This window comes from Dendrobates tinctorius, unplaced genomic scaffold (genome assembly GCF_039654945.1).
Source record: "Dendrobates tinctorius isolate UK_male_01 unplaced genomic scaffold, ASM3965494v1 ptg000022l, whole genome shotgun sequence".
Taxonomy (NCBI): Eukaryota; Metazoa; Chordata; class Amphibia; order Anura; family Dendrobatidae; genus Dendrobates; species Dendrobates tinctorius.
Window position 1 is genome coordinate 61,644,281 of NW_027361690.1, and position 144,179 is coordinate 61,788,459.

Sequence of the window (144,179 nt, forward strand, 5' to 3'; positions counted from 1 at the left end):
ATCAAAAGAACATATCGATCCCAAAATGCTGTCAATAAAATCATTAGCTCGGTGCACAAAAAAATAAGACCTCACCCAGTCCCTGATCCCGAAAAATGGAGACTCTACTGGTCTCGAAAAATTGCCCTTTTTTATACACTTTGGAATTTTTTTTACCATTTAAGTAAAAAAGAACCTATACATGTTTGGTATCTGCGAACTCCTAATGACCTGAATCATATTTGCAGGTCAGTTTAAGCATTTAGCTAACATGCTTAAAAATATATATATATATATTGTTGAATTGCATATTTTTGCAATTTCACTACACTTGTATACTTACAATTGCTCATTTTGACTTTCTACCCAGTTAATTCATCTCTTTTCTCTGCTCTATGTAGAAACAGGAAGTCTCTTCCCATTACTTATTATTTCCCTCTTCAACTCCTGACCCAGCCTCTCCCTCCTCCCAGGGACTTTTGAGATGAATTATGACTCATACAGGTAAAATTGACCTCCTGTATAAGCTACTGTTATCACAGCAATCAGATTCTTTTGCTACTTATGAGCCGCTGCTTGTTTTCCACATATTTCCTCGACTAATTTTTCACTCTGAAATACTGCTCAAATCTGTGTGGGGAAAATAAACAATCTTTACTGCCAGCACAGTTAAGTATGAGACTACAGCTTCTTTTTAACCCCTTCACAACATGTGACTTAGGGTTAAGTCATGGTGGGGAAGGTGTTCCCACAAAATGATGTACATCCCTTGTTATAGCCAAGCTCTGACTGTCAGTGACAGGAGCGGTGCCCGCACCCTTCTGGGCCAATTAACAGCCTAAATGCTGTAATAGATAGCGATTGCAACATATAGAGGGAGTGGAGAGGAAGGGGGCCCTCCCCCTTCAGATTGGTGCACCCGCGACATCATTGCGAGGGCCCAATAGTTGCCTCGGCAACCTGAGGTCATCATGACAACCTCCAGGTCAGCAAGCTACTGCAAAGTCTGTTGGACTATACCTGGAGCATGGTCTTAGAAGCTTTTGTCAGTGCAGCACTGGCAGGTAAAATGCATTGCAATAATAATAATAAGAGTGAGGGCTCTGCTGGCAAGCTTACAATCTATGGAATGCATTATACCAGCAATTAGACTAATAAAAGTTAATGTCCCATACAGAGACTATGTAAAAAAGTTTTAAAAAATTGTAAATATGTTTAAAAAAAAGCATAAAATAAATAAACCAATAAATAGGCATATTTATGTATAGTTAAAAAAATACACATATCTGGTATTGCCGTGTCCAAATCGACACGACCTATAAAACTGTCTATTTAACCCCTTCTCTGAACTCCACAAAATAATTAATAAACATGGCAAAAAATTATAAATTATCATACCGCCAAAAAAATATGGAATAAAAAGTGGTCAAAAAGTCGATTTGTAAATAATAGTATCAATGAAAACATTATCTTGTCTTGCCTAAACAAGTTACCATATAGCTCCATCAGTGTAGAAATAAGAACGTTATAGCTGTCAGAATACAGCAGTGCAAAAGCAATTATTTTTTCTATAAAATTATTTTTAATGTGTTAAACCAGCAAAGCATAAAAAAATTATATTAATGTGGCATCACTGTAATCGTACTGATCCAAAGATTAATTCTGTCTTATCACTTTTACCATATAGTGAACAGTAGAGTTGAGCGAAACGGGTCGGTCAAATTCAAAAGTCGCCAACTTTTGGTGAAAAGTCGGGTTTCGCCAATCGAAACCCGACCATAGCTTGAGGTCGGCCATGAAGTCGCCGACCCGCGCGCCAAAGTCACGTTTCCCATCATGCTTCCAGTGCCTTTTCTCAGTCAATGATCAATGACGCACACTGTGGGCAACGCAATGACATATGTAGCGGCCACCATCTTATATATGGGCATTGCAGTGATTGGTTGGCTTTGTGTGGCGTCAGAGGGGCTACAAAAGCCCTGAACGCCGACCGCCATCTTATTTTTGCCGATCTTAGCATAGGGAGAGGTTGCTGCTGCTTGTTCTCAATAGGGAGAGTGTTTAGGCAGGCCAAAAAAAAAAATCTGCTTCTGCTGTTAGCGATTTTCACTGTACAACACAACAGTTAGTGTGCCGTGACAGGGGAGGATATATTTGTGTGCAGCAGCGCTGGTGGTTATTAGGCCGCCTTATAAGGCTACCTGATAACTGCATTGCTGTGTGCACACTGCTGTGCAGACTGCTTTTTTCAAAGCAAAAATACTTTTATTCCTTTTTTCTGCACAGTTAGGCCTCTTTCACACATCAGTATTTTTGATCAGTATTTCATCAGTATTTGTATGCCAAAACCAGGAATGTCTCCAAAATAAGGAACAGGAGTCAGTCTTTCAATTATATTTTTTTCTCGGTAAGTTCCATTCCTGGCTTTGGCATACAAACACTGATGCAAAATACTGACCAAATACCGACGTGTGAATGAGCCTTTAGCGAGCGTTCATTTTTTTCACAAACCGTATAGGACCTCATTCACACATCAGTATTTTTGCATCAGTGTTTGTATGCCAAAACCAGGACTGTCTTCAAAACACTGAACATGTGTCAATCTTTCAATTATAATTTCTCTCTGCAAGTTCCACTCCTGGCTTTGGCATACAAACACTGATGGAAAAATACTGATGTGTGAATGAGGCCTAGAGGTGTACGCTCCTCACACACTACCGTGTACCGGCTGGTATCACGGACAAATACATGCTATATGTGTGTGACTCCATACAAAGATAGATGGAGATTTTCATTTTTCCATCCATACACCGTATAGAGCTGTCCACTTGTCAAACGGTATCCCATATCTGCTGTTTGATTACGGTCAAATCGATACAGAGACAGCGTCTGTGTGTGACTCTGTTAAAAAATAGACGGATAATTAAAATTTTCCATACATACATCGTATAGAGCTGTCTGCTTGTCAAACAGTATCCCATATCTGCTGTTTGATTACGGTCAAACCAATACAGAGACAGCGTCTGTGTGTGACTCCGTTAAAAAATAGACGGATAATTAAAATTTTCCATACATACACCATATAGAGCTGTCCGCTTTTCAAACAGTATACCATATCTGCTGTTTGATTACAGTCAAATCGATACAGAGACAGCGTCTGTGTGTGACTCCGTTAAAAAATAGACGGATAATTAAAATTTTCCATACATGCACCGTATAGAGCTGTCCGCTTCTCATATAGTACCATATCTCTGCTGGTATTTTTGGTACATTTTTCCAAACATGAGGAAGTCTGGTGGAAGAGGCCGCGTAAGTGAACAGCTACATTGCCAAACTGATCTCATTAGCAATGATGCCCTTCCGTTTGGTTGAAAGCGAAGCATTCCGAGACCTCATGGCCTACGCTGTCCCACGCTATGACCTACCCAGTCGGCACTTCTTTTCTCGAAAAGCCATCCCTGCCCTCCACCTGCATGTGAAAGACCGCATTGTTTTAGTGCATGGACAATCAGTGAGTGGAAAGGTGCACCTCACAACAGATGCATGGGCCAGTAGGCATGGCCAGGGCCGTTACATGTCCATCACTGCGCACTGGGTTAATGTGGTGGATGCTGGCTCCACAGGGGACAGCGGCGGTGGAACAGTGCTGCCTAGCCCACGGTATAGGAACCAGTTGGCTGTAAGCGTTCCACCCTCCTCCTCCTCCAGAAGCAAAATCTCGTCCACAGAGCGCTGTCGCACGAGCACTCCATCCGCAGCTGCCAGTGTTGCACACGAGGTGTCCCACTATCGAACAGCTAGTGGTAAGCGGCAGCAGGCTGTTTTAAAGATTATGTTTTTGGGCGACAAAAGACACATCGCGGAGGTACTGGCCGACTACTTGCATCGACAAACTGAGTCATGGCTGGGCAGTCTACATCTTGAGCCAGGCAAGGTAGTCAGTGATAACGGCCGGAATTTTGTGGCAGCCATAGCCCTTGCAAAACTGAGACACATACCTTGCCTGGCTCACACCTTGAACCTGGTGGTGAAGTGCTTCCTACATAATTATCCAGAGTTAACAGCCCTGCTCAATAAGGTGCAAAGACTGTGCTAGCACATCCGTCGCTCGCCTGTACACTCCAGTCGTATGCAGAAGTCGCAGCGATCACTCCAACTCCTAAAGCACCGCCTAATCATCGACGTTGCAACAAGGTGGAACTCCACCCTGCACATGGCTGAGAGGTTGTGCGAACAGAGGCAGGCTGTAATGCATTTGTGGCAGGATACACAGGCAGGCAGTTTGAGGGAAGACATGGAATTGTCGGGTGTGCAGTGGTCAAAGCTGAAAGACCTCTGTAAAGTCCTTCAGTGTTTTGAGGAATGCACACGGCTGGTAAGTGCAGACAATGCCATCATAAGCATGAGCATACCACTTAAGCGTCTGCTCATGCAAACTTTGATGCACATTAAGGATCAGACTTCTGCAGCAGAGGAGGGAAGCCTTGATGACAGTCAGCCATTGTCAGCGAGGGCAACTGACCTGGACGAGGTGGAGGAAGAAGAGGAGGAGGAGGATGAGGGGGATGATTATTTTGGGGAGGACGATGCTTCTCAGGGGCCAAGAGATAATGTTGGCGTGCCAAGGTCAGGTACAGGGTTTGTGCGTGACTGGAGGGATGTGGATTTCCATGAAAGTGCTCCTCCACACACCACTGGCAGTGCTTCATTAACACCTGGAACATTGGCCCACATGTGTGATTATGCCTTGCGGATCCTAAAAAGGGACCCCCGCGTTGCCAAAATGATGAAGGATGACGACTACAGGTTGGCCAGCATCCTGGATCCACGCTATAAAGGCAAATTACAAAACATCATGCCACAGGAGAACCTAGAGATAATATTGGCGAACAAACAAGCAACTCTGGTAAACAGTTTGATGGAGGCATTCCCAGCAAGCAGCACCGGTTTTCCCATGAGCTGTAGAGGCCAAATTGGAAGAGGTGTTCGTGGTGCACACAGCCGAAATGGCGTTGGAGACAGGGGTTTCATGACAATGTTGTGGACTGATTTTTCAAGCACTGCTCACACGACTGATAATACTGAATCGATTGCAAGTGACAGGAGACAGCAGTTGTCAACTATGGTTACAAACTACTTCTCCTCCCATATCGATGTTCTCCCTCACAGGTCATTCCCCTTTGACTATTGGGCCTGTAAACTGGACACCTGGCCTGAATTGGCACAATATGCCTTACAGGAACTCGCTTGCCCTGCTGCTAGTGTGTTATCTGAAACACAAACAAAGAGCACAGACTGACAATTGTGCAGAAATATTCTGCAGGAAAACATATAACAGTAGTCAGCAAGTGCTGATAAAAAGATGATAACAAATACAGGGTATTTAGTCGATACATTTTTTTCAAAAAAGGTATACCAAGCTGCTCCACCGCATCAAGGTAACCCCTATTGAAGCAGTCCCTATCTAATGTATTTAAAACCTGAACATGTGAACAGTGTCTAAATGAACAGGATGAAGACAGGCACTTCCTGGTATGGGCACGTGGTGTAAGCCAGCTCTTTTTGCAAAAAAAGTATCGACTAAATACCCTGTGTTGTGAGCTCATCTGTTCATTCACCTTTTGTGTCCGAGGATCTCCCTCTTCTGGTGAAGGAAGGTAGTGAGGCTGATTTGGATGAAAGAAACCAAACACCTGATCAGGTGGATTGTGACTGGGTAACAGGAACTTCAGACTGGATATAAGGCAGCCGACTCCCTTCTGAGTGGCTGGTGATTTCTCTGCTGGATTCTTGGAGACCAGTCTGATTCCTGCTTCCAAAGATAAGTCTTTGCTCTGCTATTGAACTTATTAGTTTTGGTTTTGTTTACCTTGTTTTGGAGTTCAGCCATCCCCGGGTGAGGGTGTGTGCTGGATTCTTATTCCTTGATCAGTGTTCTCTTTTGCTCTGCTTTCAGAATATTCTGAGTGCTGATATAGGGTTTGAAGTCTAGTGACTTCAGGGTCCTTTTTGCTTATCAGTTGTGTTGGTTAATATTTTTAGCAGGCTTTTCTCGGATTGCAGACAGCAGCTTTTCTGTCCTGTCCTTTTAAGTTAGCTTGGGCCCCATCGTTTGCTCATCCTATCTTTCTATCTGTGTTAGTGTTTTCATCTTGCTTCACCGTCATTATATGTTGGGGGCTGCCTATTGCTTTGGGGTCTGCTCTGGTGCAGTCAGTTTTTCCCTTTTCTCTCTTTAGGCTTATTTAGATCTCCGGCTGTGACGAGGTGTCTAGGATCACCGTAGGAACACTCCACGGCTACTGCTAGTTGTGTGATAGGATTAGGGGTCTGCAATCTGCTAGTTTCCAACTTCTCTGATTTTCTGGGCTGAGGTTGCATTTTTGTTTTTTCCTCCTCGGTGACTCAATCATAACAACCCTGCATTTGCTATCATCTTTTAATCAGCACTTGCTGACTACTGTTATATGTTTTACTGCAGGATATTTCTGCACAATTGTCATTATGTGCTCTTTGTTTGTGTTTGAGTCAGTGGGTGGTGAGAACAGTGTCTTACCGACTTGTTCATATGTGTGCATGTCACATGTGTTTTTAATCTAGTGTGTTATCTGAAAGAGTCTTCAGTGCTGCTGGATCATTCCTGACAGAATAAAGGACCCATCTGTCAACCCAAAATGTTGAAGATCTAACCTTCATTAAAATTAACCATGCATGGGTTTCCAAGGAATTTGTCCCACTTTCCCCTGATGACACATAGGTGGCAATAAAAATGGCTCACTTTTGTCCTCCTCTTCCTCGTACTTCTCCACTTCCTCCAATTGCAGCTGCTGAATGTACAGCCTAGACAACATATGGCATTTTTTCAACCTCCCTAACTGGGCTGCCCCCCCCATGGCCGTGGTCACCACCTGGCGCACCCGGGCAAGTGCCGTTGCCCTGAACAGGTGGGTGGGCCCACTCACCGTCAAACACACCGGCGTACTATGAGGGTCCCTGTGCCAGTACCGCCGCCCAAAGTGGGCCCCCCCGCTTGCTCAGGGCCCAAGCACTTGCAAGACTTACCTCTCCCTGCTCCACCGCTGTGTAACCTGGCCAGTTAAATCCTTCACAGGGACGGGCAATACAACTTTGCAGAACTGATCGATGATGGTTAAAACTTAGCTATGGCCAGTCCTGCTGGGCTCTACCTTCAGATGATCAATGGCTACCATTTGTAATGGACGTCGACTCACAATTGGATGCAGGGGTGCTTTATGATCAGCTTTCACAGATTTCCTAGTCACAGACGTGTGACATTCCTGCCACCATTTTGCAATGTCTCTTCTCATGGCAATCCAATAGAATCGCCTACGACCTGTTGCTTCTGTCTTTTGCACTCCAAAGTGAACAGACAGATCATGATAGGCAGTGGGGACCATGTGTACATCTCTCCCTGTGATCAAAAATTGATGGAGATGAGTAACAGTGATGGGATCCACGCTACGGCTAGACAGCAACCCTTTATTCACAAACAACCGGTTTCGCAGTCTCCACAGATAAATTAATTGAGGGTCAGCATCGCCTCTGCGAATACTCCCTGGATGTTTTCCCGTGATTAGTAATTTATAAAATTTCTGCAATCACTACACTTTCCGTCTGGAGTTGTATCCATCTTGTTTCCTGTAGTGGACAGTCTGAACTGGCTTACTGAGACTGAAATATATACGAATATTTAAAAGTACCCCAACACTGTATACTGTTGTACGCTTCGAATCCATTTCCCTTTTTCTAATTTTTATATTCTGATGTAATCTGTACTGAGCCTGTGAGAGTTTGTGTCTGACTCTTTCAAACTATAGGGACTGGGAGATTTAAAATCACACCAACACTGTATGCAGGTGTACGCTTGTAATATATTACCTTTTTGTACTTTTTATATTCTTGTCTAATCCCTACTGAGCCTGTGAGTGTATTTTTCTGACTCCAGATATATAGACGGATATTTCCAATTACCCTAATGGAAAGACATGGAAACATCAAAAAAACTTAGATTAATATGGTGTAGGTCCACCGTTTGCAGCGATTACAGCCTCGATTATCCGAAGTATGGATTCATACAAGGTGTGAATTTTTTCCAAAGGAATTGTAGCCCATTCTTCAGTTAAAACACCCTCCAGTTCTTTGAGTGACAATGGTGGCGGAATTCGACGTCTAACTTGAATCGATAAAATTGTGGGGGACAGATGAGATGCTCAACTTCATTACAGTGTTACTCGTGCCATGCTTTAACAATTTGAGCTGTATGAATTGGTGCATTATCATCCTGAAAGATGGCGTTCCCCTCCGGGAACAGTGCTTGATCCATAGGATGCACTTGGTTGCCCAAAATGCCTATATAATCGCGGCTGTTACTTCTTCAATGAAGGGATATCATTGGCCCGGCGTATCTCAACGAAATAGCACCCCAGATCATCACAGAACATCTGCCATGTTTTACGGTTGGGAGAAGGCAGTCTGGATGGAATGCTTCTTTACGCTGTCTCCAAACGTACACTCGGCCGGAGGTCGGAAATAAGGTAAACAATGATTCGTCTGAGAATATAAAATGTTTTCACAGCTTGACAGACCTATTCTGGAGGTTTCTACACCACTCTAAACGCATGGAAACATTTGTCATTGAGAGAAGCGTTTTTACAATTCCAGCTCTTCCATGGAATCCATATTTGTGCAGCTTGTGACAAACTTTTTTCATAGAAACTGTGTTCTGTAGGTGTTCATTGAGCTCTGCATTGATTTTCCGAGCAGTGGTCTTGCGATCCTCTTTCCAAAGTTGCTTTACAGTCCGACAGTAACTCTCTCAGTCAACTTCGACTTTCGGCCGGACCTGTGCTTTGCTGCGGACGTTTTTCCTTCTCTTTCAAATGCAGTCATTACTTTGGAGACAGTACCTCTTTACACGCCAAGCATATGGTCACTTTCTGTTACACTAGCGCCTGCCATACCAGCATCAACAATTTGGGCTCTTTGAAAATCAGAGAGGTCTGCCATTGGTAGCAGGTTTTCCTCAATGTTCTTAGAATTATGCAAAACAAACAGGTTAATTTACATACACATATCACATGACACAAATAATCAACTCCAAAACATTAACATATGTCACGGTTTGCATGTTTAGAACATGTTTGAAGATAATGATGACAACACGTTAGGTGTTTGCTTACATTATTTTGTCCAACACCTGTATATACAGAGTGTGTATAAAAGCCCTCCCCGCCGACCGCCATTTTTCTTCTGTCCATCTTTACAGTTGGGAGAGGTTGCTGACGCTGTTTATGATCTGGGAGACACTTAGGCCTGTAAACAGAAGTTGCTATGAGTTGCTGAACGCAATTGTTGTGTTCTGTTAGTGTGCAGTGACAGGGAAGGATTTCTGGTGTGCAGCAGGACTAGTTATTAGGCTGCCTGCCAGTGACAGGGACAATTTTCTTGTGTGCAGCGGCGCTGATTATTAGCCTGCCTTATAACAGTATTGCTGTGTGGACACAGCTGTGCAGACTGCTTTTACACAGCACTCCTACTTTTATTCTGTTTTCCTGCAGTGAACGAATGTTCGTTATTTCACACACCATATAGAGCTGTACACTCCTCACACACTACCGTGTACCAGATGGTATCAAGGAGAAATACATGCTATCTGTATGAGACTACGGAAATATATAGGGAGATTAACATTTTCGATTACACTATATACACCTGGTATTTGATGAAACAGTACCTAAGTTCTAAATTTTTTCTTATGGTATAATCCATACTCAGTAAACATGTGTGCTTTACTCATTCAATATTTATGGAGAAAAACATTTTACCCTATACTCTATACACCTCCTATCTTGTGAAACAGTACCTTTGTTAGACATGTTGTCTTACGGTCAAACCCTTACTGGGTGACTGTCTGAGGGGGACTACGGAAATATATACAGAGATTTACAATGACCCCTACACTGTATAAAGCTGTACGCTTCTGATACAGTACCATATATCTGCTTGTATTTTGGGTCCATTTTCACAAAAATTAGGAAGTATGGTGTAAGAGGCTGCGGACGTGGGCATGGGTGGCTAGCTGGTACTGATGGTGGTGGTGGTGCATCTGCTGGTAGTGCCAAAAGTACAATACCAGGTAAGGCAGGAGGGTGTTATGATAGTCACCGTAGGAGGCAAAAACAGAAATGCTAGCTAAGTCCTGAAAACCAGAGAAGTTGGCAACTATCAGATTGCAGACCCCTGAACCTATCAACACAACTAGCAGTAGCCGTGGGGGGTTCCTACGATGACCGAGACCCCTCGATCACAGCCGAAGAGATACATAGGCCTAAAGAAGGAAAGGGGAAATCTAACTGCCCCAGAGCAGACCCCAAAGCAAAAGGCAGCCCCCCACATATAATGACGGTGAAGCAAGATGAAAACACTTACACAGACAGAAAGACAGGCTGAGCAAAGACGGGGCCCAAAAACTACCTAGATAGGAACGGATAGGAAGGCTGCTGTCTGCAATCTGCCAAAACCCTATCAGAGACAAAAGCCAACAAGCTGATATAAAAATGGCCCTGAAGCAACTAAGCTTCAAAAACTAAATCAGCGCTCAGGTACTTTCAGAATACAGAGCTCAAGGAACACTGCACACCCCAGCAGGGAGTGGCAGAATCCAAAAAGCAAGAAAAACAAAAACAAATCTTAGATGCAAAAGGCAAAACAGAAAACTTAGCTTTAGGAGAGCAGGAATCAGACTGGTGTCCAAGAGTCCACAGAGAAATCACCCGCAGGGCAGAAAGGGCGTAGGCTGCCTTAAATCCAGTCAGTGACTCCACTCAGCCAATCATCTTCATTAGTCCCAGGTGTCTGATAATCAGGCTCACTACCTTCCTTCACTAGAATAGGGAGTTCACCAGGCCTCAGTGACGGAGGGGAAAATGAACTCACAACAGGAGGGGTCGAGACTGCAGCATGGTCTTGCTCCTGAAGGCCTGGAAGGCTCCCTTTTCTCAGAGTAGGTAAAACTCTTTTAAAGCTGGAGCATCAGGAACTGGTTTTGGATTACATTGCCGAAACAGCCTCCAGCTCTATCGCCTCCTCTTCTAAAGTTGCAAAAAATGCAAGCACTGAGTCGTCAGTGCAGGCTTCTGGTCAGGAACAACCCTTTTCCTTGTGTCCTTCACCCCCACCAAAAGTGAAGGATGCGGCAGGCCACACTTCAGATTACTCCATGGAGCTGTTTTCACATACCATGCCTGGGTTATCAAGTGGAAGCCTGAATTCCCCAGTCCAACATGAATCAGAGATGGAGTGCACTGATGCACAGCCACTGCTAGATGATTCTGCTGGTACATTCACCAACAGCACTACATTCCCCTCGCACTCTACAGAGCTAGAATCTGACTTTGATGAAACTCAGGTGTCCCTTCCCGCATACTATAGCACCTTATACAGTGACACAGAGGAAGGTGCTGATGAAAGTGCCGGTTCCCTGAGCAGGTGGGGGGGCATACTCGTGGGCGACGGCACTGACACAGGGCCCTTCATAGTACGCAAAAGTGTCTCTGTCGGTGGGAGGGCCCACTCACCGCCAGACACACCGGCATACTATGAGGGGCCCCGTGCTAGTGCCATCACCCACGAGTGGGCCCCCCTGCTTGCTCAGGGCCACAGCACTTGCAATACTTACCTCTCCCTGCTCCTCCGCCGTGATGTCTTCCGTGTTTCCTGACAGTGACATTCAGGTCAGAGAGCGCGATGACATCACATCTGTATGCCCTCTGCCTAAACAGTGCAAGTGCTGAGAGTTGGAAGATGTTGACACTGAGGAGTCCAGAGTAGAGCAGTGCCCAGCGAGGAGAGGAATTTAATTTTTTTAAAGGTTGGGATCAATTTTTGGGGAGCACTATACACTGGAGAATGAGATATGGGGGCCATCATACACTGGAGCATCATCCAAGGGGCCCATGATATACTACCGCATTCTAAATGGGGCAGATTATATATGGAGCCTTATTTGGGCACATCATACACTGGAGCATCATCCATGAGGCCTATCATATACTGGAGCATTCCAAATGGGGGACATCAGACACTGCAGCAGCATTTACGGGGCCCATTATACACTGGAGCATTATAAATGGGGCCCATTATATATGGAGCATTATTTGGGCCCATAAGACATTGGAGCATCATCCATGGGGCCCATCATATACTGGAGCATTCTAAATGGGGCAGATTATATATGGAGCATTATTTGGGCCCATCATACACTGGAGCATCATCCATGAGGCCCATCATATACTGGAGCATTCCAAATGGGGGACATCAGACACTGCAGCAGCATTTATGGGGCCCATTATACACTGGAGCATTATAAATGGGGCCCAATATATATGGAGCATTATTTGGGCCCATAAGACACTGGAGCATCATCCATGGGGCCCATCATATACTGGAAAATTCTAAATGGGGCAGATCAGACACTGGAGTAGCATCTATGGGGCCCATTATACACTGGAGCATTAGAAATGGGGCCCATTATATATGGAGCATTATTTGGGCCCATAAGACAGTGGAGCATCATCCATGGGGACCAACATATACTGTAGCATTATGTGGAGCTCATCATATACTGTATGGAACATAACATGGGACCAATTATTCTATGGAGAAATATATGGGGGTCATTATTCTGTATGGAGCACTATGTGGTGGCCATAATACTGTATGGAGTTATATACTGTCCGTTTTTTTAGCTATTGTAGAATTTAAAACAGATATCAGTCATGTCATGTAAGCAGTGAAGTATTTTTCATTGTACTATACCACTATTTCTCCTCTGCCATATTGGAGCATCATGAATTGTGTTATGTGTTAAAGGGGCCAACTGACACTCTTTGGCCCAGGGCACACGAAAACCTGGAGCCAGCCATACCACCCCACAACTTTAGCAAAATAACCCCCAGTTTTCAATGCATAACTATTATTATTAAGTAAATTAAGGTTGCCAAGCTTAAGTAATAAGAATTGATGTTGTTGGCATTGAAATGGGCACTGTAGGTGTGTTTACTGTCCTCCACCCCCGACGACTTTGCTTCCCCATTGACTTGCATTGGGTTTCGGGTTTCAGTCGGACCCCGACTTTTCCCTATAGTCGGCCAATTTCGTTCGACTCGACTTTCGAGAAAGTCGGGTTTCATGAAACCCGACTTGACCCTAAAAAAGGCAAAGTCGCTCATCTCTAGTGAACAGTATAAAAATAAAACCCAAAAACAATTTCTGAAATGCTAGCTTTTGTTCATTCTGCCTCCCAAAAATCTAAATAGAAAGCGATCAATAAATGTTATGTGCCTGAAAATGGTACAAATAAAAACATCAAATCATCTGACAAAAAACAAGCCCTCACATGACTGTCTGCCGAAATATGGAAAAACTATACCTCTCAAAATATGGCGATACAAAAACTTTATTTTGCAAAAAAAAACAGCTAAACTTAAAAAGCAATATAAATATGATATCGCTGTAATCGCACTGACCCGAAGAATAAAATCATCTAATTACTAATACCACGCGAGGAATGGTGTAAAAAATAAATAAAACCAATTCTTCAATTGTTGATTTTTTTCATTCTGCCTCCCAAAGATCGCAGTAAGACTCAGCTCACATTTATCCTGCGCTCTGTGCTGAGCGCTTACACCTGGGTTTCCATGTAAATCTCTGAAATACGTGATTCAGACAGAACCCCAGGGAGAAGATTCCCTATAATGAGGCAGATGGAGGCACTTTGGACTATTATTAAGGTCCACCTCTGCTGTTCCCAAATAGGCTGACAGGACCCTATCTATAGTGATTTCAGACATAGGAATATATGGCATTACATAAAGAGAAGATTTTCTCGAAATGAGAGATGATATTACATCATTGGCTGACAATTGCCATGAATGTATCAGACATAGTAATATATCCCAATGGTTGGAGATTTGCAATCTGCACACGAGCATATGTCAGCTATGTTGTTAGGCATCAGGTTTCTGCATCTGCTCTGCAGGAATCCAGAGCCTCACATTCTGCGGTCTCCTGCTGTCGTTCTACTGCAGAGGAGATTACTTTGCAGCAGACCATTCTAGAGACTAAGTCCCTCTGTATTCCAACTGGGCATGCTCACGAGACGATCTCCCATTGGAGATCGGGAGTCATGTGCCCAGATCCTGTTCCAGATCTCATTGGTCCATCTCGGAGATCTGGAAGGTCCTGCACAGCTATAAAAACGCACATGGCCGTTTTGCCATGCGCTAGTATAGACTATACTTGCTATGTGTGAATGGTGACGGATGTATGTTTCTGGTGACTGACTCATTATAAAACCCCTTCCCTCTGATATTACGCATGTGGATAGGGAATTAGTTTAGCAGTCAGCGCCAGTCAGTGGCAAGCTTTAGGCCACTGTGCACACCGCACCTCTACGCTAGCGTCCGACATTGCACTTGCTTTCCAGCTTTGTCGTCGAGTGGCAGTGTCCTACGCCGCGCTGCAGTTGCAGCCCTTCTTGGCGCTCGCAGTAGCAACGCCACACACAGGGTAGGTCTAGATGGATGCAGCTCCTCTGTCTTAGGTCGTGCTCCTGTGACCAGATACCGTGTGTGCATTTACCTGAGGCCTGTGACACTAACAGGCTCAGCGTTTTTGTATGTTTTTGTTGCGGTATCTCTGTGTGTGAACAGAGCCCACTCTGTGCACTTTGGGTGAAGTTGAACCCGTGCGCATTATACCGCCATATTGCTCCTCTGTCATTACCTAGCAGCAGTCATATCATCTACTGCACGGTGGACCCCGAGCGGCGAACGCACTTTATTATTATTTTTATTTAGTGCGTTACGCCATTCCTAACATTATACTAGCGCCAGGGTCTGGCTAGTAATGGCAGATCAGCAGCAACTCCTACAGTGCATTCGCCAGCTAGAGGGCCGGTTGGCTACTCTTGAGAGCGTTATCTCAGAGGTGAAGTCTTCAGAGGCTGCTGTACAGGCGATCGCAGAGGCGGTTTCACATATGTCCTCGTCCTCCCACGCGCCGACAGTTACCCGCCTCCCGTTGCCCGATAACTTTTCTGGCAATGGCGCCTCCTGTAGGGGTTTCATCAGCCAGTGCTCTATCCAGCTGGAGTTACTGTCTGCGCGATTCCCTACGGAACGGGCCAAGGTGGCGTTTATTGTTTCCCTTCTGTCGGGCAAGGCGTTGAAGTGGGCTACGCCACTATGGGAGCGTGGCACTGGTGACCCAGAGGTTCGGACCGCTGCTCAGTTTTTAACAGCTATTAAGCAGGTCTTCCTGGGACCACGGGTCACGCACGACACCTCTCTACAGCTACTTGCTTTGACTCAGGGATCCCTCTCGGTTAGTCAGTATGCCGTTCGTTTTCGGACACTGGCTTCTGAGCTGGAGTAGTCTGACAAAGCCCTCATCCCTGTGTTTTGGAGAGGTTTAGCTGAGCATGTTAAGGATGCTCTTTCTACCAGAGAGGTTCCTGCAAGGGTGGAGGACTGATTGCCATTACCACCCGTATTGATCTCCGTTTTTCAGAGCATGGGCTGGAGCATGCTCATTCCAGACGGAAGTTTACTCCGGCTCCCAACCTCTTTGAACCTCTGGAATCACCCGAGCCAGAGTGTTCACTCCCAGAGCCCATGGAGGTATCTCGCGCCAGTCTCGAGGTGCGTCCGGCACTAAGCTCCACTTGCGGCTGCCACTGTCAGCACTCTGTTCACCAGGATAACGGGGCCCCGCAATGGCCAAACTCTGTGCTGCCGGGCAAGACCTTTGTCCCCCCTCGCCTTCGGCCGAAGGTTCTCGCGTGGGCACACGCGTCCAGGGCGGGTGGTCACTGTGGCTACATGCAGACCACAAAACTCCTGGCGGGGTTGTATTGTTGGCCGCACAGGGCTCGGGACATTAAAAAATATATTCAGGCATGCGCCTCGTGTGCTCGGGTAAGCTTCCTTAAACAGAGAGTGGAGACGTCCGCCGACACACCGCGGCGTCCCACTTCAACTTATGCTCCGGGCGGTTTTGCCACTCCCGTTGTCTCCCACATGTCCCCTCTTAAACCTGGCGATCTTGCCGCCTCTGATACCTTCCACGTGTCCCGGTTTTCCGTGTCACCTACCGGGACATCAGTCTTGCCTTCGGACGAGTCTGAGGCCTATGCCTCTGATGGGCACAGGGTGGTGGATTGGAAGGCTCAGAGAGGAGGGGGCCCTAGGAAGGGGGGTAATGTTAGGCATCAGGTTTCTGCATCTGCTCTGCAGGAATCCAGAGCCTCACATTCTGCGGTCTCCTGCTGTCGTTCTACTGCAGATTACTTTGCAGCAGACCGTTCCAGAGACTAAGTCCCTCTGTATTCCTACTGAGCATGCTCACAAGACGATCTCCCATTGGAGATCGGGAGTCATGTGCGCAGGTCCTGTTCCAGATCTCATTGGTCCATATCGGAGATCTGGAAGGTCCCGCACGGCTATAAAAAGCGCACATGGCCGTTCTGCCATGCGCTAGTATAGACTATACTTGCTATGTGTGAATGGTGACGGATGTATGTTTCTGGTGACTGACTCATTTTAAAACCCCTTCCCTCTGATATTACGCATGTGGATAGGGAATTAGTTTAGCAGTCAGCGCCAGTCAGTGGCAAGCTTTAGGCCACTGTGCACACCGCAGCTCTACGCTAGCGTCCGGCATTGCGCTTGCTTTCTAGCTTTGTCGTCGAACGGCAGTGTCCTACGCCGCGATGCAGTTGCAGCCCTTCTTGGCGCTCGCAGTAGCGACGCCGCACACATGGTAGGTCTAGACGGACACAGCTCCTCTGTCTTAGGTCATGCTCCTGTGACCAGATACCGTGTGTGCATTTACCTGAGGCTGTGACTCTAACAGGCTCAGCGTTTTTGTATGTTTTTGTTGCGGTGTCTCTGTGTATGAACAGAGCCCGCTCTGCGCACTTTGGGTGAAGTTGAACCCGTGCGCATTATACCGCCATATTGCTCCTCTGTCATTACCTAGCAGCAGTCATATCATCTACTGCACGGTGGACCCCGAGCGGCGAACGCACTTTATTATTATTTTTATTTAGTGCATTACGCCGTTCCTAACATTTGTGACTGCTCCAACTTCTGTACCCCAGGAGACATACTTATTTGATATTAGTCTTATTATTGGTTATTGGAGGAGCTAAGTTTCATCAGCGTCTGTGCTGGGCTCTTAGCTATATTACTCTCCTTTTGAAAGCTAAATTGCGTCTACTCGATATGACACAAGGTTTTGTGTTCTATAAATGCTGCTGCCATCTTTTCAGAGCCAAGTGCAGTAAAACAGCGATGGGCCTGTACTGCAAATAATCCTGGAAGTAGCTATAAAAACTTTAAGAGTGTCTAATTTAGAGCTTTTGCCTCAGATAGACTTTGGCTCTGTCAGCGGAATAATAAGGATGTACACAATCTCATGCTTCCTTTTATTGCAAATAACTTTACAGAATATGCAAGTTATAAAAATATTGTCATTATATTCCGGATACTGGTCCTCATTTACATAATAGTTCAACTGTAAATGAAGGTCTGCAAATAGAGATCTGCTTAAAGTAAATCTGTCACTTGGTTAAGGTGGTTGTTTAAGTCAGGTAAATAAACTAGTGATGGAGCCTAGAATGTGGAACTTTAACAGCATGCAATGTACTCACTGTTAGTATTCTGCTCTTTTTCACAGTCCCAGCAGACATCACATCACAGCTCATACTTCTAATCACACCCACCACTTTCTCTGCCACAAGTGATCTCAATTGAGAGAAGCGGAAGAGAAAGCAGTTGACATGTGGTATGGCAATTGCATTTGAAGACTGCCTGGACTGTGGAAGAGAGCAGAATCCTAAAAATGAGCATATTACACAGTGTTAGAGTTCGCATATTAGACACTTTTTCTAGTTTTTAACATGGTCCATACAACCTCTTCAAGTTCAGCATATTACCAGGACAGGTACGTTGTACTAGTATTCCAATATTTTGTCTTTACAGAGCAGATGAAGGAATACAGCTAAGTCAAAATTATAAGCATTCTTATTAACAATGATTTTTTAATAAGGGCTAATCCGCTAAATAGAGTGGTTGAGTTTTTGGGATGAAAGACTACCTTTAAGGCCGGCGTCACACTAGAGAGGAATACGGACGCATTGCCCAAGGACCAAAGATTCTCTATGGGGTAGCTCCCATCAGTCGTATTTTTCTCTTGCATTTTTCTATGGTCCGTGCCAATCGCAGCATGCTGCGATTGTCAGCGTATTACGACCGTAGTATGCCAATGCAAGTCTATGGGTGCACAAAAAAATTGCATTACACACGGACTACCCGTGTGACTTGCGAGAAATACGCAAGACTTTTCCTGGTCACAGGAAATGGGCCAATCCATCATCAGGAAGCTTAGACATGCAAATTAGCTCAAAAAGCGCTCCAGACATACAGGAAGTACGCCTCCACGGAATACAGCATCATGGCACCCTACCAGAATCTGAATGTGGAGCTGCTAATTGTTCTTGTGCATGATCGCCCGGAATTATGGGACCAACGGGATGCACATTATGCCGACTGGGCAAGAAAGGAGTCTGCATGGAGGCGCATATGTCGCAAAATGTTCCCTGATTTTGGTGATCGGCCACGTGAGCAGCAGCAGCACATAAGTACGTGCACATAAATTATGTATGTCAAATTACCTGCCATCCCAAAAAAATTTAACAAGTAGGCCCCCCCACATCCTGTGCTTCTGATATTGGGCTCTTGTGGCTTGTAAATTATTTTTAGACCCACTGTTTGACCCTGAGAGAATGTTACCCTGTCCCCAAGCTCCTCATAATGCCTAGCAAAAACAGTTTAAAGATTTGCTAATTGCCACATGAGCTACTGTGACCCTGTGCATCTGGCCTGGTTGCACCAATGCTATATGCCACCCTGGGTAGAACTCACACCCTAGTAGGCCACATGACTTTGATACTAGTTCAAAAACTTGTTTTCGGCAAATTGTAAGTTTTCATTCTTTTATGTCACATTGCAGTCGAAGATGTGATGAGACGCTGGCGCAGCATCTGTGACCAGTATCGCTGTGAGCGCCAGCAGCGGGCAAGAAGTGGTTCAGGGGTCCACACAAAGCGGAAATATGTTTATTTCGACCGCCTGTCGTTCCTTGCTCCAATTATGGATCTCAGACTGTAAGTATAACAAAAACACCACGTGACACAAATGCTTTATAGGGCCCGATCAAAAATTTTCTTTTTCTACATTTTATATTTAATCACAGAACTCAGTCTAACATCACTGAAAGGGAGACAGGGTCTGAATCAGAGGCCATCATCGATACTGTAGGTGGAGGGGTTGAGGTGTCTGGCCCATCTTGTGACCTTCCAAGGAGCCAGGCCCAAGTCACTTCTTCGGCTCGACCTGATCCTGCCCTAGAACCTGGGCCGCCACCAGAAACACCACCACCAGGAACAGAGCCACAACAAAGACCGTCAGCTGCATCACCACCCGACATCCATGATGAACAGGGCAACAGCAACAGCCCAACTGTTCAGCTAGAGGGCTCCCCCAGCCTGCTGTGCCATCCAGGCGACGTAGATGAAGGCACCATATCCCTGCCACTAGTACCACGACCAATGTGGATACAGGGGACAAAAAAATTCTCGTAGCAGAGTTGCCACTGATGATGGGGAGAAGGAGTACTCACACAGCCTTGCCCATTATCTTCGTTCCCTTCCCTGTGAGTTGCGACTACGTGTGCGAGGATCCATTCAGATCCTAATTGACGCAAGCACACCCCTCAATAGTCCTTAGGAGCAGTTTGAGTTTCTGGAGAGGTGGCAGCTGTCACCCAGGAATCTCATGCATCTTAACCCACACCCGCAAGTGCTTGCTCAAACAGGGTCTGAGGATCCTCCTACACGTGGGCCTACACCTCACACCCTTCCCCCCCTACCCAACATTGGCAACATCATTCCCAAATGTTAGGGTATAACCCAGCACACCACTATGGCCACTTGTTCCCAGCCAATGTTGGAGGCTGTTCCCAATCTGGTTGGGGACCACATGGCCATTTTGGTGGTTTTGACTCACGGCCCTACCAGCCTCAATAGGAGAGTCGTCTCCAATATAGTGCCCAGTATCCACCTCAAGCCCATGAGCTGGCCCACTACCTCCATCATGGGCAAGAGTATGCCCCCACACAGGCCGAGGGCCAAGGTGGCCACACTAGCCATCAGGCAACACAGGCTGGGCTGCCGCCTTCTCCCCCCCCTACATACTACAATTTATAACTTTGTGTGTGTTTTTGTGGTTAAATGCTATATTGTAACATTATAAAAATTTGTTTGTGTTCTAAGGCCAATTCTGGCCATTTTGCTAAATAACAAAAGGCTTCACAAGGCCTTTAAAAAAAGGATACATAAAAAGTTTTAACTTTCAATTGTTGTTGTGTTTATCAATGATGCACTTACATCACGAAATGCTTACACGAAGTGCCATATGCTTACACATTGATTTATAAACAGAGAAAAGACATAAGGGGTTGTAATATATATAGTTTCCCAAAGCCCAAAAACAAACATTTACAACATAGACACAGCATGCTCTTGCCAAGAAGTTTCCCCCTCAGGTGACTTAAAGTAATTTGTGAAAATATCACGCACTTTGAGCCCATAGAGCGGTCTACGTTGAGGGTAGATAGGTGGTCTCACCCTACATACATTGACCCACGCACAACACCAGCAGAGGAGGACCAATCATGTATCCTGGTGAAGTTATGGCCAACGCCACATGCTTTAATTACTTCATTTACATTTTGTTCACTCAGCTGAATGGCAGACTGGAGGACCTGCCATTTGGCACAATGAAGGCCAAAGGAACACTCCACCAGTTGCCGAGCACGTAATAGGCGCAAGTTACAAATTCAGCGCCGGTGGTCCAGGTTGCGCCCGGGATATGGCCTCATGACATTGCGCGTTAACTGAAACGCCTCATCTGCCGCAAGGACATAAGGGACTGATTCTTCAGTGGATCCTGGTAGCTGGAGTGGTGGTGGTAGATCCAGCTGGTTGGTGCGTAGCCGCCGACCCATAATGGAAGTATTGAAGACTTTAGAGTCTCCCGTGCTTCCATAGGCCCCAAAGTCAACAATTATAAACTTGTATTGAGGGTCAGCCAGAGCCAACAATACAACAGAAAAGTATTGTTTATAATTGAAGAATTGTGAGCCACAGTTCGACAGCTTAAGCACTCGGATATGTTTGCCATCAAGGCCCCAATGCAATTAGGAAACTGGCATTCCTCCTCAAAGTCCCTTGATATCCTCAACCAGTCTTCCATCCTGGGCTGGGGCATGACGAGTTGATGTAGTCTTGACAATATTTGACTACATGTCGACCTGACTATGCCAGAAATGGTAGATCTTCCAATGAGAAACTCATGGTGGAGGGCGGCATAAGACAGGCCAGTGGACAGGAAGCTGAAGAACAACAGAAATGGAACATTTTAGAATGCACAAATTAACAATACACCAGGTACATACATACCAAACTTGTCAGTGATTCATATCTACTAACACACATATATTTTGTGGCACAATCACTACGTGATATTCAGTACATATTACACATAACATTCTGGTCTGTAAGTTTATATATATCTGGAATAAGATGAGGGCATTAAACTTAGGACAAAATAAAAAACATACTTTGGGCAACACATCATGAACATGGAGAATGTGGTTGTGTAGTTCATACCGTAATGAGTAGAAGTCTCTCCTCTGCAGATATAGCTTTGCGCATCCTTGTGTCCTGAAAGGTTATCACAGGATCCTAGGCGCACTGTCTCCAAGAGTAGATCAAATGTTGCAAGGCTCATGCGACAGTATTTGTAAAATTTTTCCGGATGATCCCGCAGAGAAGAATATAGGGGATGAAAATGACCTCTTGTGTGTCATTGCTTCAAAAGTGGATGGACCCACATGCGTCTCCTCCTCCTCGGATCCACAATCAGTGGGTATGGCTGGCCAAAGCGCCTGTACAAAACCCAGTTGAAGAGAACACCGTCAGTTGGGGTGAACTGAAGTGTGTCAGACGTGTTTGCTAACAACCAGCAAGACACCCACACAAGCAGAGCACCAAAATGGGCAGATTGGAGGCTGCCACCTGATGTTGAGGCAATAAATAGGGTTGGTGCTGATGATTTAAATTATGTGCAGGCCTCAAAACTGTTAAATGTCCATTTGCAAGGTTGCGAGAAAAAAACGGTATACGGATGCCATACGGATTACATACGGATGCTTACATGAGAAAAATACGCGGCCACACCCTGACAACGGATGACATACGGAGCACTATTTAGGGACCATTTATGCGTATTACGGACGCAAAATACGGTCCGTATTTTTCTACCTTGTGTGTGACTCCAGCCTTAAGAGTATGCTGCACTCATGATGGTAGCGATTGCGCAGACTCCCCTTTGCCCGCATGATTAGTGAGTAAAGGCAACCATCAATTTTTAGTTTTGAGGGTGATAGACTGCCTTTAACTATGACTTAGCTCTGTATATTCTTTAGTAGGCTCTATTAGTCAAAAAGGCAAAATGAGTCTGATACATCAGTTATCACTAGAATTCTGGCCTAAAAGAGCTTGAAATGGCGCAATGTCTTTTTGCAAATCAAAGTTGTGTAAAAAAAACTCATACAGTTTTTAAAAAAGTGAGTGAAGCGACCAAGCAATCCCAACAAATTCATCATAATTTAGCCACAGAAATTTACACCAGTCCCTAGTGAGCTGAAAGATGAGCCAAATTCATGAAAGGAAATCTATCATCAGGTTTTTGCTATGTAGTGTGAGAACAGCACAACATGGGGCAAGAAAACCTGATTCCAGAGATGTGCCACTTATTAGGCTGTGTCGTAGTTTCAATGCAATCAGCATTTTATGAGCAGAAAATTAACACTAGAGGACTACAGCTCCCGTGCAGCCCAGTCAGGATAATCTGTGTAACCCCACCCCCATGACTGATTGGCAGCTTGCGGACATTGTGTAGTGTATTCCGGAAGCTGCTTCAGGAGTGTGGGCGGGGTTATATACAGTTTAACTATTAGTTCTGCTACATCTCCAGTAGAGAGAACAGGTCTTGAAATAAAACTACACCAAGCAGACCAGTAAGCCATACATCCCTGGAATCAAGGTTTCTTGCCCTATGTTATTCTGCTTTCAGATTATATATCAAAAACCTCATAACAGATTCCCTTTAAAAGGCAATGACTTCTAAATGAATTTGATGCATCTTATTTCAGTATCAAAATTTGTATATTTATTCATTCTTACAAAACGCCAGTCTAAATGAACCATGTCCAATGTTTCTGCTATTTGACTGGAAGTGTTGACTTGTCCCCACAATACAGTATATCACCTTTTATGCTGTTTGAAGGTCGCGTTTGTATGTTTTTTTGAATAGCACTGTGGCCATGAATCTGTAAAAATGTCCAAAGATGTATTTTTATTAACAAAATTGCACATCTACCTGGCCTGGCGTTTTCATCTCCTGTCCTTGGAATTGTTATTGTTCAAGGAAAAAGTAGCATTTGAAAAAATATACTGGTGCTTTCATGAGGCTACAACACTATATGTGTTTTTTCTGTGTCCTCTTTTTGTTTGCTTTTGTGTCTCCTGCTGTTATACATTATTAAATAATTGCTTTGGTTTGTTGCTTGTACTTAAGTTTGGCTTTTTCACAGCATTGAGTTTGTATATCAAAGCTGTAAAAAAGCCACCTACTAACGGTTGTCGTATAGGACAGATCATCATAGATGTGCAATAACCCAGAGGAGAGTTTTACCAAGTCTGAAACCTCCCTTGATTTCAAGGAGTGATGATTTAGCGTGGTGTTCATCATCTGCAGTAAGCGTTTTCTGCTGTCAGCTGCCTGGAACAAAAAGATGAAAATGTACCAGATGCACTGAAATAAAGGCGACAGAAAATACAAGAATCATTAGCAAATTTTTGATTGTTCGGTTTGGGAAAAATGCTTAGTTGGCCAAGACAAGATTTAGTTATGTATGAAAGAGCCTTACATAAGTCTCCCCTAGGCCTCATCCAAACATTAATGGACCGATTGTGATTACTGTGCTGGTGTAATGGTCAGCCAGGAACGTAGTCATGGCCGAGGACTCCGGGGCAACAGTGTCCTGGCCTCTCCTCACATAGACATGACAGCTTCCTGTCAGCATACCTGGAGCTCCATTCTTCTCAGGGCTTTCTGTAATGCGCTGCACGTTCTCCTCAGATGATGTGGAACAAACAGAGTCACAGTCCTGTTCAACTTTAACAATAACAATTTTACTCATTTGTGTACGCAGCACATCCATTTTCTTTACAGCGGTTACCTCAGATTCCACATTGCACAATTCTGTCACTTTCCCTATGCTCTCACTGTCTTCCTTCAGCAAATCTATGGGACGTCCCATCCCAGTCAGCATCAAAGCATCCTCTCTGTCCAGCTTCACCATTTTTGGGAGTTCCCCTGTCTGTTTCGCCCCAGACAAAAAGGCATCTGCAAGCTGCCTCATATTGCCGTTCCGCTGCCAACTGTCTCACTACCATCTGTAGTGTAGTCATCTGCACTGCTATGTTCTGCGCTGCTGTGAACTGTGGACTATGATCTGCCCTGCTGTGTTCTGCAAAGTTGTCATCTGTGGCCCTCAGACCCTGGACGGCTGGGCCCGTGTCTTTAATGCTACAGAGCCAACTGCCCTGTCAGGGTGCTTCCGCCCAACTGATTCAAATCCCAGCTGTTCCTCAGCTTAACGGCCATTAGCTCCATACCTTAACTATTTACAGGCTGAGTATGCACTCCACCCCATCTAGTGTCCTATCTGGGGTACTATGCTTTCCCTACAACTATAACAGAGCATTAACATAAATATACCTTAAGGTAATACACAGAGTAGTGTAACAGTACATATGTGACACACACATAATGGTAATACACATGAACGTGTAGCAGTACCAGTAAAATATGAGAAAGAGATAAAAGATAGACCAATAACATTTTCCATTCCCTTACACTGGATCAGATTTTCACCAGTGTTTGGTGAGTGTCTCAGTTTTGCCATCAGTATTTCATCAGTGAATGTCTTAGGCCATGTTCAGTATTCGGTCAGTATTTTACCTCAGTATTTGTAAGCCAAAACCAGGAGTGGGTGATAAATCAAGAAGTGGTGATGTGTTGCCATTATACTTTTCCTCCAATTGTTCCACTCCTGGTTTTGACTTACAAATACTGAGGTAAAATACTGAATGCGTGAATGAGGCTTTAGGCCATGCACACAAGTTCAGTATGTGGTCACTTTTTTACTTCAGTATCTGTAAGACAAAACCAGGAGCGGGTGATAAATACAGAAGTGGTGCCATGTTTCTATTATACTTTCCCTCTGATTGCTCCACTCCTGGTTTTGGTTTACATATACGGAAAATACTGACCAAATACTGAACATGTGAACGTGACATTACAATATTAAAAACTGACAGCACACGGATGCCAGACCCATGGACTTCTATTGGTAATTTTGATCCATGACTCGGATGAAAAACAGAGTCAAACGTTCCACAAAGTAATATGCAGCATGTGAACAGCTCCACAGATTGTGATAGGTGTTCTATCAATGTAAAACGTGAATATAACACGCATATGAAAAATGGAAGTCTGAATGAGGCCTTCTGATTTTTTCAATATCCAGCACTGTAAATGACAAGGAGACATCTGCTTTATGCAGAAAAAAGAAGGTTTCACCATCAGCATCAAAGTGATTCTTTACTAGCGATGAGCGAATTTATTCGCAAAACGATCGCCAAACATAAATTCGACACGAATATGGCACATTTGGATTCGTGTTTGGAAACATGAGCAAAATTTTATAAAATTGGGAAAAATCGTTAACATTCGGTAAAAGTGCAGGAAAATATTTGCGATGCCACAAAAGTATTTTCAGCACTTTAGCAACGATAGTGGTTGTGTATCATGAGCATTTGGCACATGTTTGATGAGGGGAGGGGTTTTGCAGAGCTCAGAGGCACAGCGTTCTTGTAAGCAGTCATTTTATTTTTCCCTAACTTTGTGTGAGGATCGCCCGCCAGGGCAGTGTGGTACTCGGTTCCGGGCCGGTATCTCAGAGGGAAGTGTCACAGTAGCCGTGACCCGGTCCGTGGCCCTGGGCGTCCATGTAAAAGGGGTTAAGCGTGGCTGATTAAAGTTTATAAGTGGATGATACGTGACGCCACCTGTGGTGCTTGGCAATGAAGGGGTTAAGCCGACGCTGCTGGGACAGATGGTATAAGGCAGCAAGATGTAATAGCTCCCCACAGGTAGAGCTGTAGTCCCAGGGCAGTAGTAATAGGTGTTGAGGAAGAGGGTGCAGTGTTAGCCACAGAGATGTAGCAGTGCTGAAGGGGTTGCAGGAAGAAGGCAATGACACAACAGGGTGCAGTTTCCTTTTACCTTTACTTTGCTTTGCAAGTGCAGTCCAGGATCCAGATTACAGATGGAACAGGAGTCGACCAGCCTGGAAGCAACTTAGGAATCTCTCTATGCAGATGGGTTGTGTAGTCTCCTTTCTAGTGCTTATCTGAGGTACATGCAGTACTGAGTTACACTGAAGTCCCTCTTGCTTGCTCTTTTTTAGAACCCCCTCGTATGGCAGACAGCTGTAGCCTCCTTCTGCTGGCTCACACGTTGCTGTTGTGCCTCCGAGTCTTATGCCAGAACAGAGCATTTACAGGTTCCTATTCCTCCAGTTTCTGCTGCAGGAACATCAGTATCCATACAACCTCAGAGACCGGACTCCGGACCATGCGCTATGCTAGAAGGGAGCCTGAACTCTGCTCAATCCTCCAGCTCTTCTTCTCTCATCCACACACTTTGCCCTCCTCACACAACTGACTATCTTCCCCTCCCTGGCCCCCAGAGAGCAGCTCCTACCCCAGTTTAGTTCAGAGCTCCCTCTGCTGGCCTGGAGTGGGAACTGTGCTGTTTGTTGTATTTACTTGACAGAGAGACCCTTTATTGCTTCCAAGCATGACATCACACTCCCTAGGAGGAAGGTAAGGCCACGGTGGCGACCATACTCCTGGGGGAGCCACATTCCCCCTAGTGCAATTCTGTACTCCCGGACTGACGAAAACATGTAAAACATATTAACAAATGAACAATTGTAAATATAACAAGATTTAAAAAATGAAAAATTACAAAAACCAAAGCCCAAAAATAGTCCTGATGACGATTAGTCCATGTGTCAATGTCCATGGTCCATTTCCTGAGCAGTTGGCAAACTATGTACAAGAATAGTTTTGACAACACATAGTCCTGTGGCCCAATTGTCCATCAAAAATATAATAAGTTCAAAAGATTCTTACAGAGTCTCTGTAGGCACGTAAGCTTGAAAAGTTGCATATTTACATTTTACCATTTACATAACTTATTTAGATACGAAACCTTATGGGTGGTATTCCTTGGGTACTACGGACAGACCTACATAGCACTGGTGTTGTTGGGGACCTTACTGGATGTGTGATGCCCCTGAGGCTCAGTCGCCACAGAGGTACTGCACCTTCTCCTAAGGTGTAGTGCCCCACCAACTAGGTAAGTTGGGAACTCCTTTCCACACTCCAACACCTGCACCCACACACAGGATAGTTCAGCAATGGACCAGATTGTGGCTCCATGCTTAGAGGATAGCAGAGCACCTTTCGTGGGTCCTTGCTTCGTAACATGAGATATGCTGGAAGGTGGGTGGAGTTATATATAAAAGAGCGGGAAAGTTTAGAATTACAGATCAGTCTGGAGATGAGTCAGAGGGGAGGCTGAGAGCAGGCTGACAGGAGGTCAGCCTGAGGGGAGCTCAAGGCAGAGGAAGACAGTCAGTCAGGTGAGGCTGAGGACTGGTCTTAGTGGAACGAGCTCCATAGGAAAGGAACAGAAGGAGAAATACGTAGAACTGCAACCTAAGCTTCCATAAGAGAGAGAAGGAACAGCGCGGAACGAAGGTGTTAGGCATCGGATTCCTGACTCTGCGCAGCAGGAATCCAAAGCCAGACATCCAGCGGTCTCCCATTCTCCTCCGACCGCTCCGGGTGTTGCTCAGCAATCACGGCGAGCCAGGCGTACTGCTCAGACTCGCTCTGACAGCCTGGATGTTGCTGCCACCTCTGGTGCAGCAATGGTAGCGCAACCTGCTCTGCAGGGAACCGCTCCACAGGCTAAGTCCTCATGCCGTGCTACTGGGCATGCCCGCAAGGTGACCTCTCACTGGAGAGCAGGGGGTCACATGTTCAGGTCCTGTGTCAGATCTGATTGGTCCTTTCCAGGGTACTGGAAGGTCCCGGAAGCGCATGGCTATAAAAAGCCTGCATGGCGGCTCGGCCATGCACTAGTGTAGCATATTATGCTGTGTATGTATGTGATGGATGCATGGAATGGTGACTGCCTTATTAAGAAGCCCCTTCCCTTGGATACTACGAATGGTGACTGTGTGTTGGGTTAGTCAGCTCCAGATTGTGGCAAGCTACACGCCACTGTGCTTTCCACGCCTACACTAGCGTCCGTCGGTGTCCAGTTCTCAGCGCCGACGCTTGGGGCTATAGTTGCCGCAGCGCTGCATTAACAGCAGCTATTGGTGTTTGTGACGCCACACGCCGGCTCCTGTGACATTAACAGAGACAGCGTCTTTACATTTATTTCTGCCAAGTGACTCTGTGTCTGAACAGAGCCGCTCCTAGCGTTCGGGTGACGTTAACCCGTGCGCACTACTTCACCTTCTGGTGCATCTGCCATTACCCAGCAGCGGTCTTAACATCTACTGCATGGTGGACCCCGGGCGGCGAACGCACCTCCTATTATTTTATATCTGGTGCGTTCCGCCGACCATAACAGAAGGAGTAGAGAGAACAGAGAGGAGTTGTGGGTTGGAAGAGGAACCCTGCCTATAGGTTCTCAGTGCAAGGCCGGGGCCCGGTCCCCGAGGTTGTATGGACACTTATGGTTCTGCAGCAGACACCGGTGGAGTAGTTGGCTGTAAATGCACTACTCCCATCCAAGACATGGGGCACAACAGCAACTGAATAGCGAGCCAGGACTATGGAGAAAGGAGTCCCCGATAGAGGCTACAGTTGTCTGTCATACAAGTAGAGTTGTTAGGAACATCTGACAGGAGGAACTTCAGAGTACCATGGTACTGGAGCTCTTCACACTAAAAGGCACAATAGAGGAGTCGTTCAAGGAAAGGTACATGTTGGCGTAGTGTTGGAGAGGAGAAGCCTGACTTGCCCGGGAGTTTGATTGAGTCTCTGCCCCGGAGGACACGGCACGGAGGCAGGCACCAGTGTGTACCACGAACTGTGAGTAAAGCTTTGGAACTACAAGCCATGGTGTCTTCCAATCAATTGTGCGCCAACGCCGCCAGCACTGCTACGTCTGGGTACCAACATTCCTCACACCGCCTGCGCCTATACACTGCCCTGGGGTTACAGCTTCACCTGTGGGGAGCTACACCATCTATGCTGCAACACACCATCAGCCCCAGAGGATCTGCACACAGCGTTGGCTTAACATCTTGCTTGCCAAACACCACAGGTGGCATCACAAACTATTCCATTACACCATTACAATTCCCCATTACTTGGGCGCCCAGGGCCACGGACCGGGTCACTGCTGCTGTGACACATCCCACTGACACCGGCCCGGTACCGAGTACCCCACAGCCCTGGGAGGGCGACCCAGATGCCTTGTGTTAACCACTACTGGTGTAGTGTGTGTGGCACTGGCTACACTACTGGTGGTTCTGCGTAGCACAGGGATACTAGATTTCCTAGGACCACTTCTACTCACTGTGGGCATGACAGATTCACCACTGGCAGGTTGAGAATTCTCTTGTTCCACTGCTGGTGTGGCATCCGCTGCCTGTACTTGCTGGTTTTCAGGGTGGTCTTGAGTCACTTCTTCTTGCACTACCAGTTGGGGAAAGGTCAAAACTGGCACCACTATGGCTTGATTCGCTCTAGTCCAATTTGCAGGGAATTCTCCGAGTACAGTGCTGACCTTTTCTTCTTCTTCCTCTATGGGCTGAAGGTTGTTTTGCTCTTCCATTCTGTCCTTTAGTTGGTCAGGGCACAGTTTCAGATGATCCATCGATACTGCTGATGAGGTTTCTCCTCCATCCTTACTGATAAGGCACACTTTGGTGTTGTCAAAGTTTGATGGTAGGACGGTGTAGGGTTCAGCTTCCCATTGCTCATCCAATTTATGCATCCTTCTTTTCCTCTTTAGGACTTGTTCTCCTGGTGACAAGGGAACTGCAGGTGCATGTTGATTGTAGTTCTTCTCCTGCTTTTGTCTCGCCTGAGCTAGATTCTTTTCCATGCACTCTTGTACTTTATAGTACTGCTGCTGCCGCTCTGTATCCCAGTCAACATCTGGTGATGTCACCTCAGGTGTAAGGACTCCCATATCCAAATCAATAAGCAACTTGCCAGGCCCCGCTCTCGTTAGGTAGGCTGGAGTGTAGTTGGTGGAATTCACAGGAATGTGATTGTAGAGGTCTACCAGATCTGGCAACTTCTCTGGCCACAGATTCCTCTCTTCCAAAGGCAAGGTCTTCAGTAGATCGATCACCACCTGATTCATCTTTTCACACATGCCATTGGTCTGTGGATGGTTGCAACCGTACAAGTTACAGAATTCCTGGAACACTTCTGCCTCAAAAGCTGGACCTTGATCTGTAAGCACTCGCTTGGGATCAGTGGCGGATTAAGTGGACTATGGGCCCGGGGCTGTTCATAAAACCTGGGCCCCTGTACCCCCCTTCCCACCTGAGCGCTGCGGTCCCCGTGCAGGAATTGACAGCCGTACGGACCGCAGCACTTGGTTTGCTGCGGGTCCATACGGAAAACCCGCCACCATTCCACCATGTGAAGCCCCCACTCATCCCCCCTTCATCCTATGAAGCCCCCACTCACCCCCTTCATCCTGTACAACCCCAGTCACCCCCCTTCATCATATACAGCCCCCAGTCACCCCCCCGTCATCATATACAGCCCCCAGTCACCCCCCCGTCATCATATACAGGCCCCAGTCACCCCCCCTTCATCATATACAGCCCCCAGTCACCCCCCCTTCATCATATACAGCCCCCAGTCACCCCCCTTCTTCATATACAGCCTCCAGTCACCCCCCTTCATCATATACAGCCCCCAGTCACCCCCCCTTCATCATATACAGCCCCCAGTCACCCCCCTTCTTCATATACAGCCCCCAGTCACCCCCCATCATCATATACAGCCCCCAGTCACCCCCCTTCTTCATATACAGCCCCCAGTCACCCCCTTCATCATATACAGCCCCCAGTCACCCCCCTTCTTCATATACAGCCCCCAGTCACCCCCCTTCATCATATACAGCCCCCAGTCACCCCCCTTCTTCATATACAGCCCCCAGTCACCCCCATTCATCATATACAGCCCCCAGTCACCCCCCCTTCATCATATACAGCCCCCAGTCACCCCCCGTCATCATATACAGGCCCCAGTCCCCCCCTTCATTGTGTACAGCCCCCAATCACCCCCTCCCCCATTTAATTCATTTTATAAATAAAAAAAAATAAAAAAAGTTCCCCATACTTACCTCACAGCCGGCCTCGCTCCCCAGCAGCGCCTCTGCTTGCAGCATCCTCCGGGACATGTCGGCGCGTGCACGATGATGTCATCGCGCACGCCCGACATCTGACCCGGAAGTACAGCCGGAGGGAGCCGGAGCTGAGCAGCCGTCAAGGTGACAGCCGTGCACAGCTCCCGGCCCCTCATAGAATGTGACGCGGGCGGCTGTCTGCTGCCGGCGGCGTCACAGGCAGCACAGGGCACGGCCGGCCCTGTACAGGTGCTGGGGGAGCGGTCCGGGTGGCATTTGCCTCTCTGCCACCCGGCCCAGCCCGCCCCTGCCCCTGCCCCTGGGCCCCCAAAAAACCTTGGGCCCGGGGCGACCGCCCCATCCGCCCCTATTAGGATCCGCCATTGCTTGGGATATCCGTGTGGTCGACAAAAGTGCTGTTGGAATGCTCTGGCTGCTGTCCTGGCTGTTTGATCCTTGATAGGCATGACTACCAGGAATCTCGAGTAGTGGTCAACGATGGTAAGAGCATAAACGTAGCCTGAACGGCTTGGGACCAGCTTCACATAGTCCAGGGCGACCAACTCAAGTGGTTGTTTGGTTATTATTGGCTGCAAAGGAGCTCGCTGTATGTTGCGGTCCTTCCTGCACAGGTTACATTGTCCACACTCCCGGCACTAATTTTCAATGGCCTTCCTCATACCAGCCCAGTAGAATCTCTCCCGGAGCAAGGCCTCCAACTTCTTCCATCCGAAGTGTCCAGCTCCGTTGTGGTATGCTTCCAAGACCATTGATGCCTCCCTCTTTGGGACTACCACCTGCCAGACCGACTCATGAGTGCGGGCATTGAGACTCCTCCGACACAGCTTTCCCTCATAGATGAACAGCCTGCCTCTTTCCTTCCACAACTGCTGGGCTTCTTCAGGAGCATCTGGACTTGGGCGTGAGTCAAGTTGTGACAGTAGCTCCTTTTTCAGGTGGACTGCGGGGTCATTATCCTGTGTTTCTGCCCAGTCATGATGAGGCAATGGATATAGGGTTGCCTCTTTCACAATAGGTCATCTGTTTCTCACTCCTTGGGCACGTTGGGCCGCAAATGGCCGGTGGAAGGCAGTTAACTCTATTTCTTCGAGTGCCTCAGGGTCTTCTCCTGCATCTGGCAGATTGGACATTCTGGACAGCGCATTGGCACTCTTGTGCCCTGCTCGGTACTTGATGGTGAATTCATAGTTAGATAGCCGGGCCATCCATCACTGCTCCAGTGCGCCTAGTTTTGCAGTTTCCAAGTGAGTCAACGGGTTGTTGTCCGTGAAGATGGTAAACTTGGCTGAAGCTAGGTAATGCTTGAATCGCACAGTCACAGCCCAGACTATGGCGAGGAACTCCAGTTTGAAGGAACTGTAGTTGTCAGGGTTCCCTTCAGTGGGGCGAAGCTTCCTGCTGGCGTAGGAGATCACTCTTTCTTTGCCATTCTGTACCTGTGACAGTACTGCTCCCAGTCCCACGTTGCTGGCATCAGTATACAGAACAAATGGTTGGTCACAATCAGGGTAGGCCAGAGCTTCATCTCCTGTGAGAGCCATTTTCAGTCGAGTGAAAGACCTCTCCAGCTACTCATTCCATTCAAATGTAGGACTCTTCTTCCTGGCTGACTTGGGCTGGCCCACCAGAAGATTTTGCATAGGCGTGGCTATCTCAGTGAAGCCTTTGATGAACCTTCGGTAGTAGCCTACCAACCCGAGGAATTGACGTACCTCATGGAGATTGCTGGGCTTCTGCCAGTCCCGGTGGATTGTGACTTTGTCAGGATCCAGTGCCACACCTTCTGCACTCACTACATGACCAAGGTACTGTACCTTGGGCTTCAGGAGGTGGCATTTGGATGGCTTCACTTTCAGGCCAAAGTTGGACAAGGCTTCAAACATCTCAGCCAGGTGCTTCAGATGGTCTTCATAAGTCTTGGAGAAAACAATGACATCATCAAGGTACAACAGGACTGTCTCGAAGTTCTTGTGTCCAAGACAGCACTCCATTAGCCGTTGAAATGTCCCTGGGGTGGTGCAGAGCCAGAACGGCATGTAGTTGAACTCGCAGAGACCCATTGGTGTAGTAAACGCTGTTTTCTCCTTGTCTGCCTCTGCCACGGGAAAATGCCAATACCCACTAGTGAGATCTAAGGTGGAAAAATAGATAGCAGTTTTAAGTGCGGCTAATGACTCCTCAATTCTGGGTAATGGGTAGACATCCTTATGTGTAATTCTGTTAATTTTTTGGTAATCAACACACATTCTCATGGTACCATCTTTCTTTTTCACAAAGACTATTGGAGCTGCCATGGGGCTACAACTGTCTCTGATCACCCCAGCCTCCTTCATTTCCCGCAACATACTTTTGGCACATTGATATTGTGTTGGGGGTATAGGCCGGTACCTTTCTTTAATGGGTGGATGATCTCCAGTGGGGATATGGTGTTGAACCCCTTTTGCTTTCCCAAAGTCAAGAGGGTGTTTACTGAATACCCGCTCATACTCCTGAGTCACTCGATAAACCCCACTCTTTTGGTATGAAGGGGTGGAGTCAGTTCCCACATGCAGCTGCTGACACCACTCCTCCAGCTGCTTTACAGAGTCATTGTCCTCCACCTGGTCAGATGAGACCAAGGGCTCTGCTGCATGTATGGCGTTATTGCTGACAGTAAACAGCTTAGCAACTGTGGCATACCGAGGTATTGTGGCCTCCTCTTCCCCACAATTCAAGAGGCGTACAGGTACTCTCCCTTTGCGGACATCAACTACCCCTCTGGCTGTCAGGACAGTGGGCCGGCTATCAGAGTACACTGGCTCTACCAATGCTTGGTAATCTTTTCCTCTGAGGCCAATGGCTGCCCGACACCAAATTAACATTTCACATCTGGGGGGTGTCACAATGGGGAATGAATCACTCACTCTGACGCTGCCAATTTCTCCACCAGACAGTTCTACCTGCTGTCTTTGCATCAGGGCCTTGATCTCCTTCTGCAGGACTCGTTGTTCACTGGAACCAGCAGTCTCGGATACCTGTTGCAACAAAACAATAGCCTCGGCAAGACAATTTTCAATAACATTAGTACCTAAGGTTATCATTGGGTTACATTCTCGTTGATCAATGTCTACAACTATCAGACCTTGAGATTTTAACTCTACTCGCCCCACTTTAATGGTAATCTCTTTACATCCTACTTGCGGCAAAGACTGACCATTGCTGGCAACTACTGTCAGTTCATCACTTGGGCCGCGAGTAAGTTCAGAGTCAGCCCAATACCGCTTGTAAAGGATATATGGCATAGTTGTCACCTGAGAGCCAGTGTCCAGCAAAGCGTTCATGGGGATGCTGTCAATCACCACTGGAAGGACCGGTCGCCCTCCAACATACTTGACTCGCCAGTTCTTTGGGCCTTGTCCTACTCCTGGGGGTTGGCCCTCTGCCCCAGGGGTTGCTCGCTTAAATAACAGAATCTTGCGATGTGGCCTGTCTTGTGGCAGTGACGACAGATGGGACGTCCGTCCTGATCATAGCGATCGTTGTTTCTCCCTCGGAGTGGCGGGATCCTCTTCTTCCGTAGCCATGGGACATCCTCTGGACTGGAGGCCAGCTGGATCTTCTCCTTTGAGGACACCGGCATGGACTGCACAGTTTTGGCAAGTGCAGCCATACTTTTGGTTAGCTCTTGGACCTGAAGGCGCAGTTCTGTAGATGGATCATTATCCAGAGTCTGTGCATCAGCCCCCACAGGGATGAGAGGGAAAGATGCTGCTTCCTGGTGGTATGTGATCGCTGGGTGCCTAGGGGGCACTGGACGGCTGACAATTGGTTCATGCAGCACCCGGATAGCCCTGTCTTTGAAGTCTGCAAAGTCTAGATCAGGGTTTTGTAGGGCTATGATGCGCAGCTGTGCTCTGTGGGTACTGGATAGGAGTCCCTCAATAAATTGCTCCTATAACAGTCTGTCTTCATCTTTCACACTGTCTGGGTCAATCTGCTTTATGGCTTGCAGCGCCTCCTGCAGGTTAAGAGCATAGCCCCGTATACTGTCCTGCACTCTCTGCTTACACCCAAAGAATCTCATTTTTATTTCAGCTGCAGTGCTGGTGTCAAAGGTGCTTCTTAGCTTAGCCAGAATCTTTTTAACAGTCTCTTTATCAGTGTCCTGCCAGGCTTTTACTTCCCTTTGCGCTGCACCAGTTAGCTGCCCAATAAGGATGTTCACTTTCTGGCTTTCAGACAGAGGATACACCTCAAACAAACTGCACAGTCTCTTTAAATTCACTCAGGGTATGTGACTCCCCTGAGTACTGCGGTAACCAGGCTGCTCCCGATATATAAGGCATGGACAGCGGCATTATGGGGAGTGCTGTGATGGGCGCTTGTTCCTGCTGTGCTCTGGAAGCAGCGCTGGCCGCTGGATTCTGCGGTGCCATTGGGGACGCAGCTGCGCTGGCCCCTGCATCTTGCGGCGCTGTGGGGGGTGTGGTGGCGTTCACTGCTGCATCTTCTCTTGCCTCAGACATTCTCCTCCCCCCTAGTTAACGTTGGCCAGGCCCTGGGTTGCGCTGGCTTACCGGTTGCCGCTCCGCAGGCTGGATGATCGGGGGACGCCGGGACTGCAGGCCTCTGCATCTCACTTCCTGCACGCTGGTCCCTTCCCGCGCAGCACTTCACTTTTCGCGCTTTCCGGATGGCTCTGCCCACGACAGCCCGCCCCTTTGGCTTCCCACACGCGCTAAGTGGTGGGGTAATGGCGGCAATGGCGCAATAGGCCTATAGCACACAACACAGTCTCTGGCACACAGGACCCGGGGGCACCGGGCTTCGCAAACCTGTTCGTGACGCCAAAATGGATCGCCTGCCAGGGCAGTGGGGTACTCGGTACCGGGCCAGTATCTCAGAGGGAAGTGTCACAGTAGCGATGACCCAGTCCGTGGCACTGGGCATCCATGTAAAAGGGGTTAAGCATGTGAGGGAAGTGTCTGTGGTAAAGCCAGGGGCCTCCTGGTCTGGAAAGGAGCAAGGCCACGACCTTCGAGTTTGTGATTGATGTACCAGAAGACATGCAAGAAGCCTGTGCTGAGAAAGGTGTGCATGAGGCTTTCAAAGAGGCGGTCAAAGCATGTAAGGTGCACTGGGCACCTGAGACTCGGCAGTTGGTGATAATATCAGCCAGGGAAGACACAGCAAAGCGGGTTGCTGTCCTAAAAACATGCATCTGCAATGTCTTCACACCAAACAGCTGGTTAGGCGGAGTAATGTGAAGGCTGCTCGACGCCTTGTGTTAGCAAGGGAGGCTATGAATCGAATGGGTTTGCGGAAAGATGTGGTTCCGGTACCCAAAGATCTTCATTGGAAGATCCGGGAAGTTAATGCAAGACCTTGTGAATATCTCCGATGTGGTGAGGGTGAGGATCCCTCCTGATGATGAAGACCAGGTATCTAGTGAAGAGGGTAGGATTCCCATCATGGTGTTTGGCTCCGTGGAGACCCTGAGAGACTTTCGAATGCTCGTGGAGTATCGAGTGGGGTACCTGCAAGAAATTGAGCAGTTGAGGCTGGACCGCCGGCGAATTAATAAAGAAGTACGGAATACCAGGTGGCGGCCGCCTGCAACCCAAGATGTTAGGACCCGAAGGGTTCCACCAAGAAGTGACAGGGCAGTTGGCCAAAGAATGTCAGCAAGTGGTAGTTTGACTGGCAGGATGACATTGAGAGACCGTAGTTCCTGTGAGAACCTGAATGAGTCAGACTCAGGCCAGACAGTAGGCCCGATTAAGACTGATGACCGCACCAACCGGGAGAGCCGGTCAGTGGGAGAAAGGTCAGGTGACAAAGCGCACGGTAGGAGGGTGGTGATTAGACAGTGTCTGATGACGCAGACAGACTGTAACTGGAGGGCCAAAGATCAGGGCCAGTATTCTGACCACTGGGGGTGGGGGAGGCCTAACGTAGAGATGAGGCCGTATGACAGATGGAGACGGTTCTCTCGACATGTGGGGCAAGGTGTAGTGAGTGCCCGGTTGCGAGACCCTGGTGTAATGTTGTGTGTTCAAACCCACAAGTTTGAACAGAGGGGGGAGTTATGTGGTGTAGTAACCACTGTGTCCGCTAGGGGGCGCTGTGTGGATGTCCCAGGAGAAAGGATGAATGGCAGAATACTGAATGGCCATTATGTATCTCAAAGTGAATGGCTTTGAGATGGAGACTTATGTGTTGATCAGCAGTGATACTGCTGAGGTGCTGCTTTAATGTGACAGGGAGAAGTCTCCAGGTAACTAGGGAGATGGGCGGACCAGTTACCTACAAACCCACCCAGGGGGTGTGTTTAAAGAACACTGCTGTAAAGAGTGTGTAAGTGCTTGAATGACCTGTGATGAGGACAGAGTCATGTGACCCGGTGGGCATGACTATGAACCATATAATGTGGCCAGGTTAGGTTACATGGGGTGAATGCTGGGACCCGATTGGTCCAGTGTGGAAGGTTCTGCTGAGATGGAGCTTCCTGGCTAACAGCCTGTGAAGTGGCTGTGGTGAATGGCTGCATGTGTCTGAGAGTTCCCAGGGGAGGGAATGAACGTCTGCAGTAAGCTGACGCAGCCATGAGGAGACCCAGACGTGGGTGAGATAAATTAGGCTAAGAGAGCCTGTATGCTGGACATTGTACAAACTGTGTGAACACAGGGTTTACAGAGTGAAGCTATAATGGACGCTCTGCTGTTTATAAGCTGTTGCATATTGCTTTGGTTTATGATGATGAATAAACCTGATGGACTATACTGCTTTATGAAAACCCGTGCTGGATCTGGTTTTGTGGCGGCTAAGCGAGAATCCCCTAACTGAATAACAGCGCTATCTCACAGCACATTAAAAAAAAATTAGAATGTTTTCTTTTGCTGAATGAGAATCAGACCGCAGTATCCCAAATTGTCATTTTGTGGTGGTGATATGAAGCTGTCTGCAGATCTCAAGCACATTAAAATATTTTTTTCTGTTAATAAATGTGATACAGCCCGCTATATCCAACCTTTTCATTTAGTGGCATTGATCTGTGTGCAGAGCTGTTGCACATTAACCCCTTCTCGACCTTCGCCATACTAGTACTGCTCTGCGGTAACTGCATTTCCATCCAGAGCAGTACCAGTACGGCGGTATGATAACCGCGGCCTCATGCTGTGCGCCGCGGTGATCGAGTGCGGGTGTCAGCTGTATGTGACAGCTGACACCCCACAGCAATGCCCACGATCGGTGCTAGCACCGATCATGGGCATTTAACCCCTTTGATGCCGCTGTCAGTACTGACAGCAGCATAGAGAACAATCGCACAGAGAGGGGGCTCCCTGCACTCTCCCACCGGAACAACGCAATGCGATCGTGTTGTTCCTGTGGTCTCCATGGAAACCCCCGGCTCCAGGATGGCCACGGGGTCCTTCTGGGTCCTTCAGTGAGGTGGCTTGTCAGTGCCTATTAAGAGCAGGCGCCATAGCAGGCGCCGGCAAGCCTCCTATACTGTCTGTCAGATTGCTGTTCTGACACTGTGCTATGTAAAGTGTCAGATCAGCGATCTGAAGTAATATAATGATGTCCCATCCTGGGAAAATGTAATAAAGTAAAAAAAGAAATTATAATGTGTAAAAATATATTTTAAAAAATCCCCAAATAAAGAAAAAAAATTAAATAAGTATTTTACCAATAAATGCATTTATTTATGTAAATAGAAAAAACAATAAAAGTACACATATTTGGTATCGCCGCATCTGTAACGACCCGACGTATAAAACTGTCCCACTACGTAATCCCTTTTTTTAATTAAAAAAAGCAAGGTGAAAAAACAATGCTTTATCATCATACCGCCGAACAAAAAGTGGAATAACACATGATCAAAAAGATGGATATAAATAAACGTGGTACCGCTGAAAACGTCATCTTGACCCGCACAAAACAAGCCACCATATAGCTCCATCACCAGAAAAAAAAAGTTATAGCTCTCAGAATAAAGCGATGCAAAAATAATTAATTTTTCTACAAAATAGTTTTTATTGTATAAAAGCACCAAAACATAAAAAAATTATATAAATGACGTATCGCTGTAATCGTACTGACCTGAAGAATAAAACTGCTTTATCAATTTTACCACACGCGGAACGGTATAAACGCCCCTCCAAAAAAAGAAATTCATGAATTGCTGGTTTTTGTTCATTCTGCTTCCCAAAAATCTGAATAAAAAGCGATCAAAAAATGTCATGTGCCCGAAAATGGTACAAATAAAAATGTCAACTCGTCTCTCAAAAAACAAGATCTCACATGACTCTGTGGGCCAAAATATGGAAAAATTATAGCTCTCAAAATGTGGTGATGCAAAAACTATTTTTTGCAATAAAAAGCATCTTTTAGTGTGTAACAGCTGCCAAACATAAAAACCTGCTATAAAAACTCTATAAATAGTAAATCAAACCCCCCTTTATCACCCCCTTAGTTAAGGAAAAATAATAAAAAAAAATTTTTATTTATTTCCATTTTCCCATTGGGGTTAGGGTTGGGGCTAAACTTAGGGTTATGGTTGGGGTTAAAGTTAGGGTTGGGATTAGGGGTGTGTTATGGTTAGGTTTGTGGTTAGGGTTATGGTTACGGATGAGATTAGGGTTAGGTGTGTGTTGGAGTTAGGGTTGGAGTTAGAATTGGGGGGTTTCCACTGTTTAGGCACATCAGGGGCTCTCCAAACGCGACATGGCATCTGATCTCAATTCCAGCCAATTTTGCATTAAAAAGTCAAACGGCGCTCCTTCCCTTCCGAGCTCTGCCATGCGTCTAAACAGTGCTTTACCCCCACATATGGGGTATCAGCATACTCACGACTAATTGCACAACAACTTTTGAGGTCCAATTTCTCCTCTTACCCTTAGGAAAATAAAAAATTGTGGGCTAAAATATTTTTTATTTTTATAGCTCTACATTATAAACTTCTGTGAAGCACTTGGGGGTTCAAAGTGCTCACTACACATCTAGATAAGTTCTTTAGGGGATCTACTTTCCCAAATGGTGTCACTTGTGATGGGTTTCCACTGTTTAGGTACATCAGAGGCTCTCCAAATGCGACATGGTGTCCAATCTCAATTCCAGCCAATTTTGCATTGAAAAAGACAAATGGTGCTCCTTCCCTTCCAAGCTCTGCCATGCGCCCAAACAGTGGTTTACCTGCATGTATGGGGTATCAGCGTACTCAGGACAAATTGTACAACAACTTTTGGGGTCCAATTTCTCCTGTTACCCTTGATAAAATAAAACAAATTGGTTCTGAAGTAATGTTTTTTGTGAAAAAAAGTTAAAAGTTCATTTTTTTTAAACATTCCAAAAATTCCTGTGAAGCACCTGAAGGGTTAATAAACTTCTTGAATGTGGTTTTGAGTACCTTGAGGGGTGCAGTTTTTAGAATGGTGTCACTTTTGGGTATTTTCTATCATATAGACCCCTCAAAGTCACTTCAAAGTTTCTAAAAAAATGGTTTTGTAAAATTTGTTGAAAAAATGAGAAATTGCTTTATAACTTTCTAACAACAAAGAAATTTTGGTTCCAAAATTGTGCTGATGTAAAGTAGACATGTGCGAAATGTTATTTATTAACTATTTTGTGTGATATGACTCTCTAATTTAAGGGCATAAAAATTAAAATTTGAAAAATTGTGAAATTTTCCAAATTTTCGCCAAATTTCTGTTTTTTTTTCACAAAAAAGCGCACGTCATATCGAAGAAATTTTACTGCTGTCTTAAAGTACAATATGTCATGAGAAAACAGTGACAAAATCACCGGGATACGTTGAAGCGTTCCAGAGTTACTACCTCATAAAGGGACAGGGTCAGAATTGTAAAAATTGACCGAGTCAGAAAGGTGAAAACAGGCTGCGTCGTGAAGGGGTTAAAATTAATTTCCTTTATTTTTTTTAAAAACATGATACAGTAGCCAAGATCTGAGTTTGAAAATGTTTTGCGCCGATCTTCTATATTATGTGCTTCTTTGACATCCAATTTTTCACGGGCATCTTTTATACCTAGCTTGATACGCGCATCTGTTACACCTATCTTCTGGTGAGGATCAAACGCTCTCTCGTATTTGGTGTTGGGTAGATGAGTAATAGTTGTAGCCTGGATCTTGTACTTCCCATAGCTATCTTGTTATTGATCCTGTTGTACGTTCCCATTCCCACCCCAAAAAATTATTCTGTTACTAACATCATACAGTAGGGTACATGTCACTTTTAAACTGTTTCGAGCATCCACTCAATCTTATACAGGCCTTATTGACAGGCCCCCAAAAATTCTTCTGTTACTAACGTCATACAGTAGGGTACATGTCACTTTTAAACTGTTTCGAGCATCCACTCAATCTTATACCGGCCTTATAGACAGGCCCAAAAAAAACATTGTGTTCCTAACGTCATACAGTAGGGGACATGTCACTTTTGAAATTGTTTGGAGCATCCACTCAATCTTATACAGGCTTTATCTACAGGCCCCAAAAATTTTTCTGTTAGTAATGTCATACAGTAGGGGACATCTCACGTTGAAATTTTTTGGAGGCTATCTTCTAGATTATGTTCATCTTTGGCATCCAGTTTCTCAAGGGCATCTTTTATAACTACCTTGAGACACGCATCTACACTTATCTTCTGATGAGCATCAAATGTTCTCTGGTAATTGGTGTAGGGTAGATGAGTAGTGTTGAGCATTCCGATACTGCAAATATCGGGTATCGGCCGATATTCGCGTTATCGGAATTCCGATACTGAGTTCCGATACTTTTTGCATATCGAATACCGGAATCAGAAGTTCCCATAATGCTATGAGCCAGTTTGATTTGATTCAGTGAATGAGGAATCCTAAGAAGTGTGGGCACATCCTGTTAGGCATGTAGGCATGTTAACTAATGTCATGGCTGTGACTGGCTGCGAGCAGACCACCCAGCTGCTCCTCCCCCAGACACACGCTGAACAGTGAGCTATGGAAAGTGAAACTAGTGAGGGAGGAGGAAACGACAAGGTCTCATTTCAATGCCAGAACACACAACCATGGACGTTTATCTTAGAAGCAAGAGATGATATCTTGGAAACCGTGCAGACTAGCCACAGTAGGTAAATTACTTATTGTCAGCATTCTTCAGCCTAGATATGCACTGAGATTATGTGAAAAGCCCAGACAACCTGCTCTGTTATGTATTTCCGCCAAGTTGGATCGCCCGCCAGGGCTGGTGGGGTACTCTGTACCGGGCCCGTTGGTTTCAATAGGAGATGTCACGGTAGCTGTGACTCGGTCCGTGGCCCTGGGCGTCCATTGTAAAAGGGAAATGTTGAACGTGTGGATGATGATTAAAGTTTATGAGTGAATGATTCGTGACGCCACCTGTGGTGTTCGGCAATGAAGATGTTAAGCCGACGCTGCAGACAGACCCTCTGGGACAGATAGTGTGGTGCAGCAATGATGTTGTGGCCCTCCACAGGTAGGGCTGTAGTCCCAGGGCACTGTAGATGGAGAGGTAGTGAAGAGACGTAGATGGTGCAGTGCCAGGCACAGAGATGTAGCAGTGCTGAGTGTGTTGGCGCAGGAATAACTGGAGGACACCAGGGCATGTAGTTCCAAAGCTTTACTCACAGTCTGTTGTGCATACAGGTGCCCGCATCCGTGCCAGGGGCTCAGTCAACCTCCAAGCTAGATGAAGCACTCCGTTCCAACACTCCGCCAACATGTGCCTTTTCTGAACGTTTCCCTCTATTGCTACACAACCCCTTTAACATAGTCAATATCTTTGTAACTCCGAACGTCTTAAAAAAAAATTAATTCCTGCTATTCCATTTGATTGGGCTAAACCTCTATGCCTTTAATGTCTCCTCCACCTCCCCCAATACATTCTACATTATTCTTAGTTGTTTTCCTTCATGTAGAATTACCCTACAAGGAAAGAAAGGGTTTATTTTAATTCCGATATTTCTGTCCCATTGACTTGCATTGGTTTCCGGTATCGGAATCGGCGATATCCGATACTTTTTGGGTATCGATCCGATCCAATCCGATATTTCACGATATCGGAAGGTATCGCTCAACACTATAAATGAGTAATAGTTATAGGCTGGATCTTGCACTTCTCATAGCCGCCCTGTTATTGATCCTGTTGTACGTTTCCATTCTCGCCAAAAAAAAATCTTCTGTTACTAACATCATACAGTAGAGGACATGTCACTTTTACATTGTTTGGAGCATAACGTCAATGTTATACAGGCCTTATCGACAGGCCCAAAAATATTCTTCTGTAACTAACGTCATACAGTAGGGGACATGTCACTTTGAAATTGTTTGGAGCATCTATTCAATCTTATACAGGCCTTATCAACAGGTCTCAAAAAAATCTTCTTTACTAACATCATACAGTAGAGGACATGTCACTTTTACTTTGTTTGGAGCATCTCGTCAATGTTCTACAGGCCTTATCGCCAGGCCCAAAAAATTTGTTAATAACGTCATACAGTAGGGGACATGTCACTTTTAAACTGTTTCTGGCATCCACTCTATCTTATACAGGCCTTAGCGATAGGACAAAAAAAATTCTCCTGTTACTAATGTCATACAGTAGGGGACATGTCACTTTTAAACTGTTTTGAGCATCCACTCAATCTTACATATAGGCCTTATCGACAAGACCAAATAAATTCTTCTGTTACTAACATCATAGAGTAGGGGACATCTCTGTTTGAAACTTTTTGGAGCCTATCTTCTAGATTATGTGCTTCTTTGGCATCCAATTTCTCACAAGCATCTTTTATACCTAGCTTGAGACATGCATCTGTTACACCTATCTTCTGACGAGCATCAAATGCTCTCTGGTAATTGGTGTTGGGTAGATGAATAATAGTTATAGGCTGGATCCTGGATCTTGTACATCCCATAGCCACCCTGTTATTGATTCTGTTGTACGTTTGGGTCGCCCTCCCAGGGCTGTGGGGTACTCGGTACCGGGCCGGTGTCAGGGGAATGTGTCACAACAGCGGTGACCTGGTCCGTGGCCCTGGGCGCCCAAGCAATGGGGGAATATAGTTCATGGAATGGAATAGTTCATGACGCCACCTGTGGTGCTCGGCAAGGGAGGTGTTAAGCCGACGCTGCATGCAGATCCGCTGGGACTGATGGTAGGGTGCAGCAAGGGTGTAAAAGCTCCCCACAGGTGAAGCTATAGTCCCAGGGCAGTGTAGATGTGGTTGACATGGTGATGTAGCAGTGCCGTAAGGGTAGGAAGCAGACAAGACACGGCGGGGTGCAATTTCTGTACCTTTACTTGATAACTGCAGTCCAGGGTCCTGATTACAGATGGTATTGGAGCAGGCTAGCCTGGAAGCAACTCAGGGATTCTCTCTCAGCAGACGGGCTGTGCAGTCTCCTTCCTAGCGCTTGTTTGAATGAAGCACTCCAGTACTAAGTTACTCTGAAGTTCCTCCTGTCAGATGTTCCCAAGAACCGTACTTGCATGGCAGACAGCTGTAGCCTCTCTCAAGGACTCCCTTCTCCGGAGTCCTGGCTCTCTATCCAAGCTGCTGTTGTGCCTCAAGTCTTAGATGGGAGTAGGGCATTTACAGCCTCCTACTCCTCTGGTATCTACTGTAGGACCGTTAGTATCCGTACAGCCGTGGAGACCAGGCTCCAGTTCTTCCGCTCTCACTGCGAGGGAGCGCTCCTTTCCTAGCTCAACCTCCAGCAGCTCTCTACACATCTGCACACTTCACCCTCTGCAGACTAACTGACCATTCCTTCCTCCTGGCCCTCAGAGAGCACTCCTCCCCTTAATTCTGGTTCAGAGCTCCCCCTGCTGGCCTGGAGTGGAAATGTTTTGCATGTATGGATTGACTGTGAGAGAAACCCATCATTGCCTCCAAGCCTGGCATTACACTCCCCTGAAGGAAGGCAAAGCCACTGTGGCGACCATACTCCTGGGGGCGCCACATTCCCCCGTAGTGCAAGTCAGCACTCCTGGGCTGAACAAAAACATGAACATATAAATAGTTACAATAATAATTGTACAAGATTTAAAAATGAAAAATGTACAAAAACCAAAGGCTTCAAAAATGGTCCTATGATGGCAAGTCCAAGCATCAATGTCCATGGTCCATTCCTGGGCAAATGGTAAAAGTTTTTGACCACACACAAGTCCTGTGGTTCAGTGTCCATAAAACAAAACTGAAAAGTTCAAAGGAAACTCTTACAGGTTATCTGTAGGCACAAAGCTTGAAAAATTGTTACATATTTACACACACAATTTCAACATTTACATTTATTTTGCTATATGCGATATCTAAGGGATGGTATACCTTGTGTAATGCGGGTAGACCTGCGTAAGACTGGTGTAGTGGGTACTGTACTGGTACACTACTGGGGGTTCTATGTAACACAGGGATACTAGACTGACTGTGAACGCTTAGACTCACCAAAGGCACAACAGGTTCACCACTGGCAGGGCGAGGGCTCTCTGGCTCCACTGCTGGTGTGGCATCTGCTACCCGATTTTCCTGATTCTCTTGAGTCGCATCTTCCTGTGCTACCAATTGGGGAAACAGCAACACTAGCACCACTATAGCATTGTTCACTCTAGTCCAATTCGCAGGGAATTCACCAAGCACGGTACTGACCTTCTCTTCTTCCACTAGGGGTTGGTTGTTATCTGGCTCTTCTTTTCTTTCTTTTAACTGGTCAGGGCATAACTTCAAATGATCTATCGATACCGCTGCTGAGGTCTCTCCTCCATCTTTACTAACAAGGCATACCTTAGTATTATCAAAATTTGAGGGCAGAATGGTATAAGGTTCAGCTTCCCACTGATCATCCAATTTGTGCAATCTTCTCTTTGTTTTCAAGACTTGCTCTCCCGGCGACAAAGGAACAGCAGGTGCATTTTCATTGTAAAGCTTCTCCTGCTTTTGTCTTGCCTGGGCCAAACTCTTCTCCACACATTCTTGAACTCTTCTGTACTATTGCTGCCTCTCCGTGTCCCAATCAGCATCTGGGGACACCACTTCAGGTGTCAGGACTCCCATGTCTAAGTCAATAGGCAGCTTACCAGCTCTTGCTCTCATTAAATAGGCTGGAATACAGTTGGTGGAGTTCACTGGGATATGGTTGTAGAGGTCCACCAGATCGGGCAACTTCTCTGGCCACAGATTCCTCTCCTCCAAGGACAAAGTCTTCAGGAGGTCAATCACTACCTGGTTCATCTTCTCGCACATGCCATTGGTCTGTGGTTGATACGGCGTTGTCCGGATCTTCTTACAACCATACAGGTTACAGAATTTGTGGAACACTTCTGCCTCGAAAGCAGGACCTTGATCTGTCAGCACTCATTCAGGATACCCATGTGGTCTACAGAAGTGCTGTTGGAATGCTCTGGCTGCTGTCCTGGCAGTTTGATCTTTGACAGGCACAACTACCAGGAATCTTGAGTAGTGGTCCACAATGGTAAGTGCATAGATGTAGCCTGACCGGCTAGGAACCAGCTTCACATGGTCCAAGGCTACCAACTGAAGGGGCTGTTTGGTGATGATTGGCTGTAGAGGAGCTCTCTGGCTGTCTCGATCTTTTCTGCGCAGGTTATATTGTCCACACTCCCGGCACCACCTCTCAATGGCTTTCCTCATACCAGCCCAGTAGAACCTCTCTCGGAGCAATACTTCCAACTTCTTCCATCCGAAGTGTCCAGCTCCATTGTGGTATTCTTCCAAGACCATTGATGCCTCTCTCTTTGGGACTATCACCTGCCAAACCATCTCATGAGTGCGGGCATTTATACTCCTCCGACACAGCTTCCCTTCATAAATGAACAGCCGGCCTCTCTCCTTCCACAGTTGCTGAGTTTCTTCAGGAGCATCAGACTCTGGACGTGAGTCAGCTCATTCAGCAGCTCCTTCACCAGGCGGGACTGCAGGGTCACTATCTTGCATTTCTGCCCAGTCATGCTGGGGCAATGGATTCAAGGTGACCTCCTTCAAGGCAGACTGTCGGTTCCTCACTCCTTGAGCACGCTGGGCCGCAAGTGGCCGGTGGAAGGGAGGTAGCTCTATCTCTTCAAGAGCCTCAGGGTCTTCTCCTGCATCTAATAGGTTAGGCATTCTGGACAGCGCATCAGCATTGGCATTCTTGTGACCTGCCCGGTACTTGATGGTAAACTCATAGTTCGATAGCCGAGCCATCCATCGCTGTTCCAGTGCACCTAGTTTTGCAGTGTCCAAATGCGTCAACGGGTTGTTGTCAGTGAAGATAGTGAACTTGGCAGAGGCTAGGTAATGTTTGAACCTTTCAGTGACATCCCAGACTATGGCAAGGAACTCCAACTTGAAAGAACTGTAATTATCAGGGTTCCATTCAGTGGGGCACAGCTTCCTGCTGGCATAGGAGATCACTCTCTTTCTTTCCCATTCTGTACCTGTGACAGTATGCTCCTAGTCCCATGTTGCTGGCATCTGTGTACAGCACAAAGGGTTTGTCATAATCTGGGTAGGCCAGAACTTCGTCTCCTGTGAGAGCCATCTTCAATCTGGTGAAGGACCTTTCCTATTCTTCTTCATCATATTCTTATTTGTGACAGGCATTCCTGTAGTTGTTATCTATAAAAGTTTGAAGATAACACTAGCCGTTCTGCCTTTCACAAAAGATTTACAACAGGATTTGTCCACGTTCAGTTTGGCCTGCAGCAGCAGGCATTTTTCAGGGGCACCACGAGGAGGAACGGACTCACCCCCATACACTGCTTAGTCTTCTTCTGCTTATAATATAGATAATATCTTTTGCTCTGATTTTTAGTCTTATGCTTAATGTTCTTCTGCTTTTTGTTCTTCTACTTCTTGGTCTTCTGTCTCTTGTTGTTCTGTATCTTGGTGGTTGTCTTCATGTTCTTTGTTCTCTTGCTCATCTTCTTCAGGGTCATCTTTTTGGTCTTATTTGGGGTGGTCTTCAGGGTCGTTGTCAGGGAGATCCAGAGTGATTACCAAAAACCATTTCAAAAAGTTTGAACTTTTATAATGTGTAATTGAAACTGCAAGGAAAAAAAGCGCAATAGGGTCTTATCTGAGAAAACCAAGATATCAAATAGTAATTTATACTCACCGTATATAGGAGAGTAACAAGCATAAAGAAATGCGGTCAGCTTGCTGCACATCCAAATGACCACGCTGTGGCCATAAATCTTCAGATTCACTAGTAGGACTTTTATGGATTAAAACGTGCGCTGCCAGACCATCAATCCTCACAAGTTGTGTATTTAATATATTTATTTCCCAACGCGTTTCGAGGTCATAAAACCTCTTCCTCAGGGGATGACATGTACAGGCAGGTAAAGACATTGCCGGTTTTATACATACACAGTTCAAATATTGGCGCCAAGAGTCACATGTTGGGAAGGGGATAAAGGTCAGAGATCATCAGTGTAAATGTTTAAAAACTTAATACATCCAACAGAATTAATTCATTTGGTGTGTTCCCAGATAAAAGATAGAGAAGAGAAAGAGAGTGAAGGAAAAATGAAGAAGAAATAAAAGAAAAAAATAAGAAAAGAAAAAAAAAAGCGCTACACGAACCCGCAGAAAAGGAACGAACGAAAGTGATAGCCACTGTGTAATCCGCTACTCCAAGTGAGCAGAGGAGAAGTTGCTGAAAGAGAGGAAGAAAAAGAATAAGAATAAAAATGGGAGCCATTATGGGAAAATATATGATAAAAATGATGTGAATATTATTAGAAGTGAATGTGTTAAAATCTTTATTAGTATATAAAATGCAGTAAAAATTGGATGAATAAAAATATATATGAATAAAAAATATATATGAGTAAAAATTATATATGACTGAAATATGAATAAAAACGAGTCTGACCCAATGTAAGAATAAAGAATTAATAAAAATACAAATGGATAGAGACAAAAATGGATGTCTGATAAACTAATTGGAATCGCTGGTGAAAGAACGCTTCTATAGACAGTCCTGAGGGCAGAGGCACACAGAAGAGGGAGCAGATTCAGGGAGGGAAATATGCACGGAGGATCAGAAGGAGAAAGATCGCGTCCAGAGGAAGAAGGGAAAAGAAGCAGGAACAGGAGAGTCCCGCACCCTGAAAGTGTAAAACAAATAGAGCAAGTGCAATAAAATTATATTATTATACAGGCAATAACTTACACACAATAAAACTACAGAAGATAAAACCAGAAATAGTAAAAGAGGCATGACAGGTTCAGAGAGCGGTGGCCAGAGTTGAAACATAAAAACGCAATCTTAAAAATATGTTGTACAAAAAAATATATAAGAATAAACTTTATTAAACTCAATATCTATTTAAAAAAATTATTCAGACAAGGGGATGAGCAGTAAATTTATTTTTATAGGAAGACTTCAGTGATTTCGTTAAGACCATTAGGTCTTAAAGTATTCAGCCTATAAATCCAAAAAACTTCCTTTCTGTTAAGTGACCCCATTCTGTCAGTAATATTATTTGGAATATGTTCAATGGGGCTGATTTTCAAACCATTTGGATTTTTATTATGCTCAACTGTACAATGCCTAGAAAGACCATGCTTTAAAAACCCTTTTTTAATATTGTGTCTGTGAGAGTTAATTCTCAAATGCAGTGGTTGGGTTGTCCTCCCCACATACTGCTTACCGCATTCGCACTCAATCAAATAAATCACAAAGTCAGTGGTGCAGGAAAGAAACTCCTTAATAGGGAAAACTTCGTTTGTACTAGTTGATTTAAAGTTCTTATCTTTATGTGCGATACAAGTGCAACATAGACAGTTCCTCTTGCCGCATTTAAAAATACCCTTAAGAGGGGTTTTATAGACAGATAAAAATTCACTACTACTTTTAACATTTTTTAACCGGCTAGGAGCCACTGTGCTCTTAATGGTGGGGGCTCTTCTAAACGTTACACCAGGGTTACTTGGGAGGAATTTCTGCAGTACGGGGTCATTCAATAAAATGTGCCAGTTACTCCTCAGAATTTTCCTAATTTCTGTGTGTTCGGAACAGAATTGCGTGATAAAATTAGTCATAAATTTGTTGCTTTTGGGTTTAACCGTTTTAATGCCATTAATAAGGCTATCTTGAGATAGATTAATGCATTTGTTGAAGGCATTTGTAAGTAAATTATCAGGATAATTTTTATCGATAAACCTATTTTTTAATAATTCTGCCTGGTCCTTAAAAACTTTCGTGTCTGTACAGTTTTTCCTTATTCTTCTATATTGATTAGTAGGGATGTTCCTCAACCATTTCCCAAAGTGACCACTACTAAAAGGGATATAGCTATTTGTATCCACATTTTTAAAAAAAGTTTTTGTTAGAATTCTATTGTTCTCAATATAGATAGTTAGATCTAAAAAATTAATATTTTCTTTGTCATAGATTGCTGATAAACTTAAACCCCAAATATTGTTATTAATGTCCCGAATAAAATCACCAATATTATTACCAGAGTTGTCCCATATAAAGAACAAATCATCTATATATCTTTTGTAAAAAATACAGTTACTGCACCATCTAGATTTAAAAATATAAAACTCTTCAAATACCCCCATAAAAATATTAGCGTAAGTGGGTGCTACTTTTGAACCCATCGCGGTCCCGAGTTGCTGGTGATATAAAATTCCATTGAAAGTGAAATAATTATTATTCAATATAAAATCCATACCCTTTAATAAAAAGTTTTTTTGTCCTTTACTCAGTCTAACATCTTTCAATAGGACTTTATTAAAACAAGCTAAACCCAAATTGTGTGGGATGTTCGAATACAACGAAGATACGTCCATGGTTACCAGTATATACTGTGGCTTCCAATCAATATGTTGTAAAAATTGGATTAGTTGAGTAGAGTCTTTAATAAAACTTTTTAGTATGGGGACATGAGAAACCATTATTCTGTCGATGTAATGAGATAAATTACTGGTTAGTGAGTTGATGCCAGAGATAATGGGTCTCCCTGGAGGATTAACCAAGCTTTTATGAATTTTTGGCAAGTGATAAAAGAAAGGGGTCCTTGGGTCCGTTACATGAAGAAATTTCAATTCATTTTTATCAAATATATTATTATTTTTTCCTTCCAAGATTAAATTGTCATAAGCAACTCTGGACCTGATTAAGGTGTCAAAAGGGACTTTAATATAATATTTATCATCTGATAATATATTGAGAGCTTCGTTGCAGTATTCATCTCTATTCTGGATTACGATCCCTCCACCCTTGTCAGCAGATCGAATTATTATTTCGGTATTAGATTTCAATGTTTTCAGAGCGATTTTTTCATTTTTAGTTAGATTACATTTATAACCATAAGTAGCTTTAGTAGAAAAAATCTCTTTGAATTTCCTTTGTACAACATCGCTGAAGACTTTTAAATAGTGGCCTCTATCTTCTAATGGATAAAATTTAGATTTAATTGGGACATTTAAATGAAAAGATTCATAATCTACTTCACTATTAATTTGTGAATCTTCATTTGTACCATTACAAGAAGTGTTATTCATTTCTTTAATTGCAAAATGTCTTTTTAATGTAAGTTTTCTAATGAACAATTGAAGGTCTAAAAAAAGATCAAAATCGTTTGTTTTGTAAGTGGGGCAGAAATTCAACCCTTTTGAGAGGACTCTAATTTCATCAACAGTGAGAATGTGTTTTTTGAAGCAGGTGGGTCGCCCTTCCATGGCTGTGGGTTACTCGGTACCGGGCTGGTGTCAGAGGGATGTGTCACGGCAGCTGTGACCCGGTCCGTGGCCCTGGATGCCCAAGTCAATGGTGGTTTTAATGTAGTTTATAGGAATAGTTTGTGACGCCACCTGTGGTGTTTGGCAAGCAAGATGTTAAGCCAACACTGCATGCAGATCCTCTGGGGCTGATGGTGTGTTGCAGCATAGATGGTGTAGCTCCCCACAGGTGAAGCTGTAACCCCAGGGCAGTGTAATGGCAATAGATGAGAATAGGCGCAGGCGGTGTGAGGAATCCTGGTACCCAGATGTAGCGGTGCTGATGGTGTTAGCGCACAAATGAATGGAAGACACCAGAGCTTGCAGTTCCAAAGCTTTACATACAGTCCATGGTACACACAGGTGCCGGCCTCTGAGCCGTGTCCTCCGGGGCAGAGACTCAATCAACCTCCCGGGCAAGTCAGGATTCTCCTCTCCAACACTCTGCCAACATGTACCTCTCCTGAACGACTCCTCTATTGCGCCTTAAGGTGTGAAGAGCTCCAGTACCATGGTACTCTGGAGTTCCTCCTGTCAGATGTTCCTAACAACTCTACTTGTATGGCAGACAGCTGTAGCCTCTCTCGGGGACTCCCTACTCCGGAGTCCTGGCTCTCTATTCAGTTGCTGTTGTGCCCCAAGTCTTAGATGGGAGTAGTGCATTTACAGCCAACTACTCCACCGGTGTCTGCTGCAGAACCATAAGTGTCCATACAACCTCGGCGACCGGGCCCCGGCCTTGCGCTGAGAACCTATAGGCAGGGTTCCTCTTCCAACCCGCAACTCCTCTCTGTTCTCTCTACTCCTCTTTCCTATGGAAGCTTAGGTTGCAGTTCTACGGCTTTCTCCTTCTGTTCCTCTCCCATGCCAGCTGTCTCAAATCACTGAGGCAGCTGCAGCACTCCTTGCTCCATCCCTTCCGCCAGGGATCCCCACTCCTCCCGAGTGGCTTCCTTCCCGACTGACCTTCTGTCAGACTGACCTGTAATTCTAAACCTTCCAAACCTTTTATTTGAATCTCAACTCCACCCACCTCCCAGCACATCCAGTGTTCCAAGCAGGGAACCACCAGGGCACTCCTAATGTCTAGGAGAGAGAACCCTCACTGTGGTTATGCTGAACTACCCTGTTGTGTGGGATGCGAGTGTTGGAGTGTGGAAAAGAGCTCCCAACTTACCTAGGTGGTGGGGCACTACACCTTAGGAGAAGGTGCAGTACCTCTGTGGCGACTGAGCCTCAAGGGTGCCACACAGGCCAATAAGGGGGACAGTCATGCTGACTAGTACATCATCTGCACTCGCCATCCGCGTGGAATCATCGATGGCACGCAAAACGTGGCAGATGTCCTTACTTACGCTAATATTTTTATGGGGGTATTTGAAGAGTTTTATATTTTTAAATCTAGATGGTGCAGTAACTGTATTTTTTACAAAAGATATATAGATGATTTGTTCTTTATATGGGACAACTCTGGTAATAATATTGGTGATTTTATTCGGGACATTAATAACAATATTTGGGGTTTAAGTTTATCAGCAATCTATGACAAAGAAAATATTAATTTTTTAGATCTAACTATCTATATTGAGAACAATAGAATTCTAACAAAAACTTTTTTTAAAAATGTGGATACAAATAGCTATATCCCTTTTAGTAGTGGTCACTTTGGGAAATGGTTGAGGAACATCCCTACTAATCAATATAGAAGAATAAGGAAAAACTGTACAGACACGAAAGTTTTTAAGGACCAGGCAGAATTATTAAAAAATAGGTTTATCGATAAAAATTATCCTGATAATTTACTTACAAATGCCTTCAACAAATGCATTAATCTATCTCAAGATAGCCTTATTAATGGCATTAAAACGGTTAAACCCAAAAGCAACAAATTTATGACTAATTTTATCACGCAATTCTGTTCCGAACACACAGAAATTAGGAAAATTCTGAGGAGTAACTGGCACATTTTATTGAATGACCCCGTACTGCAGAAATTCCTCCCAAGTAACCCTGGTGTAACGTTTAGAAGAGCCCCCACCATTAAGAGCACAGTGGCTCCTAGCCGGTTAAAAAATGTTAAAAGTAGTAGTGAATTTTTATCTGTCTATAAAACCCCTCTTAAGGGTATTTTTAAATGCGGCAAGAGGAACTGTCTATGTTGCACTTGTATCGCACATAAAGATAAGAACTTTAAATCAACTAGTACAAACGAAGTTTTCCCTATTAAGGAGTTTCTTTCCTGCACCACTGACTTTGTGATTTATTTGATTGAGTGCGAATGCGGTAAGCAGTATGTGGGGAGGACAACCCAACCACTGCATTTGAGAATTAACTCTCACAGACACAATATTAAAAAAGGGTTTTTAAAGCATGGTCTTTCTAGGCATTGTACAGTTGAGCATAATAAAAATCCAAATGGTTTGAAAATCAGCCCCATTGAACATATTCCAAATAATATTACTGACAGAATGGGGTCACTTAACAGAAAGGAAGTTTTTTGGATTTATAGGCTGAATACTTTAAGACCTAATGGTCTTAACGAAATCACTGAAGTCTTCCTATAAAAATAAATTTACTGCTCATCCCCTTGTCTGAATAATTTTTTTAAATAGATATTGAGTTTAATAAAGTTTATTCTTATATATTTTTTTGTACAACATATTTTTAAGATTGCGTTTTTATGTTTCAACTCTGGCCACCGCTCTCTGAACCTGTCATGCCTCTTTTACTATTTCTGGTTTTATCTTCTGTAGTTTTATTGTGTGTAAGTTATTGCCTGTATAATAATATAATTTTATTGCACTTGCTCTATTTGTTTTACACTTTCAGGGTGCGGGACTCTCCTGTTCCTGCTTCTTTTCCCTTCTTCCTCTGGACGCGATCTTTCTCCTTCTGATCCTCCGTGCATATTTCCCTCCCTGAATCTGCTCCCTCTTCTGTGTGCCTCTGCCCTCAGGACTGTCTATAGAAGCGTTCTTTCACCAGCGATTCCAATTAGTTTATCAGACATCCATTTTTGTCTCTATCCATTTGTATTTTTATTAATTCTTTATTCTTACATTGGGTCAGACTCGTTTTTATTCATATTTCAGTCATATATAATTTTTACTCATATATATTTTTTATTCATATATATTTTTATTCATCCAATTTTTACTGCATTTTATATACTAATAAAGATTTTAACACATTCACTTCTAATAATATTCACATCATTTTTATCATATATTTTCCCATAATGGCTCCCATTTTTATTCTTATTCTTTTTCTTCCTCTCTTTCAGCAACTTCTCCTCTGCTCACTTGGAGTAGCGGATTACACAGTGGCTATCACTTTCGTTCGTTCCTTTTCTGCGGGTTCGTGTAGCGCTTTTTTTTTTCTTTTCTTATTTTTTTCTTTTATTTCTTCTTCATTTTTCCTTCACTCTCTTTCTCTTCTCTATCTTTTATCTGGGAACACACCAAATGAATTAATTCTGTTGGATGTATTAAGTTTTTAAACATTTACACTGATGATCTCTGACCTTTATCCCCTTCCCAACATGTGACTCTTGGCGCCAATATTTGAACTGTGTATGTATAAAACCGGCAATGTCTTTACCTGCCTGTACATGTCATCCCCTGAGGAAGAGGTTTTATGACCTCGAAACGCGTTGGGAAATAAATATATTAAATACACAACTTGTGAGGATTGATGGTCTGGCAGCGCACGTTTTAATCCATAAAAGTCCTACTAGTGAAACTTTTATAATGTAGCAGAAGGTACAAGAAGGCTGAGGAACTGCCGAGAACCAGCTGACGGTACTGGAACATGGATGGGTAGCAGAAGGAACAAGAGCCAATGGCACTACCGAGGACCAGCTGATGGTACTGGAACCCGGTTACTAAGCAGGAGGTACCTGTGCTAGAAAGCCCTACCAAGGACCAGCAGACCCTGCTGGAACTGGGATACCGAGAAGGAGGCACCTAAGCCAAAGGCACTGCCGAGAAACAGCTGATGGTGCTGGAACCCGGATGGGTAGCAGAAGGTACCCATGAAAAACAAAGTGGCAAGGCCGCGAGCCAGCCGCAGTTACCGAAACCCACAGTCCTACAGGGGGTGCTTGTCCTATTGGCATTACGGAACCAGCCTTTCTTGCCAGATCCCGCAGTCCACATAGGAAGCACCTAAACTGCAGGCACCATAGAGTCAGCTAACCCGACCACAACACGACAGGACAACGTATTGGTGGCAAAGTGACGTTGACACTACCCGGAAACAGCTGGCGTGCTGGAACCAGGCTGGGCAGGAGGGAGTACCTGTGCCAAAGACACTTTTGAGCAGCAACTGGCGGTGTTGGAGCCCAGGGATTACAGTAGAAACAGAGTGTATCCAGAGGCCTAATTGGAGCACGTTTAAAATCTGGAGTAGTGTGAATGTGGACAGAGCAGGCGAAATTGCCGGACACACAGCAGGGGATCAGCTGACGTTACTGAACCCCACTAACACTGGAGCATGTGTTTTTCTCTGTGCAGACGGCACTTCTGAGCAACAACTGGCGGTGTTGGAGCCCAGGGTCATTCATGGAGTAGGCTAAGGCCTAATTGGAGCAAGTTTAATATCTGATGTTGGGATGAATGTGAAGGGAGCAGGAGATATTGCCGGACACACAGCAGGGGAGCAGCTGATGTTACTGAACCCCACTAAAACACAGGAGCTAGTGTTTTTCTCTGTGCAGATGGCACTTCCAAGCAACAACTGACAGTGTTGGAGCCCAGGATCAATCATGGAGTAGGCTGAGGCCTACTTGGAGCAAGTTTAAAATCTGATGTAGTTTGAATGTGGAGGGAGCAGGAGATATTGCCGGACACACAGCAGGGGAGCAGCTGGCGTTACTGAACCCCACTAACACAGGAGCTAGTGTTTTTTTCTGTGCAGACGGCACTTCTGAGCAACAACTGGCGGTGTTGGAGCCCAGGATCAATCATGGAGAAGGCTGAGGCCTACTTGGAGCAAGTTTAATATCTGATGTTGTTTGAATGTGGAGGGAGCAGGAGATATTGCCGGACACACAGCAGGGGAGCAGCTGGCGTTACTGAACCCCCCTAAACAGGAGCTAGTGTTTTTTTTCTGTGCAGACGGCACTTCCGAGCAACAACTGGCGGTGTTGGAGCCCAGGATCAATCATGGAGTAGGCTGAGGCCTACTTGGAGCAAGTTTAAAATCTGATGTAGTTTGAATGTGGCGGGAGCAGGAGCTATGGCCGGGCACACAGCAGGGGAGCAGCTGGCGTTACTGAACCCCACTAACACAGGAGCTAGTGTTTTTTTCTGTGCAGACGGCACTTCTGAGCAACAAATGGTGGTGTTGGAGCCCAGGGATTACAGTTCAGGTGGTAGAAACATGAACACAACAGGAGACCTGGATATTGTTGCCAACCAATTATTTATTCTGGAAGAGGACTGGCAAATTCCGGCGAGATCCAGGCATTGTTCATTTTCAGAAAAGTAAGCCGGTCAATGTTATCTGAGGATAGTCGCGTGCGACGGTCTGTTAGTACACCACCTGCGGCACTAAAGACGCGTTCCGATAATACACTAGCAGCAGGGCAAGCCAGCACCTCCAATGCATACTGGCTAAGCTCTGGCCATGTATCCAGCTTAGAGACCCATAACTTGAAGGGGGAAGAGCCGTCTGGGAGTACACTGACAGGGCAAGACATGTCACCATCTGCCAGAAATGTTGCCTCCTGCTGACTGGAGCCATCTGTGATGGTGTAGACATTTGTGGTGGGGACACAAAACTTTGCCACATTTGAGCCATACTGGTCTTGCCTTGTGCTGAGGCGCTGCCTCTGCTCCCTCTTTGTGCAGAGCTTCCTCCACTGCCTCGACGCACAGAGCTGCTTTGTAAAGCACTAGCAGCACTGCTCTCGGGTGGAATGGAGAACATGATGGAATGCACCAGTGTGTCTTGGTACTCCCGCATTTTACTCTCCTGGTTCAACAGTGTTATGAGGCTTTGCAAGTTGTCCCGGTAGCGAGGATCTAGGAGGGTATACACCCAATAATCAGCCGTGTTGAGAATGTGGGCGATGCAGCGGTCGTTTCTCAGGCACTGCAGCATGAAATCAATCATGTGCTGCAGACTCCCACCTGGCCAAGAAACGCTGTCCCCTGCTTGAAGCGTCATCTCTGCCTGCTCTGCATCACCCCACTCTCGCTCTACATACTGACTACTAGAGCATAGTGTACCTCCCTCCTCTGGAGAGATGTCTTCCTCCTCCATTGACTCCTCCTCATCCTCCTCACAAAGTGTACCCTGCCTAGGCCTTTGTGAGGAACCACGTTGCGCAGACTGTCCAGAAGCAGATGGCATTTGTAACTCCTCATCCTCCTCCCTTAGTGCTTGCAGTGTTTTTTGAAGCAGGTGGGTCGCCCTTCCATGGCTGTGGGTTACTCGGTACCGGGCTGGTGTCAGAGGGATGTGTCACGGCAGCTGTGACCCGGTCCGTGGCCCTGGATGCCCAAGTCAATGGTGGTTTTAATGTAGTTTATAGGAATAGTTTGTGACGCCACCTGTGGTGTTTGGCAAGCAAGATGTTAAGCCAACACTGCATGCAGATCCTCTGGGGCTGATGGTGTGTTGCAGCATAGATGGTGTAGCTCCCCACAGGTGAAGCTGTAACCCCAGGGCAGTGTAATGGCAATAGATGAGAATAGGCGCAGGCGGTGTGAGGAATCCTGGTACCCAGATGTAGCGGTGCTGATGGTGTTAGCGCACAAATGAATGGAAAACACCAGAGCTTGCAGTTCCAAAGCTTTACATACAGTCCATGGTACACACAGGTGCCGGCCTCTGAGCCGTGTCCTCCGGGGCAGAGACTCAATCAACCTCCCGGGCAAGTCAGGATTCTCCTCTCCAACACTCTGCCAACATGTACCTCTCCTGAACGACTCCTCTATTGCGCCTTAAGGTGTGAAGAGCTCCAGTACCATGGTACTCTGGAGTTCCTCCTGTCAGATGTTCCTAACAACTCTACTTGTATGGCAGACAGCTGTAGCCTCTCTCGGGGACTCCCTACTCCGGAGTCCTGGCTCTCTATTCAGTTGCTGTTGTGCCCCAAGTCTTAGATGGGAGTAGTGCATTTACAGCCAACTACTCCACCGGTGTCTGCTGCAGAACCATAAGTGTCCATACAACCTCGGCGACCGGGCCCCGGCCTTGCGCTGAGAACCTATAGGCAGGGTTCCTCTTCCAACCCGCAACTCCTCTCTGTTCTCTCTACTCCTCTTTCCTATGGAAGCTTAGGTTGCAGTTCTACGGCTTTCTCCTTCTGTTCCTCTCCCATGCCAGCTGTCTCAAATCACTGAGGCAGCTGCAGCACTCCTTGCTCCATCCCTTCCGCCAGGGATCCCCACTCCTCCCGAGTGGCTTCCTTCCCGACTGACCTTCTGTCAGACTGACCTGTAATTCTAAACCTTCCAAACCTTTTATTTGAATCTCAACTCCACCCACCTCCCAGCACATCCAGTGTTCCAAGCAGGGAACCACCAGGGCACTCCTAATGTCTAGGAGAGAGAACCCTCACTGTGGTTATGCTGAACTACCCTGTTGTGTGGGATGCGAGTGTTGGAGTGTGGAAAAGAGCTCCCAACTTACCTAGGTGGTGGGGCACTACACCTTAGGAGAAGGTGCAGTACCTCTGTGGCGACTGAGCCTCAAGGGTGCCACACAGGCCAATAAGGGGGACAGTCATGCTGACTAGTACATCATCTGCACTCGCCATCCGCGTGGAATCATCGATGGCACGCAAAACGTGGCAGATGTCCTTCATAGAGGCCCACTCAGTGGTGGTGAAGTGTGAACGGCGCGCAGTGCGACTTGTTTGCGCCTGATGCAGCTGGTACTCCATTACTGCTGCCTGCTGCTCACACAACCGCTCCAACATATGTAACATTGAATTCCACCTGGTGGGTATGTCACATATGATGCGATGTTCCAGAAGGCGGAATCGGTGCTGCAGAGCTGCAATGCGTGATCTTGCCATGCTGGAACGCCGCAAGTGAGCGCACTCTATGCGGACCTTGTGCAGCAGTGCATCAAGATCCGGATAGTCCCTCAGAAAGCTCTGTGCAACCAAGTTGAGCACGTGCCAGACATGGGATGTGAGTGAGGTTGCCTAGGCCCAGAGCTGCCACCAGATTTCGGCCATTGTCACACACTACCAAGCCTGGCTGGAAATTCACTGGCACAAACCACACGTCGCTCTTCTGCTTGGTGGCATTCCAGAGCTCCTGCGCTGTGTGGCTTTGATTCCCCAAAGAAATTAATTTCAGTACGGCCTGTTGACGTTTGGCCACGGCTGTACTCATATCAGTTGTAACAGGTAAGCGTTCACGGGTCCATGTGGAGGTAGACCGTGACGGCTCCTGCAGCGCTAATTCTGAGGAACTAGAGTATGAGGAGGAGTCAATGTGTACAGACTGGATTCCTGCAATCCTTGGAGTTGGCAGAACACGTACAGCGCCACTCTCAAGGTCTGTACCCGGCTCCACAACATTGACCCAATAGGCAGTGAGGGAAAGGTATCGTCCCTATCCATGGTTACTGGTCCACGCATCGGTGGTCAGGTGGACCTTGCTACTGATGGCGTTTAGTAGCGCATGTTTAATTTTTCCCTCCACATGCTTTTGCAAGGCAGGGATGGCTTGCTTGCTGAAATAAAAGGGGGTGGGCACAGGGTATTGTGGCACTGCCAATGCCATGAAGTTACGTAAGGTGTCAGTCTCCATCAGCCTGAATGAAAGCATTTCAAGGGCCAGTAGTTTTGCAATGCGAGCATTCAGAGCCTGTGTTTGGGGATGGTTTGACAAGTATGGCAGACTTTTCTCCCATGTCTGTGATAACGATGGCTGTAGAGTGGCCTGGGAGTGTGAGGATGACTTTGAACGTGGTGCTGTGGGTGGAATGTCACTGGGTCTCTGGACAACAGTGCCAGAGGTTCTTCCATGGCGAACCTGTGAGGAAGCCGAAACAGCTGTGTGTGAGCTGGAGGAAGAGGCTACAACACGAGCTGAAGAGGTGGTAGGTGGTGCTGTAGGTTGGCCTACGTCTTCAGTGTGTCTTTGTAACTCCACCACGTGCTTGGTCCGCACATGTTTCCACATATTTGTGGTATTGAGGTTGCTGACACTTTTCCCTCTTTTGACTTTCTGATTACACAGCTTGCATTTGACAAAGCAAATGTCATCTGCAACTGTGTCAAAAAAGGACCAGGCACTGCAAGTCTTGGGAGCGCCTGTTTTGGGTTTTGGAAGAGGAATGCTCCTAACAGGTGCCGAAGTGGAGGCTACAGGCAACCAAGTCTGCCCCCTCCCTCTCCCTCCTGTTATGGCCGTTTGGGGAACTTCTTCCTCAGAGCTGCTCTCACCACCTTCCTGTTCCTCACGCCATGATGGGTCAAGGACCTCATCATCTACACTCCCCTCTTCAAACACCTGCTTCTCCTGGGTAGTCTCGCCAGCACAGTACGCACCAGAAAGTGGCACCTGAGTCTCGTCATGATCTGAGGCGTACTGAGGTGTGCTGAACATAGGCACTGGCCCACCCGCCTCTTCAGATTCAGAGGGACAAAGCAGTTGCGCATCACTGCATACTCCCTCTTCTTCACATTCTAGAATGCTGCTTGGCTGGCCCCCTCTTTCCAAGCGAAGAGATTCAGAGAACGGAAGTAGAGATGGCTCCTGTCCAGGGCTCTGACTGCCTGGGCAATTTGGCAGGTGGTGAAGAGACAGATGGTTGCTCTTCAGTGCTCTGGCCCTGAGAGGATGTGGAAGTAATTGAAGTCGATGCATTAGCTTCCATCCATCTGACAACAGCTTCAATTTGTTCATCCCGCAGCAGTGGGGTATGGCGAGGTCCTACAAAGCTGCGCATAAAGGACTGTTCCCTGGTAAAACTGGGGGATGCTGAGTCACTGGTGCCCGCAGCAGGCACAGAATCCCCACGTCCTCTCCCTGTTGAAACTCCACGCCCACGACCACGTGCCTTACTCCCTGCCTTCTTCATCTTGGTAGACTGATAAAGATAGGCAGAAAAGTACAAAGGGGGGCTTAGTGTGCTTATTCCTGAACAGCTGCTAACAGGTATAAGAAACACTAATTTTATAAAGTGTGTGGACTACACTTTAAGGCTACTTTCACACATCAGGTTTTCGGCGTCAGGCGCGATCCGGCATCCTGCCGGAGCGCCGGATCCGGCAAATATTTCATAAAACCGGATGTGACGGATCCGTTTTTCTGCCGGATCCGTCTTGTTCTTGACAGACAAAACCGGATTTCGATCCGTTTTTCGACGGATTACGCCGGATCCGGTTTTTAAAAACACCCCTTGTGGCCTTCCGAACGGGATTGGCTACTGGAAAACTATATATAGCGTGTTCCTACAGCCCTTCTTTGACAGGTTGTAGAGGAGAAAGTGCAGGTTGGAGAGAAGAGCAAGTTACTGGCGAAGATGGATGTTGTCATTGGAAATATTTTGAAGAATTTGGCGGATTTTACAGCGGAGGCGAATCGTTTGAGGGTGATTGTTCTGGAGAAGGAGAGAGCGAGACAGCAGCGCATCAGGCATCGTAGACGACGTTTGTGGATCCACCCCATCACAGCCAAGAGAATGACGCGTGGGGTCTATTCTACACTCTGCATGGACCTTCGACGAAACCCGGATAAATTTTTTGGATATGTTCGGATGAAAATGGAGAATTTTGATTACTTGGTGGAGCGCATTGCACACCTCATAAGAAAAGCAGACACCTATTGCCGCTTCTCTGTTTCACCCGCAGAGCGTCTGATGGTGACTTTAATGTAAGCCACATTTATTGGATATGCTCGCATCAGAGCACACTTTCACTGCAATCTTGTTGGTGGTAGTTTGTATCTCCAAGTGTTATAGCTGAGTTTTGGTATGTAATGCTGTGATTTAAAACTAATTGATTGTTTTTTAATTCCCCACAGATTTCTTGCAACTGGAGAATCCCTTTCGTCACTGCATTTCCAGTACAGACTCGGGATTTCCACCATATCTGGAATAGTGAAGTACACATGCCGTGCACTGTGGGACTCCTTAGCTGAAGAGTTTTTACCAGAGCCCACAACAGAGAGGTGGATTGAAATTTCAGAAAAGTTTCAACAGATATGTCAGTTTCCCAACTGCTTGGGCGCTGTGGACGGGAAACATATCTGCATTGTAAAGCCAGCCGGATCGGGATCGGAATATTTCAATTACAAGAAATATTTTTCAATTGTCCTCATGGCCATCGCTGACGCGGAATACAAATTTATTGCTGTGGATATTGGGGCCTATGGCCGCTCCAATGACTCTCAAGTTTTCAAACTGTCTGCCATGGGGCGTAAACTGTATGGAAACACCTTCCAGTTCCCACCCCCTAGACCGCTGCCGCAAACATCTGGTCCACCTATGCCATTTGTCTGTGTAGGGGATGAAGCCTTCCAGCTGTCAGAACACCTTTTGAAACCGTACGGTAGCAGAGGATTGTCAAGAACAAAACGCATTTTTAATTACCGCGTCACAAGAGCAAGAAGAATGGTTGAATGTACCTTTGGTATTCTGACAGCCAAATGGCGGGTCCTATTGACTGCGATCAACCTCAAGACAGAAACTGTGGACGAGGTGATCAAAGCTTGCGTGGTACTCCACAATTTTGTTATCTGCAAGGAACCCATTTCCATTGAGGACACCTCTGAAGAAACCACCTTGCAAGATTACCATGACATTACCACTAGAAGTTCTGTGACGGTTTCAGTAATGAGGGACAATTTTGCACTATACTTTATGTCACCTCAAGGCAGAGTACACTGGCAGGATGACAGAGTGTGAAAGATTTGTGCCCTTAACCAAAATTGTGTACCTTCTGTACCAACAGTATATACCTTTGCCAACCAAAGTTGGCTATCTTGTCATGGTCTTACTATTTTTAGCTTTAGGCCACAGGTGTGTACCTGGTTGTGTTTTATGCAAAGTAATTCACCTTTTAACAAAAGTTGTGTACATTGTTAGGAAATCACCAACATTGTTAGGAAATCACCAACAATAAACACAACTTTTTAGGTGAAATACTTTGCTTCAAACACAACCAGGAACACAACTGTGGCAAAAAGCTAAAATTTACCCACAGTTATATACCTAGTTTTGAATACCATTTTACCTTTTAAATACCCTGTATTTAACCTTTTTGGCCGCAGAAAGAAATGACAGACAACCAGTGTAAAATAATTTAACTTTTATTGAAAAATGTTTTTTTTGTAAACTGTTTTTAAATTTTAATAAACTTTTTTAATAAAGCTTTGAAACCATAAAACTGGTCATTTTTATTAAAATACACACATATTATAAATCTGTGTAGTGTGGGGTGGAAATACTGCTGGAGGGGCTGCGGGACACTGCGACACTGGGAGTGTGGAGAGAGGACTGGGATCGTGGTGGGGAAGGAACAGTTAGAGGTGAAGGTGTGGAAAAAGCTACAGAATGGGTGGACATGTGGGAGGCAGAAGAGGTGGTGGGCGGTGGAGTGGAGGGTTGGGCAGGGACTGTAGGAGCAGATGATGTTGATGACAAGTTGTATGGGGAAGGAGTTTGGTATGGGGCAGGTTGCTGGAAGTGGGGAGATGTCTGGTACTGGGGAGGTTGCTGGTACTGGGGAGGTTGCTGGTACTGGGGAGGTGGATGGTATGTAATAGGAGGGGGAGGATGGAAAGTGGCTGGAGGGGGTGCAGGTGGAGGAACTACTGGGGTGGGAAGAGGAGGTTGGGAGGTAACGTGCTGGAGAGCACCGTGGCATGAATGCATTACATGCATCTGCTGGGTAGGAGATAGCGTTTCCATGCGCTCCACAACAGACCTGAAAAAGGTGTGGTTTGGCGAAGATCTTGCTTCTGAATGCATGGTTTGCAGAAGTGTCTTCACCTCCAGAATGCTGGAGTTGATCTGCTGAAAGCCTGCGGAGATTTGCTCTGACAAGACTTTTAGACAGTTCTGGAAAGATGCATTCAGATGCAAGAACTCTGGCGCATAAGTCTTTTCCTGACCCCTCTGCCGCTGCCGCCCAGTACCCGCAGGTGTACTAGAGGTGGCAGGGGCTGAAGGGTGGGGTAAAGGGAAAGCAATCTCCTCACCAGCAGCTTCATGTAATGTAGGTGGCCACGATGCTCCTGTGCTGGTGGATGGGACAGAGGGGTCGAATGTGTGGGAAGGCTGTGAAGGTGCAGATGTACCGGGGTGGTCGAAGTGTCCCTCGGTGCCGGTCTCCTCAGGGATCGCCTCAGAAGGGTCCAACCGTGCAGGCTCCCGAGTGCTGCTCACCGTGCTGTGGAATAAAGAGGAAAAAAAACAATTAAAAAAGTGACATGGCATGGCCCTGGCTGAAAAAAAATTGTTACATCTAACCATTTTTTTTTCACATGTGGTGTGTAATATTTACCTTCTGGTGACCATTGTATCCCGGAGGAACGACAGGGCTTGTGCGTACTTGTACTTGCTCCTGCGTCCTCCAGATCCACTCGGGGCCCGCATCTCTTTATTGAACTCCTTCTTTAAACGATCCCTCACAGACCGCCACCGCTTCACAATTCTGTCCCCTGAAACGAGAAAGGAGTGGTTAGTATACAACATCAGTGTTTCCCAAACTCCAGTCCTCATGGTCCCCAGGGGTCATGTTTTCAGGATTTCCATAGTAAATAGAAATCTTGAACACATGATCCGTGGGGACCACGAGGACTGTTGTTCGGGAAACACTGGTTTACATCAAGCAACCGGTACTGTATATACAGTGGGGAAAAAAAGTATTTAGTCAGTCAGCAATAGTGCAAGTTCCACCACTTAAAAAGATGAGAGGCGTCTGTAATTTACATCATAGGTAGACCTCAACTATGGGAGACAAACTGAGAAAAAAAAATCCAGAAAATCACATTGTCTGTTTTTTTTTCATTTTATTTGCATATTATGGTGGAAAATAAGTATTTGGTCAGAAACAAAATTTCATCTCAATACTTTGTGATATATCCTTTGTTGGCAATGACAGAGGTCAAACGTTTTCTGTAAGTCTTCACAAGGTTGCCACACACTGTTGTTAGTATGTTGGCCCATTCCTCCATGCAGATCTCCTCTAGAGCAGTGATGTTTTTGGCTTTTCGCTTGGCAACACGGACTTTCAACTCCCTCCAAAGGTTTTCTATAGGGTTGAGATCTGGAGACTGGCTAGGCCACTCCAGGACCTTGAAATGCTTCTTACGAAGCCACTCCTTCATTGCCCTGGCGGTGTGCTTTGGATCATTGTCATGTTGAAAGACCCAGCCACGTTTCATCTTCAATGCCCTTGCTGATGGAAGGAGGTTTGCACTCAAAATCTCACGATACATGGCCCCATTCATTCTTTCATGTACCCGGATCAGTCGTCCTGGCCCCTTTGCAGAGAAACAGCCCCAAAGCATGATGTTTCCACCACCATGCTTTACAGTAGGTATGGTGTTTGATGGATGCAACTCAGTATTCTTTTTCCTCCAAACACGACAAGTTGTGTTTCTACCAAACAGTTCCAGTTTGGTTTCATCAGACCATAGCACATTCTCCCAAAACTCCTCTGGATCATCCAAATGCTCTCTAGCAAACTTCAGACGGGCCCGGACATGTACAGGCTTAAGCAGTGGGACACGTCTGGCACTGCAGGATCTGAGTCCATGGTGGCGTAGTGTGTTACTTATGGTAGGCCTTGTTACATTGGTCCCAGCTCTCTGCAGTTCATTCACTAGGTCCCCCCGAGTGGTTCTGGGATTTTTGCTCACCGTTCTTGTGATCATTCTGACCCCACGGGGTGGGATTTTGCTTGGAGCACCAGATCGAGGGAGATTATCAGTGGTCTTGTATGTCTTCCATTTTCTAATTATTGCTCCCACAGTTGATTTCTTCACTCCAAGCTGGTTGGCTATTGCAGATTCAGTCTTCCCAGCCTGGTGCAGGGCTACAATTTTGTTTCTGGTGTCCTTTGACAGCTCTTTGGTCTTCACTATAGTGGAGTTTGGAGTCAGACTGTTTGAGGGTGTGCACAGGTGTCTTTTTATACTGATAACAAGTTTAAACAGGTGCCATTACTACAGGTAATGAGTGGAGGAAAGAGGAGACTCTTAAAGAAGAAGTTACAGGTCTGTGAGAGCCAGAAATCTTGATTGTTTGTTTCTGACCAAATACTTATTTTCCACCATAATATGCAAATAAAATGAAAAAAAAACAGACAATGTGATTTTCTGGATTTTTTTTTCTCAGTTTGTCTCCCATAGTTGAGGTCTACCTATGATGTAAATTACAGACGCCTCTCATCTTTTTAAGTGGTGGAACTTGCACTATTGCTGACTGACTAAATACTTTTTTTCCCCACTGTACTTACGCTCTTTAATCTGGGCCCGAGCATCGAGGGCTTCCCAGCGGTCCACAAGGAGCGAACAGATTTCCTCCCAGAGTCGTCGGGTAACGATCAGGTCAGCGTGGCGGCGGTCAGCCATATTCCAGAGCGGCTCCCTTTCTCTGACGAGATCGATGAGGTGGTCCACATCGATTCCTAAATCATCACCGTCAGAGTCGGGAGCACGCTGTGAAGGCTGTTAAAGAAAAAGACAAAAATAACATAATTAGGCTCCACAAAAGAAATGAAATAAAAAGTGCAAAAAAACAAAGCAAAAATATTTATACTTACACGCTGGTGACCGCCGCGTTGCTGTCGCCGACGACCCTGGGAGGCACTGCGAGGACCTCTTGGCCGAGCACCAGATTGGGAAGACTAGAGAAGAAAACAAAAAATGTTATGTCTTTGGATGTAGGCATTTGTTTGCTGTGTGTGGTCTGCAGAACATTGTTTTCTATGTGTTGTGTGTAGTGTGATGTTGTGTTTCTGCGTTTGATGCCAAAAACTTACCAATTGTGAGCCCACTCCAGGTGTCTGTCCACCCCTTCCTTCTTCTTCTGGGAGCTCCTCTTCATCTTGTGATTCCTGTTTTGAAATAAAAGGCAATGAATAGACATATATTACAGAGATGATGGATTTTGGAAATAAAAACTTACCATCAAACGCTGACAATGAGAGGGAGGGCTCCCAGAAGAAGATGTGCTGTCCTCTTGATGGCCAGACTCCATGGCTGTGGGTATTGCTGCTGCTGTTGCTGCTGCCAGTGATGCCATTTCTGCTGCTGCTGCTGCTGCTGCATCTCTTGGGCGGCTGTTGAATAAAGAGAAACAAAGGGCCAATGAATATCTTGATATTCCATGGCCCTAGTTTGGAGGAATGGGGGATTTGATAATTACCGTCTCTCATCTGCTGCTGTACTCCCCTCCTCAGCATGTTCCATTTGCTGCTCCATTTGGCGTGGTGGTGGTGCTGATGGTGCTGCAGTGGTCTCCTGCCTTCTCCTGCGCCTGGTTGCTGTCTTGGGTGGCATGTTGGGTGTGGCTGAGGGTCCCACTGTCTTGCTTTTATATATGTGTCTTGTGGGCAGAGCTACTGAGCATGCTCAGACCAAAAAACCGGATCCGGCCACCGGATCCGGCTTTCGCCGGATCAGGCGCATTGCGGCGCTCATAGGCTTTCATTGTGTGAAAAAGCCGGACACGCCGGATCCGGCGTGTCCGGCTTTTTCGCCCGAGACAAAAAACGTTACAGTAGCCGTTTTTTCCAGACGCCGGATTGAGACACATTGCCGGATCTGGCGAAAACCGGATGAAACGCATGGCCATCCGGCGCGATCCGGCGCAAATGCAAGTCAATAGGGGGAAAACCGGATCCGGCATTGCATTTCGCCGGATCCGGTTTTTGTCAAAAGCGCCGGATCGCGCCTGACGGCGAAAACCTGATGTGTGAAAGAGGCCTAATATGAGCTAATGTGGCCTACACAACTGTCAAGTGGAGTGTTTGGTGAACTTTATTTACGTGTTTTTTTTTCAAATAAACAAAAAGAATGTGACAAAAGATGTGAAAGCGATAGTATCACAAACTTTTTGGAGCTATTACAATGCAGGAAGGTAACCTACAATGCAATAGATGAGGCTCCAAAAAATAGGCTAATACTAATCTGGCTGGGGCTGCAGGGCACAAGCCAGAAAAAGGCTCCTCTATCTACTCCTATAAAGTGTTTGCAACCAATCTAGCTGGATACAGATGGAAGCACACTAATAGGAGAAATTCTGGAAAAATAAGCAGCACTACAGCAAAAAAGAACAATGTATGAGGCAGTGACGCATGCTGAGCGGACTACAACCAGAGGTGGCTGCAGAACACACTACAGCGTGAGCTGCACTCACACAGAGACCTCACAGACAGCCGTGAACAGTGCAGAGAACTGTGCACTAGCACTGAAAGGCTGCAGAAAGGCTCCGCTGTCTACTCCTATATAGTGTTTGCAACCAATGTAGATGGATACGGATGGATGCACACTAATAGGAGAATTAATTAAAAATGAGCAGCAATAAAACAAAAATAAATATGTATGAGGCAGTAATGCACGCTGAGCGGCCTACAAACAGAGGTGGCTGCAGGACACACAACAGTGTGAGTTGCACTCACACAGACCTTGCAGACAGCTGTGAACAGTGCTGCAAGGCAAAAGAAAGCTACAGTGGTTGATAATGTAACACAAACAAAGAGCACAGAATGACAAATGTGCAAAAATACCTTGCAGTAAGACATATGGCAGTAATCAGCAAGTGCTGATAAAAGGTAATAACAAATACAGGGTATTTAGTCGATACTTTTTATGCAAAAAATGTATGCCAAGCTGCTCCACCTCGTCAAGGTAACCCGTATTGAAGCAGTTCCTATCTAATGTATTTAAAACCTTAACATATGAACAGTGTCTAAATGAGCAGGATTAAGATAGGCGCTTTCTAGTATGGGCACGTGGTGCAAGACAGCTCCTTATGTGCATTTCACACAAGAGAGGGTTGGGGTCTCTCAAATCATGCATAGGCACGAAAAAATGCCTAATAATTGATAATGTAATAGTTGATAATGTAGCCTGGGTAAAGCACAATATTATATAGCAAATCGCTATCTCTAACTGTCCCTCAGAGTCTTGAACAGCAGCCTGTCCCTAACTGAATTCACAGCAGAGTGAACTCGAAATGGCTCATAGCATTATGGGAACTTCCGATTCCGGTATTCGATATGCAAAAGGTATCGGAACTTAGTATCGGAATTCCGATACCGCGAATATCGGCTGATATATATATATAAACAGCATATACAAATGAACAGGATGACTTTCAAACAGAATCAGTTGAAAACACATTTACGTTGGCATACACATATACAAAAATCAGATATATACAGTCATGGACAAAAGTGTTGACACCCATGAAATTATTCCAGAAAATTATTGCAATTGCTTATGTATTGATATACATATACTTATTTCCTTTGTGTGTATTGGAACAACCCAAAAAAAGGGAAAAAAGGCAAATTGGACATAATTTTACACAAAACTCCTAAAATAGGCAGGACAAAATTGTGCATTTTACACCCTTCTGGGTGAGCGTCTTGGTACAGCACAGACCCAGCAGACTTTCAACCATCCTACAAGACCTGAAAGACAGAGGACCTGTGGTGACATCAGCATCACGTGACACTCCATGTGACAGGCTAACCTCTGAAACCGGAAGCCGGGACGACGAATGGTGCACGATAAGCACAGCAGGCTCTGCAAATGTGGTTATGCCGGCAGCATAACCACGGCAACTTAGTGTACTTTTTTCTTAACCCCCTCCACTTGACCACCGGGTATCACGCCAGGAGCTTCCCCTCCTCTCTCCTAGTTTGTTTCTACTATAGGACAAAATTGTTGGCACATTTCCAGAAACTTTGTTTCAAGCATGTGATGCTTATTTAAACTCACCTGTAAGTAATAGGTGTGGGCAATATGAAAATTGTAATGGACTGGGTGGTGGAACCACTGTGCTGAAGCCCAAGGAAGACCTGGAGGGGTGTAAAAAGGAGCCTCACATAATCTGACCACAGATATGCAGCAGCTAACGACACTGAGATCCAAGGAGAGACAAGGGAGATGATCTAGGTGCTACTCCAGGACTGACCTTGGGTAGATGGCAGCTGACCCCTAGGAACTGGTAGCTGGGATGGCCCGAGAGAAGTCAAACAGATGCAGGCAGGCAGAGTAAGATAACAGGAACCGCAGATGCAGACAGGACTGGCTGCCGTTGAGATGAGCACTGGCAGGTGCAGCGGGACTGGCTGCCATTGAGATGAGCACTGGCAGGTGCAACTGGACCAGCTGCTGTTGAGATGAGTACTGGTAGGTGCTACTGGACCGGCTACCGTTGAGGTGAGACTGGTGGGTGCAACTGGACCGGCTGCCATTGAGATGAGAACTTCAGGAAGCAACTTGACTGGCTGTCATTGAGATGAGCACTGGTGGGTGCAAGTGGATCGGCTGCCGTTGAGGTGAGCACTGGCGAGTGCAACTGGACCAGCTACCATTGAGATGAGCACTGGCAGGTGCAACTGGACCGGCTGCCTTTGAGGTGAGAACTGGTGCAGCAGGCTGAGATACAAGTACTGGAACCTGAGAACTCAGAAGAGTGTTAGGAAAACAAACTCACAGCTTTGCACAGGCTCTTCCATGTTGGAGGAGGTGCTTTAAATAGTAAGTGTCCTCCAGCTATTGGCTGGGGACACTTTAGAGGAATGCACGCGCCCTAAGCACAGTGCCAGGGGACCTGTGTGCAGTGCACATACCCCGGACAGCAGCAGACCAGGAAGACATCCAGGCCTCTCTTGAACCCCTCGACTAAGTTCGCCATCACCACCTCCTCAGGCAAGGAATTCCAGATTCTCACTGTCCTAACAGTAAAGAATCCTCTTCTATGTTGGTGGAAAAACCTTCTCTCCCCCAGACGTAGAGAATGCCCCCTTGTGACTGTCAAATTCCTTGGTATAAACAGATCCTCTGAGAGATATCTGTATTGTCCCCTTATTTACTTACACAGGATTATTACATCGGTTATTAAGTTGAGCGTACCAACAATTTTTCATGGAATTTTAAAATTGTCCAATAAAGATTTATTGAGATTTTAGCCGCTTTGCCTTAAGTTGGATCATTTTTTTCTTGCACCCAACAATTTTTGTCTGGCTCATATTTTTTTTTGTTTTTTGTGAAATTATATCTAATTTGCCTTTTTTCTATGTTGTTTTTGTGTTGTTCCAATGCCCACAAAGGAAATAAACATGGGTATAACAAAACATGATTAACTGCTATAATTTTCTGGGAGAATTTCAAGCATGCCCAACACTTTTGGCCATGACTGTTCATAGTTACATAGGTTGAAAAAAGACTTAGGTCCAACAAGTGCAAAATTTCCCCTCTAATTATACATTTTTGTCACTAAATTATCTATAACCCACAATGTCATGTGTACTGAGGAAATCATCCAGCCCTTTTTTAAAAGTTGTTATAGTGTCTGCCATTAATACCTAATGTGGTAGGGTATTCCACAGCCTGACAGCTGTAACTGTAAAGAACGCTTTACTATTTAACTGCAGGAATCACCTTTCTTTCACCGTTAATAAGTGCCCCCTGGTCCTTAGTATGGTCTTTGGGAGGAATAAGTCATGTACCAGTCCTTTGTATTAACCATACATGTTTTGATGCATAAAATGAGAACAGTGGGGATAGGGGAAAATATGTGTACGTGGGTTAAGAGCTGGGTCAGGGATAGGAAACAAAGGGTTGTTATTAACGGAGCACACTCGGACTGGGTCACAGTTAGCAGTGGGGTACCACAGTGGTCAGTATTGGGCTCGCTTCTTTTTAACATATTTATTAATGACCGTGTAGGGGGCATAGAGAGTAGAATTTCAATATTTGCAGATGACACTAAACCCTGCAGGGTAATCAATACAGAGGAGGACAATTTTATATTACAGGAGGATTTATGTAAACTAGAAGCTTGGGCTGATAAATGGCAAATGAGCTTTAATGGGGATAAATGTAAGGTCATGCACTTGGGTAGAATGAACAAGATGTATAATTATGTGCTTAATTGTAAAACACTGGGCAAAACTGTCACTGAAAAAGACCTTGGTGTATGGGTGGATGACAAACTCACATTTAGTGGCCTGTGTCAGGCAGCTGCTGCAAAGGCAAATAAAATAATGGGATGCATTAAAAGAGGCATAGATGCTCATGAGGAGAACATAATTTTACCTCTATATAAGTCACTAGTGCGACCACACTTAGAATACTGTGTACAGTTCTGGTCTCCGGTGTATAAGAAAGACATAGCTGAACTGGAGCGGGTGCAGAGAAGAGCGACCAAGGTAATTAGGGAACTAGGGGGTCTGCAATACCAAGACAGGTTATTACACTTGGGGTTATTTAGTTTGGAAAATCAAAGGCTTAGGGGTGATCTTATTGCAATGTATAAATATATGCGGGGACAGTACCAAGACCTTTCTAATGATCTTTTTACTCTTAGACCTGTGACGGGGACAAGGGCGCATCCTCTACGTCTGGAGGAAAGAAGGTTTAAGCATACTCACAGCCGCGGATTCTTTACTGTAAGAGCAGTGAGACTATGGAACTCTCTGCCATATGATGTTGTAATGAGTGATTCCCTACTAAAATTTAAGAAGGGACTGGATGCCTTTCTTGAAAAGTATAATATTACAGGGTATATACACTAGTTTCCTTAATATTGCGTTGATCCAGGGAGCTAGTCTGATTGCCGTATGTGGAGTCGGGAAGGAATTTTTTTTCCCCAATGTGAAGCTTACTGTTTGCCACATGGGTTTTTTTTGCCTTCCTCTGGATCAACATGTTAGGGTAAGATAGGATAGGATATGGGTTAAACTAGATGGACTTAAAGTCTTCCTTCAACCTTAATAACTATGTTACTATGTTACTAAATGAGATCTCCTCTGAGAGATCCACTCAGTACATACACAAGTGTTTAACACTAAGGGGATGTTTCTTATATTTTCTCAGAAATTGTGGATTAAAATCTCTTGTAACTTTATTCACAGTTTCTCAAAAACTGAATATTGGCAATCATGTGTGAACCTCCAACGCCTTTTGGGTTTAGAGTAACCCATGTTCATAGTATATGTGCAGAAACAACAAATGTATGCTACGAGAGACAATCAAATTCAAGATTGCAAACCAGACACATCACAGTATAAGCTGGTTTGGATCCAAAAGGGATGGAACATGGCAAATAGAAAAAGCAGAGAGGTATTGTGCGATAGTATTGAAGTGCACATTCCTTACTGCCACACTCAAGTTTTCCAATGTATGGTGCTACATAACTAGGACAGCATGGACATAGGATACAATTTTGTGACTTTAATACACTATGTGCCTCAACTCGACATCACCACTCTGTACATTGAGTTGCTAGAGTTCATAAATGCTTCCACTTTTCAATAGTACCACTTAATAGTTGATATAGAAAAAAAGTCAGCTCACTCATAAGAAGGTCTGTTGCATGGAAACATGCAGTGCCACAAGAAAGTTAATAAGGAATAGTCAATAGGAAATGGGAGGCATTCCAGCATCAGTATCATCTGTTAAAAGCCACACATTTTTCATTCAAAGGAGTACAAAGGTCACAGCATCAATACCACAGAAAACTGTAAATATTTTATGAAACCCGTTTCGGACAACCATCTTTAGGCATTGCAATGACTAAAGACAGTTGTCTGAAACGTATTTGTTAAGCTTTCTTTTACATCTGGGTTGTATGTTAGTGAATGGCGGAGATACAGGGTGACTAATATTGCACTATATTAGCAATCATATTAACTAATGAAGCATTATTCTCTATGCTTCTGTGTAATATTCCCAATAAAGCCATCCAGCCTTCATTGATTTATTTTACATCTCTGAGAACACTACATTTTTTATTCTTGTACACCGAGTACGTTTGTTGTGACAAGATCTTTGTAGCTTTCATTTGACTTGCAAAAGGAAACTTTGCTTTCAGACCAGGTTCTCAAAGGGACAGAACATATAATCAGGTTATAAAGCTTCTTGTGAAGATAAGAGGATGATTTTTTAATATAATTCATGACATCACACAGAAAAGCAAGTAGGAGTCACTGACAGACACGCTGGGTCACTGTTTCTGAAGAAAGTTTCAAAATGAGTTGAATATGAAACATGAAAATAATCCTTATTCCTCAATTTTGAAAGTTCATCTTGTCTTATCCCAAATATAAATACAGATACAGAAATTGTCTTCTGTAACTCTGTAATTTCTGTCCTAAATTCAATCTAGTCTCAGGGCTTGCCTAGGAGAAATGCTACTCCAATCTACCTGCTCACATTACAAGGCACATGTTGTACTATGATATTTACAAATGTCATACTTTAAGACTGTCCAGCCAAAATAAATCATTCTTTTGCTTTAGTTAACTCATCCATAGACAAATCTATTACTTGAAGAGAACATCCTCAGAGATTAAAGAAAGAGATCACTATGGGACTGTATTACTCCTTGGATGGAGAATTTCTTTATCAAGCACGGCAACATAGGGATCGCTTTTTGGACAGGGGTTACCCTCCGTATATGCTGTACTTAGTTCTGCATTTACAACACAAACAGTCTTCCTCTATGATGAGGAACTAGAAAGTGGGATTTTGTATCCACCAATTTGAATGAGATACTAGTGTGGGAAGAAGGGCCCCCGCCGAGTGTCCGGGCCGGAACCAATGGGACTGTCACCTAGGTTCCGGGGGAAACTGTTCCCGGGGGACAGAGTTCAGGTACGGATCGTTGAGATGGACAGATGGGCTGGGGGAGGAGCCAGTATAAAAGGGGCGGGGAACGCTAGTCACGGTGAGTCAGCAGACCAGGACAGAAGCAGCAGGAGACCGTGGGAGCGACTGAGAGCCAAAACAACTTACCAGAGCCAGGAGAGACGTTAACCTAGGACATCAGAGGGACGGCGCCCAGACAACAGTCCGAGAGCCACTGCCCCGCTTCAACCGGCGACCGCTGCCATCTCACCCCAGACCGCGGCTGCGGCCTGCCCGCGGTCGCTCGCGGCCAATGCCGCCTCACTCCAGCCCGCGGCTGTGGCCTGTCTCCCACCACCCACAGCCGCCCTGCTCTCACCCGTGGCCGCGGCAAGTCCAGTGCAGTCGGCGGCCACCACTGTCCCGCTCCGGACCGCAGCAAGGGCTGGGTCGTTGCTCGCCGCGGATTCCCCGTCGCAGCTGTTAGCTGCACAGGTGGCCTGCCAATCACCACCCCGCATCGCTGCCGCTTGCCCCAGTCCGGGGGCTGCGGCCCTTCCGTCCAAGGACTCCTCCAGGGCCTGTAGTGACCCGGTGTCACCAGAGCGTCGGAACGCTCGAAGACTACGTCAACTCTTCATCAGCTGGGCCCAGCGGCTGCTACGCCGAAGAACCACCGTCCAGAACGCCGAGGGACATCAGGACGGCTAAGTTGATTATATTGTTAAGGACCCATAGTCGGCCACACCTCGGCCCTTTAGTGACCAGCTTTCGCCGGACGTAGTCGTGTTCTACTCTGTTTGTTTGCTTGTATTGAGCCCCTGCGAGGGCAACTCTTGTTACCCCTTTGGTTGGTCAGGCTACGACTGAGGACAGTTACCTCTAGGCGTATAAATGTTATTACTAAAAGCACTAAACCATCTCACGCCTCGTCACTGCGTCATGCGTACCTGCTAGTACCACATTTGGCGTAGTCGGCAGGATGCAGTCTCCGAGAGCAGACGGTGGTGCGCCCGACCAGAGTGGGGCTGCGGGTGCTGTCGATAATGGGGGCCCCGCTCCAGCATCTCTCTGGGGCTATGCTAAGTAACTTGCCCTGGTTTTCTGGCTCCAATACACTACTGTGGGGCTGGACAGAGCGCATGAGGGGCCTCTTCCGCATGCATCCGATGACCCCCGATTTAGAGGCTGAGGTGGCCCTCATGGCACTAGATGGGGAAGCCCGGAAATCGGTGATTTTGAGACCCCCGGGACACCACAACACCTTTGCCAGGGTCTTGCAGATTCTGGAAGAAACCCACGGGGATCCAACAAACGTGAGAGAGTTGAGGACCCGGTTGTTCCGTCGGATGCAGGGGGAGGGAGAGACCATCACCCAGTATATGAACGCTCTCCAGGAATTATACACAGCCATAGAGCGGAAGGACGGAGTAGGGGTAGGGCCCATTGGCATTACCCTGCATGACCTGTTAGTGACTGGACTCTGGGACCCATTAATCAAGCAGGCATTGCGGGAGCAGATCCGAGTGAACTCACGCATAGCTTTCTCTGAGGTGGGTAGTCAGGCCCGGGTACGAGAGCAGGAGCAGGGGATGACAGTTCCCGTGGGGAAGGCCCGGAGCATGGAGGCTCCCGTAAACGTTGTCGGAGAGCCTCAGTGGATTGAGGAAGTGAGACAAGAGCTGAAGAGTATCCGGGACGAGCTGGCCGAAGTGAAGAAGAGAACGGAGCCTGCGCCCGGCCGGCTTGGCTACAATCCCGGGCCCTGGGGGCCTTGCAATACCCAGGGTGGCCGGGCCTCACCGCCCCGATGTTATGAGTGTGGAGAACTGGGCCACTTCACATGAGAGTGTCCGCAGCATGAGAGATACCCACCCCGGCGGACATTAAACTAGAGGGCTCCAGGCATGGGGGACGCCGCTCGGAGTAGGAAGCCACAACAAGGGGTGGTGGAAGTCCCGAAGATCTGGTCGCTAAGTGCCCAATAGTGTGGGCCAAAGTCGAGGGTCATGCTGTACGGTGCCTAGTGGATACGGGGTCACAAGTAACGGCCATGCCTGCAACTTACTTCCGGTAGCATTTCCCGGAAGCGGCAAGGCCCCAGTGGGGGCCCATGATACGACTAGTAGCCGCGAACCAACTGCTGGTACCTGTCACTGGAGTGGTGTGGCTCCAGATGACGCTGTGTGGTAAATCCCTCGGCCGCCGAGGAGTGGTCCTAACCCAAGGAGAAACTAACGACCATCATCCAGTTATCTTGGGCATGAATATACTACGGGAGTTCGGCAATCTACTCCTCAACGATCCCATGCAGGAGACCCTGAACCAGTGGGGTTCTCGCACGGCCCAAGGGCAGGTCTTCCAGCGGTTGGTGCAGGAGACGCGAGTGCTCCAGGAGGGTGAGGCGCTGGGCAAAGTCATTGCGCCGGCGGCTCTCCCGCTCGTGCTTCCTCCAGGGCAGATGGTGGTGGCCCTGCTGATCCGCGCCCCGATGCCACTGGGGGGCGTGGAGGTGCAGGTGGAACCATGCTATGCAGAGCGCCTGCACCCTGGCATACTGGTAGCCCAGTCCCTGGCCATGGTGCGGGAAGGGACCGTCCTGGTGCGTCCTGGAAGACCAAGATATTGCCTTGAAGCCCCGGGCCGAAATGGCCAAACTAGTATAGCTTTGGAGGAGATGCTGCCGGACCCCGCGGTCCAGTTGAAGGTGCAGTCCAAAGATCCTTGGGCAGTAACGAAAGAGACCCTACAGACTGCCATGTCCTCGACCCAGGAGAAAGGTCGAGCCATCCTGGAGAGAATGCAGGCCGAACTTTCCGGCCTAGCGCCAGCCCAACTTCTCCAGGTAGAGACACTTCTCGGACAATATTACAGTGTCTTCACCAGTCATGAGGATGACTTTGGATGTACCACGGCCATCACGCATGGGATCCCCACGGCAGGGGCGGCCCCCTTCCGGGAGTGATATCGACAAATTCCACCGCAGCTATACCAGAAAGTGAAAACCCTATTAGCTCAAATGCTTCGGAAAGGGGTCATACGAGAAAGCCAGAGCCCCTGGGCGGCCCCCATTGTACTGGTTCGCAAAAAAGATGGTACTCTGCGTTTTTGTGTGGATTACCGAAAGCTGAACGCCTGCACTATCAAGGACTCGTATCCATTGCCCCTCATAGAAGAGTCTCTGTCCTCCTTGGGGAACGCAACATACTTTTCGACTCTAGACCTGACCAGTGGGTACTGGCAGGTGCCGATGTCGGAGGAAGACAGAGCCAAGACAACATTTATCCATCCCATGGGACTTTTCGAGTTTAATCGGATGCCGTTCGGGCTGGCCAATGCCCCAGGAACCTTCCAGCGGTTGATGGAGCGGTGTCTGTGAGACCTCAACTTTGAAGCCACGTTGATATACTTGGACAATATCATCATCTATTCCGCCATGTTCGAGGACCACCTGCGGCAGTTGGGGCAGGTGCTTGGCCGGCTGCAAAAGTACGGGTTAAAGGTAAAGCCCCAGAAATGCCACCTGTTCTGCACCCAGATCGAATATCTGGGGCATACCTTCTCGGCGGAGAGTGTTAGACCATCCCTGGAAAAGGTTGCTGCCATCCAGGGGTGGCCTACCCCCGAGACCGTGAAAGATGTGCGGGCCTTCCTGGGGTTGGTCGGCTACTACCGTCGGTTCGTGAAGAATTTTGCACACCAAGCCCGAGCCCTGTAGGACCTGCTGAAGGGGACTCCAGCCGGGGCGAATGGACGGAAGGTCCAGTGGCAGCAACCGCAAGAGGATGCATTTCAAGATCTCAAAGCTGCACTCCTGGAAGCCCCGGTATTGGCGTATGCGGATTTCTCGCAACCGTTCATCCTGCATACCGACAGGAGCCTCCAGGGACTAGGAGCTGTGTTGTCACAGGTGCAGGACGGCCGAGAGAAAGTGATCGCCTCTGGTAGCTGGTCGCTGCATGACTCCGAACGCAACCCAGACAATTACAGTTCCTTTAAGCTCAAGCTCCTTGCGGTAGTGTGGGCAATGACCGAGCGGTTCGCAGAGTACCTGGCGGGCTCCGAGGTGGTGGTGCGGACTGACAACAACCCACTAGCCCATTTGGAGAATGCCAAACTGGGGGCCCTGGAGCAACGGTGGGTGGCTCGGATGGTCAAATTCAACTACAAGATCATCTACAAAAGAGGGGCTGAAAACATGCATGCTGACGCACTCTCCAGAATCCGACACACCACCCCAGGGAGGAATCGAGACGATGAATTAGAAGGAGAAGAGACGCCGTTTGCCCTCACCACCGCCACACTTACAGCCACCACGCAAGAAGCGCCTCATCCGGGACCCTTAGGGGGAATGCTGGAACAGCCACGTGACAAGTGGATCCAGCAGCAGCAGGAAGATGGAGAAATTGGACTCTTGCGCCGATGGGTGGCCACCGGCAAATTGCCCACTGGCTCACAGAGACAGACTTTGACCCAGGATATGTTGCTGATGTTGCGCCAGTGGGAGAAGCTAGTCATCAAAAAAGGACTTTTATATCGGAAAGCCGTGTCATGAACAGCGTCTGCTACAATATGGAAGGTGATCGTGCCCGGAACCCAACTCAGTCAACTGGCTCGGGAAGCCCAAGAAAAAGGGGCTCACTTTGGTGCTCAAAAGACTTTGCAATGGTTGCAGCAGATAGTGTACCATCCACGCTTGCACGCTGCTGTGGAAGAAGTTTGCCGAACCTGCCGCCCGTGCAAGCTCGCTAAACCTCACGCGCAATGAGCCCCGGTGCAGACAATTGTAACATCAGCTCCCCTCGAGCTCCTCACGGTGGACTATCTGACCATAGGTCCTGCCTACCAGGGGTATGAACATTGTCTTGTTATGGTGGATCATTTCACCAAGTTCGCCGTGGTGACCCCCACCCGAGATCAGACAGCAGAGTCGGCAGCCTATGCGATTTGTAAAAACTTTATCCAAGTGTACGGCTGCCCGCAACAAATACATTTGGACCAAGGGGCGTGCTTCCTAGGAAGAGTCATGGAAGAACTACATCATCTCTATGGTAACGATAAGTCTTGGACTACACCATACCACCCGCAGGGGAATGGAGCCTGCGAACGATTCAGTCGGACACTAATCCAAATGCTGCGCACCCTGGAGAGCAACCGAAAGGCCTGCTGGCCTGAATACGTCCCTGAGCTGGTGTGGGTATATAATAACCGGGTGCACCGGGTGACTGGTTACACCCCATACTCATTGCTGTTTGGACGGGAAGGCAAAGGAATCACGGAAGTGGAGTTAAACCCGGAAGAACCCCAACCCTGGACCGGAGTATCCTCGTGGGTCCGAAACCACCGGCACCGGCTGCAGACCCTTCACCGAATCGTCCATACAAAGCTCCAGGATCTAGAACACCCGGGGGGGGCGCTGCCCCCACCAATTGACTTCCAGACTGGGGATCAGGTACTCGTACTAGATCAACGCCCCCAAAACAAGTTAGAACCATGGTGGGAGGAGAACCCATACCAAGTGTTGCGCCGGATAAGCCCCGACGGGCCTGTGTATGAAATACAATCCGAAGGAAACTACGCACCTCTCACTCGTGTTGTGCACCATAACATGTTACGGCCTTGTGCGTCCACTGATCCTATGCGACCCGGACCGAACCCTCAGGTCCCTGACTCCCCACCCATGGTCTGGGACCTGGACGATGAAGAGGACTCCCCAACCGCATCCGCGGGTCACCCAAGTAGTGACACTACAGTGGACCCGGGCACCCCACCAGAATCGACTATCCCACCACCATCTACCACCCCAGAAGACTCCACCATACCTGAACTTCGACGCTCCGAGCGATCAACAGCTGGCAAACCCCCAGAACGTTACGAACAGGACCAGTTCGTATGGCGACAAGGACTGTCGTCCCGAAAGACTAAGCTGAGTCTACCAAAATCCTCGCCCGAGGACTGGCGAGCATACAGGACGGGAAGTGTGGGAAGAAGGGCCCCCGCCGAGTGCCCGGGCCGGAACCAAGGGGACTGTTACCTAGGTTCTGGGGGAAACTATTCCCGGGGACAGAGTTCAGGGACAGACCGTTGAGATGGACAGATGGGCTGGGGGAGGAGCCAGTATAAAAGGGGCGGGGAACGCTAGTCACGGTGAGTCAGCAGACCAGGACAGAAGCAGCAGGAGACCGTGGGAGCGACTGAGAGCCAAAGCGACTTACCAGAGCCAGGAGAGACGTTCACCTAGGACATCAGAGGGACGGCGCCCAGACGACCATCCGAGAGCCGCTGCCCCGCTTCAACCCGCGACCGCTGCCGCCTCACCCCAGCCCGCGGCTGCGGCCTGCCCGCGGTCACTCTCTGCCGCTGCCGCCTCACCCCAGCCCGTGGCTGCGGCCTGCCCGTGGTCACTTGCGGCCGTTGCCGCCTCGCTCCAGCCCACGGCTGCAGCCTGTCTCCCGCCACCCGCAGCCGCCCTGCTCTCACCCGTGGCCGCGGCAAGTCCAGTGCTGTCGGCGGCCACCACCGGCCCGCAGCAAGGGCTGGGCTGTTGCTCGCCGCGGATTCCCTGTCGCAGCTTTTAGCTGCACAGGTGGCCTGCCAATCACCACCCCGCATCGCTGCCGCTTGCCCCAGTCCGGGGGCTGCGGCCCATCCGTCCAAGGACTCCTCTGGAGTCTGTGGTGCCCCGGTGTCACTGGAGCATCGGAAGGCTTGAAGACTATGTCAACTCTTCAGCAGCTGGGCCCAGCGGCTGCTACGCCGAAGAACCACCGTCCAGAACGCCGAGGGACGTCAGGACAATTAAGTTGATTATATAGTTAAGGACCCGTAGTCGGCCATATCGCGGCCCTATAGTGACCGGCTTTCGCCGGACATAGTCGTGTTCTACTCTGTTCGTGTTTGCTTGTATTGAGCCTCTGCGAGGGCAACTCTTGTTACCCCTTTGGTTAGTCAGGCTACGACTGAGGACAGTATCCTCTAGGCCTATAAACTTTATTACTAAAAGCACTAAACCGTCTCGCGCCTCGTCACTGCATCCTGCGTACCTGCTAGTACCACACTAGCTAATGGATAAAAATTAACTTTTAATCAAACAATTAAAAATGGACAAAAAAGCACACACCCAAGTGCAGGAAAAACCACAAAGACGTACAGACACAAAGTAAAAACATATACCATCCAGTTTGCGTAACAAGTCCATGGTATCCTTCACATATGAGTTCAGGGATACCACAAAAGCTTTAAGGATTTGATCCAAATATGTACCCAATTTTTCAGTGAGACTATTATTACCAGAAACGATAGGTCTCCTCTTGAGTGGGTTAGTACTGTACCTTGGGAAGGCAGTAGAAAGTTAGTGTCACTTGGTGTTTGAGGACTAAAAAATCTTTTTCATCTTTACCCAAAATTCCCTCTGTGAAACCATTTTCAACCAAGGATTTCAACTCATCCAAGAATTGTAGACGTGGGTTATTATCCAATGCTCCCTTTATAGGGGGTGGTCCTCATGGGGAATGCTCACCCATTCTCCCTGGCAGCGTGACCCTATGACATATACCGAGAAGCAGAAAAAAGACCCCCTCCCTCTTTCCTTTTTTTGTTTATATCTAAGGGTATTTTTACAGGAACTTGATTTACGTATACACGGCTGACCAAGAGATACTGTGAATGACTCCAACTAGAGCTGCTCTCTGGTTTTTTTTTGCCATGTTGGTTTTGGAGTTTCGGGGCCTGTCCCCCACACTCCCTCTATAGGGGGTGGTCTTCATGTGGTCCGCTCGCCCGGTCTCCCTAGCTTCATGGCTTCAGAGTTCCACTCTACAAAATATTTTTACTCCCCCCTCCCCATTACAAAAGAAAACTCTTTCTCTCTAGAGAGTCTTTAAAACTATTAAAGTATTTTTCTTTACTCATAGCAAAGATACATTTTTGGGTATTATATATGTTTTTTTTTTCTGAGTACATAACACATCGCTGGTTTCACGTTCATGGTTGGCAACGTACAGGGTTAGGAGACACTCTGAATCATGCTAAATGGATTTCCCTCAGTGTAATGGAACTGCCACTCACTGGTGGGGTATATACAACCATATAGATTTTTTAGCCTATTAATGGTAATTTTGGGCAATACATATGATGGGTAAGCATATATGGGGCACATAACTATGAAGGTTGCAGTCCTGAGTTGTAATATATATATATATATATATATATTGTGGACGATATAATAACAAGAAAAGCTGCCATATAACGAGCCTGAAGGGGGTATTTAGCTTCACTGGTCTCCATGACGATGGAGCGGTCCAAAGGCCTGACATGCGCTTTAATGATAGGATATGCAGTCCACTAAACCGGAAGTGCGTCACACTCTGGGGGGCATGGCTTAATCTGGCGCGACTCCCGGCAACAGCTTTTAAACCACACAGCGGGGACAAGGGTAAGGCCTCTTTCACACATCAGGTTTTCGCCGTCAGGCGCGATCCGGCGCTTTTGACAGAAACCGGATCCGGTGAAATGCAATGCCGGATCCGGTTTCCCCCCCATTGACTTGCATTTGCGCCGGATCGCGCCGGATGGCCATGCGTTTCATCCGGTTTTCGCCGGATCCGGCAATGTGTCGCGATCCGGCGTCTGGAAAAAACGGAGACTGTAACGTTTTTTGTCTCCGGCGAAAAAGCCGGACACGCCGGAGACAATGAAAGCCTATGAGCGCCGCAATGCGCCGGATCCGGCGAAAGCCGGATCCGGTGGCCGGATCCGGTTTTTTGGGTCTGAGCATGCTCAGTAGCTCTGCCCACAAGACATATATAAAAGCAAGACAGTGGGACCCACAGCCACACCCAACATGCCACCCAAGAAAGCAACCAAGCGCAGCAGGAGAAGGCAGGAGACCACTGCAGCACCATCAGCACCACCACCACCCCAAATGGAGCAGCAAATGGAACATGCTGAGGAGGGGAGGCCAGCAGCAGATGAGAGATGGTAATTATCAAATCCCCCATTCCTCCAAACTAGGGCTATTGAATATCAAGATATTCATTGGCCCTTTGTTTCTCTTTATTCAACAGCCGCCCAATAGATGCAGCAGCAGCAGCAATGGCAGCAGGTGGAACACCACCCACAGGCATGGAGTGTGGCCACCAGGAAGACATCACATCATCTTCTGGGAGCCCTCCCTCGCAACGTCAGCGTTTGACGGTAAGTTTTTATTTCCAAAATCCATCATCTCTGTAATATATGTCTATTCATTGCCTTTTATTTCAAAACAGGATTCACAAGATGAAGAGGAGCTCCCAGAAGAAGAAGGAAGGGGTGGACAGACACTTGGAGTGGGCTCACAATTGGTAAGTTTTTTGCATCAAACGCAGAAACACAACATCACACTACACACAACACATAGAAAACAATGTTCTGCAGACCACACACAGCAAACAAATGCCTACATCCAAAGACATAACATTTTTTGTTTTCTTCTCTAGTCTTCCCAATCTGGTGCTCGGCCAAGAGGTCCTCGTGGTCCCCACGGATCATGTGTTCAGGATTTCTATTTACTATGGAAATCCTGAAAACATGACCCCTGGGGACCATGAGGACTGGAGTTTGGGAAACACTGATGTTTTATACTAACCACTTTGTCCTTTCTCGTTTCAGGGAACAGAATTGTGAATCGGTGGCGGTCTGTGAGGGATCGTTTCAAGAAGGAGTTCAATAAAGAGATGCGGGCCCCGAGTGGATCTGGAGGACGCAGGAGCAAGTACAAGTACGCAGAAGCCCTGTCATTCCTCCGGGAAACAATGGTCACTAGAAGGTAAATATTACACACCACATGTGAAAAAAAATGTTAGATGTAACTTTTATTTTTCAGCCAGGGCCATACCATGTCAGTATTTTAATTGTTTTTTTTTCTCTTTATTCCACAGCACGGTGAGCAGCACTCGGGAGCCTGCACGATTGGACCCTTCTGAGGCGATCCCTGAGGAGACCGGCACCGAGGGACACTTCGACCGCCCCGGTACATCTGCACCTTCCCAGCCTTCCCACACATTCGACCCATCTGTCCCATCCACCAGCACAGGAGCATCGTGGCCGCCTACATTGCATGAAGCTGCTGGTGAGGAGATCGCTTTCCCTTTACCCCACCCTTCTGCCCCTGCCACCTCTAGTACACCTGCGGGTACTGGGCGGCAGCGGCAGAGGGGTCAGGAAAAGAGTTATGCGCCACAGTTCTTGCATCTGAATGCATCTTTCCAGAACTGTCTAAAAGTCTTGTCAGAGCAAATCTCCGCAGGCTTTCAGCAGATCAACTCCAGCATTCTGGAGGTGAAGACACTTCTGCAAACCATGCATTCAGAAGCAAGATCTTCGCCAAACCACACCTTTTTCAGGTCTGTTGTGGAGCGCATGGCAACACTATCTCCTACCCAGCAGATGCATGTAATGCATTCGTGCCACGGTGCTCTACAGCAGGTTACCTCCCAACCTCCACCTCCCACCACTGTAGTTCCTCCACCTGCACCCCCTCCAGCCACTTTCCATCCTCCCCCTCCTATTACATCTGCACCCCCTCCAGCCACTTTCCATCCTCCCCCTCCTATTACATCTGCACCCCCTCCAGCCACTTTCCATCCTCCCCTCCTATTACATACCAGTAACCTCACCAGTACCAGCAACCTTCCCAGTACCAGCAACCTCCCCAGTACCAGACATCTCCCCACTTCCAGCAACCTGCCCCGTACCAAACTCCTTCCCCGTACCAAACTCCTTCCCCGTACCAAACTCCTTCCCCATACAACTTTCCATCAACATCATCTGCTCCTACAGTCCCTGCCCAACCTTCCACTCCACCGCCCACCACCTCTTCTGCCTCCCACATGTCCACCCATTCTGTAGCTTTTTCCACACCATCACCTCTAACTGTTCCTTCCCCACCACGATCCCAGTCCTCTCTCCACACTCCCATTGTCGAAGTGTCCCGCAGCCCCTCCAGCAGTATTTCCACCCCACACTACACCGAGTTATAATGTTTTTTTTGTAATAAAAATGCCCATTTGGTTGGTTTCAAACCTTTATTAAAAAAGTTTTTTTAACTTTAAAAACAGTTTACACAAAAAAAAATATTTTAAATAAAAGTTAAATTATTGTTTACACTGGTTGTCTGTCATTTCTTTCTGCGGCGAAATATGTTTAAAAAAAAGGTTAAATACAGGGTATTTAAAAGGTAGAAAGGTATTCAAAACCAGGTATATAACTGTGGGTAAATTTTAGCTTTTTGCCACAGTTGTGTTCCTGGTTGTGTTTGAAGCAAAGTATTTCACCTGAAAAGTTGTGTTTATTGTTGGTGATTTCCTAACAATGTACACAACTTTTGTTAAAAGGTGAAATACTTTGCATAAAACACAACCAGGTACACACCTGTGGCCTAAAGCTAAAAATAGTAAGACCATGACAAGATAGCCAACTTTGGTTGGCAAAGGTATATACTGTTGGTCCAGAAGGTACACAAGTTTGGTTAGGGCACAAATCTTTCACACTCTGTCATCCTGCCAGTGTACTCTGCCTTGAGGTGACATAAAGTATAGTGCAAAATTGTCCCTCATTACTGAAACCGTCACAGAACTTCTAGTGGTAATATTTCCAATGACAACATCCATCTTCGCCAGTAACTTGCTCTTCTCTCCAACCTGCACTTTCTCCTCTACAACCTGTCAAAGAAGGGCTGTAGGAACATGCTATATATAGTTTTCCAGTAGCCAATCCCGTTCGGAAGGCCACAAGGGTCAATTTTAAAAACCAGATCCGGCGTAATCCGTCGAAAAACGGATAGAAAAACGGATGAACCGGATGAGACGGATCCGGTTTTGTCTGTCAAGAACAAGACGGATCCGGCAGAAAACCGGATCCGGCACATCAGGTTTTACAAAACATTTGCCGGATCCGGCATTCCGGCACGACGCCGGATCGCGCCTGACGCCGAAAACCTGATGTGTGAAAGTAGCCTAAGGCAGCTAAACTTCTTGCTGAGGCTCCCCTGATGAGTCAATTCATGACGAAACGCGTCGGGAGTCTCAATTTATGAATGAGGCAACAACAGGTCACCTGTGGCTCGGGGCTCCATGTAAATACATTATGCTGATGGGACCCTCTTCAACCCAGTGAGATCTAACAATGCTGGCTTTCATGCCACACAAAATTTACATAGCATGGTGTTAAATCAAGTGATGCATCACAATACACTCCCAGGGAATGCTCATTAGCATAATGAGGAAGCATGGTTCTGTTTTTGTGACTGTACATATGTGATGGAATTATTTATGTGTTGCCTATGTTATTTGCTGCTTGCATTTAGTCTTTTAATGGCCCAGCAAAGGGAAATTTGTATAACAAGCACTTTGAGACGGTGAATGTCCATCAGTTATGTGCAATATAAATATCATTCATTGAAGGTCCAGGTGGTCTGGTGTCTATTTACCTAAGATTGCAACAGTTTTTATTGTTTTTGTGTTAATTCGGTAAAGGACACATATATCAGGATTGTAGTATCAATTTACCTTCATTTCAGTGACTATTTGCTAAAGCTTATTAAGGTCAGCACAACTATACCTATAAGCTGTCACTCCATTCAAGAGGCTCTATACCCAATATAGCACATAATTGTGTGGGTATTTTTACTTTGTGTCTGTACGTCTTTGTGGTTTTTCCTGCACCTGGGTGTGTGTGCTTTTTTGTCCGTTTTTAATTGTTTGATTTAAAGTTAATTTTTATCCATTAGCTAGTATCTCTATGATGAGGAACATATTTATTCTTCATGGTGGCCTGTGGGCAGGTCTTTCCTTGGAGTCTCTGGCTTAGAGCAGGAAGATAAGACTCTGCCAACAGTCGTGCCCCGGAGCCCGGGCGTATCATTAACTGAAAACTTCTAACACTGATTATTACACAAGAACCACAAGACAGATTTCTTCATCCCAGATATCATTTTAACCCCTTCCTGATATCAGACGTACTATCCCGTCCATGGGACCCGGGCCCCTATGCCCATGGATGGGATAGTACGTCTCAGCAATAAGCGGCGCCCACGTGGTGAGTGCCGCTGATCGCGGCCGGGTGTCAGCTAATTATCACAGCTAACACCCGGCACAATGTGTCAGGGGCGGTCACGGACCGCCCCCGACACGTTAACCCCTTGCACACCGCGATCAAACATGATCGCGGTGTACCAGGGGTTAAAGGGAAGCATTGGCAGGGAGGGGGCTCCCTCCGTGCTTCCCTGAGCCCCCCACGGCAACGCAATGTGCAGCGCTGCTGCGGGGGGCTCCTTCCCTGCAGGCCCCTGAATCCAAGATGGCGACGGGGGCCTGCAGGGAGCCGGCTTCCTCAGTGCCTGTAAAGCGCTGGCATGAGGAAGTCTGCAGCAGTGCCTGTGACAGATCGCTGATCTGTCACAGGACAGAGATGTCCCACCTGGGACTATGTAATAAAGTTAAAAAAAAAAAGTGTTAAAATAATTTTTAAAAAATCGCCAAATTAGAAAAAAAAAAAATTCCCCCAATAAATCCATTTTTTGGAAATAAAAAAAAACAATAAAAGTACACATAATAGGTATCGCCGCATCCGTAATGACCTGCCCTATATAACTGTCCCATTAGTTTACCCCTTAAAAAATAAAACTAAAAAACGAAGCAAAAAAATAATGATTTATTATCATACCGCCAAACAAAAAGTGCAATAACGCGCGATCAAGAAGACGCATATAAATATCCATGGTACCGCTGAAAACGTCATCTTGTCCTGCAAAAAACGAGCTGCCACACAGCATAATCAGCAAAAAAATAAAAAAGTTATAGCTCACAGAATAAAGCGATGCAAAAATAATTATTTTTCATATAAAATAGTTTTCATTGCATAAAACTGACAAAACATAAAAAAAATCTAAATGAGGTATCGCTGTAACCATACTGACCCAAAGAATAAAACCGCTTTATCAATTTTACCGCATGCAGAACGGTGTAAACGCACCCCCCCAAAAGAAATACATGAAACGCTGGTTTTTGTTCATTCTGCGTCCCAAAAACCGGAATAAAAAGCGATCAAAAAATGTCACGTGCCCGAAAATGGTACCAATAAAAACATCAACTCATTCCGCAAAAAATAAGACCTCACATGACTCGGTGGGTCAAAATACGGAAAAATTATAGCTCTCAATATGTGGTGATGCAAAAACTATTTTTACAATAAAAAGCGTCTTTTAGCGTGCGACAGCTGCCAAACATAAAAACCGCCATAAATAGTAAATCAAACCCCCCGTTATCACCCCCTTAGTAAGGGAAAAATAATAAAATTAAAAGAAAATGTATTTATTTCCATTTTCCCATTAGGGTTAGGGCTAGGGTTAGGGTTAGGGCTAGGGTTAGGGCTGAGATTAGGGTTAGGGGTGTGTTGGCGTTAGGGTTGGAGTTAGAACTGGGGGTTTCCACTGTTTGGGCACATCAGGTGCTCTCCAAATGCAACATGGCATCTGATCTCAATTCCAGCCAATTCTGAGTTGAAAAAGTTAAATGGTGCTCCTTCCCTTCCAAGCTCTTCCATGCGCCCAAACAGTGTTTTACCCACACATGTAGGGTATCAGCCTACTCAGGACAAATTGCAAAACAACTTTTGGGGTCCAATTTCTCCTGTTACCCTTAGGAAAATAAAAAATTGGGGGCAAAAATATCATTTTTGTGGAAAAAAATGATTTTTTTATTTTCACGCCCGGGCGTTATAAACTTCTGTGAAGCACTTGGGGGTTCAAAGTGCTCACCACACATCTAGATAAGTTCCGTGGGGGTCTAGTGTCCAAAATGGGGTCACTTGTGGGGAGTTTCAATAGTTTAGGTACATCAGGGGCTCTCCAAACGCACATGACACCCACAGACCATTCCATCAAAGTCTGCATTCCAAAACATCACTACTTCCCTTATGAGCCCCGACGTGTGCCCATACAATAGTTTTCTCCCACATATGGAGTATCAGTGTACTCAGGACAAATTGGGCAACAACTTTTGGGGTCCAATTTCTCCTGTTACCCTTGGGAAAATAAAAAAATTGGGGACTAATTGATCATGTTTGTGGAAAAAATAAGATTTTTTTATTTTCATGCCCGGGCATTATAAACTTCTGTGAAGCCCTTTGGGGTTCAAAGTGCTCACCACACATCTAGATAAGTTCCTTAGGGGGTCTAGTTTCCAAAATGGTGTCATTTGTGGGGGGTTTCCACTGTTTTGGTACATCAGGGGCTTTCCAAACGCGACATGGTGTCAGATCTCAATTCCAGCCAAAAACGTCAAATGACGCTGCTTCCCTTCCGAGCTCTGCCATGCGCCCAAATAATGGTTTACCCCCACATGTGGGGTATCAGCATACTCAGTACAAATTGCACAATAATATTTGGGTCCTGTTACCCTTGGAAAAATAAGAATTGAGGGTGAAAAGATAATTTTTGTGGAAAAAATATGATCTTTTAATTGTACGGCTGTATGTTATAAACTTCTATGAAGCCCTTGGGGGTTCAAAGTTCTCACCACACATCTAGATAAGTTCCTTGGGGGGTTCCCCCCCACATAGTATAGGAACCAGTGACACACATCACAATAGACAATAGGAAAGGAAATAGGGTAGACAATATTATATACATGTATCATCTACCAGGTAAGTATATTTTGGGTAACATCAACCCACCTTTAATGGCCCAGGTAATGCCCTAAATGTGGAGCTTACCTGTCAGCAGAGGGCATTACCTGGGCCATTAAAGGTGGGTTGATGTTACCCAAAATTTACTTACCTGGTAGATGATACATGCACCATTGATGTGATGTGTGTCACTGGTTCCTATACTATTATGACTTATGTTGCACCTTTTTTAACAGTGGTGTGAAAAAGTGTTTGCCTCCTTCCTGATTTCCTATTTTTTTTGCATGTTTGTCACACTTAAATAAATGTTTCAGATCACCAAACAAATTTAAATATTAAAATATCCAAAACGACAAAAGAAGTTGAGCCATAAAATCGTATAACTTTATTTGAGCGCAATCGCCAAATATTAAAAACTTGTTAAAAAGAGATGCTTGTCCAATTAACCAGCACAGGGAAAGTATGTATGTATATTCCCTATATGGGGCTACCACAAGATAATACAGAGAATGTGAGAATTAAATAAAACGCCAAAGTGGCCATCTAATAAAGACTCCTTGTGTGGTACACATTAATTCCTCCCTCCATGCAGGGATGTAAAAGATAGAGGATAGTCAAATATAATATTCAAATTGCTCCCAGCAAATGCTTATACAGCATAGTTATAATGGTTCAGATCTATAAACCTACACATATGAGGGTAAACAGATCGTTGGCACTGTGCAAAAACTGTGTATATAATTTATGCCGGGGTAGTGATCATGTAAGCAGGGACTCATAAATAGCACCGCACATATTGTGCATGCTGTATATGATAAAGTAGATACATATACCTGCTATTAATGCAGATAGAGACCTGCATGCACTACCCCAGCTAATGAAAATGTTACACTATGCACATTGCCCAATTAAATATAATGAAACTGGAAGCAGTCAGCTAAATACATACAAAATACATACAGAGACACTAAATGCATGGAGGAAACATACAACCTTGTCTGGTATAGTCCCCGACGCGCGTTTCACCACAGCTTCGCCAAGGGGGTGTCCAAGGTGGTGGACGAAGCTGTGGCGAAACGCGCGTCAGTTTTGGATATTTTTGTAATTTTGAAGTGCCATGGTTGGTAGGCCTATTTCAATTGGATAAATTTAAATATTAGACAAAGATAACACAATAATAATAAGTAAACACAAAATGGAGTTTTTAAATAAATTATTAAGAGAAAAAGAAATCCAAACCTACAGAGCCCTGTATGGAAAAGTGACTGCCACCCCTTAAAACATAAATTAACTGTGGTCTATTATATTTTTTTGGAAACTGAGTTCAAATTCCCTAACCATACCCAGGACTGATTACTGCCACACCTGTTCTCAAGCAAGAAATCACATAAATAGGACCTGCCTAACAAAGGGAAGCAGACCAAAAGATCCTCAAAAGCTAGACATCAAGTCGCAATTGAAAGAAATACTGGAACAAATGAGAAACAAAGTAATTGAGATCTATCAGTGTGAAAAAGGTTAGGTTATAAAGCTATTTCTAAAGCTTTTGGACCAGCAAACCACAGTGAGAGCCATTATCCCCAAATGGTGAAAACATGGAACAGTGGTTAACCTTCCCAGGAGTGGCCAGCCAACCAAAATTACCCCAAGAGTGCAGCAACAACTCATCCAAGAGGTCACAAAAATACCCCACAATAACATCCTAAAAACTGCAGGCCTCAGTTAATCTCAGCATTCATGACTCTGCCATAAGAAAGAGACTGGGCAAAAATGGCCTGCATAGCAGAGTTCCTAGATGAAGGCCACTCCTGAGCAATAAGAAACATAAAGGCTTGTCTGAGTTTTGACAGAAACTTTTTGGAGAATACTCTGTGGACTGACGTGACAAAAGTTGAACTCGTTCAAAGTTATATGTCCCGTTACATCTGGTATAGTTATAACACGGCATTTCAGAAAAGGAACATCATACCAATAGCAAAATATGATGGTGGTAGCGTGATGGTCTGGGGCTGTTTTGCTTGCTTCAGATTCTGGAAGACTTGCTGTGGTAAATGGAACCATGAATTCTGCTGTCTACCAAAAAATCCTGAAGGAGAATGTCCGGTCATCTGTTTATGACCTCAAGTTGAAGCGCATTTGAGTTGTGCAGCAGGACAATGATCCAAAACACATCAGCAAGTCCACCTCTGAATGACTTAAGAAAAACAAAATTAAGACATTGGGGTGTCAAAGTCCTGACTTTAATCAGATTGAGATGCTGTGGCATGACAATAAAAAAAGCGGTTCATGTTCGGAAACCCTCCAATGTGGATGAATAACAACAATTCTGAAAAGATGAGTGGGCCAAAATTCCTCCAGAGCGTTGTAAAAGACTCATTGCCAGGTATCGCAAACGCTTGATCTCAGTTGTTGCTACTAAGGGTGGCCCAACCAATTTAGTAGGTTTGGGTTTCTTTTTTCCTTTGATTATTAAGACCTTCATTTAAAAACTGCATTTTGTGATTACTTGTGTTATCTTTGTCCAATATTTACATTTGTTTGGTAATCTGAAACACCTAAGTGTGACAAACATGCAAAACAGGAAACCAGGAAGGGGGGTAAACACTTTTTCACACCACTGTAAATTTATTTATTAAAGTTTTTCTGGGTATATGGTGACAGTGAATTTTGGTTAAATTAAATATATATATATATATATATATATATATATAATATATATATTTAAATGTAATATATATATATAATATTGAAAACATATACCATAGATACAATATTTTTCTCTGAATAACTTCTATCTCTTTTTAATGGCTGCCTTCAGCAATAGCGTCCAGCCACATAGCACAATACCACTGCAGCCAATCACTGAGCTCAAAGGCTCTGTTATTTTATAACTACTTCTTTACTAAAACACCACTACAGCATGGTTTTTTTTCACTGATGTAGTGGTGCTTTAAACGTAAGTCCCTTGCCCTGGTCATATATACACCCTATGGCATCTTCACCATTTTTCGGCGCAGCTCTGGTCCCACCACTCCATCTAGTGAGCACAGCTTCTGACTGTCGGAAGTCAGAAGCTCCTTCACAAACTCTCAGTGCAAGTCTATGAGAGCCAGAACAAGGTTCTCATAGACTTACATTGATTAGTGACCTCTGGCTCGCTCCTTGAAACACTAGAGCAGCCGGCATGTCACAAGCTGCAGGAGACAAATCAGAGCGGCGGCAAAAAATGATGAAAACGCCGGAAGGTGAGAATCAGACAGGGCAGAGGACTAGGATTTTAAGCACCACTCCAGCCGTGAAATATTTAAAAAAATGCTGGAGTGGTGCTATAAGCGTAATCTGTCACAAAAATCTGAATATAACAGCAACTGTGTCACATGTGAGTCACGCATACCGTAATGTTAGGACATCATGAATGTGTGTATTTATGAGCAGCAAACAAATTAACCATATGCTTTATTGCATAAGTCTATATGGATAAGAGTATTTGTTTCTTGGCTGCTGTAGGTCCCAACAATTATGTTAATAGCAGCATGATATTACATAAGCTTGAATAACCCAAAGTCAGCAACCTCTTCAAAAGATGATGATGTGGGTTTTATTTAAATGAGATCAAATGAGTAATCCAATATCTTGGAAGAGAAAAATGCTGGGATATTATCTTCATTAGGGTAAGAGATGATCAGTCATGATAAATCATCCCAGTCACATCCTTAAATAGCCTTACAATTTGTTTTAGTCTGCTCAGCATGAAGCATGCAATAGTGGGAGATTTTACATCTTTCTTCCTAACTGTATTCCATAAAGATACTGAATAAAGAAAGAGCCAGCATTTTACATTTACTGTTTAATAAAAGAGTAGATTTTATTTGATGCCCGCATGCGGCAACCACAAATAACCAGTATAACGCTGGCATTATGTAAATGCTTATCTGGGTGTCTCGTATTATTGCGCACCGCAGAAGAGTTAAGGTCACAATTACAAAGGGGAATAAAAGGACTTAAAGGTAAATCTGTAGGAGGTTATCAATTCGCATGAGGTTCCAACTGGGACTGAAGTCATATTTCAGCTAATTGATTCACAAATGTATTAATATCACACTTGGAAACGTAAGCTTAGGCCCCATGGGCCCTCCACTGTACCTGTGAGTACTTTATTTTTCTCAAATTCTGTATGAATATGCCAGGAAAAACACTTGGCGTTCTCTATTGCATGCAGCATGTTCTTACAGAACATATTCTCCAATAGAGGCATTATTGCTAGGAAAGGATAATTTTGTACACATGGAACCTGACAGAGGCTGTGTGGCGCCATACTATATATCAAAAGTCCCCAACATGTAGAGGGCATGGGTCATTTCTGCAAACAGTTTATCTTACAACTGGTGAGCAATAGTGGAGGTTCTTCCATTACCAATATATTTCTCCCTTTTCACCAGTCACCTTAAGACTTGCTCATGTATCCACTTCTAAATCTTTACTCCAGCAATAATTTTTTTTATTATTTACCAGTTGCCATATGAAGCCTCGTTTTTTTTCATATTTGTATGGCTCCATTTGGAGTTAAATATAATTTCTTTTTCACTTTTATTTTTTTTTTTTTAATTCATTTATTAACTTCAAAACAGGAAAAGGATGTAATACACAACATGCACATTTGCTTGTGGTTGCAAACATTGTACAGAGCATACACATTAACATCTTTCGTTAGGTACTAAATCAAAAAGCGTACATTCTTGTAATATACAGGTGATATATGCATAACCCCCAAGCATATACAAAAAACAACAGGCTATACATTATGAGCATATACATCAATCATATCACACAGCCTTTATCATGCCGCTCAGATAAGGTAGATTGATTATAAGTCCCTAAACTAAACTAAACTACAACTACGTCAACTATTTACTAACCCGCAGCTTACTACCTTGCATTATACTGGCTCACATGCAGTGTCTCCATTCTACAAAGTGAGATGGGAAGAGTTCCACTTTCCCCAGATCTTTTCAAATTTGCCCAGGCATCCCCTGTTCTGATATAATGTGCGTTCGTATGGAACAATCGTGTTTACCAAGTCAATCCAGGCTCCAAGAGATGGACATGAATTACCTATCCACCGCAGTGCCAATACTTTCCGTGCCAGAAACAGTGTTTCACGTAGAAAAATCCCAACATGGTGACCCCAAACCTCCTCCTCCCATACCCCAAATAAACAAACCAGTGGTTCAAGAGGGACAGGAGTTTGCACCAGTGATGACAAAAATAGCGTCACCTCTTTCCAGTACAGTAGGATAGTGGGACACTGCCTTATCATGTGGATAAAATCTGCATCTGGTGAGTGACATCGCAAACATTCTGGTGATTGGAATCTACCCATCTTGAAAAGTCGTATCGGAATCAGATACGATTGATTTATTATATACAGCTGTATCATTTTATTATTAATTGACGGTGATACTCCGATCGGAGACTCCAGGCTCTCCTCCCACTCCTCTCCCCGCGTATTAGGGATGAGTCTTTCCCACTTCCTTTTAACTGAATTTATGGCAGATTCTGCTCCCATTGACAGCATGTACGTATATAAAGAGGAGATAAGGCCCTGGGGACCCTGTGTGTTAAGGATTCCTATCAATGGTAGGGATGAAATGGCACGGCCCACCCACACACCTCATGTGCGACTGAAGAGCAGATCTTAGTTGTAAATAGCGGAAAAATTGAGATCTTGGGACATCATGTCTAGCCTGTATCTGCTCAAAAGACATTATGGTCTCATGATCATACAGGTCTCCTATTGAGGAGACATTATGTTGAGTCCAAAAATCAGTGGATGGGTGACCGAGTAATACCGGAAAATAGACATTTCCCCATAGGGGCATTTCAGCTATGATGTCCCCAAATCCAACCACCCTCTTAACTTGCCTCCATACTAATCGTGCCAAGCGGAGCAAGGGCAGCAAATGAGGGACACCAGGCCTCTCCAACTCCAGGAAACCCATTGGACAATCGACTCTTGCAGCATGAAGTGATTACCCGGCATCCACGTACTTAGGGCTATAGCCTGTCCAGCCAAATAATATAGAAAGAAATCTGGTAGCGCCGCCCCCCTCCCTTTTTAGGCCTCTGTAGAGTGGACAACTTAAGCTTGGGTCTGGTTTTCCCCCATATGAAAGATGTAACCTGGGAATTAAGATTTATAAAAAAGGACTTGGGTACCACTACGGCACTGTGCTGAAGGGAATAGCTAAGTTTGGGAAGTAATATCATTTTAATCAGGTTGATACGTATTGCCACAGAAAGCGGTAATTTGCTCCAGGCTGCAAATTTAATTCTGACCAGTTCCAGCAATGGGTAGATATTAAATTGTAAATCGAACGTGCTGTTCGGGGATACATGAACGCCCAGGTATTTAAAGCTGGATACAATAGACAGTGAGGAGAGAGCCTCAAGTCGGGGCATCGGAGCATGGGATAGGAATAACAGGGCAGACTTTTCCCAATTTATATATAAGCCCGAATATTTACTAAATCCATCTATGACGGCAATCACTTGAGGCAAAGTTTCTTCCGCCTCATCCATAAATATCACCATATCATCTGCGTATAAACCTACGGTATCTACCCGACCCGCTATGTCTATACCCCTAATGCCAGGGGAGGACCTTATACGTATTGCCAATGCCTCAATCGCAAGAGCGAAGAGGGCCGGAGAAAGGGGGCACCCCTGACGGGTCACCCTATGTAATGAAAAGGGCTCAGATATGGAATTATTCACAATAATACGGGCTTTAGGTTTCATGTACAGTAATTTAACCCACTTTATAAACTTATCACCAAAACCATACCTCTGTAGACATGCAGAGAGGAAAGGCCACTCAAGAGAGTCAAAAGCTTTGGCGGCATCTAACGATGCCAGTGCCCATTTGTTTTCTGACATTAGGGAGCTATATTGTACTATCGACTGGACTCGTCTGATATTAATTGAGGTGCTCTTACCAGGCATAAAGCCCGTCTGGTCAGGATGTATGAGGTTCAATATGATTGAATTTAATCTGGTGGCAAGGATTTTAGTAAAGATTTTATAGTCCACATTTACTAACGATATGGGCCGATAGGAGCCACACTCCAAAGGGTCCTTCCCCTCCTTCCTAAGTACTATGATATTAGCCTCGTAAAAGGATTCAGGCATAGAGTCTCCCCCCCCCCCATATTCCCCGAAATACCTTTAGCAGAAGTGGGGTTAATATGTCTCAGTATTTCCTATACAATTCAATAGGGAACCCGTCCGGCCCAGGGGCCTTCCCAGAGGCCATGTCCATTATGGCTTTCTCTATCTCCTTCACAGTAAACTCAGCATCCATAAAGGCTTGCTGATCAGAATCTAAGGTAGGGAATGTTACATCTGACAGGTAATCCAGACACTCCAAATTATCATAGCCACTCTTGGATTTATATAATGACTTATAATAATCATAAAAGCAGCCAAGAATCTCCTCAGTTGAAGACACCAACGAATCATCCGACTTACGGATCTGTAATATAGTATTAGAAGTATTATGTTGGCGCACCAGATAGGCCAGTAGTTTACTTGCCTGATTTCCCAGTTCAAAATAAGACTGGCGAGCAAAGAATAATTTGCGCTTAGACTTAAGGGGGTTTTACACTAAGCGATATCGCTAGCAATATCGCTAAAACGTCACCGGTTTTGTGACGTTATAGCAATATTGCTAGCGATATCGCTATGTGTGATACTTACCAACGACCCGCTCCCCCGCTGTCCATCGCTGATCGCGCGAGAATGTCCGGCTCCATTTCTCGTCGTCTGCTTCCTGCTGTGACGACGAGCGACGCGTGGAGGCGGGCGGGAGGACGTCAGGATCGCTGTGTGTGAAAGGTGAGTATCGTGCGCTGCGTCACTGCTGCATCGCTGTGAGATCTTTCTGTGTGAAAGCTCACCAGCGATCATTTAGCGATGCACCAGAGATCCTGACCGGGTCGGATCGCTGGTCAGATCGCTGGTGCATCGCTAAATGTAAAAGGGCCTTTAGTGTCTATATGCTGGGTGTACAATCGTTGGGCAGCCAACCACTCAGTCCTATTGCCACTAGTTTGACTAGATATGTATGCAGCCTCTGAATCCCTCAATCGCTGTTCCATCACATCATCCTCCCTTGAAGTTACCCGTTTAATGTAGGAGATTGTGGAGGACAAGCAACCACTCAGATTTGCCTTAAGGGCATCCCAAAATAAATTAACATCCTGAGGTTCCTGATGGGACAAAGTGAAACAGTGCAATTGATCGATTGTTCTATCAGGGGTTACTATCAGTTTCAGCCAGAAAGGGTTCAGCTTCCAAACCGTCCTATTATTTAGTTGCCCGTACTTAAGCTTGAGGATGACCGGGCTATGGTCTGAGATTCCTCTATTACCATGCTCCACACTATCCACCCACATTGCCAGACCATCGGTTCCGAATATGTAGTCTATGCACAACAGGGAGCGCCTAGTGTACGAGTGGCAGGTATACTCTCTCAGCTCAGGGTGCCGCACTCTTCACAAATCTAGCCACCCACTACCCTCCATAAAGAGCGACAGTTGGGTCGCTGCCGGCGAAGGAATCCCCCTGGCCACTCCATCATCCAATCTCAGTTTATCAAGATGATTGTTCATAACCATATTGAAGTCCCCCATACAAATAACGTCCGCGTCCGGATAATTTAGGGCGAAACTCATCGCCTTCTGAAGAATGGACATATTAGCCGGAGGCGGATTATAAACACATAAAATTACATATTTCCTGGAATTTACTGATGCATAGACAAAGACAAAACGACCCTCTGGATCCCTCCGGGTCTCCCTGGCTTCCCATCTGACATCTCTATGCACCAACAGCGAGACCCCCCTCGAGTAACTAGTATGGAATGCGTGAACAGACCACTGTACCCAGGGCTTCTGCACGCACCGAGCTGTATCCCTGGTCAAGTGCGTCTCCACCAAGGCCACAATGTGAGGGCGGTAGTGTCTAATCTGCGAGAAGACTTTGATCTTTTTCCGGGGGTTTTTTATACCTCTCACATTCCACGTCATACATACCATCTCAGACCCCATATTTACTCCACTGGACATGGCCTACATCAATACCCTGGGAAAATTTAGAGACACCATACACAAGCTGAGACTGCTGCTGGCTGCAAAGTATACCTAAAAAACAAATAAAACCAAAACCACTATAGAACATCAAAGTGAAGAAACAAACAAGACGGGAGCAAAGTCCTGCTCTCCCATCATGAAACAGACACGGGGATACCATCACTGAGCTCAGTGTCTGGTATTGTTGGTAATCCAGGAGCCCGTGGAAAAGGCTCCAATCAAACCATCAATGGAAAAAAAATTCTGATTAACAGTAGAAACATTAGGATTCCTTCGCAGCAGACTCTTTGAGGGACCGCAGCCACTCAGCCGCCTCCGCCGGATCAGTAAAAAATAGGGAAGAACCCCCGTGGACCACCCGGAGTCTGGCCGGATAGATCATGGAGTATACAACATTTCTCTCCCGGAGCCGCCTCTTGACTTCCATGAATTGTGCCCGTTGTTTTTGAAGTTCCATGGAAAAGTCTGGAAAAATTGAAATTGTGGCATTGTTGAACTTAATGGGGCTCTTTTGTCGAGCTAGACGTAGAATCGCATCCCTGTCTCTGCACTTGAGGAGACGTGCCAATAAAGGTCTAGGTGGGGCCCCAGGAGGAAGAGGTCTTGTAGGGACCCTATGGGCCCTTTCCACAGCAAACGTGGAGAATTCGTCTCCCAGAGATGTTTTGAGCCAATCTTCTAGAAACTGTTCCGGATGTTGACCTTCCGAGCGTTCCGGCAGACCAATAACTCGGATGTTGTTCCGACGCATTCTATTCTCCAGGTCATCTGCTTTTTGCCTCCATGCGTTTACCTAGCCCACCGTTTTTGTAAGCTTGGCTTCCATGGGTGCGATGGTGTCCTCTACCTTGGACACCCTTGTCTCCACCTCCATGATGCGTCCTCTTATGGTCTGCATATCGTGCCGGAGACGCCCAACCTCGGTGTACACGTCCTCTAGTTTCCCAGTCAGCCTTGTTCTGGTTAAAGAGATAGCTTGCATCAGTTGTTCAGATGCTTGCTTGAGGGTTAATTCCTCTTGCTCGCCCTCCTCTCCACCCTTAGAGGGGCGGTTTTTACGCTGAACCTGTGGCGGATTATTTCTGAGGGACTGTGCAGTATCAGAATGGTCAGGTCTAGCATACTATTTCAATTTTTCGGCTGCTCCTGCCCCCTTAGAACGGTTCATTTTCAATGGAAATATGTCACAACCAGGCAGCTGAAATAGCATGTCCAGGAGATTTCCAGGTCCAAGTTATAAGCACAGCAGAGCTGTAATATAATGTTGACAATTGTCCCAGGGGCAGCACAGAGCCGAAGGGTCACCTGGGAGAATAAGATTTGGCCCCGTGTAGCAGCCGAGAAGCCTTATGGATGGGGAGGGACCACAGCGCCCACAGAAACAGCAGACAGGGATAGGTCCAGAGGACCTAGCGTTATAATAGTACTGACCTGTCAGGTGACTTAGCAGAGGGGAGTGTGGAGCCCAATTTTTCAGGGCACTCACCGCTTCTCCCCATCAGATCCTCAGGGCAGGTGCTCACCGTCCTGTCCGTGCTGTGAGGAGGGGACCAGCACTGCGTCTCTCACTGTCAGAGCGCGCGCTTCTGAAGATGAAAAATGGCCGCTGCCCCCTGCAGGCCCCGCCGGCCGCCCCAGCCTGTACCACCGTCAGCGCTCCAAGATTCGACCTCCCACTGGGTTCCAAAGGTGCTCCGCGGTCCCGGGGGTCCAGTTGCAGCAAGTATGCCGCAGCTCCATGGGGCCACTGTCAGAATTTGTGTTAGGACACCGGGAGCTCTCCCTGGACGCGTCCTCTCACCGTCGCTACATAGCCACGACCCCCTTTTTCACTTTTATTTTAATATTTGTTAAGTTTATTTTTGACTTGCATTGTAAAGTATAAGTAATACTAGATCATATAAATGCGCTAAGCAGCTTCCGTCTGATAGTAATGCAGCTTGCGTCCGGTTGTAACTTGGTGTCGTCATATCCACCACACACCTCTTGCCATGTTAATCGTCAACACACACTCCTCAACACACACACCTCCTCAACACACACACCTCTCACCTTTCACCATCTCCTCTCACGTCCCCCCCTCTTTCACTCCACATAAGACCCTTTCTCTCACTCAGTCTCTCGTCGCCGCAAGAACATGTCGCCGGCGTGGACGACATCGGGATCTAAGATGGCGTCAGCGAAATCTCGCGAGATTTCGCCGACGCCATTCTGGATCCAAACGTTGTCCACACCGGCGACATGTTCTTGCGGCGATGCCATCTTAGATCGGCGAAATCCCGCGATACTCAATATGGCGTCGCTGCAAGAACATGTCGCCAGCGTGGACGACGTCGGGATCCAGAATGGCTTTGGCGAAATTTTGCTGACGCCATCTTGGATCCCACGGAATTTCGTCATTTACCTCACGCCGACTTGCTGTGCGGACGTGTTGCCTTGCTCCTCTGCCTGTTCACTGCCGGTGTCTAATTACAGGACCAATTTGCCTCTACCACTTCATGACTACTGCTGCCTTGCTCCTCTGCCTGTTCACTGCTGGTGTCTAATTACAGGGCCAATTTGCCTCTACCACTTCATAACTACTGCTGCCTTGCTCCTCTGCCTATTCACTGCCGGTGTCTAATTACAGGGCCAATTTGCCTCTACCACGCCATAACTACTGCTGGGCAATTACAGGGCCAATTTGCCTCTACCACTTTATAACTACTGCTGGGAAAGTACAGAGCCAATTTGCCGCTACCACTTCATAACTACTGCTGGGCAATTACAGGGCCAATTAGTAACTGTTTACACTAAAATACTCCAGGACGCCTTTTCACTGCCAAGGTGTGCTACTCACAGTGCCGCACAACACATGGTCAATGCTACATCACTATCCTGCCGATGCGATAGCATCGGGCCTTAATCTAGTCTAATATATAAAGCTCAATGTGGGTGTGTATGTATGTATGTATGTGTGTATGTATGTGTGCGTATGTCCGGAATTTGCATCCGCACCATCGCAGCTACAGTCACAAAATTTGGCACACGCCTGGACCCCAAGAGTGTCCTAGGCTATGTTGTGAGGTGAAATTTTAACCCCGCGCATTCCAATTCACCAAACAATTTTGACCCTATCTACATAATGGGGAAAAAGTGTGTGTGTATCAAGCCCCGCCCCTCATTATGATGTCATAATGGTTGCCCTGGCGACGCTGATGTCATCATAGGTTGCAAGCCCCGCCGCTCATTATGATGTCATAATGGTTGACTATGGGATGGAGGATGTGTGATGGGTATATGGGCACTGGACTATGGGATGGAGGATATGTGTGATGGGTATATGGGCATGGGACTATGGGATGGAGGATGTGTGATCGCGCATGATAAATGACGGGGAGTGAGCTATGAAGAGTCGTTCTCTGAACAACACTCCATAGGTTACATAAGATAACAAGCAGGAACGCGGGATGCAGTGATGGGTCGCAGGCAGAGCAAGGGTTAAATAGGTTTAGTTAGAGGGGAATGTACTCCATGCAGGAAGTGAGGGATTGTAGGGTGAAGATAAGGAATGGGGAAGAACTGGGAGAGTGGCTGGGTCGGTCAGGGACGAACGAAAGTTCAGTAATAAAGAGGTGAAACTTATCAGTCTGTAGTCTTCTTATGTGCAGCTCCTCAGGGTTCCACCGGTGGCACCGACAACAGCGGCATGTGATGTCTCGGTGAGGTCTGTAACAGGCGGGGATCCAACGGTGGCACCGACAACAGCGGCGTGGATGTCTCAGCGAAGTCTCTGTGAGGCAGGAAGATTTCCCATGCTCAAACGTATCTAGCATGGTACTGAGTCTAGTGTGGGGAACCACCGGAATGGGACTTTGCTCCGTTGTGTACTCAAGTCCTTGGTAGCGAGGCTCTTTCCTAGCCATCTGTCTCTCTCTCTCTGTGCGGCGCACACTCACAGTGCAGTCTCTCCCTTCGCTAGGGTCACCTTCTAGCGTGGAGGGTAGCAGGGAGCTGACAGTCGGTCATCCACAAACGGTGAACCTGTATGCAGGAGTCTGTCAAATTTGCTGTCACTCTTGGGCAGAGCGTGTGCTGTACTCACTATCACGCCGGGTACAGCACTCGGCTTAGCTCTGCTCTGCTGGCACGGCTCTGCACAGCTCCACTCTGCTGGCACAGCTTCACTCTGCAGGTGACGGGGGCTCCTTCTATACAGCCCGTCGCCACACCGGTACTTTCTGATGGAGGAAGTAGAGCCCGCTGTTCTCTTCTCTGTGTGCTTCTCTCTGTACTTTCCTCTGCACTGCTCTGCGCCGGCGCAAACCTGACCTTTTTGGCCCGCTTCCCCTTATAATCCTGTGGCTGCGCGCTCTTTCTAGGTACTCCCTGCCTCCTCCTGTCAGCAGGGGAAGGTCTCCCTCACTCAGGCTTTCCCCTGGGAACAGAGGATGCAGCCTTCCTAGCTCCGGACCCGGCATGCTACCTGTGGTCCGGTCTATCTCCTTACATTTACAGTGCACAATCAAAGCTGCGGCTCCAAAACAGTGGTGAAGTCCATAACTACGCTGCTCATCAGAGCCACAGAGTGTCATAGAAGGCAGTGTGACTCTGTGACTTCGATGAGCAGTATATTACAGAAGTCACCACTGTTCAGAGACACTGGGCCTCGCAGGAGGCGGCAGCTTTGATTGTGCACTGTAATCTATGGAGCGTTGTTCAGAGAATGACTCTTCATAGGTCACTCCCTGTCATTTCTCACATGCAATGACGTTACTAAGTTACAGACATCATTGAGCGTGAGTCATTACCGGGAGCGACCTATGAACCTAGTGTCCATAGGTTGCAGTACAGAACCGATGGACCCCATTGGGCCAATGGATTATGTCGTAGCTACGGGGATTTTTTTTAATAATAAATGGGTGAATGATGGAGTGTGTCTTCTTCTTATATCTTTAACCCCTTAAGCTCCAAGGGTGGTTTGCACGTTCATGACCGGGCCAATTTTTACAATTCTGACCACTGTCCCTTTATGAGGTAATAACTCTGAAACGCTTCGATGAATCCCGGTGATTTTGACATTGTTTTCTCGTGACATATTGTACTTCATGTTAGTGGGGAAAATGTTGAAAATTTCGCAATTTTCCAAATTTGAATTTTCATGCCCTTAAATCACAGAGATACGGCACACAAAAAACTTAATAAATAACATTTCCCACATGTTTACTTTACATCAGCACAATTTTGGAACCAAAATTTTTTTTGTTAGGAAGTTATAAGGGTTAAAAATTGACCAGCGATTTCTCATTTTTGCAACACCATTTTATTTTTATGGACCACATCACATTTGAAGCCACTTTGAGGGGTCTATATGATAGAAAATACCCAAAAGTGACACCATTCTAAAAACTGCACCCCTTACGGTGCTCAAAACCACATTCAAGAAGTTTATTAACCCTTTAGGTGCATCACAGGAATTTTTTGAATATTTAAAAAAAAAATGAACATTTAACTTTTTTTCACAAAAAAAATAATTCAGGTTCAATTTTTTTTTATTTTACCAAGGGTAACAGGAGAAATTGGACTGCAAAAGCTATTGTGCAATTTGTCCTGAGTACGCTGATACCTCATATGTGGGGGGAAACCACTGTTTCAGCGCATGGCTGAGCTCAGAAGGGAAGGAGCGCCGCTTGACTTTTTCAATGCAAAATTGGCTGGAATTCAGATCGAACGCCATGTCGCATTTGAAGAGCCCCTGATGTACCTAAACAGTGGAAACCCCCACAAGTGACCCCATTTTGGAAACTAGACCCCCTAAGGAACTTATCTAGATGTGTGGTGAGCACTTTGAACCCCCAAGAGCTTCACAGAAGTTTATAATGCCCAGGCATGAAAATAAAAAAATCGTAATTTTTCAACAAACATGATCAATTAGTCTCCAATTTTTTTATTTTCCCAAGGGTAACAGGAGAACGTGGACCCCAAAAGTTGTTGTCCAATTTGTCCTGAGTACCCAGATACCTCATATGTGGGAGAAAACTACTGTATGGGCACATGTCGGGAAGTAGTGACGTTTTGGAATGCAGACTTTGATGGATTGGTCTGCGGGTGTCATGTGCGTTTGGAGAGCCCCTGATGTACCTAAACTATTGAAACTCCCCACAAGTGGCCCCATTTTGGAAACGAGACCCCCCACAGAACTTATCTAGATGTGTGGTGAGCACTTTGAACCCCCAAGTGCTTCACAGAAGTTTATAACACCTGGGCATGAAAATAAAAAAATCATTTTTTCCACAAAAATGATATTTTTGCCCCCAATTTTTTATTTTCCTAAGGGTAACAGGAGAAATTGGACCCCAAAAGTTGTTTTGCAAATTGTCCTGAGTATGCTGATACCCTATATGTGGGGGTAAAACACTGTTTGGGCGCATGGCAGATCTCGGAAGAGAAGGAGCACCATTTGACTTTTTCAACGCAGAATTGGCTGGAATTGAGATCATAGAATCATAGAATTGTAGAGTTGGAAGGGACCTCCTGGGCCATCTGGTCCAACCCCCTGCTCAAAGCAGGATTCCCTAAATCATCCCAGTCAGATGTCTGTCCAGCCTCTGTTTGAAGACTTCCATTGAAGGAGAATTCACCACTTCTTGTGGCAGCCTGTTCCACTCATTGATCACTCTAACTGTCAAAAAGTTTTTTCTAATATCTAATCTGTGTCTCCTCCCATTCAGTTTCATCCCATTGCTTCTAGTCTTTCCTTGTGCAAATGAGAATAAAGTTGATCCTTCTACAATGTGACAGCCCTTTAGATATTTGTAGACAGCTATTAAGTCTCCTCTCAGTCTTCTCTTTTGCAAACTAAACATTCCCAAATCCTGCAACCTTTCCTCGTAAGACAGGGTTTGCAGACCGGTCACCATTCTGGTCGCTCTTTTCTGAACTTGCTCCAGTTTGTTGATGTCTTTTTTAAAATGTGGTGCCCAAAACTGGACACAATATTCCAGATGAGGTCTGACCAAAGAGGAGTAGAGGGAAATAATGACTTCACGTGATCTAGACTGTATGCTTCTGTTAATACATCCTAGAATTGCATTTGCCTTTTTTGCTGCTGCATCACACTGTTGACTCATATTCAGTCTGTGATCTATTAGTATACCCAAGTCTTTTTCACATGTGCTGTCACTTAGCCCTATTCCTCCCATTCTGTATATGCTTTTTTCATTTTTATTGCCCAGATGTAGTACTTTGCATTTCTCCCTGTTAAAAACCATTCTGTTAGTTGCTTCCCACTCCTCCAGTTTATTTAAATCTTTTTGAATCCTCTCTCTCTTCTCTAGTATTAGCTATCCCTCCTAGCTTTGTGTCATCAGCAAATTTAATTAGTTTACCCTCAATTCCTTCATCTAAATCGTTGATAAAGATGTTGAACAATACAGGGCCCAGGACAGAGCCCTGTGGTACCCCACTTGAAACATTCTTCCAACTGGATGTGCAGCCATTTACGACCACTCTTTGGGTCCGATCACTAAGCCAGTTATGAATCCACCTAACAGTTGCCTTGTCCATTCCATACTTAGTCATTTTTTCAATAAGGATTGTATGAGAGACTTTGTCAAATGCTTTGCTGAAGTCAAGATATACTGAAGTCAAGATATAATAATAATAATAATAATAATAAATTTTATTTTTATAGCGCCAACATATTCCGCAGCACTTTACATTTCAGAGGGGATTTGTACAGACAATAGACATTACAGCATAACAATAATCACATACAGTAGATTATAACAAATGCCAAGAGGAGTGAGGGCCCTGCTCGCAAGCTTACAGTCTATGAGGAAAGAGGTAGACACGAAAGGTGGGTGGTAACAGTTGCCCTGATTGTATGGACCAGCCATAATGTTAAGTGTGTAACAGTACAGACACAGAGGGCTAATGGATGCATAAAGCATGTGGGAACATGATGCTATGAACCTGGTTATGGTAAAACTTTTGGCTCTGCCACACAGGGATAGGTTAGGTTAATGTGTTGAGGCGATAGGCCAGTCTGAATAAATGCGTTTTCAGGACACGCTTAAAATTGTGGGGATTGGGGACTAATCGTATTGACCTGGGAAGTGCATTCCAAAGAATTGGCGCGGCACGTGTAAAGTCTTGGAGACGGGAGTGGGAGGTTCTGACTATTGAGGATACTAACCTCAGGTCATCAGCAGAACGGAGGGCGCGGGTAGGGTGGTATACTGAAACAAGGGAGGAGATGTAGGGTGGTGCTGAGCCATGGAGGGCTTTGTGGGTGAGGGTAATAAGTTTATACTGAATTCTGGAGTGGATGGGTAGCCAGTGTAATGACTGGCACAAGGTAGAGGCATCGGTGTAACGATTGGTGAGGAATAAGATCCTGGCTGCAGCTTTCAAGACAGATTGGAGAGGGGAGAGTTTTGTAAGAGGGAGACCGATTAGAAGAGAGTTACAATAGTCGAGACGAGAATGAATAAGAGAAACAGTAAGAGTTTTTGCAGAGTCAAAAGTAAGAAAAGGTCGAATTCTAGAAATGTTTTTGAGGTGCAGATGACAAGAGCGAGCCAGTGATCGAAGATATACTATATCTACAGCATTTCCTTGATCCACCCAATCAGTGATACCGTCATAGAAGGAAATTAAGTTAGTCTGACATGACTTATTAGTTACAAACCCATGCTGACTCTGTTTAATCACTTCATTCTTATCCAGGTATTGACATACATGTTGTTTAATAATTTGTTCAAAGATCTTTCCTGGTATAGAAGTCAGACTCACCGGCCTATAGTTGCCTGGGTCCACCTTCTTCCCCTTTTTGAAGATAGGAACAACATTTGCTCTTCTCCAGTCTTCTGGCACTTCTCCTGTTCTCCAAGAATTTTCAAAGATTATGGAGAGGGGTTCAAAAATTTCTTCTGCTATCTCCTTCAGTACTCTGGGGTGTAATTCATCTGGACCTGGAGACTTGAATTCATTTAGGTTAGCTAAGTGTTTCCTCACTATCTTTCTGTTTATAGATATCCTGGATTCTTCTATTCCCTTAATAGGACAGTGAAGAACAGTTGATGTTACATTTCCTTTCTGAGAGAAAACATGCAAAATAGGAATTTAAAAGTTCAGCCTTCTCAACATCTCAACATCCTGACACGCTTCTACAACATCCTGAGACGCCATGTTGCATTTGGAGAGCCCCTGATGTGCCCAAACAGTGGAAACCCCCCAATTATAACTCCAACCCTAACCCCAACACAGCCCTAACCCTAGCCCTAACGCTAACCCTAACCCTAATGGTAAAATGGAAATAAATACATTTTCTTTTAGTTTTATTATTTTTCCCTAACTAAGGGAGTGATAACGGGGGGTTTGATTTACTATTTATGGCGGTTTTTATGTTTGGCAGCTGTCACACGCTAAAAGACGCTTTTTATTGTAAAAATAGTTTTTGCATCACCACATAGAGAGTTATAATTTTTCCGTATTTTGACCCACCGAGTCATGTGAGGTCTTATTCTTTGCGGGACGAGTTGACGTTTTTATTGGTACCATTTTCGGGCACGTGACATTTTTTCATCGCTTTTTATTCTGATTTTTGAGACGCAGAATGAACAAAAACCAGGGTTTCATGAATTTCTTTTGGGAGGGTGCGTTTACACCATTCCGCGTGCGGTAAAATTGATAAAGCGGTTTTATTCTTCGGGTCGGTACGGTTACAGCGATACCTCATTTAGGTCTTTTTTTATGTTTTGTCGGTTTTATGCAATGAAAACTATTTTATATAAAAAATAATTATTTTTGTATCACTTTATTCTGCGAGCTATAACTTTTTTATTTTTTTGAGGATAATGCTGTATGGCAGCTCGTTTTTTGCGGGACAAGCTGACATTTTCAGCAGTACCATGGATATTTATATGCATCTTTTTGATTGCGCGTTATTACACTTTTTGTTCTGTGGTATGATAATAAATCATTATTTTTTGCTTCGTTTTTTATTTTTATTAAGGGGTTCGCTAAAGGGGTTAACTAATGGGACAGTTTTATAGGGCGGGTCTTTACGGACGTGGCGATACCAAATATATGTACTTTTATTGTTTGTTTTTTTTCAAAAAATGAATTTATTTGGGAATATTTTTTTTTTTTTACTAATTTATTTAGCGATTTTTTTTTTAATTATTTTTACACTTTTTTTTTTTTTTAACTTCATTACATTGTCCCAGGTGGGACATCAAAGTCCTGTGACAGATCGCTGATCTGTCACATCACAGATCACTGTGAAAGATCAGCGCTTTACAGGCACTGAGGAAGCCGGCTCCCTACAGGCCCCCGAAGGTCCCCGTCGCCATCTTGGATCCGGGGGCCTGTAGGGAAAGAGCCCCCCGCAGCAGCGCTGCACATTGCGCTGCCGTGAGGGGCTCAGGGAAGCACGGAGGGAGCCCCCTTCCTGCCGATGCTTCCCTTTAACCCCCAGTACACCGCGATCGTGTTTGATCGCGGTGTACAAGGGGTTAACGTGTCGGGGGCGGTCCGTGACCGCCCCTGACACATTGTGCCAGGTGTCAGCTGTGATAATCAGCTGACAACCGGCCGCGATCGCTATGACGTACTATCCCGTCCCTGGGAATTAAGTCCCAGGGCCCATGGACGGGATAGTACGTCTCATGGCAGAAAGGGGTTAACTCTCTTTTTATGTCTTTCAGGTTCCCATTTATGGACTACTTTGGATTTGGTTGACTACGTCAGAGCTCCTGGACTGGATGGGTTGGTTTTTTTTTTTTTTATAAATTGCTGAATGAGGTGTGGGGGACTGTTTTTTAAAATAAACAATTTTTCCTGTGTGTATTTTTAATTTTGATTATTTGAAAAACTCTCAGATGAGCACTAACTCATTTACTATCATTGGTCAGAGTGCAATGCAATGCTTTCTCGCATTGCACTCGTCTGACTTTAGGGCTTGCTGACGCCAGTGTTTAAGTTTACAAGAAATTTACAAGAAAACCCTTTTCATGATAGTTCTTGCTCTTAATTTACCACTAGGGGGCAATGTCATCATGCAGAAGAATTCTCAGGCACTTCAGTAGTTTGATATTGCAGGTATATATCAGATGTTTTGTTTGTTACATTCTGTGGTGAATTACATTTTATAAACTGCATCTTCTTCTTAAACATTTCTCTAAGTTGTACTTAAGTTATACATGTAGTGTCAATAAAAGCTGTAAAAGGTTGTCCTTTTTAAACGATTTCCCGACTTGGCTATTTTCCTTTTTTTTTCGTGTTTTTGCTTTTTTCTCTTCTTCTTCCCAGAGCCATAACTTTTATATTTTTCAGTCGATGTATTCATATGTGGGTTTCTTTTTTTTGTGGGAAAAGTTGTACTTTTGAATGGCACCATTCATTTTATCGCACATGGAATGTTGCGCCCCCTGCCGGCATTCTATAAATGCCACTGTAAGTGATTGACAGTGGTATGTAACAAGTTAACAGCCACAGGTGGAGCACTGCTCCATGCATGGCTGTTATAGGCAGATGATAGCTGAATATCATAGCCATCATCTTCCAGGAATAATACAGGCTGAGTGTCAAAGTCAAGGCGCAAGAATATCACGTAACTATACGTAATAATATATAACAAAGGGGTTAAAAGCAATTTTCAGATACCCTATTAGGTTGTATAGCGCTTGCTGACAGTTACGCCATATCCACACAAGTAGGGCTGTAGATCAGCCAGGATCACCCTGATTCAGTTGGATTAGGAGCGTTACCCGGCACAGTCATACTCGCAAAGATACTACAGCACTATTATTGTACTAAGAGTGCTGACGAGTGGCAGTCCAAAGAGGGTCACTGCCTTGATCAAACATTAATGACCTATTGTAGTGAAATCTCACCAATGGTAATCAATGGAAAAAAAATCTCAGTCAACCAAGCTTCCCTGTCACTATACATGCTCCCCTGAGACAGGCATGAATGGAATGACAAGTGTTATAATTATACAGTTTTGTTTTAACACATTTATAAACAATATAATTAGTTTCTGGATTCTTGGAAAAATTTATACTGACTAATCAGAAAAGCTAATTCATTTTCTACCACTAGGAGGCAGTAAAAACCACTGCTATTCTAGTAGTGAATTAAACATTCTTCATTTCTGGAGGAATTATACTTTTAAGTTGTTACATTTTTTAACAGAGCACTTTGGATAATAGAACAGATCTGCAAACCTTCAGCGGCTAAGTAGCGAAAGTGACAGCTGGCATTACTTGGCATGATAGTACTGATTAGGATCCAAGACCACTTGCGAGCTTTATTATTTTGCAATGTTTTATCATGTAATGAACTAAGCACTAACACTGGTTTATATTACACAATCTCTCGCTAAGAGATATTACACTAATTTGCAAAATGTAATGACCAGATCTGAAATCTGTCTAATTTTAACACATTTTTGACAAGAATGATCTTGTTGTAAAGGAACCAAACTCTTATCTAGTTTTTTAATGTTTTTAGATCCTTTTTGATGATGGTTTTATGCACATTTTTAGGCTTGGTTCACATTGGCGTATTTCACAGTCCATATAAGGACCACAATGCATGGACTGAACACAAGTCTCCTGATCCTAAAAAAATGCCATTTCTGCTTTTGGATAATAAAAAACATCAAAAACTTAAGTGGCATTTTTCCAAATTACATTAGAGCGGGATATAATTTATCATTCTGCCTATGAGTACAAAGCTACAAAATTGTGGCTCACACCATATTCGTCTACTGATTTGCAAATTTTTTCTTTTACTGCTGTTCATGACACTTTTCTAAAACCTTAGCTGAACTTAGAGAAAGCTCCCAAAAATATGCCATAATTGACTTGATTTTGCTGTCCATGTGCCGCAAGAGATGCGCCAGTTTTATGAAGAGGCTCTTATCTCTTAATTAATTGGGAAGATATTACTCCAGCTGGATTTTAACTAAAACCTGCCTAAAAATAGCATATGAAAAAATTCAACTTTGTGTGAAACCCAGAAAGATCACTTCATATACAGTGACCTAAGGATTTTTTGACACTATCTTTCCTAGTGATATAGTGTCAATAATAAAATGTAAAACACACTGAAAAAATCTATTTGTTTTTTTTCAGTCAGAGCTGTATTTGTTGACCAAAGCGGTTTACTAGGACCTTTGAGGAGCAGAGCCTCTGACTTGTTCTTTAAGGCTTCCACCTTCTCCCTTAAAAACTTGAGCTGTGGGGGGGCGTGGCCTGACCAAGCTGAGGAGAGGACGCACAGCACAGGAGCTCCTGCCTAAAAGGAAATAAATCAAGGAAAAACCCTTTTTCCTCCCCACATTCCACTCTCCTGTGGTCTGGATGGACTGGTGACCCCTTGGATCCCAGATCTTTTCCTGCAGGACGGAGGAGGCCGGGACAGTCCTGAGGGAGTCTGAGACGCTGGAGAAGGGATATTTTCCTGCCCTGCTGCACGGCTGGAGGAGCTGACAAGGAGACGTGGGGGCTCCTCTCTGAGGTACAGCTGCGGGAATATAAAGGTACTGTCACACTTAGCGATGTACCAGCGATCCCGACCAGCAATATGACGTGGTCAGGATCGCTGGTACATCGCTAAGTGGTCGCTAGTGAGCTGCCACACAGGCAGATCTCACCAGCGACATCGCTGGGTACGGGGGTCGCTACTTACCTGTCACACTAGGCGATCCTGACGTCCTCCCGACCGGCTCCACGCTCGTCACTCGTCACAAGTTATAGCGATATTGCTAGCGATATCGCTTAGTGTGACAGTACCTAAAATCTATTAAGAGGGACTGCACAATCTTTGTGTACTGCACTTTCCTCTCATCACAGAGGAACAAGTGGGGAAGGATTGGAAAATAGGATTTAATCTCTACCTCAGATTAAACCTCAATCCTATACACTAAGTGAAAGTTTTACACCTCCCCGCGAGAGAATAATAACATATAGATGGCAACCTATTTTTGAATCTAGGAACTGCTGTCTATAAAACTATGAAAAACACTTAAATGACTTGATTCTGCCATTTCTCCCAGACTGAGTTATATTAAGACCGGATATAAAAATGGGTTAATCTACATTACAAACCAAAGAAGTAGCCAAAGCCACAAAAAACCCCAAGAAAGGTCAGGAGAGGGAGAAATCCAGAAAACAACTCTCATGATATTCAGTCCAGTAAATTCAATAATGCATCACAAGTTCATAAACAGAGTTCTTCCTCTCACGCAATGGTCTGACAGTGACGAGGAGGAGGACTCTACATATGAAGAAACAAATCTTAAGGATTATATCAAAACCCTACCTACTACGGAATGCATAAGAAACCTCTTTAAAGACTTTACCCAAACCATTAAAGAAGAAATAGCAGACCTTAAAAAGGATGTCAAGCAAGTACACACAAGATTACAGACCTTGGAGGATACCTGTGAACAGCTATCCACACACTCTGAAAGCATCACAGAAATTCTAATTGACAATCAAAAGGAAAGCTTCCTTCAAAAAATTCACATAGATGACCTGGAGAACAGGTCAAGAAGGAACAATCTAAGAATTAGAGGACTCCCGGAAAAAATTCTAGATAAAGATATCCCTATAATCCTCACCAACATATTCAATGACTTGCTGGGTAAAGATGACTCTAATACCATATGCATTGAAAGGGATCATAGAGTCTACAGACCCAAAAACAAGCCCGGACAAACCCAGGGATGTACTTTGCTGTATACAAATATCACGCTTACCCTTATCTGCAGGAGGGTAGCGTGACCGGTCAGCGGTCCCGGCGTCAGCGTAGCAACTCAGATCGCGGGGCTGTCAGAGGGGCCTGTGTAGGAACACAGTTTGGGAGGTCGCAGGACCTGTGGAAGCGGCGGAGCGCTGGTAGAAGCACTCAGAGGCTGCAGGACCTAGCAGCACGTGACCTGTGACGTCAAATGGGGCTGAGCTTATCGCAGGGATGCTGAGGTGACGGGCAGGGGGCTCAGAGAGCCAGGAGTTTATACAGTAGCAATAAGACAATCCAGAAGTCATACACAGGAGGAGCAATGCGGTACAGAATCAGGCAGAACAAGAATGGTCAGGCAAGCAGGAGGTCAGGCACGGGTCGGGCTGCATGGTACAAAATCAGAAGGCGAGAGGGTAGTCGAGGGAAGCCAAAGGTCAGAACACGGGTCGAGCAGGACGGTACCAAATCAGAAAGCCAAGAGACAAAACCAGAAACCAGACCAGATCATACACACCATAGACATGGGAACAGGCGAGAGGCACTTAGCAAAGACAGGGTCGGACACACTCAAGTATGAAGTATAAACGACAGGGAAGGTGGCTCGCCTGTGGCCATAAATACCCTCCCTGAGGTCAAAGAAAGGCTCTAACCATTAACCCTTCGCTTGTCAGACCAAAATTCCAGATACCATGACAGTACCCCTCCCTCAACAAGGGGCCTCCGGACCCCCAGGTCTTCCTGGGTATCGAGCATGATATGCCCTGACCAGGCGATCTGCGTGTACTGACCTGGCCGGCACCCAGGATTGATCCTCCGGGCCATACCCTTTCTAATGGATGAGGTACTGCGAAGAACCACGAACCCATCGAGATTGCACAATTTTTTGCACCTCGAACTCCATGTGACCGTCCACTGATATAGGCGGTGGTAGAGGAGTACGTTCCTCTCTTACAGAACCTAACGGCTTAAGCAAGGATCTATGAAAAACATTGTGCACCTTCAAGGAGGATGGGAGACGTAGCCGATAAGCCACCGGATTAATCACCTCCGTTATTACATAGGGACCAATAAATTTGGGACCCAACTTTGCTGATGGCAGTTTTAACGTTATATTCCGTGTTGAGAGCCAAACCTTGTCCCCACAATGCAAGTCCTGACCTGGACCCCTCTTCCTATCAGCGAAACGTTTGTACCTTCCCTGAGCCTTTTCAATACTTGCGCGAACCCTTGACCATAAACCACTGATCTGCCTAACCGAATCTTCTACCACTGGACAATTTGAATCCAACCGCAAAAACTTACCAAAATGAGGATTTAATCAAAGGTTAATAAAGAAAGGTGACCTACCGGTGGACTGGTTAATTCGGTTATTAAAGGCAAACTCCGCCAGTGGTAATGCATCACACCAGTCGTCTTGCAGTGTAGCAGTCAATCATCGAAGGATTTGTTCCAGAGACTGGTTGGTGCGCTCCGTTTGCCCATTACTCTCCAGGCGATAGGCTGAGGAAAAAGACAAAGATATCCCCAACTTCCTACAAAAAGCCTGCCAAAACTTTGCAATAAATTGTGTCCCCCTATCAGAAACGATATTGGTCGGTACCCCATGGAGACGAATGATTTGGGAAAGGAAGTGTTTAGAATACTAGAGAAGAGAGAGAGAGGATTCAAAAAGATTTAAATAAACTGGAGAAGTGGGCAGCAACTAACACAATGGTTTTTAACAGGGAGAAATGCAAAGTACTACATCTGGGCAATAAAAATGAAAAAAGCATATATAGAATGGGAGGAATAGGGCTAAGTGACAGCACATGTGAAAAAGACTTGGGTATACTAATAGATCACAGACTGAATATGAGTCAACAGTGTGATGCAGCAGCAAAAAAGGCAAATGCAATTCTAGGATGTATTAACAGAAGCATACAGTCTAGATCACGTGAAGTCATTATTTCCCTCTACTCCTCTTTGGTCAGACCTCATCTGGAATATTGTGTCCAGTTTTGGGCACCACATTTTAAAAAAGACATCAACAAACTGGAGCAAGTTCAGAAAAGAGCGACCAGAATGGTGACCGGTCTGCAAACCCTGTCTTACGAGGAAAGGTTGCAGGATTTGGGAATGTTTAGTTTGCAAAAGAGAAGACTGAGAGGAGACTTAATAGCTGTCTACAAATATCTAAAGGGCTGTCACATTGTAGAAGGATCAACTTTATTCTCATTTGCACAAGGAAAGACTAGAAGCAATGGGATGAAACTGAATGGGAGGAGACACAGATTGGATATTAGAAAAAACTTTTTGACAGTTAGAGTGATCAATGAGTGGAACAGGCTGCCACAAGAAGTGGTGAGTTCTCCTTCAATGGAAGTCTTCAAACAGAGGCTGGACAGACATCTGACTGGGATGATTTAGCGAATCCTGCTTTGAGCAGGGGGTTGGACCAGATGGCCCAGGAGGTCCCTTCCAACTCTACGATTCTATGATTCTATGAAAGGACCTCGCAGAAGGTAGTTTAGACATGGGTACGAAATGTGCCATTTTCGAAAACCTATCCACCACTACCCAAATGACGGTATTACCCTTGGAGGGGGGGAGGTTGGTAATGAAATCCATGGACAAATGAGTCCATGGTCTTTCTGGAATTGGCAGTAGTACCAATTCCCCGGCCGGAATGGAGAATGAAGAATGGATGAGGGAGGATCGGGGGCAGAAAGAGGTTCAAAACTCCGTGACAATGCGTCCGCTTTCACGTTCTTAGAACCAGGCCGGAAAGTTATGGAGAACTGGAACCAGGAAAAAAAAAGTGACCACCGAGCCTGCCTGGGAGTGCTGTTTTGATGTACTCCAAATTTTTATGGTCAGTGATAACCGAAATTGGATGTTCTGCCCCTTCCAAAAAATGCCTCCATTCTTCAAACGCCAGTTTTATAGCCAAGAGCTCTCTATTCCCCACATCAGGGACACTGAGGTGACGGGCAGAGGGCTCAGAGAGCCAGGGGTTTATACAGTAGCGATGGTCAGACAATCCAGAAGTCATACACAGGAGGAGCAATGCGGTACAGAATCGAGCAGAACAAGAGTGGTCAGGCAAGCAGGAGGTCAGGCACGGGTCGGGCTGCACGGTACAAAATCAGAAGGCGAGAGGGTAGTCGAGGGAAGCCAAAGGTCAGAACACGGGTCGAGGAGGACGGTACCAAATCAGAAAGCCAAGAGACAAAACCAGAAACCAGACCAGATCATAACACACCATAGACACGGGAACAGGCGAGAGGCACTTAGCAAAGACAGGGTCGGACACACTCAAGTATGAAGAATAATCGACAGGGAAGGTTGCTTGCCTGTGGCCATAAATACCCTCCTTGAGGTCAAAGAGAGGCTCTAACCATTAACCCTTCGCTTGTCAGACCAAAATTCCAGATACCATGACAACAAAGCTTTAAAATCAAAGAGAGCTACCATAAATCCAGACAAGCCGTTAAAATTGAATATGAGAATAATGAGGTCCAAATTTTCCAGGACCTTTCAAAGTTCACTCGACCTCTGAAGACAACTTCAGCCTTTGACTAGGATCCTTAGAGACAGGAATATAGCCTACAGGTGGATGTTTCCATTTGGATTCGCCATTTCCTTTGATAATAAAACTCTTATTGTTAAAACATCTGAAGATCTACCCTACGTTCTGAATAAGTTGGATCGTCTTCAGCTTCAACTTCCGGATTGGACAACAGCTGAGGATCTTCTTAGACTTCCACCACTACCAAAACATGAAAAATGGTCTAATATCACGCCAAATAAGCCCAAAATTTAGAAGGATGAATACAGACATTAGCAAAACACCAACTGGTAACAATAAAGCAGGTGAAGACTGAGTCTCCCCAAAACAAGAGGGAATTTTGTTAATTTGAGATTCAGAAATGATCTGGTTTTGGCATCATAGATTCTTCACTAACTCTGAATAATATGTTTTTGTGTTTAACTGCCTTTTTTTCTTACAGTTCACCACTCTTGATAATTAAAAAAACAAAAAACAAGATAGTAGAATAGATTAATAAGTGCTCTACTCTGGTTTTAGTCCTCTACTGACTCAGTTGGAGATTGGCATTCTTAACCGCTCTTTTCTCCCTTTTCTTGGTCTCCTCTACTTTTTCTTTGCCCTTTTCCCCCCTCCTCCTTCTCTTCCTTCCTGTCTGTTTTTTTATTTTTTCTTCATTAATCCTTTGATCAGCAGGTCCACGCTCCCATAGATCTGGCGATCTTTATTTGCTGTCACATCTGGTTGGACACCATACTGGCCTTTCAACCAACCAGTAGCAAACTGTGAATTTGAATTGGGACGGGAATCCGCCCCAATAACTTGGTAAACATGTTCAATATAGGGATATTAATAATTGTTACCCCCAGTTGTAAGTTTTTCCCCTCTGGTCCTGTTGGATGCCGCTTCAAAAAAATTATTGAGAATAAAGTGTCCTTATGGCCAACTTAAATATTGCAACCTTTAATGTTAAAGGCATAAACATCCCGCAGAAAAGATCACAAATATTGAAGTATGTAGAGAAGAACAAAATTGATGTAGTCTTTTTCCAAGAAACTCATTTCAAGAAGACATATACCCCTATAACTAAGAATAAAACATTCACTAGATGGTACAACTCTACTTCCCCAAACAAAAGAAATAAAGGGGTTTCTATTGTTTTTAGTAAAAATCTCCGTTTTGTTTTTAAAGATGTTCTGCTGGATGGAGATGGGAGATATCTCTTTTTGAAATATATGATTTATAATAAAACATACATTAATAAATATATATAAAGCGCCATGGAATAAATGGCGCTATATAAATGCATAATAATAATAATAATAATATGTGCTCCAAATGCGAACCATCTTCCTTTTTTTAAAAAATATTTAGACTTCTGAATCATTTCATTGAAGGCACACCAATACTAGGAGGCGATTTCAACATCCCCTTACACCCCCCTCTAGATACCTCCAATGGGCAATCATCCATACCACATAAAACAATTAGATATATTAAAAAATCATTGACGGACCTTCTCTTGATAGATGCCTGGAGAGTTATTCACCCTTCAAAAAAAGACTTCATTCTTCTCATCAGTACATAAAAAATACTCAAGAATTGATTATCTATTCATACCACACCATCTAATAAGCATGGTTAGGAAAACCACCTATGATAATATAGTATACTCCGATCACGCCCCATTGTTTACCTATATCGCCCTAAACAACATAAAAAAGTGCGCCTTCAATTGGAAATTAAATAATAATTTAATATATGATGCTGAATCGCAGAAGCTCATAAGAAAGAATATTAAACAATTTTTCCTAGAAAACCGTAGCGATGATATCTCCGATTGTAATATCTGGGAGGCACACAAAGCGGTACTCAGAGGTTTTTTCATACAATTGGGTTCTAGGGAAGAAAAAGAGAAACTCACGGCCAGCTTATTATCTCAAATTAAGAATTTAGAGGAGAAACATAAAACAACCCAGGGAGCTTAGTTAGAAAAAGATCTTTTCAGACTTAGAGCAGAACTCAGAGAATTGCTGAGACAAGATTCTGAAAAATATTTGCAGTATTCTAGATTTAAAATATACACTCAAGCGAATAAATGCGGTAAAAATCTGGTGAATTTGGTTAAAAAAAAATTAACTCAGTCAGCATATATACAAAAGATTAAAGATTCACAAGACCAAATACACCACAAAACGGAAGATATAGCAAAAATTTTTAGCTTATTTTACTCAAATCTTTATAAACTAAAAACAAGGGAGGACTCTACATCCCTAAAAAAGAAATCTGAACTCATCAATAATTATCTACAAACAACAGACTTACCTAAATTGTCACCCCAACAAATACAAACATACAAACCCTGGACAACCCAATCACAATGGACGAACTAGAATCTGTCATTAAATCAAGCCCTAAAGGGAAAAGCCCAGGCCCAGATGGATACTCCACAGAATATTATAAAATTTTCAAAGAAGAACTCTCCATACCTATTGAAATATTTTAACAATATATCTAGGGTAAACCCATTCAAAACAGAGGCACTTTCTGCTCACATTGCTCTTATCCCAAAAGAGGGTAAAGACCCAACCCTTTGTGGTAGCTATAGGCCAATTTCATTGATTAATAGCGACATTAAGTTATATGCAAGGATCTTGGCCGGAAGGGTACAGAACCTCTTGTCGGATTTGATCAATCCTGACCAGGTGGACTTTGTGGGGGGTAGGGAGGCCAAAGATAACATTATTAAAACTCTGAATATAATCCATTTTGTAAAATGTAAAAACATTCAAACTGCTGTTTTGTCAACTGATGCCGAAAAGGCCTTTGACCGAATTGATTGGGAATTTATGGAAAAAACATTGGTGAAATTCGGCTTCCCTGAATCCTTCATTGGAAAAATTCTGACTCTATATTCCTACCCAACGGCTCAATTGAAAATTAATAATGACTTAGCTCCTAGCTTTGGGATAGGAAATGGGACAAGACAGGGGTGCCCTCTCTCCCCACTTCTGTTTGCTCTAGTCATGGAAACCTTTCTACAAAGAATTAGACAAAATCCCAAAATCTGGGGTGTTCACTGCGGGGAGAGGGAACACAAAATAGCCGCCTTTGCAGACGATGTTCTTTTCTACCTCAAAGACCCCTGGCAATCTATCAATCCACTAATTGAAGAAATGCACGAATTTGGCTCAGTATCAAACTTCAAGATACATTTTTCTAAATCAGAACTATTAAATCTTAATGTGGATCAAGAAAACTGGAGTCTTATCCAAAAAATCCCCATTCAAAAATAACTGTTCTCATATTACATACCTAGGGACCAAGATTAATAACTTCATTTCTTCTTTATATAACCTTAACTTTTTACCTCTAATCCGCAACCTAGAATGCGATTTCTCCTCATGGATGGAGTTGCCCATTTCTTGGTTTGGCAGAATTAACATCGTAAAGATGATCACCCTACCCAAATTACTTTATTTCCTCCAAGTCCTACCTATTGATATCCCACAATCCTTCTTTCAAAAATACAAAACCCTGATATCCAAATTTATTTGGCAAAATAAAAGCAGTAGGAATAAACATTCAATTCTAATAAGAAGAAAATGTAAAGGAGGGTTGGGCTTGCCGGATTTTGAAAAATATAGACTTGCTTCACATATGCCTAGAGTCAGGGAGGCAAGAATCTTTCCCCCTAAGAAACTGTGGGTCGACATTGAACTTAATCTTTTAAATAAAAATATTAACCATTATCTCTGGTCAACACCATATAACAAATTTAAATACTGTGAAATTGTAAACCCCTTAACTAAATTATCAATAATTCTCTGGAACAGGACTAATAAAAAATACAACTTAGTTCCAGATATCTTATCCCGAAAAGATATAGAGCTATTAAAAACAAACTCAAAACCCTAGGAAACCTCTCTTATATACATATAGACCACCTTATTCAAAAAAATAATATCAATTCTATTAACGAACTCAAGAATATATTTAGCGACATCAAAATATCAGATATAGATCTAGAAACTATAAAAGAGACAGTTAGAATTCACATACCTAATATCTCCAGCAATTCTATTGAAAAATCAACACAGGATATCTTTTTTGACTTAAAGACAAATAAAAAAATAATATCAAAAATGTACAAAATACTCTGTGATTCAGGGGAACCTCCTAACTTCATAAGTAAATGGGAGAGGGAATTGAACATTTCATTGACATCAGTAGAAATCTCTAGGATCTGGAAAGAGATTCATTCCATCTCTCCTTCAACAAGATACCAAGAATTAAACTATAAGATTATCTCTCGCTGGTATAGAACTCCAGATACTCTTTATAGGTTTGATAAATCTCACTCATCTTGCTTCTGGAGATGTAATTCATCACCAGGTACGCCTTCTCATATTTGGTATGAATGTACTAAAATTGCCCCTTTTTGGAAAATGTTTTTCGAACAATGCCTCCTTTGACACCCAAACAAATCCTCCTTAATGTTCATCCTCAATATAAAAATATAAGTGATTATATTGTATGCTCCCATTTGTTTAATGCAGCTAAAATTCTTATAGCTAGGCATTGGAAAGATACTGACCCACCTCTCCTCTCGGAGTGGATAAACGAAGCCAATAGTATTTATTCCCTTGAAAAAATCCAGTTGACTTACTGTAAACAGGACAAACTACAAAGAAGATGGCACCAATGGTTCTTGTACCAAAATACTATCAAGATTTAATGCAAATAATTTTCTTACTATATATTGTTTTTAGCTATATATGATTGTATACACTTCGCTATTTAATATTGTAAACAAATAGATAGAGGCTATTATCTTATGGGACTATCATCCCTATCTTCCCTTTTCCCTTCCAATTTTACCCTCTCTCCTGTTACTCCCCTCCCTCCCTTTTTACCCAACCCTCCCTGAATTTCCCTCCCCATATGAAAAACTGAATGTTGATTATATTGACATGTACTCTGTTAATATTCCTGTAATAACATTCTTAAATAAAGAATTTATAAAAAATCTATTTTTTTGTTTGATGGTATTTGCTTCATTTTTGCTTCAGGCAAAAAGTGCAATAATTTGCAGATAACATTAATCCTCCCTCCCAGCAAACATCAGACTGCTGCAATTTTAGCAACCAATTAGTGGAATAAATTACTGTGACTTTAGTGTTCTAACATATATTTTTTACGTTAATAATAATTTATTAAAAAGTTCAATAAAAAAATCACCAATGCTATTTACTTTTTGATCCCTTACTTTCTGAACTTTTAACTCCCTCCTCCGCCCACCACTGCCTCCTCCAACCTCCCTCATCTCTGCCAAGGACTTTGCCACACACTTCAAAAATAAGATTGACCAAGCAAGGCAAGTCTTCATCGCTCAACCCCTTTGTATACCAGACCAATGCACAAACCCCATAATCTCACTCTCCAACATCACTGAAGGGGAGATAATTGTCTCTTCTCCAAATCACACCTCACAACCTGTGCACTCGACCCCATCCCACCTCCTCTCCAACCTCACCACCACACTTATCCCATCCCTAACCCACCTCTTCAACCTATCACTAACGTCCAGTACCTTCCCTTCTGCTTTCAAACATGCCACAATCACGGCTATCCTTAAAAAGCCATTGAAAAAATTTTTGGCACTCAACTTTTGCGATATATGAAGGATTTTATTTGCAGTCACAAGTATTAGACGTTTCGGCTACGACAATAAGCCTTCATCAGTACACTGCAAATTTGACAAAATATATACATGCAAGCAAATCAGACACTACTTGTAGTACAGAAATACAAGAAATTTTTTTTTTTTTAAATCAATAGTAATCCAAAGAAAGAAACTAAAATCAGTGCACAAGTGATTAGGGAGGACGGATTGAAGGTATTGGAGGGAGGGATTTTAAAGAAAAAAAAAAAAGAGGCAAAGGAAAAGAAAAAATGCAGACCTACCAAGACAGCTCATGTTCAAAGAATCATTGAATATCTAGGATATGATAAGAAAGTGCAAGCATAAAGGGCCTGTCACACTAAGCGATATCGCTAGCAATATCGCTATAACGTCACTGGTTTTTGTGACGTTATAGCGATATTGCTAGCGATATCGCTATGTGTGATACTTACCTCCGACTGCTCCCCCGCTGGTTATCGCTGATCGCGCGAGAACGTCCTGGACTGTTTCTCGTCGTCAGCTTCCTGCTGGGGCTTCCTGCTGTGGAGACGAGCGACACGTGGATGCGGGCGGGAGGATGTCAGGATCGCCTCGTCTGACAGGTAAGTAGCGACCTCCGACCCCTGCGATGTCGCTGGTGAGATCTGCCTGTGTGGCAGCTCACTAGCGACCACTTAGCGATGCACCAGCGATCCTGACCGCGTCATATCGCTGGTCGGGATCGCTGGTGCATCGCTAAGTGTGACAGTACCTTAAGTTGCCGTTGTAGTCATAAGTGAAAGAACGTATTTAAGATCAATCTGGGCTAGGTCTATATAACTCACTTGAATGAAGCACCACTCATAAGAAAAATATGGGCCAAAATGTCCACAAAAGTTCTGGAGATCTAAATACAAATAATGTGTCATTAGGCATAGGAACCGATTTAATGAATGTCGTCTGGGTTCAATAAATGCTAAACTGACCTGGGCAGAAAATTAGAAGAATGGACATCAGTATAATGTCCTCAGTATATGTGTATTATAAAGTGGAATCCCTTGAAAGGTCTAATGGAGGGAAAAAAACACCATAAGTATTGATTTATGAACTGCCAGAAAGAGCATGATGTTGAGACTTACAAATCTCACACATGGGATTAATATATTTATATCAGGTATTGGAAGGTGACAGCTTTGGTAGTGTGTGGATAGCGGTCTGTAAGGTAAAAGTAACACGGGGTTAATACCGCTGTAACATGTATAAGTGTATCAATGAGCCAGCTTACCGTTGATGGGTGGTGGCGCTGTGTGGCCTGGAGGAACGTGGTATCCACCGCTAGTGCCGCAGGTGTTAGTGGCCAGCGTTGCTGTGGTCTAAATAGACAGTGGGCGGGAACTATCGCCCAGATTGATAGGACAGCGTCACAGGAAGTGACACTGGAGCACGCGTCATCTTCATGTGAGTCTGTGTAACCTGGCAACCCATGGGAGGGGTTGTCTGTCTGTGACGTCAGGCAGGGGTGGCGCTTAGTAGCGTCAACACCTTATGAGCCTGTGTAATGGAGCTGCACATGGGAGGCATTGTTTATGTCTGACGTCTAATGGGGGCGGTGTCAAAAAGTGTCTTTGTTTTGTCAGCGTTGTATATTCTTGTATATATCTTATACCACCTGAGACGCTGCCCTGCATCAAAGTAGAAGTGCCCATGTTATTGCTAATCAGATGCCATCCTATAAATGAAGTATATACTCATAAAAAAGGGGGTTTCAGAAAAATTCTAAAAAAGAAAAATTGAAAAAATGAAAAAATATAAGGAATTATTAATAGACAAAAATATTCAAAAATATTCGAAAAAATATATCAGAACAGAGGGAGGTGGGAAGGGAGAGTCCGAGGGGTAAAAAGGAGACCAGGAGTGACATTTCCGTGACGATCAATATAAATGGCTCTGTGAAGATAAGACAATATATTAGAATCATACTGTATAGATCACATGTTTAATGACAAATCCAGTATCCCATAATAAACATAGCCCTAATCCAATTGTATACGTTCAAGTCCAGTAAACAAACACGCAGCGGATACCACAAACTATAGAAACCATCAACCTAAATACATTCCCCCTTACATTCCCTATTGAGGCCCTTTGGTGTTAGTGTTTGTAACTCGTGTATCCAAAAGGCCTCTCTCTGTTTGAGTAGTTGGACACGATTACCACCTCTCCGGGGGAAGGGACATGTTCAATGACTAAAAAATTTTAATTGTGGGATAGTATGTCCAGCTGTAATAAAATGTTGAGGTAATGGCAATAATGTATTGCCGCATCTAATTGTGGACTTACGCTTATTGATGCGGTCCCTTATCGGTTGAATAGTTTCACCGATATAAAGGAGCCCGCATGGGCATTTAATTTGGTATACCACATGCGAAGTATCACAGGTGGTAAAGTCTTTGATCTTATATCGTTTGCCTGAGCTTGGGTGATAGAAATGATCACCCTTCAATACATTACCACACTGATTACAATGTAAGCATGGATGGGTGCCCATTTTGGGGGTTGAGAGAAATCTTTGTGTGGACGATCTTGCACCCGAGCCAATGTCGGCCTTGATCAGAGTGTCCCTAATATTGGTCCCTTGGATCTCGTTATCCTTTGAGAATCTGAATTTCTTCCTCCGTTGGCTGTGGACCTTTTTATCAAAAGCACAGACAGAAATAGCCTCTTACACAAAAGAGTCTACATCCTCTCTCCATACCCTCTTCACAATTTAAGAGGGTAGAACGGATAGTCTCTGATTCGACTATCAGTAAAACTAGAGTCAATGAGATGTACAATAAATTTAAGGATAGAGGCTATCCCACTGACTTATTGGACAGTGCATTACATCCTCCTACCTCACACGCAATTCATTGAAAGGACAAATTCCTTTTGTCCACACATTCCACCCTTATGCACATATCTTGCATCGATCCATAAGGAAACACTCAGGACTTTTGAGGGAGGCACATCCAGAGGTCACTGAATTCCGCCATAATTTCTTATCCTGTTACAAGCGTCCCAAGAATATTAGGGACACTCTGATCAAGGCCGACATTGGTTCGGGTGCAAGATCGTCCACACAAAGATTTCTCTCAACCCCCAAAATGGGCAACCATCCATGCTTACATTGTAATCAGTGTGGTAATGTATTGAAGGGTGATCACTTCTATCACCCACGCTCAGGCAAACGATATAAGATCAAAGACTTTACCACCTGTGATACTTCGCATGTGGTATACCAAATTAAATGCCCATGCGGGCTCCTTTATATCAGTGAAACTACTCAACCGATAAGGGACCGCATCAGTAAGCATAAGTCCACAATTAGATGCGGCAATACATTATTGCTTTACCGCAACAATTTATTACAGCTGGACATACTATCCCACAATTAAAATTTTTAGTCATTGAACATGTCCCTTCCCCCCGGAGAGGTGGTAATCGTGTCCAACTACTCAAACAGAGAGAGGCCTTTTGGATACACGAGTTACAAACACTAACACCAAAGGGCCTCAATAGGGAATATGACCTATTATCATTTTTTTAATTTGCTCTCCATATTTAAGGGGGAATGTATTTAGGTTGACGGTTTCTCTATATAGTTTGTGGTATCCGCTGCGTGTTTGTTTACTGGACTTGAACGGAAACATTTGGATTAGGGCTATGTTTACGATGGGATACTGGATTTGTCATTAAACATGTGATCTATACAGTATGATTCTAATATATTGTCTTATCTTCACAGAGCCGTTTATATTGATAGTCACGCAAATGTCACTCTGGTCTCATTTTTACCCCTCGGACTCACCCTTCCCGCCTCCCTTTGTTCTGATATATTTTTTCGAATATTTTTGTCTATTAATAATTCCTTATATTTTTTCATTTTTTCAGTTTTTCTTTTTTAGAATTTTTCTGAAACCCCCCTTTTTTATGAGTATTTATTTCATTTATAGGATGGCATCTGATTAGCAATAACATGGGCACTTCTACTTTGACGCAGGGCAGCGTCTCAGGTGTTATAAGATATATACAAGAATATACAACGCTGACAAAACAAAGACACTTTTTGACACCGCCCCCATTAGATGTCAGACATAAACAATGCCTCCCATGTGCAGCTCCATTACACAGGCTCATAAGGTGATGACGCTACTAAGCGCCGCCCCTGCCTGACGTCACAGACAGACAACCCCTCCCATGGGTTGCCAGGTTACACAGACTCACAGGAAGATGACGCGTGCTCCAGCATCACTTCCTGTGACGCTGTCCTATCAATCTGGGTGATAGTTCCCTCCCACTGTCTATTTAGACCACAGCAACGCTGGCCACTAACACCTGCGGCACTAGCAGTGGATACCACGTTCCTCCAGGCCACACAGCGCCACCACCCATCAACGGTAAGCTGGCTCATTCATACACTTATACATGTTACAGCGGTATTAACCCCTATGTTACTTTTACCTTACAGACTGCTATCCACACACTACCAAAGCTGTCACCTTCCAATAGCTGATATAAATATATTAATCCCATGTGTGAGATTGGTAAGTCTCAACATCATGCTCTTTCTGGCAGATCATAAATCAATACTTATGGTGTTTTTTTGTTTTTTGTTTTTTTTTCCTCCAGTAGACCTTTCAAGGGATTCCACTTTATAATACACATATACTGAGGACATTATACTGATGTCCATTCTTCTAATTTTCTGCCCAGGTCAGTTTAGCATTTATTGAACCCAGATAACATTCATTAAATCGGTTCCTATGCCTAATGACACATTATTTGTATTTAGATCTCCAGATCTTTTGTGGACATTTTGGCCCATATTTTTCTTATGAGTGGTGCTTCATTCAAGTGAGTTATATAGACCTAGCCCAGATTGATCTTAAATACGTTCTTTCACTTATGACTACAACGGCAACTTATACTCGCACATTCTTATCTTATCCTAGATATTCAATGATTCTTTGAACATGAGCAGTCTTGGTAGGTCAGCATTTTTTTTTTTAAATCCCTCCCTCCAATACCTTCAATCCGTCCTCCCTAATCACTTGTGCACTGATTTTAGTTTCTTTCTTTGGATTACTATTGATTTAAAAAAAAATTTTTCTTGTATTTCTGTACTACAAGTAGTGTTTGAGTGCCAAAAATTTTTTCAATTACTTATTCTGGTGTGGGAACCTTCTTTTTGTGCACCTACTCAGTAGTGCCACAATATATTTGAAATTGTATCCTTAAAAAGCCAACCCTCGACCCAACCGCTATGTCCAGCTATCGCCCATTATCGTTGCTCCCATTCGCTTCCAAACTCCTGGAACAGCACGTCCATGCTGAACTTTCCTCCCACCTATCATCTAACTTGCTCTTTGACAATCTACAATCTGGTTTCTGCCCCCATCACTCCACTGAGACAGCCCTGACCAAAATCACTAACGACTAGAGTTGAGCGACTTTGGTCGGATCGGGTTTCATGAAACAAAATTTGAGTCGGATGAAACTGGTCCGACTAGGGCAAAAAAAGTCGGAGTTTCGTCCGAAACCCGACCCCAATGCAAGTCAATGGGGAATAAAAGTCGGTATTGAGTGGATGCATCCTCTGCTGCCCGACTAATTCATCTCTCTCCTCGCTACTCTTCCGCTTCTCCCCTCTGCAAATCTCTTCACTGGCTCCCATTCCCTCAGCGTATCCAGTTCAAATTACTAATACTGACCTACAAGGACATCTATAACCTGTCTCCCCCATATGTCTCTGAACTAATCTCTCAATACCTTCCCTCAAGTAATCTCCGGTTCTCCCAAGACCTCCTTCTCTCCTCCACACTTATTCGCTCCTCACCCAGCCGCCTCCAAGACTTCTCCCGAACTGCCCCTATTCTCTGGAATTCTTTGCCCCAACAAGTCCGACTATCAACCACATTTGGATCCTTCAGACGGAACCTGAAAACCCATCTCTTCAAGAAAGCCTACAGCCTGCAATGACCCCGCTACTTCCTTGTCTCTCACCACTACCGGTCACCTCAACCAACACCGGAACTGCTGCAACCCACCAACCTACTGTCTCCTTCCCCACCATCCTGTAACATGTAAGCCCGAAAGGGCAGGGTCCTCTCCCCTCTGTATCAGTCTGTGATTGTTAGCTTGTTTACTGTAAGTGATATCTGTAATTTGTATGTAACCCCTTCTCATGTACAGCACCATGGAATCAATGGTGCTATATAAATAAATAATAATAATAATCCCCCTGAGGAAGCTAATGAACGAAACGCACTTTGGGGCATGGGTAATTGGAGAGTCTTCTGGGTATTTATTCACCATTCTTTATCTGTTCAGTGGATGTGACTTAATATTGTTTTGCAAAATGGGTGTCCTTTACGAGTTTGTACTTGCACTTTTGTCTACATGAATGTTTCCCATAAGTATGGTTTGGAATATTCTTACCTGGGTATTACAGTTTAGTCATTATGTATAAGGCCGGAATCACACTACCGTGTGTGATGCGAGAAACTCGCATGAGTCTCTCGCATCAACACCCGGCACTGCCGCCGGCACTCAGGACTGGAGTTGCGGCAGCATATAAATACATGCAGCTGCAGCTCCGGTCCGAGCACCGGCGGCAGTGACGGGTGTTGATGCGAGAGACTCGTGCGAGTTTCTCGTATCACACACGGTAGTGTGATCCCGACCTAATTATGCACTTCCCCTTTTCATCTACATGAATTTCTATCCCATTTCACTGATATGTGCATGGTTTATTAAATTAATTTAATGTATTGTCATTTTTGAAGACAGGACTTTAACATGTACACAATTATCCCCTTATCTCCTGGTATGTCCTTTATTCTGTGTTTATTATTTTCCTGGAATATATATCTAATATATAAAGCTCAATGTGTGTATGTATGTGTGTATGTATGTGTGTGTGTATTTCCGGGATTGGCATCCGCACTGTCGCAGCTACAGCCACAAAATTTGGCACAGTCACACGTCTGGACCCCGAGAGCGTCATAGGCTATGTTGTGAGGCGAAATTTTAACCCTGCGCATTCCAATTCACCAAACAATTTTGCCCCTATCTACATAATGGGGAAAAAGTGTGTGTGTATCAAGCCCCGCCCCTCATTATGATGTCATAATGCCCCTATCTACATAATGAGGAAAAAGTGTGTGTATCAAGCCCCGCCCCTCATTATGATGTCATAATGGTTGCCATGGCGACGCTGATTCATCATAGGTTGCAAGCCCCGCCGCTCATTATGATGTCATAATGGTTGACTATGGAATGGAGGATGTGTGATGGGTATATGGGCACTGGACTATGGGATGGAGGATTTGTATGACGGGTATATGGACACGGGACTATTGTATGGCGCATATGTATGATGGGTATATCGGCACTCTACTATGTGATGGAGGATATGTATGATGGGTATATGGGCACGGGTCTATGGGATGGTGGATGTGTATGATGGGTATATGGGCATGGGACTATGGGATGGAGGATATGTATTATGGGTATATGGGCACGGGACTATGGGATGGAGGATAATTATAATTTGTTCAGCTAGTATATATATATATATATATATATTTTTTTTTTTTTTTTTTTTTTTTTCCAGAGCTGTATAAAGAGACTACTGCACAGTTTTGTAAAAATCAGCATCTCTACATGTCTGACAACCATTCCATTCCAGTGTCAGTTGAATTCCAACCAGAGGACACCTCATTCTACTTAATGTGCTTCTGATTAGATGATCACCTGAACCAATTCTTATTTAACGAAGGAAAGTATAAAAGACCCTGCTGTGGTGTTCACAATCATCTTGCAATAGGACAAAATGGATGGCAAAACAAGTGCTAGTAATATCCCAAAAGTAATAGGAATGAAAAAATAACTTTTATCCATGCCAAAGGAGTGAGAAAAAAAAGGAGGGCTCAATTCTGGGTTTACTAGCAGAGGGCAGTGAGCGTCATGTTGCCTCCATCCTTAAAATTTCTAAGACGGCGGTCCATTACAGCAAGGTCAAGCAGCAGACAATGGGGACAACAAAGCTACAGACCGGCAGAGGGCAAAAACGACTCTCCACTGACCGGGATGACAGTCATCATAAATCGAATGTCACTCAGGAAACCGCAGGATGACATCAAATGACCTGCAAAAGGAATGGCAAATGGCAGCTGGGGTGAAGTGCATGACAAGAACAGTTCGTAACAGGCTCCTAGAGGCAGGGCCAGAGGCGTAGCTAGGGTTTTGGTTCGGGGGGGGCAAAACTTCTGAGTGGGCCCCTAACCAGGTAACTTTTATTACAACTCGGTGACGCACCTTAATAGTGGATGTAGGAGATGACTGCGCTGTTACTGAAAATAATCTCTATATAAAGACCAACATGGATATTACCCCCATATGGTCAGTGGTAAATATCAGTCCTACAAAACATATAAGTGATTACTGCACAGTTATAGTTGGTGACTTACCGCTGATGTTCTTTCTGATGGAATTGTTCACTTTTCACATCTCTTCCATCTGGCCCAGACCAACAATGACAACGTCTCCAGCCAGGACTCGGCTACAGAGAATACAACAGAGACACGTTTCACTTCTCATATTCCAGCCCCATCACCATGTATCCCCAACCTGCACAAACCCCTCATCCTGCTGATACCCCAATGCTGAGCCGCTGCTGCCATATGTGTCCCTATTACTGTACCTGATACCCCAATGCTGAGCCGCTGCTGCCGTATGTGTCCCTATTATTTCACCTATTGTGTGGTTCTGTGTGCCCTCTAAATTCTAAAGCATCCCTTTATAATATAATAATGCTGGGTGCAAGTGCCCTAGAAAACAGTCCCAACATTTTGTCCCCTAGAATGTAATAATGCCCTCTTTGTTCCCCGTTTGACAGTCACAGTAATCTGAGTTCCCCTATAACAATAAGCGCCCACTTTACATTTAATAATGTCCTGAGTCTCCCCCACATACAGCTCCCCTATATACAGTATAATGCCCCCCCTCACTGTATACATACTGACCCTTTAGTTTTCCCCAATGATGGCTCCAACACTGTAATCTCCACATTGTATGATGGCCCCCTTACTGTAATCTCCACACTGTATGATGGCCCCCTAGATAGCCTCCATATAGTATAATACACCAAATAGTCCTCAATATAGTATAATGCAGCCCCCAGAGGCAGACTCAATAGTATATTGCAGACCCCCATAAGCAGACTGTAATGTAAGGCAGCACTCCCCCATAGGCATACTGTAATATAAGGCAGCACCCCCCTAAAGGCAGACTGTAGTATAAGGCAGCCCCCCATCCCCTATAGTCAGATTGTAGTATAAGGCAGCACACCCCATCCCCTATAGGCAGACTGTAGTATAAGGCAGACTCCCCAACTCCTATAGACAGACTGTAGTATAAGTATATAAACAACTAATAGAAGGAGTTTGAGCCCACAATGGAAAATCAGTATACATCAAAAAGATCAATAACCCAAAAAAGGCCTTAATAATAGAGGAATAAAGGTTGCACACAATATCTAGTGGGTCATGACATAGTAATACGAGGTGGCGGAGCAGTTAACCTAAACATCAGCAGCATATAATATGCATAAAGTGCTTTAAGTGTTCAGTAACGGGTCACAGATACTAGGAAGAATGTAGCATTATTCAAACCTCAAATACCCTCTAAAGTACTGTATATGCTCGTGTATAAGCCGAGATTTTCAGCCCATTTTTTGGGGCTGAAAGTCCCCCTCTCGGCTTATACACGGGTCATATACCTGGGGGTCGGCGGGGGAGGGGGAGAGAGGGTGTCAGAGATCATACTTACCTGTCGCCGCGGCAGGATGGGTGAGTATAGCGATATTCACCTGTCCCCCGGTCCATCGCTGCTTACTGCTGTCTCTGCTGCATCCTGTGTCGGTGACGTTTAGGCTGCAGGGGGCAGCAGTGACGTGGTTAGTGCGCGCCGCCCCTCTGCTGGCTGAACAGTCACTGACACAAGAAGCGGCAGACAGCGGCGATGGACCCAGGAGAGGTGAGTATGGCATTTTTTTTCCCAGCATATGGGGCATATTCTATGGGACCGCATATTGAGGCATAGTCTATGGAGCAGCATATGGAGCATATTCTATGGGGCAGCATATGGGGGCATAGTCTATGGAGCAGCATATGGGGGCATAGCCTATGTGGCAGCATATGGGGGGCATAAACTATGGAGAAACATATGGGGGCATAATCTATGGAGTAGCATATGGGGGCATATTCTATGGAGCAGCATATGGGGCATAAACTATGGAGAATCATATGGGTGCATAATCTATGGAGCAGCAAATGGGGGCATATTCTATGGAGCAGCATATGGGGGCATATTCTATGGAGCAGCATATGGGGGCATAAACTATGGAGCAACATATGGGGGCATGGTCTATGGATTCCATCCTCAGCTTATACACGAGTCAATAAGTTTTCCCAGGTTTTTGTGGCAAAATTAGGGGGTCGGCTTATACACGGGTCGGCTTATCCACGAGTATATACGGTACCCAAAGAAAACAACCCACAAGTATGTTACTATAGAGCAACAATCCATCATATGTAGCCAGCTCTGTTCTTACCCATAGTGGCTCATTCAGGAACCCACAAGAACGCAGCCCCAACACGCGTATCGCGTTGGCTTCTTCGGGGGGCCTTACTGTAATGTAAAGCAGCACCCCCTTACATGCAGACTGTAGTATAAGGCAGCCCCCCATCCCCTATAGGCAGACTGTAGTATAAGGCAGCACCCCCTCATCCCCTATAGGTAGACTGTAGTATAAGGCAGCCCCCCATTCCCTATAGGCAGACTGTAGTATAAGGCAGCCCCCCATCCCCTATAGGAAGATTGTAGTATAAGGCAGCCCCCCATCCCCTATAGGCAGACTGTAGTATAAGACACCCCCCATCCCATATAGGCAGACTGTAGTATAAGGCAGCATCCCCCATCCCCTATAGTCAGACTAATATATGGCAGCAGCCCCACCCTATAGGCAGACTGTAGTATAAGGTAGCCCCCCATCCCATATAGGCAGACTGTAGTATAAGGAAGCACTCCTATCCCCTATACATTGTGTTCCAAATTATTCTGCAAATTGGATTTAAGTGTCCTAAAGATGTAATTTTTTGTTTTTCAAATAAACTCATAGATGGTATTGTGTGTCAGGGCTCTTTGGATCACTGAAATCAATCTCAAATGCCTGTGATAATTAGTTTACCAGGTTTGCTCAATTAAAGGAAAACTACTTAAGAATGATGTTCCACATTATTAAGCAGGGCACAGGTTTCAAGGAATTTAGGAAATAAAAAGGATCTCTCTGCTGTTGAAAAGCATCAAATAGTGCAATGACTTGGTCAAGAGATGAAAACATTAGATATTTCCCAAAAATTTAAACGTGATCATTGTACTGTTAAGAGATTTGTGGTTGATTCTGAGCACAGACATGTTTGTGCTGATAAAGGCAGAATGAGGAAGGTTTCTGCCAGGCAAGTTCATTGGATTAAGAGAGTGGCTGCTAAAAAGCCATTACAAACCAGCAAACAGATATTTAAAGCTGCTGGTGCCTCTGGAGTCCCTCGAACCTCAAGGTGGATCCTTCAAAGGCTTGCTCTGGTGCATAAATCTACTATTCAGCCACCCCTAAACAGTGTTCACAATCAGAAATGGTTGCAGTGGGCCCAGACATACATGAAGACTCATTTTCAAACAGTCTTGTTTACTGATGAGTGTCGAGCAACCCTGGATGGTCCAGATGGATGAAGTAGTGGATGGTTGGGGGACGGCCACTATGTCCCAACAAGGCTGCGACGTCAGCAAGGAGGTGGAGGAGTCATGTTTTGGGCCGGAATCATGTGGAAACAGCTGGTAGGGCTCTTTAAGGTTCCTGAAGGTGTGAAAATGACCTCTGCAAAGTATATAGAGTTTCTGACTGACAGCTGTCTTCCATGGTATAAAAAGCAGAAACGTGCCTTCAGGAGCAAAATCATCTTCATGCATGACAATGCACCATCTCATGCTGCAAAGAATACCTCTGAGTCATTGACTGCTATAGGCATAAAAGGAGATAAATTCATGGTGTGGCCACCATCTTCCCCTGACCTCAACCCTATAGAGAGCCTTTGGAGTATCATCAAGCAAAAGATCTATGAGGGTGGGAGGCAGTTCACATCAAAACAGCAGCTCTGGGAGGCTATTCTGACTTCATGCAAAGAAATACAAGCAGAAACTCTCCAAAAACTCACAATTTCAATGGATGCAAGAATTGTGAAGGTGATATCAAAGAAGGGTTCCTATGTTAACATGTAACTTGGCCTGTTAAGCTATTTAACTCCAAAATATCCTTTTTGTTCAGTGAATGTGACCTCCTAATGCTGCAAATTCCACAAATGAGCATTTTCAGTTCTTTAAAACATATCAAATCTTTAGAAATTCTACTGTGCCTAATAATTTGGAACAGTGCAATTTGAGTTTTTATTCATTTTAGAGACTATACTGTTATTATTGGGAGGTTTCTTCAATAAAATGTGATGTATACTCTAACCGGTAATGACCTTTATTAGACTGACTGTCATTTGTACTGACTATTTAGAAAAATCAGAGAAAAATATAATTTGCATAATAATTTGGAACACAGTGTAGGCAAACTGTAGTATAAGGCAGTCCCCCCTCTGGGCAGACTGTAGTATAATGCACCCCCATAAAAAAAATCCAATACTCACCTCTCTTGCTCCCGGCTCCTGCGCTGCTCACTGCTCCCACTCATCTGACAGCGGGCGCCAGGCAGTGATGTCATCACGCCCGCTGTCAGGGAGAGGGGATGATGAGAGGTCAGTTGTATCGGCAGCTGAACCTGCGATCGATGACAGGTGGGGGGCCACTACTGGCACCGGGCCCCCCGCTTGCTCAGGGGCCCAGAGCGGCCGGGTGGCAGAGCAGGGAGATCGATTCTCCCTGCTTTGCCGCAGAATGTAACTGTATCGGCGAGCTTCGCACGCCGATACAGTTACAGTAGCATAGCTGTGGCCGGACCCCCTCAGAGCACGGGGCCCGGGGCCACCGCGTCTCTGCCCCCTGGTAGCTAGGCTACTGGGCAGGGCTCAAGTCATGTAAAGCTAGAAAAAAGCCTTTCATAAATGAGAAGCAAAGGAGAGCTAAGCTGAAGTTTGCCAAAGACCATAAGGATTGGACCATAGAGGACTGGAGTAAGGTAATCTTCTCTGATGAGTCTAATTTTCATAATTTTCAGCTTTGCTCAACACCTGGTCATCTAATAGTTAGACGGAGACCTGGAGAGGTGTACAAGCCACAGTGTCTTGCACCCACTGTGAAATTTGGTGGAGGATCGGAGATCATCTGGGGATGCTTCAGCAAGGCTGGAATTGGGCATTGTAATCTTTGCGAAGGACATATGAATCAAGACGCATACAAGGTTATCCTGGAAAAACAGTTGATTTCTTCTGCTCAGGAATGTTCCCCAACTCTGATGATTGTTTTTTCCAGCAGGACAATGCGCCATGCCACACAACTAGGTCAATCAATGTGTGGATGAAGGACCACCACACCAAATCCCTGTCATGGCCCACCCAATCTCCAGACCTGAACCCCATTGAAATCCTCTGGAATGTAATCAAGAGGAAGATGGATAGTCACAAGCCATCAAACAAAGAAGACCTGCTTACATTTTTGTACCAGGAGTGACATAAGGTCACCCAAAAGCAGTGTGAAAGACTGGTGGAAAGCATGCCAAGACGCATGAAAGCTGTGATTAAAAATCATGGTTAATCCACAAAATATTGATTTCTGAACTCTTCCTGAGTTAAAACATTAGTATTGTTGTTTCTAAATGATTGTGAACTTGCCTTCTTAGCATTATTTGAGGTCTGCAAGCACTGCATTTTTTTTTGTTCTTTTGACCATTTCTCATTTTCTGAAAATAAATACAAAATTTAGTGCTCAGAAATTCGAAGACATGTTGTCAGCTGCTTATAGAATAAAAGAGCAATTTACATTTTACGCAAAAATATACTTATAAAGAGAAAAATCAGACAAACTGAAAATTTTGCAGTGGTCTCTTAATTTTTGCCAGAGCTGTCTATATATATAAAAATTAAGAGACCACCACACCAAAACCCTGTCATGGGCAGCCCATTCTCCAGACCTGAACCCCATTGAAAACCTCTGGAATGTAATCAAGAGGATGATGATGCTACACTCCATGCAGCAGAGAATGCCGCACCAGGAATTCAAACTCCACAGCAACTACACCACTGACATCAGAGAGCTCCTAACTTCAGGCTGGTCTGCAAAGAATTCCCTATTACCAGGGTGCAATAGTAAGAGAATGGAAGAAATACAAAATGACTATCAATCAACATCGATCTTGGGCACAATGCAAAATCTCACCTCGTGTAGTATCCTTGATCATGAGGAAGGTGAGAGATCAGCCTAAAACTACACGGGGGTGAACTTGTTAATGAACTCAAGGCAGCTCAGACCACAGTCACCAAGAAAAGCATTGGTAACACATTACGCCAGTGTGCAGGCCCATCTGATGTTTGCCAGTGAACACCTGGATGATTCTGCAAGTGATTGGGAAAAGGTACTGTGGTCAGATGAGACAAAAATTGAGGTATTTGGCATTAAAACACATACCATAAGATATGGCCTTCCAAAAGCCCTGTCTGATGACAAATGCATATCTAGCGGGATGTAGCAGGCCTCCACTAACAAAGGCAACGGGCAGCACAGGTGCAAACTACTGATAAAAACAGCCACCCCACACCTACCAGATTATGGAGGGGTTGACTGCCTAGCAGAACAAAATTGCACATTGATATGGCTTGTGCAGAACGCCAGTCACACAGGTAAGTGTGATGTAATGTGTCTGGCTTGCAGCCTATTAATAATGCCCTTGTATTATTAGGCGGGCTTCCCAGCTCTATAATATGCAACACACAGGGACTGCTGCCCCTTGACTTTATTAGTGAAGGCCTGCTGCATCCTGCTAGACATGCATTTGTCATCAGGCAGGGTTTTGGGAAGGCTGTATCTTGTGGTATGTGTTTTTTTTTAATTTTTCTATGTTAGCTGTCTTTGGCATTAACTCAACTCATTGTGTTTAGCGGAAGATAAATGCTGCCTATGACCCAAAGAACACCATCCTCACTGTCAAGCATAGAGGTGGAAACATTATGTTCTGGGGTGTTTCTCTGCTAAGGGCACAGGACTCTTTCACAGCAACAATAGGAGAATGGATGGAGCCTTGTACCGTAAAATCCTGAGTGACAACCTCCTTCCCTCCGCCAGTACATTAAAAATGGGTTATGGGTCTTCCAACAAGACAATGACCCAAAACATATAGCCAACGCAACAAGGAGTGGCTCAAAAAGAATCATGTTAAGACCTTAATCCCATAGAAAACTTATCGAGCGAGTTGAAGCTCCGAGTTGCCAAGTGACAGCCTCAAAATCTTAATGATTTAGAGATGATCTTCAAAGAGGAGTGGGCCAAAATTCCTCCTGACATGTGCGCAAATCTCATCATCAACTACAAAAAAGGTCTGACTGCTGTGCTTGCCAGCAAGGGTTTTGCCACCAAGTAATAAGTCTCGTTTGCCATAGGGATCAAATACTGATTTCTCACTGCAAAATGTAAATACATTTATATAATGTGATTGTCTGGATTTTATTTTTGATTTTCTATCTCTCAATGTTAAAATTAGCCTACCCTTAAAATTATATACTGTTCATGTCTTTTTCAGTGAGCAAACTTACAAGTCCATTGGACAACTGCAGCTTCTAGTCTTCCATGGAGACTATTGAAGCATGAAAAAAGTAAAAAAAAAGTTTTTTAAAAAGATTTAAAACATTTAAAAAATATAAAAGTTTAAAATCACCCCCCTTTCGCCCCAGTAAAAATAAAACAAAAAAAACCCAAATATATACATATCTGTTATCGCCGCATTCAGAATAGCCCAATCTATCAATATAAAAAATAATTAATCTGATCGTTAAACGGCGTAACGAGAAAAAAGTCAAAGTGCCAGAATTATGTGTTTTTTGGTCGACGCAACATTGCCTAAAGGCCCTTTTACATTTAGCGATGCACCAGCGATCCGACCAGCGATCCCACCCGGTCAGGATCGCTGGTGCATCGCTAAATGATCGCTAGTGAGCTTTCATATAGAAAGATCTCACAGCGATGCAGCAGCGACGCAGCGCATGATACTTACCATTCACACACAGCGATCCAGACGTCCTCCCGCCCGCCTCCACTCGTCGCTGGACGTCACAGCAGGAAGTCTCAGCAGGAAGCGCCCGACGAGAAATGGAGCCGGACATTCTCGCGCGATCAGCGATGGACAGCGGGGGAGCCGGTCGCTGGTAAGTATCACACATAGCGATATCGCTAGCAATATCGCTATAACGTCACAAAACCAGTGACGTTTTAGCGATATTGCTAGCGATATCGCTTAGTGTAAAACCCCCTTTAAAATGCAATAACGGGCAATTAAAAGATCGTATCTGCACCACAATGGTATCATTAAAACTGTCAGTGCGCCACGTAAAAAATAAGAGATGTAGACGCTACGGGTATTGGAAATTGGCGCAATTTTTTTTTTTTTAACAAACTTTGGAATTTTTTTCACCACTTAAATAAAAAGGAACCTAGACACGTTTGGTGTCTATGAACTCGTAATGACCTGGAGAATCATAACTGCAGATCAGTTGTAGCACTTAGTGAACATGGTAAAAAAAACTGTTCAATTGCACTTATTTTGCAATTTCACTGCACTTGGAATTGTTTTCCTGTTTTCCAGTACATGATATGTTAAAACCAATGGTGTCGTTCAAAAGTACAACGTGTCCAGAAAAAAAACAAGCCTTCACATGGCCATTTTGACCAAAAAAAATAAATAAAAAAGTTATGACTCTGGGAAGAAGGGGAGAAAAAAATGAAAATGCAAAAACAAAATTACTTCTGGTCATTAAGGGGTTCATACATAACACTCTTTAATTTCTATTCTGCATTTCATTTCATATGTGTCACACTGATAGCACACTAACAGCACATGGACACAGGGATATATAGAATATCACCAGTACTGTTTTTTCCAGTACCAAAATCCTTGTGAAGGAGGCCTTGCAGAAGTTATCGACCTTTTACATCATGTGAGCCATACACAAATCTAACAGTGGTAAACCGTGTACAGTACTGCTCCCTACTGAGGGTCAATGAACTTAGGCATAATGTTCTCCAATCACCTTCATTTCTTTGCTATCATAGTAAACAGCAAAGTGGACTTCAGAATTTTGGCTGTTTATTCCCAGAGGTTTATTTAAGCAGCAGTCTATAAATGGTTGCATTTAGACTAGATTTTAATAATTGAAGTATTTGTGTTCACACAATGCATTCACCAGGTGTCTTTTTGTTGCAACTTTCCAAAAATATAGTAAAATCGCTGTGATCCTTCCTTATTTTTGGAAAATCACGGCAAAAAGCGTATCTGCAACTAATTGTGTGTCTTAGGCCATGCTCTCTGCGTCCACAGCAGGTTTCTGCAAAGAAATCTACAGTGGCGGATCTGCAAAGAAACTTGCAGATTTTGCTGCACACTTCCCTGGGAATTAGATGTATGTAAGAGGAGAAAGCAGTTCGTCTGATGCAGTGAGTAACCGGAGACAGAGAAGGGGCTAATAGTTTTTACTAAACAATCGATCACAGCAATACTCCTCAAAGGGAGGCAATGAAAAAGGGTAACAAGAACATGCAAAATAAACAGCAAACTTATTGGTTGAAGTTCTGGCAGGGGGAAGGCTGGAATATCTCCCGGTGGCGTCGCAAATGGTACACAAAGCCTCTGTCTCTGTTCCGCAGGAAGGAATAGCACTGTCACCTGACAGTGCCAAAGGATTCAGTCTTCTTTGTCTTTAATGCGCTGTAACATGGAAACAATCCTCTGGATGAATGTCCCAGAAATGGCGCCGGGCACGGGTCGCAAACACTTGCACTATCCACAACAGTTCGCGGTCTCTCAGAGTAGTCTCTAGGCTGTGCCAACGGTATCCCAGGAGAAACAACAGTATTCAATGGTTTGCTCACAGACGGTAACTCAACAGCATGAGGGGTAATCTCTAAGTCAGTGCACAGAGGTCTGGAAGCAGGGGAGTCATCAGTAGGAGCTGCGGAGAGGGAGTCAACCGTCTCCTGTCGCTTTCCAGCCAAGTCTGCTCGGTTCCCGCGCTCAGGCCCCCTTAACTACCCTGCGCCCCCTACTGTGTGATGAAATGGTTTCTCCCTCCCAGGGGAAATCTCCCCCCGCTAGCAGTGGTGACAGCCCCAATAGTTCCAGCCTTAAAGGGCACCGCACACCGTTGATTCCATCTTGTCTCATCTTCTTACATGTAAACTACCCATCTCTGCCATTGATTCATTCTTAGCAGGGCTCTTTCTCTGGAAGGGGAACTTTTAAAAAGGATTATACAGTTAACAAAATGTTTTTTTTTAAGTACATGTAGGGTTCTAGCAGGTTCTCAGGATGCAGTGACGAGACACGAGACAGGGTATGACTTGTATAATGAACTTTTATAAATAGAAGCCACTAGGGCTATACTGAACAGACAAAACGGGGGAACAAGCAATCTGTCCTTGCAGGGACTCAATGAACTAAACGGTACTTTTTGTGTAACTGCGAGTAACCCGGCTAGTCCGGGGGACGGAAGCCAGACTATGGCCAAACTATAACACGTATTTTCAAGAGTCCACTTATCCTTCCATGCGTCGCTCAGGATTGCAGATGTGGCTGCTTAGAGGTCGTTGATGCGGCTACCTTGACGCTTCGATCTTCCGGGAAGGTTTGGGCTCGTCGGGCCCTGAAGAAACTATACCGGTGGGGCGTAACAGGCCCTGAAGAAACAATGCCCGTGGGGCACAACAGGCCCAGAGGAAACGGTGCGGAGGGGCGCAACAGGCCTTGAAGAAACAATGCCGGTGGGGCGCAACAGGCCCTGAAGAAACGGTGACGGTGGGGCACAACAGGCCCTGAAGAAACGGTGCCGGTGGGGCGCAACAGGCCCTGAAGAAACGATGCCGGTGGGGCGCAATAGGCTCTG